At 46.2% G+C, this 144,179-nt stretch overlaps 1 long non-coding RNA gene across 1 annotated transcript; it reads right to left on the bottom strand.

Annotated features, from left to right (window-relative positions):
* Positions 1-92,325: 92,325 nt before the first annotated feature.
* On the bottom strand, positions 92,326-93,568 carry LOC146809984 (uncharacterized). The gene is made up of 3 exons (XR_014965608.1): positions 93,467-93,568; positions 93,249-93,371; positions 92,326-93,147 (listed from the first exon to the last, which is right to left on the bottom strand). It is a non-coding gene; the product is annotated as an uncharacterized LOC146809984 (long non-coding RNA).
* Between the last annotated feature and the right edge of the window lie 50,611 nt (positions 93,569-144,179).

The raw sequence follows: 144,179 nt of genomic DNA, 5'->3' as shown, positions 1-144,179 counted from the left end.
ATCTTGATTAAGGGTCAGAGCACGGGATCTCGTAAAGTTTTATTGCACACAAACATGCCCCATCCTACTTCTATCTGTTTCTGTTTCTTCTTTTATGGTCCATTTACGATATGGGTTGTGGTCTCTTTATTATGGGTCTGTCCGGCTTGTCTAAAGAAGAATGTTGGGATTGTTCGATGATTGATCATGGGCCGGACACCTGAAAAGTGGGTTTTACCGTCATGCGATACTTTTGGTGTGGTTACATGCGATTGGACAATTTGTAAAATAATGGGTGTCTGTCTGGAATGTGATGTTTTTGGCATAAAAAGGGGTGACTTGCTTTGTAAATTTGAGCAGTCTCCTGAGAACTCATACCGTGATGACTTCTAGGACTTCTGTTACTGGCTGCAGCCAATAAGTTCGATCTCTGACGCCACCAAGAAGTATCCTGTGTCTCTGTAATCTAAGACAGGTGAACCCGAAGACTTTGGGCGGCCCCTGACGCCGCTGGGTTCTAAATACCCGGTTCTTCAGTTGGCGCCCAACGTTGGGCGACATCAAGCGGTACCGGTCCAAGCCCGAGGATCGAGAGGAACTTCGTGAGGAAACTCTGGAGGAGGGCCCCGACTTCAGCGACCCCTGCATGTCGAAAACGTGGACCGAAGGTCTTTTCCACGAGGTTTCCCCCTTCTGACAGCTACGTAAGGACCGCTGCCCTGACTGTCGCCCTGTCTTGGACACCCCCCTTTTGTGTGAAACTTCGTAAGGCGAGACGACTGACGGATCTTCTGGGTGGCGTAGCAGACAACTTGGTTAAGTATAAGTGGGTCGCTCCCACAATTTGTTTGGTTCTTAGTTTTACTTGGTCCTTAGTTTGATCGGTTCTTGGTTTTGCTTGGTCTTAGTTTGGTTCTTAGTTTGTTTGGTCCTTAGTTTTGATTTGAAAATTGCAATTTCCAAAGCCGAGGGTCTCGTATATTTACGAGTGTATCGGTAGAGATGGCCCCTTGAAGTTTGAAGCTCGATTAGTGAGCGAAGATGCCTAATCGTAGCAAATTTGGTACTTGGTTTTGTTGTGGTTATAACAGGAAGTTCCGATTGGAGGATTCGTGTCCGATACCTCCAGTTGGAACTCTGACTTATGAGCTCTACTCTAAACACGGCATGGGCCCCATTACGTTCAATGAAGTATGGGTCCGCTACACTAGGAAAGATGGTGTCTTACGATGGCCCCAACATGGTAGTTTTGAAACAGAGATTTTAGACAATTTGGAAGCGAAATTATGTAGGAAGAAAGCCCGGCCGGCAATGTTCGACTCCTTCCACCTTTGGCGCAAAGAAGCCAGACAACGAGAGATAAAACAAGCTAAAAGAGATAAGAGAGAGAAGGGTGTATCGATAATGCAAGCTGCTAGGCAGTTTAAAGAAGATGAAGAAGGTAAAGCGATTGAGGTGTCAAATAGGCAACATCATATGGCTATTGACAAATGTTATCCAGTTTTGTCACCCCCTCCTGTGAATCCTGTTAAGGATGCCGAAAAGGATCCATTAATGTCTTACTTGTTAAAGTCACCTCCCCCTTACGTGCAAGGTGCTACTGCACCGATATTACCGCTTGTTGTACAACAGGTTGCTGGTCAGCCTTTAGTCCCTCCGCAACCCCCTTTTCCTGTTCCACAGTTGGTTCAGGTTCCTCCGGCACCCCCTCTTCCTGGGTTGCCTACTTTACCTTTGCCTGCCTTGACTCAGACTGCTTTGCCTCCTGCTCCTGTCCCTTCGACTTCCTCCACTTCTGCGTCTTTTTCTTTGCCATCGCAAGGTACCTTGTCTCCTGTTCTTATGACTGCTTCCCCTTCTGTTCGTCGGCGAGTAGCTGACACTGTTACTAATTTCCTAACTCCTCTATTTGGGTCGCTAGTCACGACCCCCGTTTCTGATGACAGACAGAGACGTAGTCAGCTCCCTGGTTCTGTGGAGCGTGGAGTGTTGGATTCGTTGGCTCGTAGGTGGGTTACGAATGTTTCTAGGTATGATCCGGGAGCGGTGCTGAATACGTTCCTACAGTAGAAAGAGCCGACGCAGCGGTATGTTTTTGATAGGATGTGTACTTTGCTTCGGGAACAGTGGGAAGATGATGAATTGGAGTTGGACTGCTTGATATTCAGAGTGAGTTCGCCAAAGGGACGATAGTGGGAGCTGGTGTCGAGGATGCGGTAGTGACACTTCTTACATATAGGTCTGCACTTCCTCCAAAGCCATTGTTTGAGCCTGATGCCTCAGTTAGAAAGAAGGTACGACAATTTCCAATGAGAGAGGTTCCTCCAGTTTGGAGAGAGGGAGACGCAAACGCTAATCCACCTATTTTGGCTCATTTCCAAAGAGTTTGGATACATGTCCCTTGGAAGAGAGCTGAGGTTTTGGCTCTTAAGCAAACCTTACCCGACCCCCGTAAGAATTCCGCGGGGTATTATAAGGAGTTGTCCCAGACAGTTGACGCATGCATTATGAATCTAGCTGATGTGGATATATTATTGGGTAATGTAGTCCCTTAACCGTTGTGGGCGAAGATTCGCCACGAGGATCATACTGTAGAATTAGGTGATACATGGGTGAATATTGCAGCTGCAGATTCTAGACAGGTAGGAGGAGCTAAACCTGAGCCTCTAATTGCGGATTTGCCCGGTAGAATTATTAATATGATGAAAACGATGATGCCAGCGTTACGAGTGAATTGGGACAAGTTGACAGCATGTAAGCAGAGGAAGGACGAAAGTGTGTCTGATTTCTTCACCAGGTTTGAAGAGACTTTTATAGATCATAGCGGTCAAGATATGAGTACGGAAGGTGGCCAGAGATTGTTCGTAGATACGTTTGTTTCGTACTTCCCGAACTGTGTAATAAGTTGAAAGATTCCGAGAGTTCTTGGGCTGTCTCTTCGTCGGCCCAGATATTGGCGACTGCACAGTACTACGAGAATAGGGAGAAGGATGAGAAAGATAGATTAGAGAAAAAGACAAAAGACTTAAAAACGAAGGTTCTTCTGCAGCAGGCGTATCCGCCTCGCTCAAATCAGCAAGAATCACAGCAACGTCTACAGTTTCAGCAACCTCCATCGTTTCAGAGACTGTCACAGAAATCTGAGTATTTTCCTCCAAGACCACCTTTGGGTCTGAATCAGTGTGCGTATTGTAGAGAGGAAGGTCATTATAAGAATGAGTGCCCTGTTTTACGACAACGTGCGAGCGGTATGTTGGCTCCAAGAGGTCGTGGTCGTTTCCAGCAGGTGTCTAGGGGTAGAGGACGTGGCGCGTTCCCCCAGAACGAACGTTCTTTTCCCCCACAGACGTCTATGAATTATTTTGATCAGCAGAACGTACAGACTGGCAGATCTCCGCAATATTATGTGGACGATCGCTATGTTGAGAGTGAGAGTACTGGCTATAATGATTGCTAGGACAGCCAAGGACAAAGAGAGGGAGTAGTGTCAGTTCCAGTAGACCAGGATGGACCTTATGTTGCAGTGGTTACATCGGGTGTGGTAGATCCTTTTCTTTTGGATACTGGTGCAGCGAAGAGTTCTATCATGCACTCTAAACACCCTGGCGCACCTTTGTCTGGCTTAACGAATATTTCAGTGGGATTTTCTGGCACCCCGGTTCGTAATCCAGTTTCTAGTCCCTTGTCTCTTTCTATTGGGCCTTGTGAATTGGAAGCACCCCTTATTCTAATGACAGGTTGTGGTGAGAATTTGTTGGGTCTGGATTTGTTAAAGAGACTGCACGCGACATTGTATTGTTCTCCTTCGGGAGTACACCTTACATTGGGTAAGAGAGTGACCTCTCCGATGTATCTGTCTAGAGATCAGCTTCCACTGGAATTGCATTGTCTCCCTGATACTCTTTGGGCTACTGGTCCTAATGATGTGGGTCTTTTGGGGATTCCACCATATGTTGTGACGCTCAAATCGAATGTTAGATTGCCACGTATTCCCCAATATCGGATTTCGAGTGATGGTGAAAGAGCGCTTTTAGCGATCATTTATGATTTAATTGAGAAAGGTGTGATCGAAGAGACGAGAGGTAATGTGTGTAACAGTCCTATTCTGCCTGTCTTGAAGCGTACTGATTCTTCTCAGCAGCCTGAGTATCAGTTTGTGATTGACCTTCGAGAGGTTAATAAGATTGTTGTGCCCCAGTTTTCTGTTGTTCCGGACATTACTGCTTTGTTGACTTTGATTCCAGCTTCAGCTGCCTGGTTCTCCATCATAGACTTGAAGAACACTTTCTTTAGTATTCCAATCGCCGAAGAAAGTAGAGATATTTTTGGCTTCTGTTTGGGAGGACGAAGCTTCCGGTTTAAGCTCGCTCCTCAAGGCTATTGCGAAAGTCCGTCCATCTATAGTCAGGCTTTGAAAACTCAGCTTGATACTATTGTGTTGCCTGCGGGTGCTGCTCTTATTCAGTATGTTGACGATCTGTTAGTGGCTGCTGATGATAAGGAAACTTGTAAAGAAACTACTCTTTCGTTGTTACAACATTTGTCTGATTTGCATCATAAAGTGTCACCTTCAAAGTTACAGTACTGTCGCCAAGAGGTGACATTCTTAGGTCATCTCTTGTCAAAGGAGGGAAGAAGGTTGACCCCAGAACAAATCCAAGCGATTGCTCAAATGACTGTGCCTAGTACGCAGAGAGAGGTACGCGCTTTCTTGGGTATCACGTCGTACTGTAGACAGTGGATTCCGAATTTTTCCTTGTTGGCAAAACCTTTGTTGGCTTTGACTTGTAAGGATACACCGAGTCCTCTTCCCTGGTCTGACGATTGTCATAAAAGTTTTTCTGAATTGCGTGACGCGTTGTGTTCTGCTCCGGTGTTGGGCACTCCTGACTACAGTAAGCCTTTTACACTCTATGTTCATGAGAGAGAGGGTTGTGCATTGTCAGTTTTGACGCAGCAGTTTGGTGAGAAGCAGCGTCCATGTGCGTATTTCTCGTCGACTCTGGATCCGGTAGCTAGAGCGTTGCCGAGTTGCTTGAGAGCTACAGCAGCAGCGGCTGTTTCCATCCGACAGTCTGCTGGGTTGGTGATGGATAATACGTTGGTGGTGATGGTTCCACATGCAGTGGATACCTTATTGAACAGAACAAAGACTCAGCATCTTACTAGTGCAAGGTTGTTGGGTTATGAGTTGACGCTTTTGGCCAGTCACGTGCACATTAAACGGTGTAATGTATCAAATCCAGCGACATTGTTGCCAATTTCTGTGGATAGGAATGGTCAAGAACAGCATGATTGCTTTCTTAGGACAGAAGAGGAAACGAAGGGTAGAGTTGATCTAAAAGATACTCCTCTTTCAAATCCAGATGGTATGCTATGGGTTGATGGGCCATGCTACAAGCTCCCGAATGGTGATACGACTGCGGCATATGCCGTGACGACATTGTGTACGATTGTTGAAACTGCACGAGTGAGCTATAATTCAGCACAAGCAGCGGAATTGATCGCATTAACAAGAGCATGTGTCTTGTCTGAAGGAAAGAGAGTGAGTGTATATACCGATAGTCAGTATGCGTTTGGTGTAGCACACAGTTTTGGATGCTTGTGGCAAGAGAGAGGATTCCTCACGTCGCATGGGACTAAAATCCAACATGGACAGCTGGTGAATGAGCTTCTTGAGTCACTTACTCTGCCGAAGCAAGTTGCTATTGTGAAGTGTAGCGCTCACCGAAAGGTTACGGATGATGTTGGCTGTGGTAACGCATTTGCGGACGAAGTTGCGAAAGAAACAGCGAAAAATGTGATGGGTCGAATGTATGTTGCAGGCCCTGCGAGATGGACTGGTGTAGCTGGAATATGTGAGAATACGATTGAGAGTGTAAAATCGATTCAGGCCGAAGCTACGGAGAGTGAGAAAAACGTGTGGAGAGAAACTACGGGTAGATTGGATTCGAGTTGTCGGAGCACCATAGATGGATGTTACCCGATGGGTATGTGCTTGCGGTGGCTACGATGGCACATGGAATGTCTCACATCAGTGCGAAAGGGATTTGTAAGCTGTTGGCTCCAGTGTGGGAGAATGGAGGAATTCCCAAGTGTGCGGAGAATGTGGTCAAGAATTGTATGGTGTGTCTGATGTATAATCCTGGTAAGGGAACTCCAACTCCAGCTGGTCACTTCGCGCCTCCGACGTATCCGTTCGAGGTTTTGTAATTGGATTTTATCCACATGGAAAGATGCAACAATTTGAAATACGTCCTTGTAGTTGTTTGTGCCTTTTCTAGATGGGTAGAGGCATACCCCCTAAAAGATAATACTGCCTTGTCCACAGCTAAAGTCTTGCTCAAAGAATATTTCCCTAGGTTCGGGTTGCCAAGGATGGTGTGGAGTGATAACGGAAGTGAGTTTGTGGGCAGGATCATGAAGAGAGTATGTGAGGGTTTGGGCATAAAGCAGAAATTCCACGCTGCGAATCATCCCCAATCAGCTGGGTTAGTGGAGTGCTATAATGGCACTCTGAAGCTGAAGTTAGCCAAGATTCAGGCGAGTTCTGATCTCCAATGGCCCGATGCCTTGCCATTGGCACTTTTTTCAACTAGAACTACAGTGCATTCCCGAATTGGACTTAGTCCGTATGAAATTGTTTTTGGCCGACCGGCAAATGTGTGGGGAGTGCCGAGACCAACGAAATTTAGTGACATCGATTATCCTGTATTGGTGGACTATTTGTATGACCTGACGGCTAAATTGCGTGTCTTGCATCAACAGGTTCATGATAGCTTGCCACCAGCATCCGTGGACCCAGGTCATACTATCAATCCTGGTGATTGGATCCTGGTAAAGAATTTTCAGAGGACTAATAACGATCAGCCCCGTTGGACGGGCCCTCACCAGGTGTTGTTGTCTACAAGGACATCTGTAAAAGTCTTCGGAAAAAGAAATTGGATCCACAGCGTACACTGTAAGAGGGTACCCTTACCACTGCCGTACGACCAGTGGATCCGCGGAGGTATCGCAGACATCGAAACTGAGAGATTACCGAAATTCACACCGTTTAGCGACGCTGAATTGATATGGACAAGGTCTGAGAAAGGAGATGACGATGTCTTGCAAGCAGCTGTGCCTTCACCTTTAAGATTGGACACCACTGAACCTGAACTGTTGTTTCAAAGTCAGACAGAGCCTGCCAATCTACCCGTAGTTTCTCTCCACACGTTTTTCTCACTCTCCGTAGCTTCGGCCTGAATCGATTTTACACTCTCAATCGTATCCTCACACATTCCAGCCACACCAGTCCATCTCGCAGGGCCTGCAACATACATTCGACCCATCACATTTTTCGCTGTTTCTTTCGCACCTTCCCGGAAAGCTGGAAGCGTGCCGAGAACAACGCCTTACTCAAGAAACCCAAGGCGGACCCCAAGGACCTCAAGAACTTCCGGCCCATCTCCCTGCTCCTGTTCCCAGCGAAGGTCATCGAGAAAACCGTCAACAAACAACTGACCCACTACCTTGAGGAGAACAGCATCCTGATCCCATCCCAGTCCGGGTTCTGCAGCAACCACAGCACCGAAACCGCCCTCATCGCCGCCACCGATGACACCAGGACCCTGCTAGACAACAGGGAGACAGTGGCCCTCGTCCTCCTGGACCTGTCAGCAGCCTTCGACACGGTCTGCCACCACACCCTATGATCACGCCTCCACGACGCCGGGATCCAAGAGAAGGCCCTGGATTGGACCACATCCTTCCTCTCCGGCAGAACACAGAGCATCCGCCTCCCCCTCTTCCGCTCCGATGCCACCGAGATCATCTGCGGCGTACCCCAGGGCTCATTCCTCAGCCCAATGCTGTTCAAAATCTACATGGCACCCCTCGCCCACGTCACCCAACAGCACGACCTCAACATCATCTCCTACGCCTATGACACCCAGCTGATCCTCTCCCTCACCAAAGACCCCCACACCGCCAAAAACAACCTCCACGAAGGAATGAAGGCTGTCGCCGAATGGATGAGGAACAGCCAATTGAAGCTGAACTCGGACAAGACGGAGGTCCTCATCATCAGATCCACCCCTTCGGCCTAGGACAACTCCTGGTGGCCGACCATACTGGGAACACCCACCGACCATGCACGCAACATAGGGGTCATCCTCGACTACCACCCTCTCCATTACTAAGCAGATCAATGCGGTCTCCTCCTCCTGCTTCAACACCCTCCGTATGCTCCGCAGGATCTACAAGTGGATCCCCACCGATACGAGAAGAACGGTCACCCAGGCCCTTGTCAGCAGCAGGTTGGACTACAGAAACGCACTCTACGCTGGAGCTTCGGCCAAACTCCTGAGATGGCTGCAATGCATCCAGAACGCCTCCGCACGTCTGATCCTCGTCATCCTCTGCCGCAGCCACATCCCACCCCACCTGAGAGACCTGCACTGGCTCCCCGTCAACAAGAGGATAACATTCAAGCTCCTCACCCATGCACACAAAGCACTTCACAACTCCGGGCCAGCGTACCTCAACAGATGACTCAGCTTCTACACCCCCACCCGCCAGCTCCGCTCCGCCGGCCTCGCCCTCGCCGCAGTCCCCCGCATCCAAAGAGCGACTTCCGGTGGCAGATCTTTTTCCCACCTCGCCGCCAAGGCCTGGAACACCCTCCCCACTCACCTACGACAAACCCAAGACCTACTTACCTTAAGAAGACTTCTCAAGACCTGGTTCTTCGAGCAGAAGCAGCACCCCCCACCCCCAGCGCCTTGAGACCCTCATGGGTAAATAGTGCGCTTTACAAATAATATGATTGATTGATTGATTGATTGAAGTGACCAATGCTAGCAATGTCAGAACAGACCATTTTTTGGCAGTTGTTAACTTCTCCTGGGGAGGGGTAACTGGCCTTAAGAAGGTTGTGGTAAGTGTAGACATACCAGTACAGAGCTTGCTTGGCAATGATCTAGAAACTTCAGCTTGGGCTGAAGTGGAGCTCAGGACACATGCAGATATGTTAAGGATCCCTGCTCATGTCTTTGCTGTGACTAGGTCACAGGCCAAAATGTCTAAAACTGGACAGGCCCTGGATTCTGGAATAATGGACCAGGTGCCTCCCAAGAGGAGGAGCAGTAGGGTTAAGGCAGTGCCTTCCCACCTGACTCAGAATACAGATCAGTCTCCTGAGGGAGATGATCTTGAGCCTGAAGAAGGAACTGTCCCAGAGGAGCTTGAACCTGACCAGGTTGAGTTCTTGGGGACAGGGAGTCGTTCCAGGTCTGATCTGAGCCAGCAGCAGAAAACCTGCCCCTCTCTTGAACCCCCCAGAAAGCAAGCTGCTGATGAGGCTGCTGGGAATTCTAGTGGCACCCATAAAATCTATTGGGATGATGGACTCCTTTAGTTAGAGAGTAGAGACCCCAAGCCTGATGCATCCAGGAGGTTGGTTATACCTCTGAAGTTTAGGTGCTTCCTATTGACACTAGCCCATGATATTCCCCTAGCGGGACACCTGGGCCAGAACAAAACTTGGGACAGAATTGTCCCTCACTTTCACTGGCCCCACATGTCTGAAGACCCTAAGGAGTTTGTTGTGGTTTTACTTATATTATTACATCCTCTTTTCTGCCCATGAGTGTTACTTGTATATCCCTTGCCTGTGTTGCTGGGCTGTGTTCTGTATTCTATCTGTCATAGCCTAGCAACAGAATGCTGGCAAGGTTAGAGAGATTGATCCCTGACATTTGTAAGTCAACTTCTGTTTGGACTGGTGGTCCTTTCACTGTATCTGGAATAAATCTCCTATACTTATTGGATTGCTCCTTGGATTTCTTTTATCATCGGAATCTTCTTTACACTGGCGACGAGTGTCCTGCGCGGGGACAGGAATTGATGACCACCAGTTTCCCCAAATTGAACCCATTACCTGTTCCAGCGTTTATTCTGTGAATTGCAGGTACTTTGCCTATTCGATGTACTTATTGACTAATTGTTCTCCTCATGGTACTTGAATCCTCTCCTACTATAATTGACTGTGTATTGTTGGAAGCTAAAAGGAAAACTATTACATTAAACCATTCGACCGCAGTGGACTAAAGTTGTGCTGAAACTAATTATACTGCTTTCCGACATCTACAATCCGAAGTTTGTTGTGGCAGTGTTTGCCTTTATTCTGAACCGCTTCTACAGGATGAGCTGGGAGTGTCAGCGTTAATCTGCGTGTCACTTGTGAGACACATCTTAAGACGCCCTCCTGTGTGTGACCAGACGGCTTGTTGGCCTGCGATTCAATTTTGAGTTGCGTGTACCTGGTGGTTCTCCCTGAGGATACTTTTCAACGAGCTGCTGGTGGATATTGGCCAACTACCATTTTTGATTTTCAAAAAATAACTTCACGCGCTTCACTCACCCGATAGCCGAACACTTTTCCGTGACGCGCGCTTCATCATTGTTGACTTCACTGTCAGGAGCAGCACCTACGTGCCTTGAACCACCCGGCTGACGTCCGCTGACGCGACGTGCCGCCATCTTCTTTCAAGCAAGTGGACACTGCCAATCGCGTCTCGCCAACCATTAAGCTACTGTATTTTACGCGTATCAGTAATACGCACACTTTAACCTGTTTGTGATTATTTTTTTTCAGAAGCAATTGCCACCTTGCGTATCAGTGATGCGCACACTTTTGACTTGACGTTAAACTATGTTCCTGACGCGTATCAGTGAAACGCACACTCTTGATCTCGCATGAACCTATAAATTCCTTTCACATTGCGTGTCAGTGATGCGCACACTTTTAAATGGTTTTCATTTATATCTTGAACACAAAGTGGTGATGTAGTAGATATATATAGATTTTAGGAATTGTAATGTAATGTTCACCTGCACATCGTACTTATAATTCACCAAGCATTAAGCATTACTTTTAGATACCATTCATATTTTAGTTATTTCTCTTCTTTTCTTGGTCTTCCTAAAGATGGCTTCTTCAGGCATGTCCCAACCACCACAATTCCTAACTGATGTTGGTGACCCTATCTTGCCCTGGAAAAGGTGGAAGTCCCTCTTGGATTCATATTTAGTGGCCATTGGAGGGGAAAACTTTTCAGCTGTACGGAAACAAGCTACGCTTTTACATAACTTAGGTGTGGAGGGTAGACATGTTAATGACAGCCTAGATGAGATTCCATGCTATCTCCTGAGGCGGAAGCCGGGAGACGACGGAATCTTTTTAAAATTTGAATCATTCTTGTGTCACTTGTAAATACTTTGTTCTTTTTAAAACGCGCACTCACCTGGTTGCCACCTTCATAGCGGGCCAGTGATACGCTTAAACAGCGACTCCTTCGCTGCAACGACCCACTTCAAAACAAATGTTTTGCCGCCATTGACGGCGAGGAGTAGAGGCCACGCCTACCTCTAGGCCACGCCCACCCGCCGCACTATATAAACGCTGCCTCTAGCGCTACATTACCAGAACCCTGCTATCTCCTGAGGCGGAAGCCGGGAGACGACGGAATCTTTTTAAAATTTGAATCATTCTTGTGTCACTTGTAAATACTTTGTTCTTTTTAAAAACGCGCACTCACCTGGTTGCCACCTTCATAGCGGGCCAGTGATACGCTTAAACAGCGACTCCTTCGCTGCAACGACCCACTTCAAAACAAATGTTTTGCCGTCATTGACGGCGAGGAGTAGAGGCCACGCCTACCTCTAGGCCACGCCCACCCGCCGCACTATATAAACGCTGCCTCTAGCGCTACATTACCAGAACCCTGCTATCTCCTGAGGCGGAAGCCGGGAGACGACGGAATCTTTTTAAAATTTGAATCATTCTTGTGTCACTTGTAAATACTTTGTTCTTTTTAAAAACGCGCACTCACCTGGTTGCCACCTTCATAGCGGGCCAGTGATACGCTTAAACAGCGACTCCTTCGCTGCAACGACCCACTTCAAAACAAATGTTTTGCCGCCATTGACGGCGAGGAGTAGAGGCCACGCCTACCTCTAGGCCACACCCACCCCCCCCTTTCCCCTTCTTAGGGATGTGCAATTACCGTACGCGCAGCGGACGGGCGCAGCGGGCGCGCCGTCAGCGCGCCGAAGGCGCGCCCAAGGCAAGCCCGTCTTTGCCCGTCCTCGCCAAGTCCTCGCCTCTCGCCAGACCCCCTGCCCAAAAAATCGTCTACGACAGTAACACTCTGCGGTCGCTTAACATCGGCCCCAGATGCAACAATATAGAAGGTTGCATTGGTCGTACCTCCCTCTACTGCAAGCTTTGTAATCTGGCCATACCGGAACCATGCCTGACAAGCCATAAAGAGATTAAAAGGAACGATACCTCACTCACCATCATGCAGCTGAACGTCAGATCTCTGGTTAAACACCATGCAGAGGTAAGAACTCTCCTAATGGACGAGAACCCAGACATAATGTTTCTAAGTGAAACATGGCTCAAAGACGACCTTACTAGCATCCCTAATTTAACAATACCAGACGGGTTCTCTATGACATGCATCAATAGAGACTCAAGAGGAGGCGGTATTGCTGCCATCTACAGAACTCCCTTTACCTGCTCCTTCCAAAAGGAAAGTATTGCAGACTGCGAATGTGCCCGCTTTAAAATCTCCACGAGCCCCCACTGCACTCTCTCGGGCCTTTTTATCTATAGACCCCCGGGGCCTTCTACTAAATTCACGGAAGAGGTCATCGATGTTACACATACCTTGATCACTGGCTCGGCTAATTTCACGATTTTAGGAGATCTCAATCTCCACTTAGACAACGGAACGGACGCTAAAATTAGCAACTTTGTCGCGGATTTAGCCGCCTTGCAACTAACCCAGCTGGTCAAATCTCCCACGCATGTAGCAGGACACTTACTTGATCCAGTATTTACTAACATTCCCGAGGCCAGAACGGATGACCCTAAACCTATGGCATGGACTGATCACTCATTAGTAACCCTCTCCATTCTGAATAACTCCCCTCCTAAGAAAAAATTACCCACCTCCTGTTTAAAAAGACCCTGGCATAAACTCCGACAAGGGGACCTTGCGGCCAGCCTGGGGCAACCTATCCTGGAGAGCACAGACGACATAGAAAAAGCTTACGCGTCTTTCCAGGATTGGATCACCAAAGGGCTGGATACTATCATACCAGCCAAGTGGACTAAAGGACGTAGTACTCCTTCCAACCCTTGGTTTGACGATAGCCTGAAAAAAATGAGGAAAGCCTGCAAGAAAATGGAACGGCAATGGAGGAAGGAATATAAGCAGGATGATAAAATCTTATACTTGGCTTCGCTGAAATCATACCACAAGGCAATTCGGACAGCCCGTGCTGCCTTCTACGCTTCTGAAATAGAATCCAGCTCAAACCCCACGAAAACTATCTTTCAAATTGTGCAAAAAATACAAAACGGAGCCAAACCGGTCAATCATATCACCTCCACGCAACAATGTGAAGACCTAGCTACCTTCTTCACAGACAAGGTGAAGAAAATTTACAACACCTTCACCCAGGACATCCCAGGAGACGTCGACTCTCCTAACGCCACCTTCGGAGACGCAAGGCTCACGTGCCTACCCGCCATCTCCAGTGAAGAACTTACCAAACTCTGTAGGAAGGTGAAGTTGGGTGCACCCACAGACCCAATGAGACCTAGTCACTTTCTAGGAGCCTTGGAATTCTTCCTCCCACCCCTAACCGTGATTCTGAATCTATCATTTGCTACGGCCACGGTACCCATCTGTTGGAAACAGGCCTGGGTAACTCCGATTATAAAAAAACCCTCCCTAGACCCCGCTAAACCAGAGAATTACCGGCCTGTCTCACTGTTACCTTGGGTCGCTAAATTAGCGGAAGCCCACGCAAATAAAATACTCAGTGAGTATATGGCGAAAAATAATATCCTGGACCCCTCCCAACATGGCTTCAGGCCGGGCCATAGTACGGAATCCGCGCTCCTCACCTCCACTGAGAGCCTGCGGGAAATCATGGACACCGGTAAAAGTGCCGCGCTGATACTGCTCGATCTCAGCGCGGCCTTTGACACGGTGTCCCATGCCATTCTGCTAAAACGCCTGGAAAATATAGGAATCGTGGACTCAGCGCTCCAATGGTTTCGGTCATTCCTAACCAGCAGATCATTCAGGGTTTCTGCCCCCCCGTTTATCTCCAAACCCCAAGACATAGGACAAGGTGTCCCACAGGGCTCGGCTCTCAGTCCCTCCCTGTTTAATCTATATATGCAACCTTTGGCGGAGGTTGCTAAGATATGGGGCCTCACAATGGTGTCGTACGCTGACGACACTCAGTTAGTCATCAGCCTTAGTGAGGCCCCCTCCCCGGAAGCCACCAACTTCAGGGATGGACTGTCTGCTGTCGCCAAGTGGATGACAGCAAATTGCCTCCAACTGAACGGTGGCAAAACCGAGGTACTGATAATGGGAAAAAACAGCAATAACTGGAACGATTCATGGTGGCCTCAGTCCCTGGGCCCAGCACCCCCTCCAAAAAACTTAGTAAAAAATCTAGGGGTATGGCTGGACTCGACCCTGAGCTTCCAATCGCACACTAAAAAAGTTGCCGCAACCTGCATTGGACTTCTGAGAAGCCTATACCCCATCCTAGGCTATTTCGACCCCAAGACACGACAACTCATAGTGCAGTCTACTATCTTGTCAAGACTGGACTATGCGAGCGTCCTGTTGCTGGGAGCTAATAAAGCTGAGATAAAAAGATTCCAACGAATCCAGAACTCGGCGGCTAGAGCGATAGTAGGCCTTCCAAGAAGGTGCTCAGTGAGAGCAACTATGTACAGACTTCACTGGCTGCCCATAGAAGCCCGTATCCAGTTCAAGGCCCTCATATTTTCCTTTAAGATCTTGAAAAATGAAGGCCCAGAGCTTCTCCGTCCTCTGCTGACCCCCTATAAACCCAAACGGAACCTCCGGTCTATGGGGCAACATCTAGCTCTGATACCCCAGACGAAATTCTGTCGCATCGGAGGTCGCTCTTTCAAGCTACTGGGGGCCAAACTGTGGAACTCCCTCCCTCTCCACATCCGCTGCATGGATGATTTGCTAGCCTTCCGAAGAGCGATTAAAACCCATCTATTTCCCGCCCCGTAGGTCTCTCTTTCGCATCCAGTAGATTGTGTTACGGTTCTAGCGCCGGGACGCCCCGTCGCTGGGGCAGCTGTTGCGCTCTACAAAACAGGTAACATAACATAACATAACATTAGGACGAGGTGAGGGTGAACCTGAAAATATTTATGACATGTCTGTTTTGATGCTTGAAAATCATTTTGGTTCTAAGATTAATGTAGTATTAGAACGTCACAAATTTTTCTCTAGAATCCAAGGTAAACAAGAAAAGATTAGCAGCTATGTAGCTACCTTAAAAACACTGGCTCGCACCTGCAAATTTGAACAGCTTACGGACTCGCTTATAAGAGATCAAATTGTCAGGTGTACTAATGATCCAAAAGTTCAACAAAAGCTTCTTGCTAAAAATCCTGACCTTAAGGACACGTTATCCATTGTGGAAAGCATGGATAATACTAACATGTGGGTACGTGATATGAAAGTAGAAAAAACTTCTGATGTTACTATTGATGATAGAACTGTTCATGAAATAAAAAGGGATGAGGGTAAGAAAGATGATTCGAAAGGTGGAGTGAAGGGGAGTCATAACGAGAAAGATAAGAAGTTCCTTAGTTCCGAACAACCTTATTTCAGGAATAAGTCTTCTGACCCTGAACAATTTGGATTCAGAAATAATAAGAATGGTTTTAAATGTTTTAGATGTGGGAGTGATAACCATTCACCTAATAGTCCCAGTTGTTTTGCTAAATCTCTCATCTGCAATAAGTGTGGAAAGAGAGGTCATTACGCACGAGTGTGTCGTAGTGGCAGGAATCAAACAGTACAACATATTGAACAAGAGAAGAAATTTATTTGCAGCATCAGACAAGATGGTGTTGTTGATGCCTGAATGTGAAGTGTTGATTGGTGGCGAGCGATTTTCTGTTCTGGCCGATTCGGGATCACCTTACACTATGGTTGGGAATGCCAATTGGGATGCTGTTTGTGGTCTTGAAAAGATTGAACTGCTTCCCCCGGACATCAGTCCTGTAGGTTATGGTGGAGTTAAAATTGATGTTTTGGGGTTTGTTATAAGGAAAATTCAGTTCAAAGACAGCGAGACACTTGGAAAAGTATATGTGGAGAAAAGAGGAGATAATCTTTTGGGGTGGAGACACCAAAGAGACATTTGAATCAAATTAGATCCCTATTCGCCAGAAAAGGTTCTACTCTTGTCTCCTTGTTTATCATCGGATGACGTGTGTTCACAATTTCCAAAAGTTTTTTGTGCTTTTGTGCTAAGTTAGGCTTATTGAAGAATTTTCAACATAAAATTATCTTAAAAAATAATGCTCAACCTTTTGTCGGGAAAGTTAGAAAGGCTCCACACCTGTTGATGGAACCCTTTGATTTAGAACTCAAAAGATTACTCTCGGCAGGTGTCATCGAGGAGATTGAGTGCTCTGAATGGCTCGCCCCCATAGTTTTGGCATCCAAGGATGGTGGCAAAGGGATCCGCATGTGTGTGGACTTGCGTGGGTTGAACAAACATATTTGGGTCGACAGGCAGCCCTTACCAAATATCTCTCAAACTCTTGCCTTAGTCAAGGATGCCAAGTGTTTCAGTGTAATGGACTTATCTTCTACTTATCATCAGGTTCTACTACATCCGGATTCCAGGCACTTACCATCTTTTGTGACACCTTTGGGGGCTTTCAGGTTTATTCATATGCCCTTTGGGTTAGCATCTGCAGCAGCTTGCTTTCAGAGAGTCATGAATAAAGTTTTGGTAGGTTTGTCTAAAGTCCTGATTTTCCAAGATGACATTTTGGTTTATGGGGAGGACGTGCAAGATCATGACGATATACTATGGAGAGTTTTACAACGTCTACAGGAAGCTGGTCTTGTTATCAAAAAAGAAAAGTGTAAATTCTGTGTGTCATCTGTAGATTATTTGGGACACACTATATCTGCTGAAGGTATCAGTCTTAAACTTAATATAGTTGAAAATATTGTAAAAGCTCCAACACCGGTCAGCAAAGATCAAGTTCGTTCATTTTTAGGATTAGCAGAGTTCTGCTCTAAATTCATACCTAATTTTGCTGGTGTTTCTTCTCCTCTCAGAGTGTTACTCAAAAAGGGTACTCAATTTGCATGGTCAGATGACTGTTCTTCTGCTTTCAATTCTATTAAAGAAGTAATTAGCCATATGCCCACTTTGGGCCATTTTGATGCCTGCAAGAAAACGATTTTGTCCACAAATGCTTATATGCTTGGTTTGGGAGCAGTGTTATCACAGATTGTTGATGGTGAGCTTAGGATTGTTGCTTTCGCCTTTCGATCACTCAGAGGTGCTGAGGAACGCTATTTCGTGATTGAGCGGGAGGCGTTGGCAGTATTCTGGGCTATTCATCACTTCAAGTTTTATCTTTGGGGTTTGCCTGTGACAGTTAGGACTGATCACCATCCTTTATGCCAAATTTTCACCTGTAGTGATGCTGAAAATGTTTCGCCGAGAATCAAACGTTGGATGGAAGGACTGTCAGAATTCAATTTCATTGTTGAATATGTCCCTGGATCTATGAATGTTGTTGCAGACTGTCTCTCAAGGCTACCTATAGATCAATCTAGTGTGGAAGTTGATGGCTCTCTGGTTGGATCGGTACTCAAGTCTGCTGTTAGTCAGGATGAGTGGTCCTTAGTCTCTCATAATGATAATGAGTTAGAGTTGGTCAAAAAATTCACAATTGAGGGCTGGCCAGCAGAGAAGGACATACCTGAACATTTGAAATGTTTCATCAATGTGAAGGATGAGGTAAGTGTTTTTGATGAAAAATTGTTGAGGGGAAATCGTGCAATACCTCCATGTAAACTTAGGAGCAAGTTTATCAACTTAGCTCACGAAGGGCATTTGGGAAGGAATCTGACTAAGGCCAGGGTCCGTGAGTGGTACTGGTGGCCAAAAATGGATAGGCAGGTTGAAGAGGTAGTAAAGGATTGTTGGGAATGTGCCAAAAGTGATAAAAGTAAAAAAAGTCGTACTACACCACTTTCACCTGTAGATATCCCTGCGGAACCCTGGTCCAAGTTGGGTTTAGATACTGCTGGACCATTTGAGTCTTTTGCGCATGATGAGCGCTATGTGCTGTTACTAGTGGATTACACTTCCAAGTGGGTAGTCACCATGTGTGTGCCTATTGTGAACACCAGGACTGTCATTGAGTTTTTGTCTGATGAATTTTCGAGAGAGGGAATACCACAACATCTTATCACTGACAATGGTGTTCAGTTTGTCTCCCATGAGATGAACAGATTTCTCAAGGAATTGTCTATCGTGCATTTCAAGACAGCTTTGTATTCTCCGCAAGCTAATGGTCTGGTGGAGAGAATGAACAAGATTATGAAATCCTGTGCCCAAAGAGCAATACAAACCAGATCTTCACTTAAACAAATGCTCATGGAAACGTGGTGGGCCCACCGCAACACTCCCAATTGCTTAACGTCAGTTTCTCCCTTCTCTGCATTGAGAGGGAGGAAACCACATGATAAATTAAATCCTGCTTGGCTAAATTTAAATATTAATGATGCACAAATGGATGAACGTGTTGTCTTGAGACAGAAGTTTCACCAGGATAAATACAAGAGCAGGTTTGATTCAAAGAATTCCTCTCTTCTCAGACATTGGAGAGTGGGTGATGAAGTGTTAATCAAAAGACCTGGTCTCTTGAGGAAGGGTCACTCATGATATATGGGTCCATTCATTATTAACCCCTTCGCCGCGGCGGGAATTCCGCCGCGGCGCTGGGGAGTGCGGGGGGGGCAGCGCGGTGGCCCGGTGCTCATGACGGAACCGCTCCGTCATGAGCCACAGTTGAGCTGTGCTCATGACGGAACGGTTCCGTCATGACTCCGCCCAGTTGCGTTGTCCCCTCGCACAGGCGGGGAAACAGCGCCGCGTGGGCGGAGCGGCCGCCAACGGTCGTGTCATGACGGAACCGTTCCGTCATGAGCACACGGCAACCGTGGCTCATGACGGAGCGGTTCCGTCATGAGCGGGGAAGGGGTTAAGGAGGTTAGGAAAAATTTTGTTGTTTTAGATTCTGGTGAAGTGTGGAGTATGTCTCGACTAGTCAAATGGGAGCCTGGTTCTGAGGCTTTTGAATGTGATCATGTGCCCACTAATGAATCTAGTCACAATTCTGAACCCCAAGGTCATAACTATGTTCCTATGGGTCCTGACCATGGAAGTCAGCGAAGATTGAGATTCAGACCATCCTGGCACAAGGACTATAAAATGTTTTAGAGTACATACATTTATTATGTTCTGTTTTTGTGAGGATCTATGCTTTTCCTCTTCAGCATGAATATTTGTACATTTTCTTTTTCTCTACTGTTCTAAATTTATTTAGCATTTCTCTTTGTTCAATTTTTCTTGGATAATTTAGGGGAGGGAGATGTGTTGTGGTTATACTTATATTATTACATCCTCTTCTCTGCCCATGTGTGTTACTTGTATATCCCTTGCCTGTGTTGCTGGGCTGTGTTCTGTATTCTATCTGTCATAGCCTAGCAACAGAATGCTGGCAAGGTTAGAGAGATTGATCCCTGACATTTGTAAGTCAACTGCTGTTTGGACTGGTGGTCCTTTTACTGTATCTGGAATAAATCTCCTATACTTATTGGATTACTCCTTGGAATTCTTATATCATCTGAATCTTTACACGGTTTTGTCGCTCCTGTGCGACCTGCCAAGCCAGTGGCAAGGCAGGTGGAACCACAAAGGCCCCCCTGACACCACTACCTGTGATGGGGGTTCCCTTTGAGAGGGATTGGATTAACATTGTTGGTCCCATGGATCCTCAAACTGCATCTGGGCACAGATTTATCCTGGTGGTGGTGGTCCATGCCACTAGGTACCCAGAGGCAACCACACTTAGGACCACTACAGCACCTGTGGTGGCAAGAGCTCTCTTGGGTGTATTCTCAAGAATAGGCTTCCCTAAGGAGGTAGTATCTGACAGAGTGCAACCTTTATGTCAAGTTACTTAACTGCAATATGGAAGGAGTATGGAGTGAACTACAAGTTCGCCACACCCTATCACCCACAATCAATGGTATAGTTGAAATATTCAATAAAACCTTAAAGGACATGATCAAAGGTCTCCCAGCGAAGCTTAGGCGGAGATGGGACATCCTTTTTCCCTGCCTTTTGTTTGCCTACAGGGAGGTGCCAGAAAAGGGGGTTGGTTATAGCCCTTTTGAACTTTTGTTTGGCCATACTGTTTGGGGTCCTTTGTGTCTGGTGAAGGAGTAATGGGAGTTACCTCTCAAACCTCCTAAACATGACATAGTGGACTACGTACTTGGTCTCCACTCCAGGATGGCTCAGTATAAGAAAAAGGCAACCAAAAACCTTGAGGCTAGCCAGGAAATACAAAAGGCCTGGCATGACCAAAAGGCTGTACTTACTGTTTACCAGCCAGGACAGATAGTGTGGGTGTTGGAGCCTGTGGCCCCAGCAGCCCTCCAGGACAATTGAAGTGGCCCCCATACAATTGTTAAACAGAAAGGGGAGGTCACCTACTTGGTAGTCCTTGGAACCCCTAGGAGTCCCCACAGGGTACTTCATGTCAACAGACTTAAACCATATGTTGACAGGGCAGACATGGGCTTGCTCATGGCTACTGATGAAGGACAGGTGGAAGAGAGTGACCCACTCCCTGACCTGCTTTCTCAGAACCCTGATGATGGGTCAGTTGATGGTGTAGCCTTGGCAGGCAGCCTCACTGTCCAGCAGCAAACTGACTGTAGAAAGCTTCTCAGTCAGTACAGACATATGTTTTCTCTGACTCCAAGTCAGACCACCTGGTACACTCATGAAGTGGACACTGGGGACAGTCTGCCTGTGAAGAATAAGATTTACAGGCAACCGACCATGTCAGGGACTGTATAAGGACAGAAGTACAAAAGATGTTGGATTTGGGAGTTATTGAACCCTCAGATATCCCTTGGGCTAGTCTATTAGTCCTGGTACCTAAACCTCACACCAAAGATGGAAAGAGAGAAATGAAGTATTATGTGGATTGCAGAGGTCTCAGTGCAGTCACCAGGACTGATGCCCATCCCATCCCCAGGGCAGATGAGCTAATAGATACTTTGGCCTCAGCCAAGTATCTAAGCACATTTGACCTGACAGCCGGCTATTGGCAGATCAGACTAGCTGTTGATGCATAGCCAAAGACAGCATTTTCTACCCCTAGTGGGCACTATCAATTTGCGGTAATGCCCTTTGGTTTGAAGAATGTACCTGCCACTTTCCACAGGTTGGTGAATCAAGTCCTTACAGGCCTGGATGACTATAGTGCAGCATATCTAGATGATATTGCTGTATTTAGCTATACCTGGGAGGATCACCTGGTCCACCTGAGGAATGTTTTGGAGGCCCTGCAAAAAGCAGGCCTAACTATCAAGGCTACTAAGTTCCAGATAGGGCAGAGTCAGGTTGTGTACCTGGGCCACCTTATAGGTGGAGGCCAGGTTCAACCATTGCAGAGCAAAATCCAGACCATAATGGACTGGGTTGCTCCCACTACCCAGACTCAGTTGAGAGCCTTATTAGGCCTGACTGGGTACTACAGAAGATTTGCCAAAGGGTATGGATCAATAGTGACACACCTGAATGACGTAACTTCTAAGAAAATGCCCAAAAAGGTTCAGTGGACAGTTGGCTGTCAAAAGGCATGTGATGACCTGAAGCAGGCCATGTGCACTGCTCCCATTCTGCAAAGTCCTGACTACTCCAAAAAGTTAATTGTCCAAACATATGCATCTGAGTTGGGGGTAGGGGCTGTACTGTCACAGTTGAATAATGAAGGTCCCAGGATCAACCAGTAGCTTTCATAAGCAGAAGTTTGACCCCCAGAGAGAAACGTTGGTCAGCCATTGAGAGGGAGGCCTTTGCTGTGGTTTGGGCTCTGAAGAAGTTGAGGCCAAACTTGTTTGGTACTCACTTCATTGTTCAGACAGACCATACGCCGCTCTTATGGCTAAAACAGATGAAGGGTGAAAACCCCAAACTTCTCAGGTGGTCCATTTCCCTACAGGGGACGGACTATACAGTGGAACATAGACCTGGGATTAACCATGCCAATGCGATGGACTCTCCAGATATTTCCACTTAGAACATGAAGACTCAACTGGTCAAGGTTAGTTTAATGTCCCTGCGTTTTGGGTGGGGGTTGTGTAGGAGAGTAGGATCTGCTTCACATGTTTACCCCCACTTTTTGCCGGTATTTCACTGTTTTTTTTACTTTAGTCTGGCTGGGACCCTGCAATTCAGTGCCCCTCCTAGCTGCTTCCTATCTAAATTGATTGCATGTACTTTAGGTACACTCCAGATTGGATTGTGGGGTACCCTTGTGAGGCCCTAGTATATGGTATACTATGTACCCAGGGCATAGGTACCCCAGAGGTCTACCATTGGCTGACGCATGTATTGTGCCACCCATGGAAAGCCATGCAAAATGACACCAAAGGTCTGCTCCTGCAGCCTGGATAAGGCAGTGCATGCACCCCTTACTGAGGTATAGGTTCACTATACCTCATCTATCACTGCACATAGTAACCTATCAGTCACCCCTATGGCAGGCCGTATCAATCCTGAAGGTAGGGTGCTTGGTTATATGTGAGAGGGTGCCCAGGCATGAGCTGAGCCCCTCTGCAGCCTTCGGAATCTCAGTAGTGCAGCCTGACCATATACTCTTAAGGGCATTATATCTTAAACGGTTAATGCTAACTTTGAACTGACTGCACGGAAACATGTTGCGTTTAGTGTCAAACACCTTGGAATCATACCCCCACATCAGTTCTTGATGTGAGGATATGATCCTACCCTTCTAGAGGTAGAGACATGGCAGTACTGGTATACCCGGTAGAAATCTAACAGAGCCCTGGCATCACAAAATGGATGCTGCAGCCACAGACACAGGTCTGGCCTCCTGCTGCTGACTGAAACTCCGGCAGGGTAGGCCTGGACAATAGGTTTCCTGTCACAGGGAGGTGTAACCACCTCCCAGACAGGCTTATGTGTATTGGGGCTGGATGGGAGCACTCTCTGAGTGCTTTGATGTCCTGCACGGGGTGCACATTTAGTGTCCCTCTGCATAGCCCAGCTCAAACCGGTTCAGGGGCTTCCAGCCCCTGCTCTGGTGCAAAACTGGACAAAGGAAATGGGTGTAGCCACCCCTCTTTCCAAACCCTCCCATAGGTAGGTCCTTAGAGCTAGTCCAACCCCTTCCTTAGGTATAAGTAAGGAACCTCTGTAACCAGAACTTTAGATATCCCTGGATGAAACGCTGAAGCTAAATCCTGGAACTTCGATGCTCTACTAAAGACTAGAGGACTGAAGAAATCTCCCTTGGGGTCAAGGAGTGAGTCCCCTGCTTGGCAGGCACCAACGAGTCATTTTGCCAGTCTGCATCTCCGAAGCTCCCGCCGGACTCCAAAGTATGTGCAGCCCAGAAAGAGGGTTTCCAGACATCTCAGTGGCTGAACCGAGTCCCCAGCAAAGCTAAGACCTGCAACCTTCGTGAGTAGCGTGGAACCGGAACTCCTGGTCACCGTGCACTTTTGCAAGTGTATTGACTTCTCAACGTCTCTTAAAGTCGTGCTTGGGCTTACTTGTAGCCTCTACCTCGAGCACAGAATCCACTGAAGGATGTTGGCCTAGTCACCCCGAGTGAACCATGGGCTGCCATTTTGTGTTTCGTCTCGAGGTCCCTTTATGATCCCTGGTCCATCGACTGGTGGGTCCCTGAGGGGGTAACTTTGATTTTCCTTGGGCTTAACTGGTTGCTCCAGACGTACCCCGACTCCCTACCAAGTGGTGAGTCCCACAGACCTTGCTGGTCTGCACCGAAGCATCTTTCTCCTTTCTACGTGGGTTGCTGTTGCCAAGGCTTGTTGTGTCCAATCTGGGCACCGATGCTGCAGCGCTCAACATCCTTTGTCGGAGAGCTCGTATCCAGCTCCTGGTTGTCCTCGACACCTCCTGGTCCTCGTGGCTGAAGAGTCAAGCTTCACCTCTTTCACCTGAAATCACCCGACATCGGTGGGCATCTGCCTATCGCCTTCCTGGTCACTGGCTAGTGACCCAGACTCTGTCCCCTCTGCTTTCAGGTTCTTCTCGACTTCGACACAGGCTTGGATCTCTTCGGACACTTCACATCTTCCCGGCAGCAGCACTTCTTTACCAGCTCCCATTGAAATCAACAACGTGACCCGAAACCATTTGACACCTATGCTCCCGGCTTCCCTGGGTGAGGTAACTCAAGTACTCCGGTGCTCCCCTGGGTGTTGTCCCTAGAACTTCCTAAATCCCAAAGGGTTTGGTCCTGACTCGTTTCTAAGTGTCCCTAATCTTTAAAAATCTAACCGCGACTTTCCCCATAGAAGCTAACGGGAGCTTGCGGCTGTGTTCACACACTGCACACAGCCCCCGTGGGTCCCCTGTGTCACTACCTTGGGTGGTTCCTTGTGGTCCCAGTGATTCTACAGGCTCCAGGCCTTGTGTCTTGTTAACTCGTGGTTCTTATACTACTATTTTTTGTATATGATGTGGCTCGCCCCTAGGGCCTGACGTGTATTTATGCTATTTTACTGTCATATTTGAAGTGTAACTTATGTGGTTTGACCTCTAGTCTCACAAAGAGACTAGGAGGGTGTGTTTCGTAATAAATACGTATATTTTATATATATACCTGGTTTGGTTGTCTTTCATTTAGACACTCAAGAGATTATAGACTGGTAAAACAAGCTGCTTTACATTCCTTCAAGACTTAGCCTGAAGGCTGCTCTCCATAGCTACCACTAGGGTAGCTTTCAATAAAGGTTGTCTTTAACCTATAACCAAAAAGGGGTTGTTTGGACTGGTACAGGGTGCCCACTATAACTAGTGGACAGCATATACCAGGCCAACGTCTCACAATGTCCTTCATATGTCTTCAGATGTACTACTACTGGTGAGTTCGGGATTCTCTTTCATCAAAAGACAGCACACAGTTGTGTATTGTCTTAGTAGGTTTGCAACTGTAGTCTATGTTCTTGTATTTTGTTTTATAGGAGTGGATATAAAGATAGCCTGTGACTGCGAAAGCTTCTCAAGTACCGCATGGTCTGATTTCCAATGATTACTCCACTTCAGGCACCCACAGTTGACATCAGGTGGTAAATAATCTGGATAGGTGAATTTGTGATCTATGTAGAGACTGGTTCAGCAGTATGATTAGTTATACCTAACTCTTCCTCACTATTGACACCTAACCCTATCTCACCAGGTGATAGCTGACTCTGCTTCACTCATGACACCTGAATTTGTGTCACTAGTGATACCAAATCAACTCTCATTACAAAACTGGCCTTCTCTCACTAGCTAATACGAGCTCTGCCTCACTGGTGATACCTGTGGCTCCCTCTTGTAATACTTCACTCTGACTCACTGATGATACCTAAACCAGCTTCACTAGTAATACTTGAACCTAACTCACTTGTGTTACATGAACCTGCTCACTGTAAATATTGGATTTCAAGCTCGTTTTCCAAGGATTTGAACTTCCAACATGTATTGAGGGGTGTGAAAACACCCAAGGACATTGGCACCAGCCTCAGCAAGCTATTTTGCTTTTCATTTTGGATGAGGTGGCTAGGGGGCAGAATGGGGGCAAAAGTGCCTCTTAGGTACTTCTCTGCATGAGGCCCCACTCCCTCCAAGGCCCCGCCCCATCCTCACACAGTAAGATTTTTGTTTAAGTTGAAAGGTATGTGAGTCGGCCTTATAAGCTGGATTGTGAAAAGTAATTGAGACACCTTCAGCCAAGCACTATGGGCCCATCTGAATGCTTCCTCTGATTTTGGTAAATGCTATAGGAACCTGTTGTTAAGTGTTAATATAGAGAAAACATGCAATTTCATCTAGTGATATGGCAACAAAATCCTGCCTCATTAAAAATCTAAAGGACAATGATGCCCTGGGCAATACGGGGTCCATGGTATGGTTTCCCAAATCTTCATTTCTTCTGGCAGCAATTCCCACCTGTGATTTCTGACCGGTCTCTCCACTGATAGCTAATATTGTCTCACCAGTGATATATAACTCAGTCTTGCCAGTAATATCTGGATCTGTCTCACTAGTTAAAGATTTGTTCTACATTCAAATTTAAGTACTTGACTGAGAGAGTTGTGGAATGTGTTGCGCCTTCTTATGGTCTAGCAACTTTTGACAAAGACATAGCCACTTCTCCACCACTTTGGAAATAGTAGGCAGACCTGCAATAATATCTTCTCTTGCTAGTCGGGATCCAAGATAATTTTCTTGAGCAAGAGAGATACCTGTGCATTCTTAAAACTTGATGGACCATTCAATTCAATCATTGGGCCCTTAATAGTTTTAAATACTAATGCAAAATTACCTTATATCTTGGCTTGCCCAGGGATGAAATAAACTGAAAGGGTCCTTGGGTTACGCTGTGGCAATAAAAAGAAAATCACATGCATTGGGACTGATTTAATTTCCGGATACTGCTCCGACTTGGGATCTTTCCTCCCTCCATCTCCTCCCATAAATGGTGTTGCTGTTATAAGCTGTGCAGTTGACATTTCTGAAGGATACTTCTAAAATGCAGATTCCTCACCTTTATAATATCCCCAGGCACCAGACTGAACCTAGAGGATTTAAAAGGCATTGGCATTCTACCTCAAAAGTGACGAATGGTGCTGTATACATGCCCCACCTGTTAGAAATATGGGTCTCTAGTTGGCAGAGGTAGTTACCTTCGTCCAAATAGCGACCCTTGCTTCTAGTCAGGGTAAGGGGGGTACACGCTTTAGATAATCCTTGCTCACCCCCTGGGTAGCTTGGCACGAGCAGACAGACTTATCCCAATGGCAATGTGGAAAGTATTTGTACTCAAAGCACACAGTAATACAGCGATAACACCACACCAGTTTAGAAATATAAAGTATCTTTATCTAAACTCAAAAGACCAAAATGATAAAAATCCAACATACATGTAATAAGAATATGACTTTAAAAAAGTTTCAAACAACTTGGCCCATAGAAAACAATGGATGAATGATTTCTCTCAAAGTACCTGTAGTTGTGACAAAATTCACAAGACCAAACAGCTGCAGAGATGGGAAGGGTCGAAAAACAAAGAAATGCATCAGTTCCTGAGACCATAGGAACGTGATGTGACTGTTCTGCTGCACACAGTAGAAGTGATGCAACAAATCCAGTCTGTAGGGGTAAGAGATGCGTCGATTCCGAGACAGTTCTGGTCCGCGGGTGATGCGTCGGGAAAACTTACTCCACAGGTACGATGCGTGGAAATCCAGGATGCATCGGCAATCGATGCTGTGGCGGCGAGCAGCAATGCGTCGGTTCTTCAGCCACTATCCCTCAATGCATTCGTTCTTGCAGGGCGAAAGGCTCTGCATCGGTTTCGACAGCGGTGCGGTGATGCGTGAAGATTCTTCTACCACAGCTGTGCTGCGTTGGAAAAACAGCCACAAGAAGAGCAATGCGTCGATTTTCTTGTAGTTGCGTTGCTTTCCAGCTCCATACAGCAGTAACAACCTCCAGAGGCCCGACACAGTCACCTCTTGGCAGATCGCATTCGGAACTCCCAGCAAGGAAGTTCAGGGGAGCTGGGGGTGAACACTTTGTGCCCCTGAGACCTCAGAACGAGAGGCAAGCTTTACTCAAGCAGGGGGACACAGCACACAGCAAAGTCCTTATCCTTTCCTTGGCAGAAGGAAAGCTACTGCAGGCCAACCCCACACAGTACACAGCAAAGGAGAAGTACTTCTCCTTCAGTTTCTACAGCTTTTCTCCTTAGCAAAGGTTCCTCTTGAATTCCAGAAGTGATCTAAAGTTCTGGGGTTTTAGGTATAATACTTAAACCCCAAAATGTCTTTGTTCTCTTTGTGTAAGCATCTCTGAGCCTATCCCAAACCAGTTCTGTCCTCACTGGTGCAGTATGACCACAGGGGGTGGAAACAGTATTGTGCAAGGGAGACAGGCCCTATTCAGGTGCAAGGAAATCTCCTCCCACTACTCTAAATTTAGCCAAGGTCTATTCAGCTCAGCTCTGGGTCATCCTGGAAGGGCCAGGCACACCTCAACCCCCCCCCCCAGTGGCTGTCTACAGTGAATGCACATCTCCAGCCCCTGTCACTCCAAAACTAGACAGTCAATACTCAAGCAGGCAGAGGCACACAAAATGGTTAAACAAGAAAATGCCTTCTTTCTTAAAGTGCAAAAACAACAATTGATGGACAGAATGCAGAACAATGTCATACATTCACCCCAGTATAGAGATCTGGGCCTAAATCCATCGTTTTTTTGCTCCCCATGCCATTCCAGTTTGAACCCAGCCATATAATCCGGGAGGGGTGGAAATTTGCGAGGTTTTGGACTTCTCCTTTTGCCTATCCCCTCAGTACACCTTTCAAGGCTGACTGATTTATAGACCACCTGGCCCTAGAGGTGTTTTTTGCGATCAGGCGGGAAGACTTGTGGAAAGTGGTATTACCGCTAGCTCCTATACCATTTTAGGCAATTTTAATTTTCATTTGGAAGCCTCTTCAGATACAGACACAGACAAATTGTTAGATTTGATGAAGGGCAATAACCTAGAGCAACTTGTGACTGGTGTGACCCATCAGGCAGGACACACACTTGATGGTATCTTTTCGAACAACCCACAATTGCAAGTTACATCTATCCTTCCGTTACTCTGGTCTGACCACAAGGCGGTTCTATTCAACCTTACTATCCCTGAGCGTCATTCTCAGAAGCCACTGAAAAAAAAACTGGTGATAAGACCATGGAACAAAGTAACGGCTGGAGATCTCTCCGAGGTCCTCAACAAGACCTTAATCTTGTCCCTTAGTAACCTTGATGAGGCTACGCGATTTTATTCCAGCTAGTTAGAAGAAGCAGGTCAAAAACTAGCTCCTAGTAAAATGTGCCATTTTCCAAGACAGGTACCCTCCACCCCTTGGTAGTCACAGGATTTAAGGGATCAAAAATTGATCTGCAAACATTTGGAGAGAAAACGGAGAAAGAATTATATGGATTGTGATAAGGAGGAATACAAATATGGACTTGCTAAGTATAAACAGCTGATCCATAATGCTAAGGCAACATTCCATTAAGATCAATAACACAAAAAACTCAGCAAGGGAATTATTTAACACAGTCACCAGTCTGGCTAATCCTGTGGCTATTACTACCATACCAAGTCAGGAACTTTGTGACAAATTGGCTAATTTCTTTTATAAGAAAGTGAATGCCATTTTTTCCACTTTCTCCCATGCTAAATCCAAGAGGACGCTGGGCAATACGGATGACCTAATTTCAGAAAAGGAAGCTCATCTGGATCAATTTGCCCAGCTTACAGTTACTGGCACTTTTAATCTTCTTATGTGGGTTAAATCTGGCTCCCCTTCTGACCCTTGTCCGACACCTATAATAAAATTAGCGTCAGAACCAATCTCTCGAGTTTTGACCCCCATTTTAAATACTATGGGCCTCATTTATGAAAAGTGACGCATCACTGCGTGAAAACAGTGATGCGCCACTTTTCACTGCGCCCTCCCTGCGACTCCAGTGATGCGTCATATTTACAGTATGACGCATCATGTCGCAAGGAGTCACAGATACGTCAGTATTTCTGACGTATCTGTAGGCGCAAAAGTGACGCATCGCTGGAGTGTTTCACAAAAGTGACGCAACTCCAACAATGTGTCCTTTCACATGGGGCAAGCCCCATGTGAAAGGGCCTGCGTCAGTCTTACGCCTGCTGTGAGGCAGGCGCAAGAAATTGATGCATTTGCACACTAGAAGTGGCGCAGTGAAATCTCGTAGATTTCACTGCGTCACTTCTATGACCCTTTGTTGCGTCAAAACGCCCCCCTTACATACATTATACCTGGCGCAGGTATAATGTGGCGCAGGGGTTTACAAAGTGACGCATCTACCTAGATGCGTCACTTTGTAAATATGGCGCAACATGGCGCATGTTTTATGCCACTGGTGCGTCACAAAAAGTGACGCACCGGCGGCGCAAAAGTGACGCAGGGGCTCATAAATGAGCCCCTATGTATTTAGAAGGATACTTCCCATTAGAGTGGAAACAACCTCTATCTTGCCTCTTTAAAAAAAAACGAATCTAGATGTAAAAGACCACAACAGTTTCAGGCCTATATCCAGACTTCCTTTACCTGCAAATATTGTTGAGAGGAATTTAAATACGCAACTTAGTTTCTTTCTGGAGGCGACGCAAGCATTGGACCCTACCCAGCATGGCTTTAGAGGGAGCCACAGCACTCAATCGGCTCTTTTGAAATCCACTGAAGAGATCCGAACCATTTTAGATAAAGGGGGCAAGGCTGCTCTGATCATGTTAGATCTCTCGGCAGCATTTGATACAGTCCACCACGATTTGTTGATGGACCGGCTGCGGGAGATCGGAGTTCAGGGCTCTGCATGGAGACTTCTGAAATCCTTTCTCACAAATCGGAGTAAGTCCGTGTCTTTAGGGGAATTTTCATCCGAGTCCTTTTCTTTACCTTATGGGGTCCTCTCTAAGCCCGACATTATTTGATGTTTATGTGTCCTCTTTGGCGCCCCTCATTCAGTCATTCGGATATAGTTTTACTTCTTACGCGGATGACACTCAAATCGTGGTCTCATTACAAACAGATGAGTGGTGGAGTACGGCGAATCGATTTAGGGACTGTATGAAAACCGTAGGGATTTGGATGGCCCAAAACTGCCTTAAATTGAACTCCAGTAAGACGGAGGTGGTATGCTTTGGCAACGATCCTACTTTTTGGACCCCTGAATGGTGGCCAGACACCTTGGGTCCTCTCCCCGCACACAACAAGAAGGTAAAAACGTAGGAGTGTGGGTGGATCATAAGCTCAGTTTTAGAGACCAAGTAAATTCAGTGTCTTCTGCTACGTCCTTTGCTCTTAGGTCCTGTAAGAAAATTCTCCCGCTCTTACCTGTAGAGTGTCCCCAAACAGTCGTTACAGCACTTCCTATGTCTAGGCTGGATTATTGTAACAGCCTGTATCTCAATATCCAGGAAGGAATAATAAATAGGTTGCAACTCCTGCAGAATGCTGCCGCTAGGTTAATGTGAGGTATCCCTAAATATGCATCAATCTCTAAGGAGAAACGGAGGTTTATTTGGCTGCCAGTTAGAAAGCGTACCCAGTTTATGGCTTTGTGTCTGGTTCACAAGGCGATTCATGGAACAGGGTCAGCTTACTTAAAGGAGCGGCTATTTTGGTATACTCCTTCTAGATCACTACACTCATCTGCAGCTAAGCAGGTCTATGTGCCTTTGGTAAAAAAGGCCTCCTGGGGTGGAAGAAGCTTTGTAGTGAATGCAGCCAAAGCCTGGAATAATCTTCCATTACACCTCAGAGGGTTGACCTGCCTGTTGGCTTTTCGCAAAGCTTTGAAAACCTGGTGGTTTACCGAATAATTTCACTTAAGTGTAGATTTCACAGCGACAGGACACCCTCGGGTAACAGTAGCGCTTAATAAATGTTATAAATAAATAAATAAATAAATAAATAGGCAAATCAGTCTCGACTCCTCGCCCAATGGGAACAGTCCAGCCCAAACTGCCAGGCCGGGTCCTCCCTGGACTGGAAATAAGCATCCTAGGACCGGCTTCAGGGTTTCAGCCCTCATCGGCCAGGATAGCTTGACTCCAGTGGCATGGAGAGCACGGGACCCGCGTCTAGACATACCCGTCCCACTCGGGGTGACAAATGCAAAAACAACAATTGATGGACAGAATGCAGAACAATGTCATACATTCACCCCAGTACAGAGATCTGGGCCTAAATCAGTCGTTTTTTTTTGTTCCCCATGCCATACATAAAGAATGATGATGGATTCAACCCAGATCTGTGACTGGGGGTGAGTGTCTGAGAAGTTTCAGTGCTCCGTCCATCATCTCCTTATGTTTACTTCTTTCTAAAAGTGGCATTTTCAAACCCACAATTTAAAACTATCTTTGCTGAAAGATGTTGTTAGAAATGGGGGTCTCTAGTTGGCAGAGGTAGGTACCTTTGTCCAAATAGGGACCCTTGCTTCTAGTCAGGGTAAAGGGGATACACTTCTAAAATAACCCCTGCTCACCCCCTTGGTAGCTTGAAACGAGCAGAAAGGTTTATCTCAGAGGCAGTGTGTAAAGCTTTTGTGACACATACAGTAATACAGTGAAAACACTACAAATGGGCACCACACCAGTATAGAAAAATACGTAAACTTCATCTAAACCAAAACAAGACCAAACGACAAAAATCCACAATACATTAATAGAAATATGACTTTCAGATGGTAGAAATAGTTCAGTTCAAAGCAAATTGCAGATGCAACACTTTTCTCACAAAGTACCTGGGATGCGTCACGCAAACAAACAAAACGGGCTGCAGGGAAGGTAATGTGTTGGTTCCTTACACTCAGGGAAGGTGATGCGTCGGTTCCTTGCTCCGGGGGAGGTGATGCGTCGGTTCCTTAATGGAGCGCAGGGGAGGTAATGTGTCGGTTCCTTACTGGAGATGAGGTGAATTGTGGGTTTCTTACTGCATTGGCAGGTGATGCGTTGGTTTCTTACTGCGTCCCCCCAACGATGTTGGTGCCTCAATGCACTGCGATGATCCGGAACGATGCATGAACACTTGCAGCCACACAGCAGGCCTTGCGTTGAACTCAGTGCAATGATCTCGAACTTCAGAGATTGATGCACTCAATGCTGCATGCGGCGATTTCCTCAAGCCACAGCAGGCGCTGCAACAGTTTCGTTGGCGATGCATCAGAAACAGGTGCAGATGCGTCACGCTTCTAGTAAGTTGTGTTGATTTTCAAGCTCCCTGTGGAAAACAGTTCTCTAGAGGCCCAAAACAACAGAGGGCACCTCTTTGCAGGTCACAACTTCCAGCAAGTCAGTTCAGGGGAAGCTGGTGGTGAAAACGTTTGTGTCTCTGAGAATTCAGAACAGGAGGCAAGCTCAGTTTCAAGCCCTTGGAGATCTTTTCCTCAAGCAGGTGACAAAGCAAACAGCAAAGTCTTTTTCTCCTATCCTTGGCAGCAAGTAGCCACAGCAGGCCAACACCTGACAGCACAGGGGCAGTATTCTTCCTCAGCTTCTTCCTCTTCTCCTTGACAAAGGTTCCTCTCGATTTCCCAGAAGTGAACTAAAAGTCTGGGATCTGGGCCTCTCTTTTTATAACCAAAAATCCTTTGTTCTTTGAAGGCAGAGAGTGTCTGTTCCGAGCCAAAACCAGTTCTGTCCTCACTGGTACAGCTTTCCTGGCAGGAGGTGGAGACAGCATTGTCCTTGGCAGACCAGGCCCAATCAGGTGAAAGGAAATCTCCTCCCCCTACTCTAAATACAACCCAGGTATATTCAGCCCAGCCATGACATCAGGCTCTCTGAAGTCACTGCCCCTCTCCAGCCCCTATCATGCAATACACAAACCTAGCAGAGGCACAGTGGATGGTTAAGCAAGAAAATACCTACTTTCTAAAAATTGTATTTTCAAACACAGAATGTAAAAATCACCTCACTAAAAAATGTATTTTAACATTCTGAGTTCAGGCATCCTACATTTAACTTCCTACCTTGTTCCCAGTGGTAGTTATGTTTATAAGATGTTATAAGCAAACTCCCAATCCTGTCCTATGGGAGCAGGTAGCCTTTCAACAGTGAAAAACAAAATTGGCAGTCATTCCCAATCAGGGCATGCCACACATACCAGGGCATGTCCTACCTTTCACATACACTGCACCCTGCCCACAGGGGTACATTGGGCCTACCTTATGGGTGACTGATATGTAGGAAATGGAAGGTGTAGGGACTGGCAAGTGGGTGCACTTGCTAAGTTGACATGGCAGTGCTAGACTGCAGACTGGCTCTGCAATTGCAGGCCAGAATTACATTTTACAGGCTGCCTCTGCGGGTGGCACAATCAGTGCTACAGACCACTAGCAGCATTTGAATTACAGGCCTTGGACACACACAGTGCACTGTACTAGGGTCTGACAAGTAAATCAAATATGCCAATCATGGAATCACTAATCCATAACAACAATTTACAAAGGGAGCACTTGCACTCTGGCATTGAACAGCAGTGGCAAAGTGCCCAAAGCATCTAGACCAGCAAAACGGAGTCCAACACACAGCAAAAACACAGGAGGCAAAGGAAAGAAATGCAAGGGAGACCCACGCCAGTGGTGCCAGGTCTAACACATGTCTCCTCCAGCTGAAATGTAGGTAGAACTATGCACCCTCTTGGGAGTTCTCTTCACTAAGGCTGAAAAATCTGGACAGACCATCAGCATTGGCGTGTTCTGTACCAGGGCGGTGTTCCATCGAGAAGTCCATCCCCTGTAGGGAAATGGACCACCTCAACAGCTTTGGATTCTCACCCCTCATTTGCATCAACTATCTGATGGGCCTGTGGTCGGTCTGAACCGGGAAGTGAGTCCCAAACAAGGAGGGCCTCCACTTCTTCAGCACCCAGAGCAAGGCAAATGCCTCACGCTCAAATGCACTCCACCTCTGTTCCTGTGGGAGTAACCTCCTACTAATGAAGGCTACAGGTTGGTCTAAGCCCTCCTCATTCAGCTGTGAAAGCCCAGCCCTTACACCATGCTCTGAAGCATCTGTCTGCACAATCTTGAGAAGTTGGGCACCTGAAGCATGGGCATTGTTCACATGGCAGATTTCAGGGCATCAAAGCATTCTGGGCTGCTTCCTTGAAGTCAGCTCTGTCAAGGGGGCAACAATTGTGCCATACCCCTTGAAAAAGGCTCTCAACTCTGTCTGGGTCTAGAGGGGTTCCCAAGCCAGAATGTTATCAATCTTGGGCTGTAGGGACACCACCTGGCCGTTCCCTACCTGGTGTCCCAAGTACATCAAAGCTCCCTGCCCGATCTAGCACTTACTCGCCTTGATCATGAGGCCTGCCCTCTGCAGAGCCTTCAACACTTCCCAGAGGTGGTGCAGATGTTCCTCCCAAGTGGCCATAAACACTGCAGTTTAATCCAGGTAGGCAGCAATGAAATGTTTCTGTCCAGTCTACACCTGGTTGACCAACCCAACCAAGGTGGCAGGGGCATTTTTCAACCCAAAGGGTATCACCCAGAATTAGTAGTGCCCCTCTGGCATTGAGAATGCTGACCTCTCCTTTGCCCCATCAGTTAAGGCAATCTGCCAGTATCCAGACGTTAAGTCAAATGTACTAAGGTACTGGGCAGCTCCCAACCAATCTATGAGCTCATCAGCTCTGAGGATGGGGTGCGCATCAGTCCTGGTGACCGAGTTGAGCCCTCGGTAGTCCACACAGACCAGGAGTTCTGGTGTGGCACCGGTGCGGCAGCCTTTGGTACCAAGACCACTGGGTTGGCCCAAGGGCTGTTTGAGGGCTCAATCACCCCTAGCACTACCATCTTGGAGACCTCCTCCTTAATGCAAGCCTTGACCCTGTCAGTCAATCTCTAAATGTTGTGCTTTACAGGAGGACTGTCCCCATGTCAACATCATGGACACACCACTGAGTGACACCAGGGGTCAGGGAGAACAGAGCAGAAAACTGTCCCAACAGTTGGTGACAGTCACTCTGCTGATCAGGAGTCAGGGCGGGGGAGAGTGATGCAGGACCCGCAAAGGGTTCCTTGGAGACTGCAAGTCCACCACATAGGTGTCATTAATCTTGGGATCCACCGCCTCAAATGGTCCGGTCCACTTATCCTGGAGCGCACAAGGTTCCACTGGGGCCATGGCCCACACTTTCTGTCCTGGCTGAAACTCAATCAGAGTGGCATTCTGATCAAACCATTGTTTCATCTCCTCCTGGCTGGCTTACAGATTCGTGTGAGCGAGTTATCTTAAGCACTTAGTCTGGTTTCTGAAGGCCAGCATGTAGCTATATACATCCTGGGGAGGTTTACTGGGAGCTTTCTCCCAGCTTTCTTTCATCAGACTTAGAGGTCCTCTTCGAGGATGCCCATACAGGAGATCAAAGGGACTTCTGTAGTACCTCACTGCAAGCAAACAAAAGGCACGGTAGGAGGACGTCCCACTTATGCCTCATGGGTTCACCAAGACCCATAATCATGCCCTTCATGGCCCGGTTCAATCTCTCAACCAGCCCATTACCTTGGGGGTGGTAAGGAGTGGTGAACTTGTAGGTAACACCGCACTTCTGCCACAGGGACTTCATATACTTAAACATGAAGTTGGTATCACTGTCGGACACCACATCTCTGGGGAACCCCACACAGGAGAAAATCCCCATCAATACACGACCCACCACGGGGGCTTTCGCTGTCTGGAGAGGGATGGCTTCTGGGTACCGGGTGGCATGGTCCACCAAGACCAGGATGAACCTGTTGCCCATGGCTGTCTTGGGCTCCAGAGGCCCCACAATGTCAATGCCCACCCTCTCAAAGGGGGTGCTGACCACAGGGAAAGGTTGGAGAGGAACCTTACACTTCTCCCCACTTACCTGGAAAGTCTGGCAAGACCTACAATGAGTATCAGAACGCTTGCGCATTTGGGCACAGAAAAAGTGGGTGACAAGCCTTTCAAAGGCCTTGTCATGCCCCAAATGCACCGCCAAAGGCACATCATGAGTCAAACCCAGTAGGAAGGCTCTGAAGCACTGGGGTACCACCAGCACACGGGCTGACCGAGGCTCAGCAACATTAGGCTCGCTATAGAGGAGACCATTCTCCCAGTAAATCCAATGTGATCCAGACTGATTACCCACTGCCTGGTTTGCAGCCTAATGCCGCAAACCAACAAGAGAAGGGCACTTCTGCTGCTCCTGGCAGAATCCCTCCCTGAAGGAGCCTCCTTCCTGCTACCAATGGGTCAGCTCAGGCAGGTCCCCCAGATCAGCCACTTGTTCCCCTGTAGGCTCCAGAGCATCCCCCGCAGGGTCTGCTTCTTCCTGGACCGTGGAAACTTCAGTTGCCGGTTTCCAGTACAACCTGCCTCTTTTCTTTCTGGCAGGCACCTGGGCCACTCTTTCAGGCTCCATGTCCTCTTGAATGCCCTGACCGGCTGCTATTAACCGAGTGGTCACACATGCCCACTCAGGCAGACCCAACATCTCTAAATAAGACCTTCCCTCCACCTTCGCCCAAGGGGAACTCTCCAAACCATTGCCGAGCAGACAGTCAACAGGCATGGCTGGCCTCACAGCTTCTTTCAAGATACCTGAGATCCCCCCTACTCAAAGGGAACCTGTGCCACTTTGCAGAGGCACTCTGAATTGTCAGCTGCAGCTACTGGGTAGAATGTGTTGGGGACCACCTGCTCTTCAGACACCAGCCGACAACTGATAGCTGTCACACTTAGTCCGGTGTCTCTCAGAGCCTCCACACTATGGCTGTTGATGGTCACCCACTGCCTGCACTTTTTAGTGTTATCAGGCAGATGAGCTCTTGGGACCATCTCACTGTCTCCTAAAGAGACCAGGGACATTTCTGTGGGACCCTACTCCTCTTGGGCAACCAACTCCTCCTCCAAGGCTACACTCGTCATTTCGTGGGGTGATGCACCAGTGGGTGTGGTGGTAACCTTTTTGGGACACCTAGGATCCCCTTGGAAGTGGCCTACCTGACCACAACCAAAACAGGCCTTGGAACTCCTTTGACCAGGCTTACCTGTCGGGATCCATGGCTTCTTCTCAGTGGGAGGCTAGGAACCCTTACCTTGGGGTTACTTTGGGGCCCGTTTTGGAACTCCCTCTGTTTACACTTGCCCCCCCATCTCTTCTGCTGGGGACCCTGCCCACCCTTGACAGTCTCCCACGCAACCTTTTTGGACACTGGTGCTGACCCAGTGGCCTGCCTCCACAGCAAGCTTTCTGGGATCAGTCAGCTAACTGTCAATCACAGGCTGGCATAACTCTGGAAAACAATTATCTGACCAGTCCTCCCACGCAACCAAATCATAGCGCCCCTGAAAATCATTCACCTTGCTACCCTTTACCCAACCATCCAATGCTCTTCAAAAGTAGGACACGTAATCCACCCAAGTACTTGACTCCAGCTTCTTGCAGTTTCTAAATATCTGCCTATACAGCTCTGGGGTCAACCCATACCTGGCTATCAAGGCTTCCTTCATTGGGGCATAGGACATCTGATCCTCAGTGGGCAAAGCTAGCAATGTCTCTCCTCTGTGGAAATATGGATTTTTATGGTCGGTTATGTCCCCTATCTTGGACCCCAACGGTTTCATGTATAAGTCACTGTTAGACCTGGCACCTTGGCGTGAGTTTCCCTTCCACTTTTTGATGGTGTGCCTCGATTGTTTTGCTGGTGTTGTCCGCTCAGGGCACTGCGCCACGGCTAATCCGTGCCGCAGTGCAAGTGCTCCCTAAGTAAAGTGTACCTGAAATTGATGTCCATGATTGGTTTATTGGATTCACTGTCAGTCCCCAGTAAAGTGCACCAGGGGTGCCAGGGCTTGTGAATGCCAATGCTGCTGGTGGGCTTGCAGCGCTGGTTGCGCCACCCACGGAAGCGGCCTTGTAAAGTACGTCTAGGATCTGCCACCGCAGACCCTGTGCGCGGTCCGGGACCGTCGCGCTGACTGCGCAAGTGCCCCCACTTGCCAGTCCCTAAACCTTCCCTTACCTACATATTAGCCACCCCTCTGGTAGGCCCGAGGGCAGGGTGCATTGTAGGCATAAGGTAGGACATGCCCTGATGTGTGTGGCATGTCTTAGTAGTGAATTACAGCCCTTGTCGTTTTTCACTATTGAAGGCTACCTGCTCTCCATAGGCCAGAATGGGCTGCTGGGATCACGCCAACGCTGTGACCCCAGTGGACTCAGAGAGCATGGTAGAGTGTCAAGTTTGGTATGCCTGAACTCAGAATAATAAAATACTTCTTGTAGTCAAGTTTATTTTAATATCCTGGGTTTGTAAATACTACTTTTAGAAAGTTAGTATTTACTGACCTGACCATCTCAGTCCGCCTCTGCTGTGTGTATGTGTTCTGCCTGGCAACAGTAAGGAGCAGGGTGGGGGAGTCCCCAGAGACAGGTTGGCTGCCAGGTGGTGGGTAGAGAGATTACACCTGGATGGGTGGGAGGAGTACACCTTGACTCTTGAATAGACCTGTGCTCTGCCACCACAAAGCCGGCGCCACCCCCTGTGGGGCGGCTGATGTCTCTGCCCTGCTGCTGAAAGGAAAGAGCAGAGTCACCATAACAAAGTGCTCCAGAACTGGACTGAGCCAGGCCTAGGCCCCCTGGCGCTAAAGAACAAAAGAATCATGGTATAAAAGTAGGAGCCTGGCTCCTAAGAAATCAGAATCCTGTTTACCACAAAGGACCTCTGCCCGACTAGAAGGAGAAGAAGACGCCGGAGGAGCTGGCCTGCTGCTTGCCTTGCTGAGAGAGGAGAGGAAGAGACTTACTGAAAAGACTTTGCTACTTTGTGCTTGAACATTCTCCAAGGGCTTGATCTGAGCTTGCCCCCTGAACTGAACCCCAGGAACAGTGGGTTCTTTGTGCTTCTTGCTCGTCCTCCAATTCGAGCCGTGTGTGCATCCCGCTGGAAAAGAGACTGCGCCCCTCATCGCCCCTCCTAGGGCCGTGACACTCAGAAGCTCGCCTGCCTCCAACCCGTGAGAGCCCCGCTCCGTCCCGAGCCGCTCTCTGTCCCCGGGCCAGGCCGCCTGCATCCCTGTCACCGCCTGCTACTGGAGCGCGCTGACCGCGCTATCACCCCTCCTGCCGGAAGCCGTCCGACGACTGTGATCTACGCCGGGTCACCCAGCTGCACTGACTGTGCCCTGTGGCCCCGCTTCGCTATCCTCGGACATCTCAGGCCGCGCCGCCCCCGCTGTGGAGACCCTCCTGCACCGCCGTGCTAAAGGGTCGTGGGCCGCGCCTGCCTACTTGCCCACACCTGCTGATTGAGGACCCAAGAACACTTCCCAAGCTGAGAGTCGCACCGACCTGTGCCGACTCTCCACATCACGAAAGAAGTTCCAGTATCGGGCTCGGGGCCCGCAACGCCTTATTTCCCCGTTCCCAGGAGTCGATCCCTGTGAGTACTGGAACTGCAAGTAAAGAGACTACAAAGTATCCATTTGAAACAACGAACCAAGAACATTTGCCTGCTGTATAACCTGGTGGCCTAGCGAAAACGTTATTGGTCTTGTGATAAGTCTGTTGAGATATATATACCTTATTTTTACATAAAGAAACGTATTTTTATATATATCCAAGTCTGGTGTCCGTTTCTGGGGGGATTAATGTATTTACTGCGTGTACAATTGTAAGTGCTTAACCAACAACGCCTGAGGAATCGCCTTGGCTGCTCACGCCACGCACCTAGAGGGTGAGCAAGGGTCATTCGCGAGGGGTTATCCTGCGCCCTGACGTGGAGGAGAGGGTTCCTGCTTGACACAAGGGCAACCTTGCGCCAACCAGAGATCCCCGACTCTAACATTGTTGGCAGCGGTTGGGATTTCGGATTTGCACTTGTAATTTGCATGCAGTGAATTATTAATCACCAGATAGTGAGAGCAGACCAAGTAACGCAGCCACAGGTTTTCATTTTCTGAACTTTGTTGAGACATCTGCCATTACTACGACCATGCCTGGCTCACACTCCGCTGGGAGAGCACTCTCTGTGATTTCTGGAATCGATGAGGTGGATTGGGAGAGACTGGAAGGCTACACGATGGAGCAATTGAAAGGCTACAGTGTACAATTCAGAGTCCCCCATGCTGGATGCAAGAGGAAGACCCAGTACACCAAGGTGTTGAGAGCCTGGAAGGAGTCACGAGACCTACGGAATGCGGGGGACATCGTTCCACCCGACAACCTTGAGGAACCCAGCAGAGTCCGGTCGCCAGAGGAGCTGGCAGACAGGGCAGCAGACAGGGCGCATGCAATGGAGATGGCAAAGTTGGCAGGACAAATGGAAATGGAAAAGCAGAAGTTGGCCCTGGAGGCACAACAACGCCAAATGGATCATGATATCAGATTGAAGGAGTTGGAGCTGAAGGCGAAAAGTTTGGACACCGCTCCTTCTGGTGGCAGCACTCCACCAGCGCAGGTAGAGTCCAAGGTGTACATCCCCAAAGATGTAGTAAAGGAGTATTTCAGAAAGGATGACATAGGGCAGTGGTTTAGGGCCTACGAGGTGGCCATGTCCTCACACCGGGTCCCTGAGAAAGACTGGGGAGCGGGGTTGTGGGGAAGGTTCCTTGCTGAAGGGCGTGACACACTGTTAGATTTACCCTTAGATCTCCAAACCTCATACCCCCATATGAAGGAAGCTTTAATGACCAGGTATGGGTTAACTCCTGAGCTATATCGACAGAGGTTCAGGGAGACCAAGAAGATCCCTGAGAGTACGTATGTGGAATATGTGACCTTTTTCTGCAGAGCGCTGGATGGTTGGGTGAAGGGTAGCAAAGTGAATGATTATCAAGGGCTGCTTGATTTAATTGCATGGGAGCACTTGTCCAGTCAATGTTTTCCTGAGCTACGCCAGCACCTGATAGATAGCAAGCTGTCCAACCCGAGGAAGCTTGCTGAGGAGGCGGACCGCTGGCTCAGCACCAGGGTCCACAAGGGTCAAGTGGGAGACTCCGCCAAAGGTGGGCAGGGTCCCCAGCAGAAGAGTGGGGGGGACAAGGGTAAACAGAAGGGGTTCCAAAAAGGCCCCCAAAGTAATTCCCAAGGGAACCAGCAGAAGGGTTCTCAGCCTCCCCCAACCCCGCAGCAGAACGGGGCCCCGACAGGTAGACCTGTTCCAAAGGGGCCCTTCAATTGTTATAAGTGTGGTGATCCGGGTCACATTGCCTCTGATCCTAAGTGTCGCCTGTTTGGTAAGACCGCACCCACTGGTGCTCCACCCCGGCAAGTAGCTAGTGTTAACTTTGGGGAGGAAGTAGCAGTCCAGGAGGGTGGGGGTCCCGGGCAGATGACCCTAGTCTCGCTAGGAGACAGTGAGATGGTCCCTGTAACCTACCTACCCTCTAACACTAAGAAATATGGGCAGGTGGTGACCATCAATGGAAAGAAGGTTGAGGCTCTTAGAGATACAGGAGCCAGCGTGACCTCGGTGAGGCAACACCTGGTGTCTCAAGAGCAGATTGTACCCAATGCCTACTGTAGGGTTGTCAATGCTGACAACGTAGAGAGTCGTTGTCCAATGGCTCAAGTTCCCTTTGAGTGGGGGGAGGTCTCTGGTACTCTACAAGTCGCTGTGAGAACTGACATGCCTGTAGATTGTCTGCTAGGGAACGACCTGGAGAGTTCCCCTTGGGAAAAGGTGGAGAAGACCACGCATCTGAGGATGGTGGGTCTACCCGACTGGGCGTGCGTGACCACCCGGTCCATGGCAGCCAGTAGGGGTGTTGAGAGGGTCCTGGAGCCTGAGGGAGAGGTCCAGGAACCGGCCTTAGGGAGAAGGCGCAGGAGGCGCGGGAAACCGGCCCCCGAAGTTCCCACGGCCCAGGAGGAAGTAGACCCTGAGGGGGATGCTCTGGAGCCTACCGGGGAACAGATTGCCGAACTGGGAGATCTGCCTGAGCTGACCCATTGGCAGCAAGAAGGAGGTCCCTCCAGGGAGGAATTCTGCAGGGAGCAGAAAGAATGCCCTTCTCTCGTGGGTATGCGGCAACAGGCTGCAGACCAGGCCAATGGTGTTCAGGCCAAAACACACTACGTGTACTGGGAGAGTGACCTCCTGTATTCCGAGCCTAAGGCTGCTGAACCTGGGTCAGCCCGTGTGCTGGTGGTACCCCAGAAGTTCAGAACCTTCCTACTGGGGCTGGCTCATGATGTGCCGTTAGCAGGACATTTGGGGATGGACAAGACCTATGACAGGCTTGTCACCCACTTTTACTGGCCCCAAATGCACAAGAATTCAGATTCCTACTGCAGAACCTGTCAGACTTGCCAGGCAAGTGGTAAGAGCGGAGGGAAGCACAAGGCTCCTCTGCAACCTTTCCCTGTGGTCGGTACGCCATTCCAACGAGTGGGTATTGACATTGTGGGGCCTCTGGATCCCAAGACAGCCCTGGGCAACAGGTTCATCCTGGTCTTGGTGGACCATGCCACCCGGTACCCTGAAGCCATCCCTCTGAGGACAGTGACGGCCCCCGTGGTGGGACGGGCACTGATGGGAATTTTCTCCCGAGTGGGATTCCCTCTAGAGGTGGTGAGCGACAGGGGGACCAATTTCATATCCACATATATGAAATCCCTGTGGAAGGAGTGTGGGGTAACTTACAAGTTCACCACTCCTTACCATCCCCAAGGAAATGGGTTGGTTGAGAGATTCAACCGAACCCTCAAAGGCATGATCATGGGCCTGGACGGTCCAATGAGGCGTAAGTGGGACGTCCTCTTGCCATGCCTGCTCTTCGCTTACCGAGAGGTGCCCCAGAAGTCTCTAGGATTCAGCCCCTTTGAGCTTCTGTATGGTCACCCGGTAAGAGGACCTCTGAGTTTGGTAAAGGAAGGCTGGGAGCAATCTCCCAGGAAACCTCCCCAGAATGTATATAGTTACATGCTGGCCTTCCGAAACCAGACTCGGCGTTTCAGGCAACTTGCTGAGGCAAATCTGGAAGCCAGCCAGGAGGAGATGAAGCGGTGGTACGACCGGAATGCCACTCTGGTAGAGCTTCAACCTGGACAAAAGGTGTGGGTCTTGGCCCCAGTGGAGCCGTGTGCACTTCAGGATAAGTGGACCGGTCCATTTGAGGTTGTGGAGCGCAAAAGTCCTATCACCTACTTGGTGGACATGCAGACTCCCAGGAACCCTTTGAGGGTCCTACATGTTAACCGCCTTAAGCCCCACTTAGAGAGGACCGAAGTGGGCATGCTGCTGGCCACTGATGATGGAATGGAAGAGGAGACCGAGCCTCTTCCTGACCTCTTAGTGGCCTCTGAGAAAGATGGGTCAGTGGATGGAGTTAACCTCTCACCCACCCTGACGCCCGAACAACAGGAAGACTGCCGCCACTTGCTGGGACAGTTTTCCGACCGATTCTCCCTGGTTCCTGGTGTCACAGATTGGTGCGTCCATGATGTGGACACAGGAGACAGCTTACCTGTGAAGCACAAGGCTTACAGGGTAACTGACAGGGTCAGAGCTTGCATCAAGGAGGAGGTCTCCAAAATGCTTGCGCTAGGGGTGATTGAGTCCTCCAGCAGTCCTTGGTCCAGCCCCGTGGTCTTGGTCCCCAAAGCTGCTGCGCCGGGAGCCACACCTGAACTCCGGTTCTGTGTGGACTACAGAGGACTCAATTCCGTCACGAAGACTGACGCGCACCCCATCCCCAGAGCTGATGAGCTCATTGATCGGCTGGGGGCTGCCCGGTTCCTCAGTACGTTTGATTTAACGTCTGGGTACTGGCAGGTCGCCTTGACCGATGGGGCCAAAGAGAGGTCAGCATTCTCTACACCAGATGGGCACTTCCAGTTCCGAGTCATGCCATTTGGGATGAAGAATGCCCCTGCCACCTTTCAGAGGTTGGTCAACCAGGTACTGGTTGGGCTGGATGCGTTCAGTGCCGCCTACCTGGATGACATCGCAGTGTTCAGTGCCACCTGGCCTGAACACCTGCGCCACCTCTGGGAAGTGTTGATGGCGCTGCGCCGAGCAGGCCTCACGATCAAGGCAAGCAAGTGCCAGATCGGGCAGGGTTCCGTGGTATACTTGGGACACCAAGTGGGGAGTGGCAAGGTGGCACCCTTGCAACCCAAAATTGAGACCATCCTGGCTTGGGAACCCCCCAAGACGCAGACCGCAGTGAGGGCCTTCCTGGGGCTCACTGGGTACTACAGGAGGTTTGTCAAGGGCTATGGAACGATCGTTGCCCCCTTGACAGAGCTGACTTCGAAGAAGCAGCCCAGGAACGTGATTTGGACTGACACCTGTCAGAAAGCTTTCGACACCCTGAAGACTGCCATGTGCACGGCGCCCGTGCTCTTGGCCCCTGACTTCTCCAAGGAATTCCTAGTCCAGACAGACGCTTCAGAGCATGGTGTGGGGGCTGTTCTTTCACAGATGACTGAGGAGGGCTGGGACCAACCCGTAGCCTTCATCAGTAGGAGGTTACTTCCACGGGAAAGTAGGTGGAGTGCAATTGAGCGAGAAGCGTTTGCTGTGGTCTGGGCGCTGAAGAAGCTAAGACCCTACTTGTTTGGGTCTCACTTCCGGGTTCAGACGGACCACAGGCCCCTCAGATGGTTGATGCAAATGAGGGGTGAAAACCCGAAGCTGTTGAGGTGGTCCATCTCCCTACAGGGTATGGACTTTACGGTGGAACACCGTCCTGGTACAGATCACGCCAACGCTGACGGTCTGTCCAGGTATTTCCGCCTTAGTGACGAGGAACCCCCTGGGCAAGGGTAGTTCTCCCCACATTTCAGCTGGAGGGGACACGTGTTAGACCTGGCACCTTGGCGTGAGTTTCCCTTCCACTTTTTGATGGTGTGCCTCGATTGTTTTGCTGGTGTTGTCCGCTCAGGGCACTGCGCCACGGCTAATCCGTGCCGCAGTGCAAGTGCTCCCTAAGTAAAGTGTACCTGAAATTGATGTCCATGATTGGTTTATTGGATTCACTGTCAGTCCCCAGTAAAGTGCACCAGGGGTGCCAGGGCTTGTGAATGCCAATGCTGCTGGTGGGCTTGCAGCGCTGGTTGCGCCACCCACGGAAGCGGCCTTGTAAAGTACGTCTAGGATCTGCCACCGCAGACCCTGTGCGCGGTCCGGGACCGTCGCGCTGACTGCGCAAGTGCCCCCACTTGCCAGTCCCTAAACCTTCCCTTACCTACATATTAGCCACCCCTCTGGTAGGCCCGAGGGCAGGGTGCATTGTAGGCATAAGGTAGGACATGCCCTGATGTGTGTGGCATGTCTTAGTAGTGAATTACAGCCCTTGTCGTTTTTCACTATTGAAGGCTACCTGCTCTCCATAGGCCAGAATGGGCTGCTGGGATCACGCCAACGCTGTGACCCCAGTGGACTCAGAGAGCATGGTAGAGTGTCAAGTTTGGTATGCCTGAACTCAGAATAATAAAATACTTCTTGTAGTCAAGTTTATTTTAATATCCTGGGTTTGTAAATACTACTTTTAGAAAGTTAGTATTTACTGACCTGACCATCTCAGTCCGCCTCTGCTGTGTGTATGTGTTCTGCCTGGCAACAGTAAGGAGCAGGGTGGGGGAGTCCCCAGAGACAGGTTGGCTGCCAGGTGGTGGGTAGAGAGATTACACCTGGATGGGTGGGAGGAGTACACCTTGACTCTTGAATAGACCTGTGCTCTGCCACCACAAAGCCGGCGCCACCCCCTGTGGGGCGGCTGATGTCTCTGCCCTGCTGCTGAAAGGAAAGAGCAGAGTCACCATAACAAAGTGCTCCAGAACTGGACTGAGCCAGGCCTAGGCCCCCTGGCGCTAAAGAACAAAAGAATCATGGTATAAAAGTAGGAGCCTGGCTCCTAAGAAATCAGAATCCTGTTTACCACAAAGGACCTCTGCCCGACTAGAAGGAGAAGAAGACGCCGGAGGAGCTGGCCTGCTGCTTGCCTTGCTGAGAGAGGAGAGGAAGAGACTTACTGAAAAGACTTTGCTACTTTGTGCTTGAACATTCTCCAAGGGCTTGATCTGAGCTTGCCCCCTGAACTGAACCCCAGGAACAGTGGGTTCTTTGTGCTTCTTGCTCGTCCTCCAATTCGAGCCGTGTGTGCATCCCGCTGGAAAAGAGACTGCGCCCCTCATCGCCCCTCCTAGGGCCGTGACACTCAGAAGCTCGCCTGCCTCCAACCCGTGAGAGCCCCGCTCTGTCCCGAGCCGCTCTCTGTCCCCGGGCCAGGCCGCCTGCATCCCTGTCACCGCCTGCTACTGGAGCGCGCTGACCGCGCTATCACCCCTCCTGCCGGAAGCCGTCCGACGACTGTGATCTACGCCGGGTCACCCAGCTGCACTGACTGTGCCCTGTGGCCCCGCTTCGCTATCCTCGGACATCTCAGGCCGCGCCGCCCCCGCTGTGGAGACCCTCCTGCACCGCCGTGCTAAAGGGTCGTGGGCCGCGCCTGCCTACTTGCCCACACCTGCTGATTGAGGACCCAAGAACACTTCCCAAGCTGAGAGTCGCACCGACCTGTGCCGACTCTCCACATCACGAAAGAAGTTCCAGTATCGGGCTCGGGGCCCGCAACGCCTTATTTCCCCGTTCCCAGGAGTCGATCCCTGTGAGTACTGGAACTGCAAGTAAAGAGACTACAAAGTATCCATTTGAAACAACGAACCAAGAACATTTGCCTGCTGTATAACCTGGTGGCCTAGCGAAAACGTTATTGGTTTTGTGATAAGTCTGTTGAGATATATATACCTTATTTTTACATAAAGAAACGTATTTTTATATATATCCAAGTCTGGTGTCCGTTTCTGGGGGGATTAATGTATTTACTGCGTGTACAATTGTAAGTGCTTAACCAACAACGCCTGAGGAATCGCCTTGGCTGCTCACGCCACGCACCTAGAGGGTGAGCAAGGGTCATTCGCGAGGGGTTATCCTGCGCCCTGACGTGGAGGAGAGGGTTCCTGCTTGACACAAGGGCAACCTTGCGCCAACCAGAGATCCCCGACTCTAACAGTCACAAGTACATGTATGTTCCCTCCAGTTCCAGTTATGAAGACGCAAACACATGTGCGTCCACCGTCAACATGTCCTCTTTCAGATCCGCCATGAATGGGCCGGATATTCCATTCCTAAGTATGAAAGGCCACCGGCTTTATATGGTTCATTTATCCCATTTTACAGTCCAGGCGAGTAGGCCCTGATTCTGCCACCAAGCCTTTTCTGCCTTCTGCCTCTGAAAGCTCCAGTCTGAGCCTGCATCTGTGACCATGAACTTTGTCTTACTCCCTGCGCGGCTAACGGAGCCTGATCCAGCCCGTAGCCTGCCAGAAAACTGTACTTCACCTTCAAGATTATCTCCTCCGCCCCTCATCCGATGCATTCCTTTCTAGCAGTTTAGGTAAACATTCCTCCAGCTACCGTGCAAAGGGGCCAGGCCTCGCTGCCCTCATGCAAGTAATTCACAGCCCCGTTACCATGGAATATTCCTACCCCCTCGCATCTAGTGTAGACACTTAGACGCTTGTACACGCACTAACAGTCAGTATAGTCAGTATAGAATAAGATTCTATCCTAAGAGACCTCTCTTTTTGGATAACACAGTTCTTTAAACATAGGATATTAGATATGATTTGGGATTAGGTTGACATAACCCCAGACTTTTGTCTCCACATGTAGAGCTAAATGTCAAGTCCCATTCTCCCCCTAGTTGCACGTCAAATCACACGTCATACTGCTGCGCGCGCATCTCTGCCAAGTATTTTTGCTGACATTGCGAAATTCTTTCATGAAACCACCCATTTGTGACATCATACCTAATGACGCTCTTTAGTTACGCCTAGTTACACCCATTTTAGTTACGCATGTATGCCTTTATCTCTGTTATCAACTGTTACGCCTCCTGCATCTGTTTCACTGTAATGCCTTTTCTATAAAAATGATTACCTGTCAATAATGTATTGTTCCTTCCTTCCTGAACTTTCGTGGTGATGGAATAGAAGGCCCATAATTCGAATTATGTTCCTTTGTATAGGAATAAAGCCCGTTCCGAACCTCTAATACCACGGATTCTGCCTCTTATTTTACTGAGCTGTTCTTATTAGTTTTCCGCATCAAATTAAGTACCGGTAATTAAATTATTTACAACATATATGGCGCCCGAACAGGGACACTTTCTCATCTCACGCGCCGGAGGTGCGTTGCAGGCCCGGTCTCCTGCCACAGCTGGACGGACAACAACGCGTACCCACAGGATTTCCTGTATCTCCCTCCTGCCGAGCGGGGGTAACTGAGGCTGCAATCAACACCCAGACGAGGCGGTGAGAAGTGCGAAGTATCCCGACCAGAACCTAGCTGAGAGAGCAAGATCTGAGGTATACAGAGGCCCACCAGGTTCCGAAGTTCCGAAGTTTCGAGTCGAGTCCAGTCCGGTCCGAGTCCAGTTCAGTTCAGTTCCGAGGCCTTCCGTTCCGAGCTACCCGGTGAGTACCATTGCCGGGGAGGCGTTCTGACGTGCACATAGGTTGTGCCGGTCAAGACGGGTTTGGGTACACAAATCCGGTCTGCACTGTTTCAGCAGTGTATCTGTACTGTTTAGCAGTATATCTAGTATGTCTAGTATATAATTCAGAATTACCTAGTTAGTGCCGAGTATTATGCTTAGTGACGAGATCCCTAAATGGCCATCATTGTTGTTCATTAAATGTTAAATGTTTTAAATACGTTCTGCATATTGTGGTGTGAATGACTGTTCATTATTGTGCTTTGTTGTATTAAACGTGTTCAAAATTAGGTATTAGATCAGTTCTCAATATGCCGCTCTTTTCGAAATTAAGACAGATCAAAACTAGAAAAGGGGTACTCGAAGAAGCTGTTCCCATTCCTCCTAGGGACACTCCAGGGTACTTCATGTATCATAAACATGGCCTAGACGCCATATTATTTCTTGATTTATGGGTAGACTACACCAAGGAATTACCAGAAAGTCAGAGGTGGCCCGCAACTGGGACCTGGGATGCAGATTGCATCATGAAAGTAGAGGAAGAATTATGGAAAAAGAAAGCTAGACAATCACAGAAAGATGCCATTGAATTATGGCGTAAAGAATCGTATAGACGTACAGAAAAAGCACTCAGACAGGAAGAGAAGAGTAAGGAGAATTCAAATAAAGTCCGAGAAAATCTATTAATTGAAGAAGGTACCCGAGCAAAAGCAGAACAAGTAGACAGACAAAGAAATGCCCTTATGAATGGTATGTATCCTCTTCTGGCCGAAGGGTTACCTAAGGCTACTCCGGAGTTACCCAAAGACTTGCCACCTCCGTTGTTTCCGATAAAATCACATCCCAAAGGGCATCCCAGAACCGCAGAAGATGTTTTCCTTTCCTCTTATTTAGACGACGCAGCTCCCGAGTATGCTAATACTGCACCACATAGACCGCCTGCCGAGGGGGTTCAACGCCAAGACCCTCCGTCTGTACCTCCGCAACAACAAACTCCGACACAAGTTCCGGCAAGCACATCTGTTTCTACAGCTGTACCCACACCTATGGTTGCTATATCACGTTCAACGAATCCTTTCACACCCAGCACCCTAGGCGGTGCTACAGGAGGTACAACAAACATTTTTTCCACGCCACCCAGAGTAAATAAACTTTCCTTTCAAGAATTAGCCCACCAACGTACGCCCAAACTAGTAACTCCCGACATGCTTAAGGAACTTCTAGTAGATTGTAGATATGACCCTGTGCCCGGCAAAAAGGATGAAATGCTGCTGGCCTCATTACGTATCCGACGAGCTGCAATATATTTAGGGAGGCTACCAGGAATGAGTACACATTTAGAAAATATATATCATTTTATCCAGTCAGGGCGAGATTCTGAAAGTATTAATAGAGCCATGGAGTACCAGAAAGTGGAGATACAGGGAGAACTGTTACGTTTCCTCATAAATTGTGTGGTCAGAAATCAAGACCGACCAGGGGTAAATCCGGAAGAAATGCGAATTCTTACCACATGGAGTCAGAATATATCAGAGGGGAGACATGATAAACTACTAAGTATAGTAGCTATGTGCCGAAAGATCCGCAAAGAAGTAGAACGAATACACGAAGAAAGATTGGCGGTAGACCAGCCTGAACAAAACGAGGAGGAGGAAGAATTAGAACTGCCCACAGGACAGTTAGAAACTATGGCCTATGTAGGTAGAGGAAGATCTTGTAATAATACTAGATGCTTTACTGATCCGATACGTCCGATACGTCCAGAAAATAACAGAAATTTCCAAACCCCTATAATAAATATAAGGTCCCCCGAACATTCGTTCCAAGCCGCTGACATATTACTCCGAGAACGAAGGGGTTATCATATACTCGATTCTATGGACGAACAAGAATTAGCCAGGTCAGCCGTTCACTGGGTTGACAGTCCCGGAAAATATAGTGATGATACACTAGCACACACGTTTTTGAACCTCACCCCAGATGAACAGCGTTTAGCTGGTATCTACATGATTCAACAACTCCTTATATTATATAAAAGCCAACACTCCGATCCTGGTCCCTTACCTGATATGTTAACTGAATTACTCACGAATAAATGGAGAGGTTCAGGTACTGAGTTAATTAGAGAAATACTAGAATCCAGAAAGCAGTACATTCTTTTTGTATGCCCCGAACATGTCTCACTGCCCATCAAGGAAAGAACGACGTATTATATGGATAGACAGAATCCCTTACGCGAAGTCCACCCGATAAAAGGTGATGACAATCAGTTTAAACGTGTGTTTGTATACACACCCATATCTAAAATGGAACTATTAGAAATGAAGAAAGTGGTACCCAGTCATGACAAAGACCCAGCGGGTTTCCACCGTGAAATTAAAGACATGTTGCGCATGGGAGAGTATACCTATCCCGACATTATGAAAATATTAAAGGTATTAATGCCTGCGGGCATTTATGAAAAACTCAAAGAAAAGGATTGGGAGGTGGGAGACCAAAAGATAGATTGGACAGCATTAGAAAACGAAGAAACAGCTCGAGGTCCAGGTTTAGGGCTTGGGGAAAAGACCAAAATACTACCAGGTTTATTAGTACAGGTACTGCCACGTTTATTAACTACGAAAAAGGAAGACTGGGGTGCAATCTCAGCCTGTAAACAAAAACAAGATGAAGACACTAGTGATTTTTATGCCCGATTCGAAAAATGTTTTGGTATAAATAGTGGAATAAAAGCAAGTAGCGAATCGTATCCACATCTGTTTGTGACAAAATTAGTTGAAAATGCCCTGCCCCAAGTTAAGAATAGAGTATTGAAATTCAAGAGTACCTGGCAAGGTAACACTCCGTCACAAATGTTACAAATGCTACAGTACCATCAAAATAGAATTAGAGAGGAACAAGAACATGAACAAAGACGCATGAAAGACACGAAAATGAAAATGCTAGTTTCCCAGACAGTTCCAGCTGACGGTCATAAAAAGGGTATGACACAGTCCAGTGTTTCAGCAGGTTCTGTAAAAGGGACATGCAACTATTGTAAACAGCCAGGTCATTATGTACACGATTGTCCAGTTTTAAAACATAATATCGCCATAGGTAATACAAAAGAAAGACCACGGCCACTTAGACAGGATCAGAACCAACAAGGAGCCCCGCAGCATGCACAGGCCATGCCAGCTCCGCAACAGTCTATGCCAGCTCCACCACCGCAGCCTATTGCTGCCACACCAACAACGACACGACAGATGTACCAGACCGCACAGTATGACTACCCTGATTATCAACGATACTCATGAAACAGCCTAGAGAGGGAAGTTGGCTTACCCCTTATCGAGGTCCCTGTAGATCAAGAAGGACCTTATGTACACAGTGAACTATTAGGCCAGGATAGAAAATTTTTACTTGATACAGGGGCAAGCCGAACAACAATAAAACGTAGTGAAGTTCCAGGGGCACCCCTCTCAGGCTCACAGAATATTTCCCTTGGTTTTTCAGGAAAACCTATCATTAACGAAGTATCACAGCCTCTTCCACTTACGATTGGTCCCTTGACACGAACTACAGATTTATTGCTTACTAAATCATGTCCAGAAAACCTGTTAGGTATAAAAACATTGAAAGCTCTAGGAGCTATAATATGTTGTTCTCCGGAAGGAGTACGACTATTTTTACGTGACTTTAAAGGTCACTACGTATCCAGAGACATGGATCACCGACTGCAGACTTTACCCACACATTTATGGGCGCAAGGCCCTACAGATGTTGGTTGCATGAACATTACACCATATCGAGTCACACTAAAGACAGGAGTGGTACTACCACGAATGCGACAATACAAGTTACCCCCAAATGCTGTAGTGGCTTTACTGCAAATCATTGACGAGCTTATTACCCAAGGAGTGGTTGTGGAAACCGACTCCAATGTATGTAATTCCCCGATAATTCCGATCCTTAAATGAACTGATCCAAAAGCCCCGCCAGTATATCGATTGGTTATTGATCTGCGCGAATTAAATAAATGTATTGTACCACAATACCCCGTAGTTCCAGACATTTCTTCATTACTGACAGCCATTGATTCCGAAGCAACATTCTTTACTGTAATTGATCTCAAGAATGCCTTTTTCAGCGTCCCAATAGATCCGGAAAGCCAATACTTGTTCGGATTTAGTTTAAATGGACGAAGCTTTAAATTCACACGCGCACCTCAAGGATTCACAGAAAGCCCCATCATCTATAGCCAAGCACTGAAAAGAGAACTTGACAGTATCCACATGCCAGTCAACACTGCCCTGCTTCAATATGTCGATGATCTGCTGATCACCGCTAGAAGCGAAACTGAATGTGAAAAAGCTTCACTGACGGTTTTACAATTTTTGGCCGAAAAGGGGCACAAGGTGTCCCCTTCTAAGCTGCAATTCTGTGTCCAGCGAGTTGTTTACCTTGGGCACTCGCTGTCCAAGGAGGGAAGGCAGCTTACGTCAGATCGCATCCAGTTAATTGCTAACATGCCAATACCCAAGACACAAAAGGAGGTACGGGCTTTTATAGGCCTCACTTCATACTGTAGGCAGTGGATCCCTCAGTATGCATTTCTAGCAAAACCACTCATTCAGTTGACAACACAGGAGGCGGCCACATCGACTGTCCTCCCTTGGACTCAGGAACATACACAAGCTTTTGAAAGCCTAAAGAAAGCTTTATGCCAACACCATGTTACAGTAAACAGTTTACACTCTTTGTTACAGAACGCGAAGGTACTGCTTTGTCAGTACTCACTCAGGAACAAGCAGGATCACATAAACCATGTGCTTATTTCTCTAGTACATTAGATCCAGTAGCTCAGGCTCTGCCTGCGTGCCTGAAATCAGTGGCAGCAACAGCTTTAGCAATCAGACAAAGCGATGCCATAGTGTTAGGACATCAATTAACAGTACAAGTACCACACGCAGTAGAGGTTCTCTTGAACCGCACACAAACACAACACTTGACGATAGCAAGACTCACTGGTTACGAATTAACATTGTTTCAGCCACATATAGAAATCAGACGTTGTAATACGTTAAATCCTGCCACACTTTTGCCAGTAAATGGAACAGACCCACTAGCACATGATTGTATTGAAGTTATTACTATCACGACGAAACCCAGACAAGACTTGACAGACGTCCCATTGTCAGATCCAGACCTGACGTTGTATGTAGATGGTTCATGTATGAGAACAAGTACAGGAGAGCTAGTGGCCGCGTATGCAGTCACAACAGACACTGAAGTCATTGAAACAAATCGTATTAATACCTTGTCAGCTCAAGCAGCAGAGCTCATCGCTCTGACACAAGCCTGTATTCAAGCCACAAATAAGAAAGTCAACATATACACTGATTCACGTTATGCATTCGGAGTCGTCCATGACTTCGGCGTACTGTGGCGAGAGAGAGGTTATTTAACTTCTCACGGTGCCCACATTCAGCACGGACCCCTCATTCATGCCTTATTAGATGCAATACATCTACCCACTGCAATATCAATTATGAAATGTAAAGCTCATACGAAAGTTACTGATATCATTTCCCAAGGCAATGACCTAGCTGACAAAACAGCTAAACAGACTGCTCAGAATAAAACTCACACATCTGACATGACAAAGACAATAGTTCTGACACCAACACATTGCATGACGGTTAAGGATCCCGCTCTTGACGTAATTGACATACAGACACATGCTACACCAGATGAAATAAAGAAATGGACTGAATTAGGAGGGATCCAAACAGATCAGGGATGGATGACGAAGGAAAAATCTATATGGTTTCTTCCCGACTCAATGGTCCAAGTCATCATTAATACAATACATAGTCCAGCGCACCTAGGAGAAAAGGCTATGCTAGACAGCATTCAACACATTTGGTTCAACAAACATTTACGAGCCGCAGCTAAACAAAAAGTTCGTACCTGTATGATATGTTGTCAGTTTAACCCAGGTAAAAGCATTCCCGTAGAACAGGGTGGATTTCAGCCTCCTGATCACGCTTTTGAAGCCCTCCAGATGGATTATATCCAGATGGAACGATGTCGAGGATTCAAATATGTTCTTGTAGTTGTTTGTGCTCTTTCCCGTTGGACAGAAGCATACCCGGTTTCAGATTACACTGCCCCGACTACTGCCAAACAGTTGGTTCGAGAATTCTTCCCACGGTACGGTTTACCACGTGTTATCTACTCAGATAACGGCCAGCCGTTCTCATCCGAACTAATGAAACACGTTTCACTTTTGTTAGGCTATCAATGGAGATTTCACTGTGTCCGACACCCCGAGGCAGCAGGTCTCGTGGAACGACATAATCAAACTCTGAAAATTAGATTGTCCAAAATATGTAGACAGAAAGGTGTCGATTGGGTAGTAGCCTTACCAGTTGCACTCTTTTACATGAGAATGGTAGCACATTCTCGAACAGGGCTATCCCCGTATGAGGTGATCTTCGGTAGACCACCAAATATGTGGGGGACGCCTATACCTCGTAAAATCACTGACGTTGACTGTAATATGCTGACAGATTTCCTGGCTTCCTTGATGTCTGCACTACAATCTTGTCGTTCACAGGTAGCTGCAGCCTTTCCCGACAACACCGAGGTGAAACCCCATGACGTAGTTCCCGGGGACTTGGTGTTAGTGCGGAATTTTGACCGGAAGACTCAGCTGGATCCTAGGTGGAAATCGCCTCAACTTGTACTGCTCACCACGAGGACAGCCGTGAAGATCGAAGGTCGCAAAGGTTGGATACACTCGAGTCATATCAAGAAATTTTATGGACTACCATCCGATATAGAGACTAAACCCTGTATTTCCTCAAAGACAGACTCAAAGCTCCCTTTGGTTGAGCAATCGAACTCAGAACTATACAGACTAAAATTGAGGTCCAGTCAGTCAGACAATTTGATTGTTTAAGTCCTCTCCAAGGTGAATCGGTTGAATTTGTCTCTGACATGTATCCTCTGGACCGGAATAGAGAAAGAAATAATCAAATGCAGCTCAAGAAACATGGGTACTGTAAATCACTGCGTAGTCATTGCACAGTGACGTTATTAATTTTGTTTTTCTTATGTCTTTTAATAATCGCTGCAAGTATATTGTTGCACATATATTATCCTATTTCTAAACATGTTTACAATGTTACTGCTGAACATTCTTTTAGTGAATTTCCTCCGCATGAGTTGTCATATAGATTTGCGCTGCGCAACAACACTTTTATTAGTATGTTACATCATTCCCATCAGACTAGCAATGCTACAAATTGTTGGATATGTGGCCGACTCCCTCCCTATCAGAACTATAAGGGAGTTTTGCCCCTCTTTCCATATCCGTTCACACACAATGGCTCCTGTGGAGCATGGTTTAGTTTAATTAATTCCTTAGATTCAAACTCAGTAGCTTATCAAGACAACTGGGTATGGGGAAACCTGAACTTAGTTTTGCTTAAAGTCTGCTACCCTAACAAGGAGGGACTTCCCAAAAGAACAGGAACTGATCTAGAAAATGAAGTATATGGATTAGGTAATTTTACACTTAACCTCATGATCCTGAACGTTGAATCTGAAGCTACACCAATATTGCCCGCCATGTCCGTATTCCCAGTTAAAGGGGAACTATGCATAAGAAAGAATGGCTCCATACACATGGGCCATAGTAAATGCACCACTGTGATAAAATTCAGTGATCAAGGCAAGTCTACATTTAGAGCTTCTCGTCATTCCTACTTTATATGTGGCCAGACCGCATATATACGTCTACCTTTAGATTGGGATGGTACCTGTTACATAGCATTCCTTCTACCACCTGTTTTCTTAGCTCCTCCTGATTATCATAGAAATACTCATTTAGTACACAGTAGACAGCAGAGAGATCTCCCAATTGTCGATTACACTGAAACAGCATGGGAAAAATACACAGATTTCAATAAAGGTTTCTTTCCCTATATAGGTACAGTCACTAATAGTAAGTTGATACGTAGATTAACCAGAACCCTTGAAGCAGTAGTGAACGAAACTATTTCCGCCTTAGGCAATTTAACAGAAGAACAGTCTGCTATGCGGATTGTTGTGCTTCAAAATCGTCTTGTCCTTGACGTCATCCTGGCCGATAGGGGCGGAGCTTGTAGGGTCATCGGATCAAGTTGTTGCATTTTCATACCAGAAAATTCACCGTCAGTATATAAAGCCATAACTCGCCTTCATAAGATTGTAAGCCAGATACACCAGAGTCCAGGCACCTGGACTTGGTCCGGTTGGTTCTGGGGCGTGTTGTCAGCCTGGGGATGGAGAATGCTCTCCTTCCTAGGTATTGGCTTTCTCATACTATTCAGTTGCTGCTTATGTCTACAATGTGGGCCAGCGATTTGTGGTCTATGTGCCACCTCGTGTATCCCACATCCAAGTTTTCGTTCAAGATCCCGGAAGAAGAAAGAAGAACAAATGATGTTATATGAACAGATCGATGGATTGATGAAGATTGATATCTCCTAAGGGCAAGTAGGGGACAAGGAGGGAATGTGGAAATATGGATTTTTATGGTCGGTTATGTCCCCTATCTTGGACCCCAACGGTTTCATGTATAAGTCACAAGTACATGTATGTTCCCTCCAGTTCCAGTTATGAAGACGCAAACACATGTGCGTCCACCGTCAACATGTCCTCTTTCAGATCCGCCATGAATGGGCCGGATATTCCATTCCTAAGTATGAAAGGCCACCGGCTTTATATGGTTCATTTATCCCATTTTACAGTCCAGGCAAGTAGGCCCTGATTCTGCCACCAAGCCTTTTCTGCCTTCTGCCTCTGAAAGCTCCAGTCTGAGCCTGCATCTGTGACCATGAACTTTGTCTTACTCCCTGCGCGGCTAACGGAGCCTGATCCAGCCCGTAGCCTGCCAGAAAACTGTACTTCACCTTCAAGATTATCTCCTCCGCCCCTCATCCGATGCATTCCTTTCTAGCAGTTTAGGTAAACATTCCTCCAGCTACCGTGCAAAGGGGCCAGGCCTCGCTGCCCTCATGCAAGTAATTCACAGCCCCGTTACCATGGAATATTCCTACCCCCTCGCATCTAGTGTAGACACTTAGACGCTTGTACACGCACTAACAGTCAGTATAGTCAGTATAGAATAAGATTCTATCCTAAGAGACCTCTCTTTTTGGATAACACAGTTCTTTAAACATAGGATATTAGATATGATTTGGGATTAGGTTGACATAACCCCAGACTTTTGTCTCCACATGTAGAGCTAAATGTCAAGTCCCATTCTCCCCCTAGTTGCACGTCAAATCACACGTCATACTGCTGCGCGCGCATCTCTGCCAAGTATTTTTGCTGACATTGCGAAATTCTTTCATGAAACCACCCATTTGTGACATCATACCTAATGACGCTCTTTAGTTACGCCTAGTTACACCCATTTTAGTTACGCATGTATGCCTTTATCTCTGTTATCAACTGTTACCCCTCCTGCATCTGTTTCACTGTAATGCCTTTTCTATAAAAATGATTACCTGTCAATAATGTATTGTTCCTTCCTTCCTGAACTTTCGTGGTAATGGAATAGAAGGCCCATAATTCGAATTATGTTCCTTTGTATAGGAATAAAGCCCGTTCCGAACCTCTAATACCACGGATTCTGCCTCTTATTTTACTGAGCTGTTCTTATTAGTTTTCCGCATCAAATTAAGTACCGGTAATTAAATTATTTACCACACTTCCTTCACTGATAAAGTGGCCCACAACCCCGCTCCCCAATCTCTCTCAGGCACTCTGTGGGACCACATAGCCACTCCATAGGCCTTGAACCACTGACCAATGTCCTCATTCTTCATGAAATCCTTAATACCATATTTTGGAATTCATACCTTTTTTTCTCCAAGCACTGATGGTGTGCTGCCACCATGGGGATTCGACTCTTAACTCTTTGCCTTTAGATCCAGCTCCCTCAACACTCTTTCATGCTCTAAGAGCATATTTTTCCCCTCCAGGGCTAATACTTCCCTCTGAAATGCCAACTCATTATCCTCCTTCCCCAGCTTGAGCTTTGTGAGCTCCAACTCATGCATCCTGGTTTCCTCCCTGTCCTCCAGCTCTTCTTCTGGAGACATCCCCTTTGAAGAGACACTGCTGTCCCCCCAGGAAGATACCCTACCCCCAGGCAGACCCACTAGCCCATTCTGCTGCTCCTCCAAATCCTCTCCCTCCACCATCGGCTCATCGGTATGCTCACTTTCATTCCTTAACTCCAACCAGGCCCTTAGCGCCTTTTGGTATTCCTCCTTACTGGTGAGACCTCTTACAGAGATTTTTTGCAGACAGCTTTAAGTTGTGGCACAGTGTAGGTAGCAACCCTCTCCGCTTCAAATTCAATATCAACAGATGCAAGTGATGCTAGTTTTGACATGATGAAGGTTGGCAGTTCTCAGTTGCAAGGAAAAAAAATAGTCCCAAGGAAAAAGTTCCACCAAATGTATGTGGTTGTGTAATGGTATGCAATATACCAGTAGTATACACCAATCACTGTATGTAAGACACAAATGCAAGTCCAGATCCTCACCGCTGATTACCAATTTTAGAAATGGGGGTCTCTAGTTGGAAGAGGTAGGTACCTTTGTCCAAATAGGGACCCTTGCTTCTAGTCAGGGTAAGGGGGATACACTTCTAAAATAACCCCTGCTCAACCCCTTGGTAGCTTGGCACGAGCAGACAGACTTATCTCAGAGGCAGTGTGTAAAGCATTTTTGAACACATACAGTAGTACAGTGAAAACACTGCAAATGGACACCACAACAGGTTAAAGAAATAAGTAAACTTTATCTAAACTAAAACAAGACCAAACGACAAAAATCCACAATACAGTAATAAAAATATCACTTTCAGATGGTAGAAACACGCACATTGCAGATGCAACACTTTTCTCACAAAGTACCTGGGCTGCGTCACGCAAACAACCAAAATGGGCTGCAGGGAATGTGATGCGTCGGTTCCTTACACTCAGGGAAGGTGATGCTACGGTTACTTGCGTCTGTTTCTTCCTGCAGTGCAGGAAAGGAATGCGACAGTTCCTTACCGGAGAGGAGGTGATGCGTTGGTTTCTTACTGCGTGAGGATGTGATGCATCGGTCTCTTACTGCGTCTCCAAACGAAGAGACAAACTTGGCACCTCAATGCGATGCAACGATCCGGAATGATGAGTGAACTCTTGCAGTCGCACAGCAGGCCTTGCGTCAAATCGGTGGGATGATCTCAGACTTCGGAGATCGGTGCAGATGCGTCATGCTTCTTCGAAGTTGCATTAATTTTCCAGCTCCCTGCGGAAAACAATTCTCTAGAGTCCCAAAACAACAGCAGGCACCTCTTTGCAGGTCAGAACTCCCAGGAAGGCAGTTCATGTGGGAGCTGGTGGTGAAGTCTTTGTGTCCCTGAGACTACAAAACAGGAGGCAAGCTCAGTTTCAAGCCCTTTGAGATCTTTTCCTCAAGCAGGTGACAAAGTAAACAGCAAAGTGCTTTTCTCCTTTCCTTGGCAGCAAGTAGCCACTGCAGGCCAACCACAGGCAGCAAACAGCACAGGGGCAGTATTTCTCCTCAGATTCTCCAGCTCTTCTCCTTGGCAAAGGTTCCTCTTGATTTCCCAGAAGTGGTCTAAAAGTCTGGGGCCTGGGCCCCTCTTTTAATACACAAAAATCCTTTGTTCTCTGAAGGCAGAGAGTATCTGTACCCAGCCAAAACCAGTTCTGTCCTCACTGGTGCAGCTTCCTGGCAGAAGGTGGAAACAGCATTGTCCTTGGAAGACCAAGCCTGTTCAGGTAAAAAATAAATCATCTCCTCCTACTTGAAAATGCAACCCAGGTCTATTCAGACCAGCCCTGACTCATCAGGCTCTCAGGAGCCACTACCCCTCTCCAGCCCCTGTCATCTAAAAGCCATACATGCAATACACAAACCTAGCAGAGATACACCGGATGTTTAAGCAAGAAAATACCTACTTTCTAAAAGTGGTATTTTCAAACACAGAATGTAAAAATCACCCTCACTAAAAGATGTATTTTATCATTCTGAGTTCAGGCATACTAAACCTTATTTTCCTACTGTGTTCCCAGGGGTAGTTATGTTTATAAGATGATATAAGCAAACTCCCCATTCTGTCCTAAGGGAACAGGTAGCCTTTCAATAGTGAAAAACAAAATTGGCAGTAATTCACTATCAGGGCATGACACACACACCAGGGCATGTCCTACCTTTCACATACACTGTGCCCTGCCCACAAAGGTACCTTGGGCCTACCTTAGGGGTGACTGATATGTAGAAGAGGGAAGGTTTAGGGACTGGCAAATGGGTGCACTTGCCAAGTCGACATGGTAGTACTAGACTGCACACAGGCTCTGCAGTTGCAGGCCAGAGTTACATTTTACAGGCTGCTTCTGTGGGTGGCACAATCAGTGCTGCAGCTCACTAGCAGCATTTGATTTACAGGCCCTGGGCACACACAGTTCACTGTACTAGGGTCTGACTAGTAAATCAAATATGCCAATCATTGAATCACTAATCCATAACAACAATTTACAAAGGGAGCACTTGCACTTTGACAATGAACAGCAGTGACAAAGTGCGCAAAGCATCTACATCAGCAAAATCCAACACACAGCGAAAACACGGGAGGCAAAAGCAAACAAGCATTTGCAATACATTCGGTCTCGCCTTTGGGACCATGTATGTATTTAGCTATGCAGCACATTAGCCTGGGGACTGAAACATCTACTGTTCTTTAACATGGAGGTAAAGTAAGCACCAAACCGCGTGTCACTCCAGGTATGGGAACACATGGAGAGAAATATTGCCTTTCAGCGAGAAATGGTATAGTCCAAAGATCGTTTTTTAATACAAAAACAGGGCCTTCGGTGGTCATATCACTGAAAATACAAGATTTAAAAAGAATAATATTGTCCACAGGTGCTCGTGGAAGACAATTTATATGGACTAGAATCTAGAGAATGCTAAAGTGATTCTGGTATTTTACTAACCTCTCCTGGTCGGTTTCTATCAAAAAAGTTAAATAGAGGCAGTTGCCAGAAAAATAATTTTAAAAAAAAGTCCCTCGGCAGAATGCAATTCTGGTATTTTACTGACCTCTGCTGGTCATTTTCTATCAAGACAGTTAAATAGAGGCAGTTGAACAGAAAAAAAGTCCCTAAGCAGAAGCAGACAAGTCCTAGGGCTGATCTCCAGAGCCCACAAAGTACATACACATATAAGCATATACTAAAGTATATATTATAGTATATACTAAAGTATATACAAGAGGTCTCGAATGGTTGACTCAATGAGCCTGCAAAATTGAGGAGGAATTGCTGATCTCGATGGACAGTCGGAGTTGCATCTTGTTCACCGGATAGTTCTTCCTAAAATAGGTTCTATATTGTGCACCTGCATTTCCTATGCTGCTTTGGTTACACTTTTTTTAATATGCTTTTGACATACTCCTATTTTTGTTAAGGGTCATTGCATAGTGGCTCTAATGTAAATCGCATGTTATGCTCCCTTCCCCTCCTCTCCTGCTTCTCATGACTAACCCAGATCGTCTTCTAATTGTTTCTAGTCTAGTCCATCCTTTTATCACCTAGCAATCTAAGTTGCCTGTTCTCATGTAACAACATTCTTAGTCAGCTAGTGAGGAGTGACCTCAACACCGGAGCCTAGTTTCCCATAACAGAGGGTGCCTCTTGGCCCCAATCGCTGAGATATACATGTGAGTGGAGCAGGTAAGTAAAGTAAAAAACACTTCACAGCAGCTGAGGTAGCAAGTGAGTGACTCGCTCTGCCATTGTGAAACCTGTAACCGTTTTGAAACCAACTTGGTGAATTAGGGGACATTTCAAGATCAGGACAACAGTTTCAGTTGACACTAAGAGCTTCGGAGGAAATAGGTCCCCGGCCCTACATGGTACACGGAGACAAACAGTAGATGCAGCATTCTCAGCATGAAAGTGAAGACATAGTTTAATGTAATGTTACAGAAAATGTTCTAATGTAAGCAGTAAACAACAAGACGTTTTGACTCTCACAATCATCTTGAATAGTAGGGGTTCTCTTTACGTTTCCCTTGGATGAAATGTGCCTGTCCGTGATCAAGGCAAAAAGCTGAAACGTTGGGCGAAAAGGAAACAGACGCTCTGTAAAGACTCTTGAAATAAAGCAACTTTCAAGGTATTGGGCCTCACTTTGTCTTTCCTGCCAGTGTGGTGTTTGTGAGCTGCTCCGTGCTCATGTGGTGAGGCCACCCTGAAGGGCCTGGGGCTCCGTAAACGGGGGAACGCTGTTGCTTCTTTGTGATATTTACTGAGGAGCCTGGCTCACTCGTGAATTCCAACCCACGAAGGGATGTCTATTTAGCAAAAGGAATGGCGCGTGGAAGGGGTTTAAAGAGGGATGATTCCCTGCTTTAATCGTGCCTGAAAGACGCTTTTATTTTCATGAGCCAAATACTTCAAAGACATTTGCGACAAGGATTAAAACTCACCTGCCTGCTTGAAAACGATTCCTTGTAAATATCAGTGCTTGTGCATCAGTTATTATCACCGAAGAAACAAAACATCTCTGGATTGCCATGTTACAATTTGAGAAATATGCACGATGCATTTTGGGAACGGTAGTACTGACTAATGCAGTCACGTGATGCACCCTTTAAATAACACCTGTGCGCACCTGGGCGCTTGTGTTCCTGTCCGTGATCAAGGCAAAAAGCTGAAACGTTGGGCGAAAAGGAAACAGACGCTCTGTAAAGACTCTTGAAATAAAGCAACTTTCAAGGTATTGGGCCTCACTTTGTCTTTCCTGCCAGTGTGGTGTTTGTGGGCTGCTCCGTGCTCATGTGGTGAGGCCACCCTGAAGGGCCTGGGGCTCCGGAAACGGGGGAACGCTGTTGCTTCTTTGTGATATATATATATGTATACATATATATATATATATATATATATATATATATATATATATATATATATATATATATATATATATATATATATATATATTCACTGAAAAAACCATAGGTTTTAGGGGCGTTATAGTTAGCTGGACATTTCCCTCGTACAAAACCCTAGAAATTCCCCCGCTATAGTTAGTTCAGCTAACTATAACTCGCGGCCCCGCAATGCACTGCTGATGACGTCACATATTACATCACTCATGACATGGTCAGTGACATCACTGATGACATCTCAAATGACATCACTGATGACATCACTGATGACGTCATCCATGTGATAAATTAGTGCATTTTCTCACACCCTAATATAACCTTTGATACACCGACTCAAAATTTCAGACGGCCATTTTGAAAACCATAGATACTCCAATACCAATAACTACATACCCACTCATTAACTCTTAGGTCTACATACACCTCCACTCACTCACCTGTACAGTCACTCATACTTACAGTCACTCCGTACAAGACTATCATATGCATTTATACACCTATATAGACACTCACACTCCGCCAATCATCCATTGAGGTACTGACACGCCTAGTCAGTCATGCAAGTAATTAAACACAGTCCAATTTACTCACCTATACAGTTAAACACACTCAAGTTCACTTACTCATAAAAATAGTACCACATTCTTACGCTCTTATACAATCATTGATACAAGCACACACTCATCCATACAGCCACTCTCACAATCACACACTCTCCCATATACCCACTTATATACTCTTACACACATATATACTGCCTTTCACATATGAGTTAGTCACACATGTCCCACTGAGATATACATTCAATCCCTAACACACCCATACATACACTCACCCATCCATACAGTCCATCACAGATGCACTCTTAAAACCATGCACCTATAGAATCACACACTCACACATCTATGCACAGAGTCACACACACCCTACCCACACAAACACTCAGGTACCCATACAGATACTCAGACAACCAATCAATATCCCATATAGACACTCATATAGCTATTCACAAAACCATGCAGCCACTTATACACCTACACACATACACATACAGACATTCACACAGTTTAGTCACTAGTCTACAGTAAGAAACATTTAATGACTCATAGAGTCTGTTACACACCTAGAAAATCAACCATTCACACACTTGCACACCCACTCATTCTTCAACAGACCTTTCCCTATATATATTAAACATATTAAAACTGTACAGAAACACATACTCACTGGATGATGTCATCAGTGATGTCATCAGTGATGTCATTTGAGATGTCATCAGTGATGTCATCAGTGATGTCACTGACCATGTCATGAGTGATGTAATATGTGACGTCATCAGCAGTGCATTGCGGGGACGCGAGTTATAGTTAGCTGACCGAACTATAACAGGGGAATTTCTAGGGTTTTGTACGCGGGCAATGTCTAGCTAACTATAATGCCCCTAAAACCTATGGTTTTTTCAGTGAATTTCTAAGGTTTTTTAAATGCCAAAACCTAACTATAACGCCCCTGAAACCTATGGTTTGTTCAGTGAATTTCAAAGGTTTTTTAAATGCCAATTCCTAACTATAACGTGCATGAAACCTATAGTTTTTTCAGTGAATTTCAAAGGTTTTGTAAATGCTAATTCCTATCTATAACTTATCTCTAAAGATATCATGTTTATTGATTTTCATTGGATTTCTATATTTTTCAATTTCAGTGTTAATTTCATTAATTATGTTTTTTTAAATACTATTTTATCACCATTTTTTAAACTTATTTTTTCAATTCATTCTTTTAAAAATTAAAAAATATTATTTGTTTTTATTGGGTTTTTTAAAAATATTTTTAAAAAATTTTAAAACTATTTTTAAACTATATTTTCAAAACCTTATGTTTGATTTATTTTTTCCATTTTTTTGGGATTCGCGCACCCTATGCGCACCGTTCTCCATCCCTATGCAGAAGAATCCGCACACTGTATGTGTTGTGTACGTGTTTCCAATGCGACCGGTACACGACTCCAAGCCGATACGCAAAATGTACGATGTACGTGACGCGACGCATGCGCACTTCCGTGATGCGTCATATGTGTGTATGATGCATGTGTATGACGCGATAGGTGCGCGGATCCGGCGAAATATTTAACTTTAACAATTCATATATATATGTATTTCATGTGAATATTAATTGAAGACAAACTCTAAACTAGTCTTAAAAGTAATATATTTTTACATCTAATCCTATAATTCTTTTTAATTGAATTTCGCGGATGCACGCTGGGTGCGTGATGCGTAAGCGCAGGGTGCCCGGATCCCATGTGACCTGCAAAAAAAGAGATTTGATTGGTTCATTACACTTCCTATTCTAACTATTGAAAGCCCCCATCCATTTCAATCATTCTTCTTTGAGCTTCTTTGGAGGAACATCTCACACCTTAGAACTAGAAGAAACTTTTTGGGGAATATTTACACAGCTGCAATTTTTCTGAAGACGATGGCTTCTGCACAGCAGCCACCATCAGAATCAGACTATTCGTCCGATGAGGAATTTGTTGTGGAACCTCCACGCACAGAAAGATACACCCCTGTGGTGTGGACATTTTTTACCTTCCCAGAAGGACAAAATAAAACTAATTCAACTAAAGTGACATGTAAAATATATCAAAGAGTGCTTTCCAGAGGAGATCCATCAAAAAAATACTCTTGTGGGACTGCGAGTATGTTAAAACACCTGAAGACTCTGCATTCCGTGAACCTGGCCAAGCAGGAATGCAGAAGACTCCGACAGCAGTCTCAGCCAGCAGTGGCAAGCACTTCTGCAGCATCACCATCGAGCACTCACCCGGACATACATCCAGAATTTGGAAAACTAAAAATTAGTTGCATTAAATTCAACAAACTACTATGTTACGGCGAGCAGTCAATTGAACTAATCTGCCGAGTGCAGCAAAACCACAAGTGCTAAACTTGTGTTTATTTTTTTGTTTTGCAGAAGTTGACTGTTTTGTCCCTCCTGTTGTCTTTTTTTCCTTTTGAAAAAAACTAAAAAAATAACAAAATTGTTCTAAAAAGTACAAAAGAAATTAAAAAACAAAAAAGAAGAAAAAAAAAAAGGTTTTCTAAGAACTAACTTTCCTGGTTTAAAAAAAGAGCTATATTTGTTTGTTTGTCTGTGAAAGTTTAGATGAATGTATGTGTAGTACGTAATTGACTGAATGAATGCATTAGTAGCGTATGGTGAATGTATGAGTGCAGAACTATGAGGAAGTGCTGCAGCATCACACAGTAACCTCATTAACTCCAGTGAGCTGTAGTAGTTCCGAAGCACAGGGATGCAACATATGTACATAAATATGTTGCAAATCTATGCTTCTCTCTGCACTGCTGCTTAAACTGCAGCCATGTGGTGACACAGGCACCCTTGCACCATAGTGCAAGGATATCTGTGTCATGTGCTGTTTGTTTTTGTGCAGGAAGACACACCTTCCTGCACAAAAACAATCAGTAAAGGCATTTTTCTCCTTATTGTATGCTGAGCATTTTAGCATGCATTGAAGATGTAAAAATGTGGAGAAATGAAAACAATTCTCCTTGTTGTGCTTTCCTACACCAATTTTAAAATGGTGCAGCATTCACACACAAATCAAGTTTTATGATTTCTGACAAATCTAGACATGTGTCTTGTTCTATGAGTATTCAGTGCAATCATGCACAACAACACTTATAGAACACCCTTTCAACGCAAACTGGTGTGCGTAATGAGGTTGTATTTACATGGAGTATAAAAAGTGCACAGAGTGCCTTTTCCTCTCTTTGTAAATATGAAAGAGTGTCTTGCGCAATAACTATGTTACAAAAAGTGACATATTTCCAGTTTAAAAATTCCTTGCGAATGATAGAAGGTAAGCACAGAGTTTTGTCTGCAAAGATGTTCAAAGAAGAATGATTGAAATTTTTGTGGTCCTACAATAGCTACAATGGGAAATATTATGAACCCCTCAAGTCTCTTTTTTTGCAGGTCACATGATATCTGATTATGGTGAGACTTCAAAACTACACAGATATAAACAGAGTATTTTTAGAAACGTGTTTCAACTTTGTAGCTTCTTGCAGACCTCCTCATTCTGCATATTGAGACTTAGTTAAACTTACCTTCTCAGTAATAGCAATAAAAAATGGTATACATTTTTTTCAGATTTTCATTGCAATCTAAATTCATATAAATTGCTTATTTTTACATTTTGATCTGTGAAAGAAAAGAAAAAAAAATTATAACATGTAATAATAAATTTTTTACAACACAGCATAATTTCCACAAAGTAATTTGTTTGCCTTTTTTGCTGTTCTCAGAATATATTAAATTTCACTAAAAATAGTGATTTCAATCGTACTCATCACTTAACAGCGGGCAAAAAAAAAAACAATCAAAAAGATTGTTAAAAAAAAAACAACATGCTATTCTCAACAAAATACCACAAGATACAAATCACAGAGATATAAAATGCTTACAGCTAACAACATTTTATAAGTTTAACTTACAAAAACTGTAAATGTTGTCGCTTTAAAACATTCACCGAATCTAAGGATGAATTTTTGGAGGACGCACCACGCCCACAACGTTTTCCTTCAGGGGGCAAACAAAGATAAATGCCACCTTGGTCACGTGCAAGATTTGCAAAAGAGTCCTGTTGCAAGGGGATCCTAACAAGAAATACTCGTACGGCACGGCAAGTATGATGAAACACAGAAGGACCCTTCATCCAAACAATCTTGCACGAGAAGAGTGCAAACAGATGAGAAACACTCCTGTTCTGTATCTGTAAAAAAGAATCACAAATAAATGTATATTAATAACTTTCAAATTTATACTATTCCATTACTGTACAAACACATTTTATAAAAAAACTGACTAAGAAACTATAGCCCTGAACCACAAGTGTGACGATGGTTAAAACACTACATGCAGAGTGCATACTACTTTGAAGCAGTTCATGCCCTAAAGCCTACCTCACTAAAAGACTACATGCTAACTGACTGAATGATTACAGTACTATAAGGAGACACACTGGGTGAGTGACAGGGTGTTTGCTAGAAGTGTATGAATACTGACTGGGGAATTGAAGGTGTGAAAGACAACTGTGTAGGTGGTTAGAGGCCTGCATATATAGTGAATATGCATTTGAAGCAGTCTATGTGCTAAGGCCTGGCTCACTGCATGAGTACTTGGGAACTGACGGAATGATTAGAGTACAGCAAGGAGAGTGCCTGGGTGAATTTATAAGTGGTTGGCTTTTGACACAGTGAATGGATTAGTACTTGGTACTGAATGGGTCACAAGAGGAGTGCAAAGGGAGTGACAGGATGTTTGCTGGACTGTATGGATACTGACTAGGGAATTGAAGATGTGAAAGACAAGTCTATAGTATGTTAGAAGACTGCATGCATACTGCACAGACATTTGAAGCAGTCTATGTGGTAATGTATGGTTCACAACATGAGTACTTGGAAACTGACTAAATCATCAGACTACTGCTAGGACAGTGCCTGGGTAAAACTTTTAAATTTTCAGTTCTGGCACAGTGAAGAGAATAGTACATGGTACTGCACTTTAGTTTCAAACCCTGACTCATTTTATCAATGCATAAGCAAAGAATAGCTTCGAAAGCTACTAAAACTTGACAACATGATCGATATTAAAACAGTTATCTGTCAGCAAATACACCATGTTACCAAACACTTCTATCACAATCCTTACTCAAATGTACACAGACTCACAGTGTGATTTTAGACAAGCAACACTATCCCTAGCAGCTTACCAAAACTCATTCACTACTGTGCAAGGGGTAAGGAGACTACACACAATCTACATATTAAAGTACAGCACATTAGTGTCAAAGCATGAATCATTTTATCAATGCATAACAAAGACTAGCTTCTAATGCTAATAAAAGTTGACAACATAACAGGTTTTAAAAGAGTTATCTGCCACCATATACACAATGTTACCAAATGCTTCTCTCACATTGGTTCCCAAATGCACACAGACTCACAGTGTAATTCTAGACAACAACCACTATACCTAGGAGTTTACCAAAAATCCTTCACTACTGTGGAAGTGGTAAGGGAACTGCACACAATCTACATATTTCAGGACTGCACTTTTGTGTCAAAGCCTAACTCATTTAATCAACGCATAAGCAAAGACTGGCTTGTAATGCTACTAAAACTTGACAACATGACAGGTTTTAAATAAGTTATCTGTCAGAAAATAAACAATGTTACCAAATGCTTCTCTCACAGTGGTTCCCAAATGCACACTAACTCACAGTGTGATTCTAGACAAGCACCACTATCCCTAGGAATTTACCAAAACTCATTCACTACAGTGGAAGTGGTAAGGGAACTGCACACAATCTACATATTTCAGGACTGCACTTTTGTGTCAAAGCCTGACTAATTTAATCAAAGCATAAGCAAAAACTGCCTTCTAATGCTATTAAAACTTGACAACAAGACAGGTTTTAAAACAGTTATCTGTCAGCAAATACACAATGTTACCACATACTTCTCTCACAGTGGTTCCCAAATGCACACAGACTCACAGTGTGATTCTAGACAAACAACACTATCCCTAGCAGCTTACCAAAACTCATTCACTACTGTGCAAGGGGTAAGGAGACTATACACAATCTTCATATTAAAGTACAGCACATTAGTGTCAAAGCATGACTTATTATATCAATGCATAAGCAAAGACTGGCTTCTAATGCTACTAAAACTTGACAACATGACAGGTTTTAAAACAGTTATCTGTCAGCAAATACACGATGTTACCAAATGCTTCTCTCACAGTGGTTCCCAAATGCACACATACTCACTGTGTGATTATTGACAAACAACACTATCCCTTGCACTATACCAAAACACATTCCTTCATCTAGAAGGAGTACTACATTTTAATATAGAAACATAACCCGTTTCACAAATTCATAAACAATGACTGGTTTCTAATTCTACCAAAATATAAAAACAGCACAGTTATCTGTCTGCAAACACATGAAAAACACAAATGCTTATCACAGAATGGTTTCTACATGCACACACACTGTCAATAAGATTGTAGAGAAAAAAAGTACTCCCTACACTTTAGCAGAAGAAATACATTAGTCTGATTAAAATCAAAATAGTCTACATACATCCCCTCACAATTAAATAACTCACCTTTCAAGTTGTTTTGTAGATTAAGAAGTATATCAGTCACACACCAGAATTTTTTTTACAGAATCTCTGCACTGTGCACCTCTCAGCAAAAACATAGAATGGAAAAGTTTCCCTTTCATTTTCCACACATATACATGTAAACATCAAAACACAATCCTTCACACATAAATTCAAAAGCAAACACACATTTCTATTGGTTAAACATTTCAACCCTTTCCAAATGAAATACATTTCAACCCTACCCCCAATCTGCCTTCTGCCTGTTACCATAGAAACAGGTCATGGAACACTGCACTGAGCACACAGGTCACAAGTTCAGCACACAATGTTGCTAAACAAGACAGCAAGTGTGCTTGACTTTTCAACATATCAGCTTATCATATATAATGTTCCTTACAATCAGTTGTTGTTAACCAATAAGAATCATGCCTTTAAAAAACTGAAATATACACCCTACCTTTCAGTGTAGAAAGTTGTCATACAACCAATGACTTCTTGTCTTTTTTCAATTTTTTTTCCCTTGGATCTGCGCACCCAACGCGAGAGGATCCGTGCACCAAATGCGATAAGATGCGTGCACCGTGAGCACATTCCGCCGTTTAAAAAAAAAAAAAGGGGGGCCCAGGGGGTCCTTCTAAGACCCCCTAAGCACATCTAGAGGGTCAGAGTATTTCCACTCTGCCCCCTTTATATGTTTTACACACTTATTCCCCTTGCTTCTTCAGCCTCGCTTCTACCGAGGCAGAAAATGGCCGCCAACAGTTCCTGGTTTCGAATGTAGACAGACACTCGACAGCCAATTATCATTCAGCGCGCGGTCTGGATGGTGCGCACTCGGTTCGGGGACGGTGCGCTTACGGTGCTGGTAGGGTCCGCGGATCCTCCCCGGCCATGTACATTTAACCCTAATTTTCTCAGGAACTACTGAACGGATTCACACCATTTATGCAAAAGGCACGAGTCTGAACTGGGGACTACCTCTTTGCCAAATTTGGTGTAATTCCATTCAGCGGTTCGGGCTGTAGCTGCGACAACAGATCCTATGGGAAATTGCATGGGGAAAACGTGTTTTGGGACCCCCCTTTTTTCTCATCCCCCGCTTGACGAATCACCACGAAACTTTCAGGGTAGGAGCGGAGCGGAACTGGCCAAAAGTTTGGAAAATTTTGCGAAGATTCATCAACCGGCGCCAGACTTATTGGGAATAGAATGTTGCGGATTTCCTATGGAAAATAGGTCCTAACTATAACTATCTACTGGCGACTATATATATATATATATATAGTAGCAAACAGTAAAAAAGTGGGCTTGTAAAGAGCAGCGAATCTTGCATAGAAGCTGCACTTCGTAAATCAAAGATTAGTGTAAACTTTAGTGTTTTCAATCCTCTGCATTTATGGTGCACGGTTTGCTCTCTTTTGCCTTCATTAGCGCTAGACAGATGCCCCATATATGCATACATCCAATTATGAGTATCTAAACCCGTGTACGACCATGGAGTAGTGTGTTGCATAGTTTGAACCTCTAAAGTGGGTATCCATTTTGTTGTTGGTGTGTATAAATATATATGTATAAAAGCGGTTTCTTTTTACAATATTAATTTTGATTTAAACACAAATTGCTGCTCACAGACACACAGTACACCACATAATGTATCAAATAATATTTCTCAGAGACCAGCATTGTTCTATTGTTGCTTAATTAGGGTCTAGAGATGAATTGAACATGTAATGAATTTCGCAGTTTCTCTACAGCATTGGTGATTTCAGAAACAATGTCCTTCTGCACACGTGAACATAGTGAATCAATGTGGATAACTGTTCAGTAAACAGTGTAGATCCTAAGTGGGGTCAAATTATGTTTTACCCGATGGCTTAATTTGCCCCAGCGGGCCTTTATGCAATATAGGGGTAATGAGTTCTAACGTATGTGTGTTTGGGATGTATGCAGTGTGGGAATGTTCACATGGAGCGTGTTTGAAGAAAGGGTTTACACTTTGTTTTAGGCAGAACGATCGCTTGAGCAAGTGACATTAGATTGTATCTCTGGCCGAGAGAGGTATTTGTATGTATGAGAGACTAGTTCATTTTAAACATGAACAGGTTTCGCCACGGCAACAAAGCGCCATGTGCAACCAAGCCTGCAGTGTTGAAAGAGCAGACCCCCTTCCCCTAAATAAAGGCCAAGTCCTCGGGAGCCACCGACTTTTACACATCGGCGCACTCCCACCTCTCAAAATAAGACCTCGCACTTGCCCCGCCAGAAGGGAAAGAAGAGACACGAAAAAGGAATATCACGTCCCGTCTCTCGTAGACAAAAGACCCCAGCTAAATGAATCTGCAGGAGTTGGAAAGCCATCCAACTCCCAAAGTGGACGTGGGAAGTCACAGCCTGCTTCCCCGAAATCATCGACCGTTGACGTAAAAGCAACCTTTCTCCTCCCATCCTCGATTGCCTGTAGTCCCCATGCCAGCAGTGGAGCAGCACGCATGACAACTAACCTAACTTGTCTCTCTAGTCCACTAATAGCAGAGCAGGGGCAGGTATGATTCTCAATTCTCCCCCTAATTCCCAAAATATATGTCGTAAGCAGTGCATTCTGCTGTTAAAATGAAAAGAACTTTGCCCAACTCTTACATGTGTGACGCGATTTTTTCTCTATCAGGCTTAGAACTAATTGAACACCATAAAAACAATTGCTCAGCAAATTGCCACCCACCTCCCAAAAAATGTGTACCCCCAATGTGCTCCACGGCTCTCGGACTTCACCAACCGCCACTGCTGTAGGCTCCTTTTCTAGTCAAAAGCTAGCGTTCAAGCCTATAGACCTTTAAGGGTGGGTGCAAAACAATATTGAAAGACAAGTGTGTGTGTGCACCATCAGTGGAGTTACTAAAAGTCAGAACTGTAAAACGGATACTTAAGCGTAAAAGTTCCCCAAACTGCTTATTTTTCACATGCACAAAAGGGTGTGTTAATAATAAACTATAAAGCACGAGAGGGAGGGTCACTGCACATAGTCTGACTTTTTCCCACCAGGGCAAGCCTTACAATAACCTGAATCGAGAAAGGCAACGCCCGCTAACACACAAAGCTGGCTTTGTAACAAGCTCCCTTGTGTTGCTTCAGCACGCTGATTGGAGAGAGGAGCTTGGAAAGCCGAGATGTTTGCTGCAATTGCAGCGCTGCGGATGGTAGGGGGTGCAGTGGGCATGAGCTGGGAATTGCTGCCGGTTAATGGTGCCCATTTGCCAGGATAGAGGCAGGGCGAAGCCTGGGAAAAGAAGCCTCGAGGCGCAGGCTGCACCCGATCACGTTTATCCGTGCTATAGTCGCTGTTCCCAGCATCTAAAAAAACCGAAAGGTTGAGCGGGCGCTACTATCGTGTGTGGTCTACCTAAGGAGAACTTACCGGCGGTTATGCAGTTCCCGCCCATACCTAAAACTTCATTCAATATTATTTAAATGGTTGAATGTTGGTCGCATTAACACATTCTAGAAAGTCAGCACACATGTAACATGTTCACCATTACATTTAATCATGGGAACACAGAAGATGCTCTACCTCTGCAAAAGGTAACTTACCATTAACACCCCCACTAAAAAAAAAAATATATGCTCATTGGGTTTTTTACATTCTGATCTCATAAAATATGGTAATTAAATATGCTGCCCTGACTATCATTTAAATTCGCAGTCTTGTATGAATAGTGGTGCCTAGGCTCGCAACATTAACAAAATGAGAGTTATAAGAAGCAGGGTTTTCTACAGGGAGTTCGGAGGGCAATGGAGTTTTTTGTGACTGGGTCGCAGCGGTGGGTAGCGCTGAGGAGCCCAGTTGCAGGACCTTCCCACCCGGGAATGCGGACGGCGCTGTTGCGCTCCCATGACTCTACACCATTTTTATTTCCCAAGTGGAACACAGCGCCGAGGAGCCCGGTTGCAGGAGCTTCACGCCTGGGAACGCGGACAGCGCTCTTGCGCTCCCATGACTCGGCGCCTTTTTTATTACCCAAGAGAAGCATAGCGCCAAGGAGCCCGGTTGCAGGAGCCTCCCGTCCGGGAATGCGGATGGTGCTGTTGCGCTCCCATGACCCGGCGCCTTTTTTATTACCCAAGAGGAACATCGCCGTGTTTGTCATCCGTCGGTTGTGTTTATTTGCATCCACCTGGCGAGCCCTGTTTCCTAGCCGCCTTCCCGGCTCCTCCCCAAGGAAGGAGCACCCCCCTCCGCTGAAAGGAATGCAGCTGCATGGGCCGGCTCGGAGCGTGAGAAGCTGCCAGTCTCTCCCTCCAGCGGCCGCTGTGAGGAGGCAGGAGGTGCCGCATCAGACCTCAAAACATAGACAGACCACTTCTCTCCCCTCAGCGCGACCACTTGCTTGGAAAGGAAAATAAAAGAGAAGGCAAGAGCACAACCGGTAGGGGGGCCCCAAGAAGTCACGGACTGCAGGAGGCGGGGTAGGGAGGGACGGGAATAAAGTAGTCTGTGCAGTGAAGGGGCCAGTAGCCATGGAAGGATACAGATGACTGACATGGCTGTCATGGGGAAGGACTAAGAAGCTTAAAACAAATCGGAAGGCAGCATTTATAACCTAAGCCAATGAAGAAGATGGGCCAGAGAGTGGGCGGAGCTTCCACAAAGCTTACACACTATAGTGTATACTGCATGCCTCGCAGCGAGATGGCAGCGCATTCGCGCTGCATCTCTAGGCGAGACCTAGAAATGCAGGGGAGACCCACGCCAATGGTGCCAGGTCTAACAGATGTGTTATTAAATTCTGAGTTCAGAGAGCCAAAACTTTATTTGTCTATCTTGTCCCAATGGGAAGTTATATTTATAAGATGTTATAGACTCCCATTCTATCCTATGGGCAAGATAGCCTTTCAATAGTGAAAAACCAAATTGGCCGTATTTCACTATCAGGGCATTTCAGACACACCAGCACATGTCCTTACTTTCACATACACTGCATCCTACCCAGTGGGGTACCTTGGGCCTACCATGTAAGAAAAGGGAAGGTTAGGGCCCGGCAAGTGGGTTCACTTGCCAACTCGACATGACAGTTAACAACTGCCCACAGACACTGCAGTGACAGGTCTGAGTTACCTTTTCTAGGCTACTCATGTGGGTGGCCCAATCAGTGCTGCAAGCCCACTAGTAGCATTTGATTTACAGGCCATGGCGCACTTTTCTAGGGGCTTACCAGTAAATATATTATGCCAACCATAGAGAACCAATTGTAACAACAATTTACACAGGGAGCACTTTCATTTTGACACTGATCAGCAGTGTCAAAGTTTCCAAAGCATCCAAGCCAGCAAAACGAAATCCAGCACAGTATCAAAATACAGAAGGTAGAGGTAAAAGTCAGGGGAAGCCATGCCAAAGATGACAAGTCTAACACGTTTTCCCTCCAGCTGAAAAATCGGGAGAACTACCCACCCTCTTAGGAGTTCTCATCACTAAGGCAGAAGAATCTGAACAGACCATCAGCATTGGTGTGTTATATACCAGGGCGGTGTTCCACCGTAAAGTCCATTCCCTGTAGGGAGATCGACAACCTCAACAGTTTTGGATTCTCACCCCTCATCTTCAGTGGCAGATGGTGCAATTTGAATCTGGTGGGGCATATGCAGAACGAATCAACGTATGCGATCGAGCACCGCGAGCGAGCCCAACAACAATAAAGAGATTTCGGGGGGGTACTCCCCCGTGAAGAAATTTAAAAAAAATGGCATCTTTTTGGTGCGACTTTCAGCACTGTTTCTGTGATAAATGGACTAAAAATTCAGTTGTTCTAGGCATTTATAAAAGAAAACTCATACATAATTTCAGAGAATTTCTGGGTTGCCAAGCAAGTCTGACTTCTGAAGAGGGCTAGGGTACTAAGCAAGACTGCTTTGGCTCTGCTTTTTCTTACAGAAAACACTAGTTAACGATGTGAACAAGTTCAGTGGACAAATCTGGGGTCGAGGGAGAGTCCCTCTCCTGAGAAAGAAATTTAAAAAAGATTGGCAAATGGTGCATTTTAAAGCAAACGAATGCAGCGATAAAGCAAGGCTTATTTATCAGTGGGAACATATAGTCATGAAATATTAACGCATTAAAAACTTCCCCGTATCTTCTTGCATTAATTTGATTAACAGTTACTGTAATATGTAAATTGTTCTGCATGACAACTTAGTCCTTTAAAATGTATGCTTGCCCAGTGTCTTGCACTGTATGCAGCATTAACTTTGGAAAAATATTCTCTAACCAGACTTCGGGAAGCACCCACAGCTGCTGGCTGTAAGCAGTCATATAGAAATATGTGCAGACAGGTCTTTAAGTGAGATGAAAAAAGTAGGTGCTCCCTATAAAGTAACATGCCAAATACATTTCTGTGATTCCCATAGTGTGCCATCAGACCGTTTGTTTGGTTTCTCTCTGAGATGTAATTTTATCCAGATAAATGGCACAGCAACTGACATACGCCTAAAGGCTGTCAGTATGATTGGCTTTGTCACTGGGTGTTAGCTGTTTGAGATAAATGAGTTACAACAATGAATTCTTATAAATAATTAACATAGAAAATGTTTACATTCTGAAATTCTGAAATAGTGACTCTGTGAAATAAATAGCATTGAGGCCTGTTGAAGGATTTTTGGCCTTCAATTATGTGTGCTTTATGTTCGATATGTATCCTCTTTATCTCTGCATATCTTGTCCATTTGCACATCTTCAACCCCCCTTTTTCACTCTTCCCCGGATGCCCTTCCTCACATTTGTCACTTCACCCCCCCCCACATGCACTGCACTCCCTCAAATATAAGCACTTTAATTTCTCTTACTTTTGCCTTGCAAATATTTTGACATCAGTGTACCCCCTTCACACACATTTCCACAGGATTTCAGTTGCAAATGGAATACACAAATATGCTCTGCAGAGAGAGAGGCCAACCCACTGATAGACACTTTGTTTGGCTTTAACCTTAGCGCCTGCGTGCTCAATCAAAGCGAGACCAAGAATTTCACACAATGGAAAACCCGCCACGCTCGCACACACCACCTCAGTTTGTATTGCCTCTAAATTCCGACTTCAGTATAAACCTTAATTATCTAAAGAAGATGCCATCTTTGTGCTCTTTGAACAGCCTACAGCATGCTCCAGAAGGGAATCCGCAAGTAAGCGTGCATACTGAGGTTAGAGCCGAGGCAGGAAGAGATGCGATTTCCCAAGCCAGGGGACGTCAGGGCAGGATTTTCTTGTCAAGAAACGGGGACGGAGACAAGATGGCCGACTGACATCGCGCTGTGCCGCTGCTACCCTTCCCCTTCGCCCCCCCACTGAAGGGCAAGATGGCCGACTGACCTCGCGCTGTGCCGCTGCTGCCCTTCCCCTTCGCCACCCCACTGAAATGAAGAGGCTTTTGTACTAACCTTGTGGCCTGTCATGCGGCTGCTGTATTCTGGGATCCCGCTGCGCGAGAGATTGATCGTTGCAGCTTTGCGGTGTTTGATCCGGAATACCCGTGGCTTCACAGGTGGGCTGCGGGAGCTGTCTTGCTGCTCGCGCCGAGTCATGGCTCTGACCCCGAGAAAGGAGATAAGGCAGCCAAAGGGGGGGCCTAACGACGCGGCCGGGTCCGGACGGGGGCCCAGTGTCAGAACGACAGTGAATGCTGGTGCTGCTTCAGGACGGCGTGGGGTCCGGACTGGAAGAACGGATTGCGCTGCCGGAGGGGTCCGATCATGGAACGCAGCAACCGGCGCTCTGAGGCAATCAACAGTTACTGAGGCGTTTCTATCGCCCAGTGGCCTTCCTGCCTCTGCCTCTGCTTTCGCCAAGAATAGCGTGGTGACTTCCAGCGTCGAGATCCCAGAAGGAGCTGAGGGAACTGTCCTGCCGGTGCTGTTAGCCCAGCCAAACCCGGCTACAGGGCAGGAGGTATCGTCCGGACCGGAGCGGCGGCAGAAGCCCGGCTTGGATCAACAAGGTGAGAGCCTACAGATCGATTCTGGCTGCTGCAGGAAGGAGAGTAACTTACCTGAAACTTTGATCCCTGTTTCAGGAAGCAATAATGCTGGTGTAACAGATGTAGGTTTTCAGGAGACAAGCAAGACAGCACCATTTGTCATTATAATAAGAATAGCACTGATACGGTTGATACTCAAGGAGGGCTCATTAGTGCAATAGACAATGCTATTGGTGCCTCTGACATTGACCCTATTAAAATGCTTCGACCCTCGGCCACAATACCACTTGGCTCTCCTGAGGGGGATAAGTTCTACTCACTTAATGATAACTCTGATATGGATTCGCCCGGCTCCAACGAATCAAGCATTTCCAGCGATACGGATTCTGGGGAATCACTTACAGTACAGAAAATTCATGTTAAAAAACCAGCTTCAATAAAACGAAGAACTAAAAATAAAACAAGCCCTACTATTCTGCCACAAGTATGGTATATGATAATTTGGGGCCTATTGCAGAGGGTGGCTCAGCAGCATCTCCAGCTCCCGCTGCCTCTCCATCTCTGAATCTAATTTACTCTACCTTAAAACAAATACAGGACGAGGCCAGAGCTGAAAGTAAGCGGGCGCTTAAAGCAACCAAAAAAATACAGGCTTCAATACGTAAGACAAATAAATTCTGCACTGAAATGGCCGAAAGGGTCACTCAAGTGGAGGACCGGACAGTCGCCCTGGAAGAATCAGTTGATAAATTACAAGAGTTCAGGGGGCAGCAGGAAAAGCAGGCAATGGACGTGTGCTGGAAGCTTGAGGATTTCGAAAATCGCCAAAGAAGAAACAACGTTCGTTTATTGGGAATTGCGGAGGATGCGGAAGGGGGGAACATAATGTCCTTTGTTATCTCCCTATTAAAAGGTGCACTTCCCGAACTTGCCCAGTGGAACTGGGAGAGGGAGGTCCAGCGGGCTCACCGCTTCCCAATTATGTGGAAACGAACCTATCCAGCCAGACAAGAAGATCACCCCAAAGCAATTTTGATATATGTTGGAAATTTCCTGCTCCGCCAAGCCATAATAGATCTGGCTAGACCAGATGCGAAACGGACCTTTGACGGGCATATTTTTTTCGCCCGCCCAGATTTCTGCCATGCCACTGTGGAGCGGCGCTGGAGACTTCGCCAAATGATAACTGCATTTCAGGGCCAGAGTTGTGAAGCGTATTTGCTTTTCCCAGCCCGGCTTAAGGTTATTGCCAATGGTCATGTATCTATGTTTTTTTCTGAAGTCAAGGCTCAAGATTTTTTGACAAATTTGAAATTGGCAAAAGAGAAAGGGAGCGCTGCTACGTGATATTTCCCGTTATCTTTATTTATGAATAGCTGAAATATGCTGGATGGTATGTGCGATATTTAAAGGATAGTCAAATGATAGAGCCAGATTAGCCCTTAAATTTGGCCACATGACGTAATTTTTTATTTTTTTTTGCTTTCTCTATGGTTTACGATTTGTGGGAACAGGATCTCAAATGGGCTCGGGTCTTTTTTGTTAGACCTATTTGCCTGTTTGGGTAGTGGGTTGAGGGCTCGGGGGTGGTGGGTGGGTTGATACCGGGGTTGGCGGGGGGATGGGGGTGGGTAAAACACAGCACAATAAAGCACAATGTAAGTGGGAACAAAACCTTAAAGATTATAGATATATTGGTCAGATTATCTACATCAGAAAAGAGGAGACTAACACAGTGTTAAGAGAAAAGATAAATAGTATGATAATGCTGAAGGAAAGGAATTTTAAACTACTTTATGGGGTCATTAAAGCTTAGAGTTATCACTATTAATATCTGTGGGCTCAATGATCTAGCCAAACAACAAAGGGCCGCAATTTTATTGAAAACCATGAATCCTGATATCGTATGTATACAGGAGACCCATATAGAAGGTACGCAGTGCGGAGTTCTTGAACAGCTTGGATATAGGTTATTGGCTGCTACAAAGCAAGGCACCCAGACAAGAGAGGTTGCTATTCTAACACGGCGGACCGATGTTATGGTTAAAAGGAAATTAGCAGATAAATGGGGCCGCTGGGTAATAATAGAATGCTTGTTTGCCAAAGAAGACTTTACCGTATGCTCACTGTATGGTTCGACCGCTGATGAATCAGAAGCTTTGGAGTATTAAGATATAGAATTAGCAAATTGGCCTAAGCCTTTAATAGTTTGTGGTGACTTTAATATTAATGGGCTGGGAGGGCTTTGGGGTAGGGCGGGAGATACCTATTCTGGACGAAAAAAAAGGGTTTTTAAGGATTGACCAATTTGGTCAACAACCATGGCCTTATCGATTTACGGAATCATGCTAAACCAAATGACCCTGGGAGTACGTTTTTCTCGGCTCCACATAGGGCAGTTTTTAGACTTGATTATTTTCTTATTTCCCACTCGCTAGTACATCGGGCCGGGATAGAAAAATATCCCAGGGTTATCTCTGACCATAACCCCCTGGCTCTTACCCTTTCTTTTTTTGACGGTTCTCGTAGTGCGCGGATATGGACCTTTGAAAGAGGGCTTCTAACAGACCCGGAATATGTTGCTCATATGAAGAGATGGATCACCTCATATTGGGACATGAACAGATATAGCTCAAGCTCTGGGAAGGTGTGGGACGCTTATAAGGCAGGTATCAGAGGGGAGACAATCAGTTTCACCCTCTCTCGTCAAAAAAAGGAAGCAACCCGGACGGAAGCTCTGTACCAATCTCTAGCTAGGATTGAGAAGGAACTGGCAACCGCAGTAAGCTCCGGCTCATCTTTAAAGGATATTTTACTTCGGCTGGCGTGGGCCAAGGCAGAAATAGGAGATCTAGCTGCCACTAAGGCAGCCGTGCTGTTTCTGAATAAAAGGGAACACTGCTATGAATTCAGCGATAGAATCGACCGTACGCTCGCAGCCAGACTCAGACAAAGGAGCGTCAAGAGTGAAATAAATGAGATTACAGATGAGAGTGGGAATTTAGTTAAAGATCCACTTAAGATCCAGGAAGTATTTCTTCGATTTTATCAGCGACTATATGGGGCTGAACCACCGGTTCAGAAGGAATGAATACTAGACTACCTTAATAGTATACCACTATTGCATATTAATGATGAGGATAGATCGGGACTTGAAATTATTCTGACATATGAAGAGGTATATTGCGCCCTGAAGAGTCTCCCTTCATGCAAAGACTCCGGCCCTGACCAGATTCCTTTGGAATTTTATAAAACCTTCTGGGACGAAATCGGATCTGTGCTGGTGGATACGATCTGCCTAGCACAGCTAGGGAGCTCTGTCCCTGATTCCTGGTTGGGAGCCGATAATTTATTTCTAAAAAAGGTGAAACCACCTTTAGAGCCCGGATCTTACTGACCTATTACCTTAATAAATTGCGATGTTAAGATTATGTCAAAAGCTCTGGCTACTAGATTAAATTCTATAATAATGAAAGCAATCCACCCATTCCAACATGGATTTATCCCGGGAAGCGGGACCACTCAACATATCCGCCGAGTAATAACCCTATTCGATGCAGAAGAAGTCTCCGGTGACCCTATGGCTATGCTCCTTCTGGATGCCGAGAAGGCTTTCGATAGGGTCTCCTGGGACTTTCTATGGCAGGCTATGAATTGGTTTGGAATCGGGCCAGGGTTTATAAAAGCTATTCGCACATGTATAGTGCACCCACAGCTCGCCTTAGAATCAATGGGAAATTCACTCATCACTTTCCGATTATGCGGGGCACTAGGCAAGGCTGCCCGAGTTCACCCCTACTATTTGCTATTTATATTGATCCTTTAATTCGGCAGTTTGTGGCATGCCGTGAGATTGAACCTGTTATTTATCATAGGATATCCACAAATGTCTTAGCATACGCTGACGACGTTGCTTTAGTCACCCCTAACCCAGTAACAGCAATGGCAGCAGTGGAGGAAATTGCTTCAACCTTCGTCTCGATCTCTGGGTATGCCTTAAACAAACAGAAAACGCAAATTGTTGTAAATAGGGAACTAAGACACTCCGATCCACGGATGACAGATTATGCAACATATTTAGGGATTACTATTACCTCAGACTTGAATAATTTAGTGGCAATTAATATTGATCCCATTATTCGGAAGGCTAACACCGACTTCGACAAACTTCACAATTTACACCTGACACTGATTGGCCGCTGCAATGCGATAAAAATGATACTCTTGCCAAAGATATTGTACTTGTTCAGATCAATTCCCTTGGAATTCGAGAAAAAATGGTTTACTGCACTGGACAACTTGGCAAACAGATTTATGTGGGCTCATGGTAAAACCCGGTGGGCCCAACGCTTTATGACTCTACCTCAATCAAGGGGCGGTTGGGCTGCTCCGGATTTTAAATTATATTATTGGACTGCCGCTTTTCAATATATGGCTGGAATACTCGGTGGCACACCTAAAAACTTAAATTTGGAAGTAAAGGTCCCAGATGTATATACACTTCTGGTGGGGGAAGATGCTAAAAACTGCCTTATGAGATTTAGCGAGCCAAGCTATTTTAAGCGAACTAAGTTTAAAACTCTTCAAGCTGCGTTTAAAATTTGGTCCAGTTTTAAAAAAAAGGTTGGCTTAGGGAGGTTAAACTACTACACACTAATGTGTGGTAACCGAACGCTCCCAGAAATCTTCTCAGATCAAATTATGGCACTTTGGTCGAGTCATGGCCTCAATAAAATTGGGGACTTATTAAGTTCTGATGGAATCTATCAGTTTAAGGCTCTACAAGATGAATATGGAATTGGGCAGGGGAATTTTTTTAAATAACTCCAGCTTAGAAGCTACCTGAGTAAAAAGCTAGGTGGACCTAACGGGTTCGATAAGGTAAAAACACTGGAAATTATAAGAAGCCGGGACGGCTGCACTATTATAGGAATTTATAGGGAGCTCCTGGCACTCAAACAAGATGATCTGGAGGAACATGCTGTAAAATGGGAAGACAAGTTGGGCATAGATCAGGGTAACTTCTTTCAGTCATTGGAATTGGGACAGACAGTTTTATCTTCTGCGGGGCTTCAGGCTCAACATTATAAAACAGTATTCTCCCTGTACTACACGCCGGCAAAAATCTTACAATGGGGAGGGCAGCAGGGAATCATGTGCCCCCTCTGTGACTCTCTTCAGGCTGATCTTGATCATATGTTTTCAACCTGCCCCCGATTAGATGTGTTAAAAAATGCAATTTTGATCTTTTTTAATTCCACCTTGGGCCTTCGGGTTAAGTTAACCTCATCTTTAATTCTGCTGGGGGTTGATAACACTCAGGGACATACCATGACTCTTCGCTTTCTCTTTGTTGCTATGGCAGTTTACCGAATTTGTGTTGCTTCAGCTTGGCTAGATCCAGCCGCTCCTTCATTTAATTTATGGCTGGCTCGGCTTCTCTCTATATTTAATCTCGAGAAGGGAATTTATGAGAGAAAAGGCAAGAATGGGAAATCCCTTGGCAGACGTATTTGGGCACCCCTATATATGTGGCGAGAGTCCTAGATTAAAAATAAATAAATAAATAAATAAACATAGGAGAATGCCTTTCTCCTCTGTTAAATGAAATGTTGTTTTGTTAAAATATGGTATTTTGTTTCCCAAGATGTAACTGTAATGAATTGTTAATTATTGTGCAAAAAAATCAATAAAATACTTTAAAAAAAAAAAAAGAAAGAAGCGGGGACTAAAGTGAGACTGAAAACAAACCCATTTCCGGCATAGTCGGATCCTCACTCAGGACTCGTGAAGCTGCCACACACAGAGAATCTGCCTCCAGACAGGACTGGCGAGGAGGGGGCACAGGTGCCAGGGAAGGGAGCAGATTTTGCACTACCAAGGGGAAGGGTCAGTTTGCCAGGGCTGAGAGCAGTGAACACGCAGGGTAGACATGAGGGGACAGGCTCAGAGCACTTTCAGAGCCACTCAGTGTCTACAAAGTACTGGCACTTAGCACGTGTGTGCAGGCTGGAGACAGAGCAGTTCTTCCCACGCAGGCAGCAGGACGTGCACGGAACACCTGCTTGCAGGATGGACACAGTTTCCACGTAGAACAGTTAGTGGCACCTGTGTGCAGGCAGAGAGCACGGTTTCTTCTCAGCACAGGTCCTGTATGCAGGGTGGGAGCAGTTTCCATTTAGCAACTCTGGCCGGCTATTTATCTTGCAATACATGGAATGGCAGAGTTCGGGCGCCCAACAACCTTTCAGAGCTACAACTACGGACCCTGGTTAGAAGCACTGGCAGTGGACAGTCGCTGCTTGCAATGGTCTCGGGGGGGAGGGAGAGGGGTTTAAAATAAATTAAGAAAACTTACCTGACCAGGTCCGCGACCGTGCCGCCTCTGACGGAGGGGAAGGGACAGCAAGATCCGAAAGTGAAAAGGCGTCGCTTCTAATCATCCTCCCGCCGCCGCAGCCATTGAATGATGACACTGGCTGGTGGCAACCCCTCTCAGCCAATCCAGACGCTGCTCCAGCAGCGCCAGGATTGGCTGGAGCAGGGACTGTACCCGCCCATAGGAGACCGGGGGCTGCGACCACTGGCCAGTAGCAACCCTCGCCCCTGCTCTCCTAATGAAGGGCACTGCTGGCTAGTACTAGTGCGCATGTTCGGGCTGGTCAGGAAAATGACCAGCCAAAACCCGAACATGCGCACTAGGCCTGCCCTGCTGCTGCTGTCAGTCAAACAGTTACAAACCCAACCCTGCAGTGCTGCCCCACCCCCTTCAGAGTCCTGACTTTGGCGGCCCCATTTCGAGTCAGGACGGTGATTTTGAAGTTAAAGAGGAAGAAATTAATGTGGCCATGCTGTTAGTGAGGCAACGCCCCAATGGACGCACCGCCACTGCTCATCTGTATCAACCATCTGAGGGACCTGTGGTCTGTCTGAACCCGGAAGTGAGTCAAAAACAAGTAGGGTCTTAACTTCTTCAGTACCCAGACAACAGCAAAAGCTTCTCTTTCGATTGTACTCCTCCCCTGTTCCCTGAGAAGAAACCTACTACTAATGAAAGCTACAGGTTGTTCCAAGCCATTCAATTGTGACTGCTCCCACACCCTGCTCGGAAGCATCTGTCTGTGCAACAAATTCTTGGGAGAAGTTGGGTGCCTTGAGCATGGGTGCCGTGCACATGGCAGATTTCAGGGCATCAAAAGCGATCTGGCAGGAATCGGTCCAGATCACTTTCCGTAGTAAGCTATATCAAGAGGCAACAATGGTACCATATCTCTTGACAAACCGTCTGTAGTACCCCGTGAGTCCTAAAAAGGCTCTCACCTTTGTCTGGGTCTTGGGGGGCTCGCAAGCCAGAATGGTGTCAATCTTAGGTGGTAGGGGAGCCACCCGGCCGGATCCTACCTGGTGCCCTACACACCACTGAACCATGCCCTATCTGGCTCTTACTGGCCTTGTTAGTGAGGCCTTCCTTCTGCAGAGCCTTCAATACTTCACAGAGGTGTTGAAAGGTTCCTCCCAGCTGGAGCGGAACACAGCAATGTCATCCAGGTAAGCGGCGCTGAATTCCTCCAGGCTGGTAAGTACTTGGTTGACCAGACTCTGGAATGTGGCAGGGGCGTTTTTCAACCCAGAGGGCATGACACGAAACTGGTAGTGCCCCTCTGGTGTTGAAAATGCAGACCTCTCTCCTTCCCCATCAGTCAAGGCAATCTGCTGGTACCCAAACTTTAGATCAAACGTACTAAGATACCGGGCAGCTCCCAGCCGATCAATGAGCTCATCAGCTCGGGCGATGGAGTGCGCGTCAGTCCTGGTGACAGCATTGAGCCCACGGTAGTCCATGCAGAACCGGAGTTCAGGAGTGGTACCGGGTGCAGAAGCTTTTGGAAGCAGGACCACTGGGCTAGCCCAGTGGCTGCTGGAGGGCTCTATCACCCCTATCACCAATATTTTGGAAACCTCTTACTTAATGGTGGCCTTGACTTTGTCAGTTACTCTGTACATTTTATGATTCACAGTTAACCTGTCCCCAGTGTCCACATCACCAATTGGTGATTCTTGGAGTCAGGGAGAACTGGGAGGCAAACTGTCTCAGCACCTGGCGACTGTCCCTCTGCTGCTCTGGGATCTGGGTTGGAGAGAGATTCACTCCATCCACTGACCCATTATGTTTCTTGGCTGACAGGAGGTCAGGAATAGGATCACTCTCCTCTTCCATTCCATCATCTGTAGCCAGGAGCATTGTGACTTCAGACCTCTCAAAGTGAGGTTTGAGGCGGTTCACATGCAGGACCCTCAATGCGTTCCTAGGACTCTGAAAGTTAACCAGGTAGGTTACATCACTCTTGTGCTCCACCACCTCAAATGGACTAGTCCACCCATCTTGGAGCGCACAAGGCTCCACTGGTGCCATCACCCATATTTTTGGCCAGGTTGAAATTCAACAAAAGTGGTATTCTGTTCGTACCATCATTTCATCTCCTCCTGGCTGGCTTCCTGGTTTGCCTGAGCGACTTTCCTGCAGCGTGGAGTCTGTTTTCTGAAGGCAAGTATGTAGCCGAAAACATCTTGGGGGGGTCTTACCAGGAGTTTTCTCCCAGCCCTCCTTCACCAGGCTCAGAGGTCCTCTCACAGGGTGCCCATACAGCAATTCAAAGGGACTGAACCCTAAGGATTTCTGCTGTACATCCCTGTGGGCAAACAACAGGCATAGTAGGAAGACGTCCAACTTACGTCTCATGGGTACTGCAAGACCCTTTATTATACCTTTCAGGGTCGGTTGAATCTCTCAACCCACCCATTCCCTTGGGGATGGTAAGGAGTGGTGAATTTGTACATTACACCGCACTCCTCCCCCAGTTACTTCATATACCTGGAAATTAGGTTTGTACCATGGTCAGAGACCACCTCTCTGGGGATCCCCGCGTGGGTAAATATCCCATCAATGTATGCCACACCACAGGGGCCGCAATTGTCTTGAAAGAGACAGCTTCCGGTTACCGGGTGGCATGGTCTACCAAAACCAAGATGAGCTTGTTGCCTAAGGCAGTCTTGGGTTCCAGTAGCCCCACAATGTCGATGCCCACCCACTCAAAAGGAGCACTTACCTCCTGTCTTGCCACTTGCCAGGCAAGTCTGACAAGACCCACAATGCGTTTAAACGTGCCTCTGCATTTGGGGCCAGTAAAAGTGGTTGACAAGCCTGTGATAGGTCTTGTTGAACCCCAAATGTCCTGCCAAATGCACATCATGAGCCAGACCCAGTAGGAAGGTCCTGAAGCACACTGGTACCACCAGCACATGGACTGCCCCAGGCTCAGCAACCTTAGGCTCTTGGTAAAGGAGACCGTTCACCCAATAAATCAAATGTGATCCGGACAGACCACCTGCTGCGTGGTCTGCAGCCTGCTGCTGCAAACCAATACGAGTAGGGCATTCCATTTGTGCCATGCAGAACTCATCTTTGGAGGGACCTCCTTCTTGCTGACAATGGGTCAGCTCAGGAAGGTTGCTCAGTTTGGCCACTTGCTCCTCTGTAGGTTCCAGGGCATCCCCCTTAGGTTCTGACTCCTCCTGGAAAGTGGGAACTTCGAAAGCTGGTTTCCCATGCACCCTGCCCTTCCTCTTCCTGGCAGGCACCTGGGCCTCTCTTTCAGGATCAAGGTCTCTTGCTCACCCCTACAGGCTGCCATTGACAGAGTGTTCACCCAGGCCCACTCAGGCAGTCCCAACATCTATAAATGAGCCTGGCACTCCACCTCTCTCCAAGGTGAGCTCTCCAGGTCATTGCCAAGCAGACAGTCAACAGGCATGAACGGAATTACAACGGCCTTCAAGGAACCTGAGACCCGCCCACTCAAAGGGAACCAGCGCCACCTTACACAGGTGCTTAGAGTTGTCCGCAGCAACTACAGGATGAAGCACATTGGGGATAACATGCACTTCTTGCTCCGTGGAACTTGTGAAGTGCAGAGAACTCTGCTTTGTGTAGTGCAGCAGAGTTTTTTCCCTGCTCGCAATTCTGAACAGAATTTCTATCCGAGCGGCAGGAAGACCAGTGCAAATGGCACTTTGCACTGCACTCTGCCACTTGTGGAACTCCGCAGAGTTTTTTTGTAACTTCGCTGAGTTCCGGTAGCAAAACTCTGAGAACTACACGAAGGCCTGCTCTCTAACTCCTAATGAGATAAGGGTCATCACAGCTGGCTCCCCACGCTGACTAGGAACCAATTCCTCCCTCAGTACTACACTAACTAACCCCGTTGACGGTGAACTAGTGGGTGCTGTTGGTGCATTGGGGCACTTGGGATCAAACGTAATGTGGCCTCCTCACCACATGAATAACACATACGGGGATTGCTGTTGTCTGGCCTACCCTTATGGGGCCATGGCTTCGTAGAACTGGGGGGATGGGAATCTTTGCACTGGGAACTATTTGGGGGTTCCTTTAGAGAACTCCTTTTGGTTGACCTTGTCCCCCTCACTCTTCCGCTGGGGACAAAGTCCACCTTTGGCTGGGTTTCCCACATACACCTTGTGGACCCTGGTACTCGTCCAGCGGTCCGCCTCCTGAGCATGCTTCCTGAGTTCAGTCAGCTCACTATCCATCAGAGGCTGGTGCAGCTCTGGCAGACACAGAGTACTCAAGTACTCCTAACCAATCAAGTTGTACAACCCCTGGTAATCAGTTACCTTGTTGCTCTTTATCCAACCATCCAGTGCTCTGCAATACATGTTCACAGACGCAACCCAAGAATTGGATTCAAGTTTCTTGAAGGACCTAAACATTTCCTTGTACTGCTCAGGTGTGAGCCCATACATGAGGCATAAAGCCTCCTTCATATTTGGATAGGTCAGAACATCCACCTCCTCCAAAGGTGTGAGAGTGTTCCTCCCATTGATCTCAAAGTGTTTCCACAGGCCCGCCCCCCAATGTTTCTCTGGGACCTCATTCATATGCAGTGCTGCCTCATAAGATACAAACCATGCATAAATATCCTCCCCCATCTGGAAATTCAGTGCTAGATCCTTGCGAAAAAAACCTTACCCCCTTGCACTGGCTGTGTGCTGCCTCCATTTGTACTGGATTCCACCTGTTTGGCTTTAATGTCTAGTTCTCTCATGCTCAACTCATGTGCCAAAAGCAATTTCATTTCCTCTAAGGCACCAGTGTTCTCGCTCTCATCTGCCATCTTTTCCTTCTCTATCGCAGCTCTTTGGTTCTCTATTTCCAATTGCTTCATCTGGAGCCTCATAACCTCCAATTTATGATCTCTGGCCCTTTGCCTGTCCTCCAATGCCTCTGGACAGGGATTCCTAGAAGAATGAGTGCTGCCAGCCACAGAGGCTGGTCTCCCAACATGCAAATCCTGGGATCTGAAACCATTTTCTGGCACACCCCTATCCACATCTGCATCTCCTGCCTCCTCAGCTTGTCTGGCCCCTAAGGCCTTCTGCAGCTCCTCTTTTCTAGAGTGGCTCTTCATGGGACATCCAAAGTTCTTGCAGAAATGCTTGAGTTGCTCTACTTTGTAACTATTTAACAATTCTGGAACCTCACTTGCTGCTTTACCATTTATATACGTGATGATTGGATTGCTCAAGGGTCAGATCAAAAATAGAACCAAAAATGAAACACAGTAAGTGGTTTCATAGTGGTCTGCACTAAACTAGTGATGTACATCAATCACTGTGGGTCAAGTACAAATACAAGTTCAAATCTTCACTGCTGACCACCAATGTTAGTAATGGGGGTCTCTAGTTAGCAGAGGTAGGTACCTCTGTCCAAATCGAGACCCTTGCTTCTAGTCAGGGTAAGGGGAGTGCACACTTTAGATAACCCTTGCTCACCCCCTGGGTAGATTGGCACGAGCAGACAGACTTATCCCAAAGGCAATGTGTAAAGTATTTGTACTATAAAAACACAGTAATACAGTGATAACACCCCAAATTCACACCACACCAATTAAGAAAAATAAAGTATCTTTATCTCAACTGAACAAGACCAAAACAACAAAAATCGAACATACATGTACTAAGAATATGACTTTAAAAAGGTTTCAAACAACTTTGCCCATAGAAAACTATGGATGCGTGATTTATCTAAAAGGACCTGTAGTTGCGACAAAATTCACAAGGCCAAACACCCGCAGAGTTGGGAAGTGTCGAAAAAACAAAGAGATGCGTACGTTCCTGAGACCATGGGGAGGCGATGTGACAGTTCTGCTGCACGCGGGAAAGTGATGACTCAAATACAATCTGTAGGGGGAAGTGATCCGTCGATTCCGAGACGGTTCTAGTCCATGAGTGATGTCAGGAAAACTTGCCACACAGGTACGATGCATGGAAATCCAGGATGCATCGGCTATTGTTGCGACGGTCTCTTCAGCCGCGATCCTTCGATGCATCGGTTCATGCAGCGGTGACAGGCGATGCATCGGTTTTGGCAGCGGCTCGGCGAAGCATGTAGATTCTTCTCGTTCAGTGGTGCTGCACCGGAAAAACAGCCGCAAGAAGAGTGATGCATAGATTTTTATGTAGTATGTGTGTGCAGGAGGTTTCCCCTAAATACTTTTAGGTCCAAGAGGAGGGGAGAAAGACAAATGAAGAAAAGAACCTCTTATCTGACCTATCTTATTTGTACAGTAATAATCACTTGTACTTTACAAAAGCCCCAGAATACAATATTATTTCAAAAACATTTTCATTCTTTTTATTGTTTTCTTTTTTTTAATATATATAGCAAAACATTTATATATTTTCTTTTAACGTGTAATTTATATACAAATCATACATTCTTACAGAAATGTTTCCACATTACTTAAATTACAAAGCACTTGTGAGTTTAGAAGACAAAACAGTTTAAAAGGACATATGAGAGAAAAGCCCCAAAAAAAGGAACCATCACATTAGCATTCTCACCTATCAATCACTCTTACATACCATCAGATATTAAACACAGAAAAAAAGAGGAAAATTATTTTATGTTAAAACCGCAAACCAACTCTGGTATGAGATCCTACTTAGGTTTATAATCCAAGAATTAGAATTAGAATAATTCTTGCAGAGTCCTGGAATAATATAATCAGAACGTTGAAATTGGATTTTTCTATGGATCTCCCAGATGTGTAGTTGGTACTCTTGGTCTACGCACGTTTCGGAGACTGTATACGATTTTCACGTCTCCTTCATCAGGACCAGTATATTTTTTAGAAATGTCTTTATCGTCTTAGCGGCGAAAAAGTGGGGGTTCTCTCTAAATAGGGTAACAAGGAAATTTTTCATGTATAAAAAACTGTGTATATAGCCTGGGGATAAATGATTTTCAATATAACTTATATGTGGGTGCTCGTACTTAATTAGAGACACTGCAGCTAAAAACCAATTGTAGCAGCATCATTTTATCATTTCCAATAACATTACAAGCAAAAAAGGAAAAAGGGATAGTGCCCAAGGTATAAAAAGCCCAAATGTGCTCCAAATAGAAGAGAAGTGCCATATAAAGAGCCAGAACATTCATAGATTTGCTCAGAAAATATTGCCCGTAAAAATTACGCAAACTAGAAGAAAGAGAAAGAGTATTAACATAGTATTCGCCTACGTGTATTTTATGGCGTAGGGTGCTCTCTGGTTCCAAGGCACCTAATCTGTATTTCGACTAACGTAGTAAACAAAAAACGCTTCTAGAGGTTAACTCTGTTTGTGAAAAATGAAAAGAGATGTGACATTCTATGTCAGATTATTATTAATTATTCTTAAGACTTTCTTCAAGAGAGAGAGGATTAGAGATGTCTCACCCTCTTGTGAATTAGCAAATGGTAAGAGTAGGACAATTGGTCATTCTTATGTTCTACTTGTTTCAAAAAACGAAGAGAAGAAAACGGAGGGCCACACTTTTTAAAGTACTGTTTAGATTCCATCTAAAGGCAAACAAGAAAGATAATGTATTTGTCAGTGATCAAATAATACAGTAATCGTTCGACAATTTTTATTATGGGCGCCTCTAGGGTCTTACCTAAATTATTAGAATACATGAGTCCTCAACGGGATAGGCTTCGTGTTTTCCCTCTTTAAATTAGACAGATTGGAAGACGTACTGTGCTCAAATGTACGATCTATAGTGAAAGGATCCAAAGATTCGTCATTTAGTATTACTGGGTTATGGAAGGCAACTTGATACATGTGTCCAATGAACATCGTGAATGTACGTTGGTGGGTTTAGTTATCAGAAAAAACGTCATCATCATAGTGATACACGCGATGTCTTAATGATACACGCGATGATATCTCAATTCAAATGTCCTAAAACGTCTGTGCACATAATCTAAAGCATTATAAAAATGTTTCTATTGTGCTTCATGTGAGCACTATGGTGCCGATTACGATCCTGGAAAAAACAGGTACGAACCGTCGGTCGGAGCGTTTTCTCCGTCCGACTCGTACCCGGTTGTAAAACTTTACAAACATGGAAGTACGATTCGCACGGAAACACCATTTCTGTACGAATCGTAAAAAACACCCTCCGACGAAAATATACATACGAATTTGATCCGGGAATGCCCCGACGTGACGTCGGGACGCTGTTAGGCAGCGTTTCACGACCCAGGAAGTACGATTCGAACCGACAGCAGTCCGGACGGCAATATTTTTACGGCACCCAAAAAGTGCCGGAAAAGCGAAGTATGCCGCAAAACGACCAGAATAGGGGGCCCGGTACGCGCCGTACCCCCCCCAGCCCCCGTGAGTACGCGCCGTACCCCCCCAGCCCCCGTGAGTACGCGCCGTACCCCCCCCAGCCCCCATGAGTACATGCCGTACCCCCCCAAGCCCCCGTGAGTATGCGCCGTACCACCCCCAGCCCCCGTGAGTACACGCCGTACCCCCCCAGCCCCCGTGAGTACGCGCCGTACCCCCCCAGCCCCCGTGAGTACGCGCCGTACCCCCCAGCCCCTGTGAGTACGCGCCAAACCCCCCGTGTATGTACACCCGTGCACGTGTCGAACCCCTCGTGTATGTACACCCGTGTACGTGTCAAACCCCCCGTGTATGTACACCCCTGTACGTGTCGAACCCCCCGTGTATGTACACCCCTGTACGTTCGAGTCGTACCCCCACCCGTGTATGTACACCCCTGTACGTGTCGAACCCCCGTGTATGTACACCCATGTACGTGTCGAACCCCCCGTGTATGTACACCCCTGTCCGTGTCGAACCCCCCGTGTATGTACACCCCTGTACGTGTCGAACCCCCCGTGTATGTACACCCCTGTACGTGTCGAACCCCTGTGTATGTACACCCCTGTACGTGTCGAACCCCCATGTATGTACACCCCTGTACGTGTCGAACCCCCCGTGTATGTACACCCCTGTACGTGTCGAACCCCCATGTATGTACACCCCTGTACGTGTCGAACCCCCCCGTGTATGTACACCCATGTACGTGTCGAACCCCTCTGTGTATGTACACCCCTGTACGTGTCGAACCCCCGTGTATGTACACCCCTGTACGTGTCGAACCCCCCGTGTATGTACACCCCTGTACGTGTCGAACCCCCCGTGTATGTACACCCCTGTACGTGTCGAACCCCCGTGTATGTACACCCCTGTATGTGTCGAACCCCCCGTGTATGTACACCCCTGTACGTTCGAGTCGTACCCCCACCCGTGTATGTACGGTGCGTACCCCCAGCGCATAGGGGGGTTCGACACATATTCTGATATGACGCGACTGTTACCATTATAACATGGCGGATCCGCCAGTCCTGTTTGTATTGTTATACCGCTGATCCACGAACGTCATTCCATGGCGCCGCCCGCGTCCTTCTATGTGTATTTAGCGGCACGCCACACTCATGCAAACATCTCACCCTGGTACCGGTCAGCACTTGTGTCTACGGCTCGCGTTTCCATCGACAGTTGACATTTCAAGTAAATTCTCTTTGACCCATGCTTTAGGATCCTACAACTTTCGGTCCATCCAACAGACAGCTTTGATTTTCTAATTATTACTTTTTCTGTGTTCTAGCACCACACCACCGTGTTCTGCTTGAAACCAGTTGCCGGTAAGCGTACTCTTATTGGTTCAGAATTTTTTTTCTAATCTGTTGCTTAGCCTCCAGTTTTAACCCTCCGTTACGTGGTTTCTTTCACAGCAGTACTCTGGCTGGTTAATTCGTTTTACTCGCCATCCTCTCCTCATAGAGGTTTCCTCTGGTACATTAGACGAGGTGAGTTTACCTCGCCCAGTCAATCACCGTACTTCATTTTCTTTCCGTATTATTTATTAAAACCTAGACTATTCTTCTCTCTGATTAATTTCACGGTGCACTATCTACTTTTGGTGACGTAGTTCTTGTTGCCTTTATTTGCACACAACCACTTTGTTCTATTTACAAAACGACACAGTCAGTAATATACACGAAATATAGCATGGCTCACAACCGGTCCAGCCAATACTAATGGTCCTATCTGAGTATCGTTGATATGGATTCAAACATCAGTAATGTACATTATTGTTATGTTTTTGCCCTTAGATTTCCCCTGACGAAGGGACGTGTCGGTCCCGAAATGCATTGGGCCTACCTCCACTTTCTTATGTACCAAATTGAATGTATTGAATTTACGTATTGAAATCAATGTATCAGAGTTATGATGCACTTTTAAGTAAAGCACATTGTTCAGAAAATGATTTATATGTACACATGCTTCAACAACTGACATATATGAATTAATATATGGTTTTGCATTTAATTGTTTCGTTTGATTATTTAGCACATATTAAGGTGATAATTCAGAAGGGTCATAGTTACCCCCAGTACTGTGCACAGTGGTAACCACCCCATGGTTAGTTCTTTCTTTAATTCTTTTTTATGCTCGACTGACAGCGAGCACACCACCGTAGCACCTAAGCAAAAAGTGACAAACATATTGTTCTTACTTGAATTATTAGGAGTGCGCTGCTTCTAGTTATTGATCTAATTCGCACTGTCTCAGCAGCAGCACCCACCCGTCAAAGATGTCTTTCGATACTATTACGAACATCACAGACAATAGAGCAAACACCAAAGCTTATACCTCTGATGAAGCTACCGATATTTATGCTCTCATTCAGGAAGTTAAAACCACAGATACTCATGGAGGAACCATTACTCAACAGCTACGTCAACTTGAATTCCTAACAAGAAGACAACTCAATCAAAAACTGCACGCATCAACCCTAGTCCAATACCACAAAGCGAAAAGGATCCCAAGAGGTCTACGTCTTGCCATTAAACCAATGTTATTCCGGTTTCATTTAAACACCAGCTTCATGGACAATTGGTATGCGATCCTTAACAAATGTTCCTTAGACCTCATACTCTTGATTATTGAAGGATTATCAAAAACTATAAAAGATCTGGAAGATGAAATACATTCCCTTAAAAGTGAGTTACAGATACGAATGGAGACTGATTCATGGAAATTGCAATTAGAAGTACTCAACCTGAAACTTGAAAAGTATGAAAGAGAACTACAAGAAGGTAAATTACGCAAATATAGACGTGATACCATTGACTACAAACTTAACGAGGTATATACCTGGGCCGACATATACACTCGTAAGAGGTTTGATACGAAGAAAACACCGACATCATCCGACGAGAGTCTAGTTTCTGACAAAGACACCACCGTCAGTCGCACACCAGCTTCAGCCATAATTCTCTCTCAACAGGCTGGACCCTCCACTTCATCTGACGTCACGCCAACAGGCCAAACTTCCTCTTCGTCTACTTCTTTTTTAGCCCAAGCCATGGATCATGGGCGTCCACCGGCTCATCCAGACCAAACAAAACCAGCACAACCCGAAAAACACGCATTGGGAAAGGAAACAGGCGGAAAGGCCTTGCGCAGTGGAAAAACAGTAATTTAGTGTTTAACATTTCTTCTTATACACTTAACGAACAGGAAAAGGCCCTTCTTGGACGAGGATTGTCATTTGTACCGACATCCCATACTACTCTTCTGCAGACCCAGGGTGAATTTTTCAAATTTATGCGCCCCATCAGATTGAAACATTTTTTTAGCAACTTAGCAATTTCTGATCAAGAAAGTGATCTGACGCAGTCGCGATTCAAACCCAAGAGCACATTTATGCCTCCAATCACTCATAAGACATTGGACACCTTTGAGATGCTGGTAAACAAAGACCTTGAAAAACTCAATTATCAACCAAAGAGTTACAGCAATGTCTCCAAGTACGATCGTAATATCATTCAGAAGTTGGCCAATAATTCACTGATTACTGTACAACCAGCTGATAAAGGAGGAGCCATAGTGGTTATGGACTCTGAGTATTATCATCTTAAGGCATCATCCCATGTTTCTGACACCAACACTTACATGTTGCTTCCTTCGGATCCTACTGGCCAACTTCAAGATATGCTTCATAAACTACTTAAGGAGGCATGCGACAATGGATGGATTAATGATACTACTCGTCTTTATTTAACAACTATCTTTCTTTCTTTATTTCGGTTACAAATAACCATAAAAGAGTTCCATACAATATAAAAAACAATCATTATGACAAAATGCAGCATTTCTAGTGGGTGCAAATAATCCATACATAAATACAATATAAAAGGCTTTGAATATTAATTTAAGCACAATATAGGTTTATCAACCATTTAAAATAAGAATAAAAGAAGTTGAAGAACCAGGGATAAATGACAGTACCATTACATTTTTTGACCATTTCTGTTCCTAATTATCGCTACATTAAATAAAAAACGACTCAGGCTAAATACTATATTCTGTGACGTGTCGCCCTTAAATAATCTTTCCCCATCTTGGATACGCCGAAGACCCAGATTTAAGCAGATGGGTTTGATCCATTTTATCCTTGCCCGCATATATGCAGGGCATATAAATAGGACATGGGTCTCATCCTCCTTAGTATCCATATCGCACAATTGGCACAAATCAGATTTATTGTTGTTATTATTGGGCGCCCACTTCGATGTTCTAGAATTAAGTTGTAAAATGCCATAGCGATACTTTAAGTACAGTGATTTAGCCAAAGGGGGCTCAATTTCATCCATAAAATATTCAAATTTGCTTTCACATTTAAAATATAAAAATTTAAGGGTCAATGATCCAAGTTTGGGGTTATGTAGTACAGAATTATAAATATAGTCCCAATATGTGTCCTTCAGCAATTTTTTGGAAGAATTAGTAAGAGAATCAGGATCTGTCCAAAAATTGCGTAAGCCCAGCTTTATAAACCAGTTTTCGATATACGCTAACCAAACCAGCCGAGTGGCATTCTTTATTTGAATTATTTCCTTTAATGCATCTCTGTAGTCTGCAAGCTCATCGGTGGACCACAGGCGCACCCAGTACAGTAATGGACGTAAATGAGCATGATCGTCCAAACGACGTATATTCAGGTCCCAAAATAATGGAACAAGGGGGGTGCAGCCCGGGACCGCTAAAAGTTGCCTAAAAAAACTGTTTTCGTGGGCTGAAAAGGAATCTCGTACTACATAACCCCATAATTCTGCCCCGTATAGGGTAGCTGATTGGACTTTATATTTGAAGAGCTCAATAGCAGGTGATATTGCTGTAGTAGGGCTATTTTTAAACTTCCTGATTATAGGCGCTTGGTTTTGTATTAATGTTAACCTCGATTTTTCTATTTGTGGTTTCCAATTCATTTTAGTATCAAGGGTAATACCCAAATATTTAAAATTATTCACTTGTTCAATCTTTTCATTATTTACATCAAAGACTTTATTAAACCCTCTATGGGGGCTAATCGTCATAACCTTCGTTTTGGAAGCATTAATTTCAAGGTTTTTATCCAGGCAATAGGCCAGAAATTTGTTCAGGAGATTTTGTAGTCCTTTAGGCGTCTGGGAGATTAAAATCGTATCATCCGCAAATAATAAGGCCGGAACGGCTTGACCACACAACTTGGGAGAGTCATGCTCGCAGCCCAAGAGTGTGTCAGGGATGTCATTTACATAAAGAGAGAAAAGAGTTGGCGCCAGAACGCAGCCTTGTCTGACGCCTCTCTTTATATCTATTCTCTCCGATAGCTCTCCATTAGGGCCCCACCTCACTCTTGCATAATTTCCCTCGTGTAGCCTGATCAATTGATGGCAAATGTCCCCAGGGGCGCCCATATCCCTTAACCTTTTCCATAGCTGCCCCCTGGGAACCAAATCAAAGGCCGCTTTAAGGTCCACGAAGGCTACATATAGATGGGATTTCCTTATATTAATGTATTTCCATATTAAACATGAAAATCTGAATACCTGGTCTATTGTACTAATTCGGGCTCTAAAACCTGCCTGGTATTTTGTAAAAATAGAGTTATCCTCAATCCACATGTTTATTTTATTAAGAAGTTGACGTGCATAGATCTTTTGAAGGACATCTATCAAACTGATAGGTCTATAATGTGATGGGTTGGATCTATCCCCCTTCTTAAAAATGGTCACAATTTCTGCGCCCTGCCAGGTTTCTGGAATTGGGGCGCCTCTTGCAATATCATTGCTAAGTAGATTAATATAAGGGGCCCACAAGTTGTTCTCATGTTTCCAGAGATCCCCAGGGATTTTGTCTGGTCCTGGGGCTTCACCTTGTTTGACTGCATTAATGGCTAGTATGGTATCTGCCAGGCTGAATGTTAACGTTGTATCACAAGTGTTTTGCCCTAGGTATTCATTTGATTTTCCTTCCTCCTCCCCTTCACATGAATACAATGTGGAGAAATGTTTAACCCAGACTTTTTCTTCTAGAAACCTGTCCCTGGATTGCGCACCTTCTTTGGTGCCCTTCGCTATAAGATTCCAGAACAGCGTTTGGTCTTTTAGTTTACAAGCTTGGAGTAAATCTGTCCAAACTTGTTCATCCCATAGTCTTTTTGCTAATAAGATAGTCTTTTTGTAAAATGTTCTCTTTTCTCTGAGGATATTTATTTGCTTCCCTTTTATAGCTTTTATTAATTCTAATTTAGCCTGCCGACAGGCTTTATTGTACCAAGGTCCCTCCTTTTGCCGGTTATTCCGACAAAGTTGACCTTTGTTGTCCTCTTTTGAAAGGATTTTTCTAAGTTGCTGCATTAAGTTCCTATGTACTGATATTACCGAATGTTCCTCAATATTGGTATTGACTAAAGGCGACATAAGTTTTACATAGAGTTCATAGATTTCCCTAATAGTGCCAACATTACCCATTACAGCAGGCCATTTTAAAGACCTGCGATTATTGGACTCTAAGGGGTCATGAATGGAGTTATAATCACTAGGTATCAATGCCTTATGGAGCATGAACAGTGAGCCAATGATAGTCAGAGAGAGAGGAAAATGGTCACTTTCAATATGGTTGTCCACGTTCAGATCCATAAGCATTGGCCATAGATTTAAAAAGACCAGTATGTAATCAAGATGGCTAGTGAAACAACCTCTTCCAAAGGTTGGTTTACTTGGGCAATCAGAAGGAAGTCGGCCATTACAAGAACGTAGGCCATATTCCATAATCATTCTTAGCACCTGCAGTGAACCTTTTGTACAAGGTGTTATATAATTTACATCAATGCTAGGGATGTTATAGGCCTTATCTTCTTCTCCATAAATATCATCTAACCCCGTGATTGGTTCAAAACTCCTATTAAAATCTCCCCCTATAATCAACATAGTTTTGTGATCTAGACTACGAATAAAACTATCTAGTTGGGCTATTGTCTCAGATTCTTTATTTGGCGAATGGGGTCTGTTATAGATATTGATAATACAGATTGCCCGTCCTTTAGTGTCATGAAATTTTATAGCCAAAATATCGGGGCTATTAGAATCCATTTGTGTAAAGTCAATGCCCAGCGTAATTCTTGCCCAGATTATCAAACCACCGGATGGTCTACCTTTGTTTAAATGTGATGCTGCTATGTGAAAAGACCTATAGCCTACTTTAAAAAAAAATTCTACTCCCCATGTTTCTTGGAATAAGATAAGATCCGCATCGCTGATATAATTATGCCATGCAGGATCAGACATATTTTTCTTTATACCAGCGATATTCCAAGAAATTAGTTTGACCACAGCATTCTCGATACTATCAGATTGGCTCAGGTCTAAGTTTGTAACTTCATCAGTTCTTATTATTGATGAATTATTATTTCCCAGTTCTTCTTGCAGGAACCTGAAGGACTGGGTTTTTCTAAGACCCAGCGGTGCCAGGGAACAACACCTGAAACCTTCGTGGGTTACCTGTTCTGGCGTACCAAACACAGAGACACGGGACACTTCCAGCGACGTCAGAGATCAGCGTTTATTTACTGCAGGGATACAGAGGTCACAAGAAGTACACAGCGTGTAGGTTCTCGGAGACTGCTTCAATTTGCAAAAGTGGATCGCTCCTTTTATACACGTTTTTCCCATAGAACAATATGGTGAACAAAGATTACAACTCAGTTCCCACAATAAACTTCAAAAGGGTCGCGTTCATGTTTCAGGAGGCCGGAACATGATTACCACAGTATTGCCAGTTCCCAACTGTAAAAACATATCTTCTCTGCAAAAACACATTCCATCCTGATCGTAAACACATTAGGAGAAGGGACAAAAACAGATGCAAAGAAAGGACAAGGATGCACAACAGGTTAAAGAAGAGTGTTAGGAGTAATAAAGGAAACTTGATAACGGGATCAGAGACACCGTGTCTAATGTATGCATGGCTGAAACAATAGACCGGCACGGCAAGATGAGCCTTGAGCGGGGCCATCTGCCTTCGTCGTGTCGTTTCCCTCATCATAAAAGTCATACTCAAAGGAACACGTGTCTCTCGTGTAAGCTTGAGAGTCCCAGGGTCACGAAGCGGACAAAAGTCCGTTCGCTGGCTACTTGAGGGCAAGAAACAAAATGGATGCCGTATCTAAAATGGAACCCGAGGGTTCAGATGAATAAACCCGATAATAAGACGAACCATACGTGGTTGCGTAGCGAAACTGCGTACACCCACTATACTCGTTATTTGCGGTTCGCAGATACCCAACTCATCCATATTCGTCACCACTCAAAAGTGTCGTTCCGTCCCACACGGAACCTCAGACGCTCCTTTTGCCCTCATGTAGGCAAGCACTAGTCAAGATCAGAATCTACTTCAATATTCATCAGATCGTTCAGTTGCTGCTGGAACATCATTCTATTCATCAACGTCTCCTTGGTAACGGATGGTCGTCTCATACACGTTGTAGCACATAGGCCACATAAGGCAGGACCACACTGTACACAAAGGCAACACGTGAACAGAAACGTTACAACAATCCCTACGATCATCAGAATCTTCCAACCCCAAGTTGACATCAGGCCCCAAAACCATCCTAGAAGCGTCCAATTACCTTCGTCCACGTGTATGGACTCGGAAATCTTGTGCAACTTCGAGATGGCTTGGTAGACAGTTGGAGCATTGTCAGGAATAAAAATGCAACAACTCGAATGGATAACTTTACACACACCACCTCTATCTGCGAGAACAACATCTAGAACCATACGGTTCTGCAACGTCATGAGTCTATCCGCCTGAAGTTCAGCTGTGAGATTACCAAGGGCACTTGCAGTAATATTAGCAGTCGATTCTACTACACGTGTCAGTTGTCTTAAGTTCCTACTATTAACCATAGGTCCCCAAAACGGCAAGAAACCCTTAAAGAAGTCTCCTGCTTCTTGACCGGCAGTATCCTCTTTGCTAATAACACCTCTCACAACTCTAGTTTTGTGATAATCTGAGGCGACAGTGAAAGTCGGTGGTAAAAGATTCGCAATATAACAGGTACCCGAAAAATCACGGGGTAACCATGTATATGCGCGTTCATAACATACAAAATAAGTGCCCTTAGCGGTCAGAAAAACAGGGGAAGAGAGCATCGGCAGAACATACGTGTCAGTGCAAGCACTGTTCCCAAGTTGTGCTCTCGGATTTCGAACCAAACCTTTCAAGCAGAAATTACCGAGGTGTGGTACGATCCATATTGGGGACAAGCTCTTAAGCTGTCTATCACCCACTGACGTACTATACTCAGCCTCGCTCAGATCCTTATAAGCCTGTACCTCCTCACTTGGGATAAGCGATGCATCAAAAACATCTCTATCTAAATCCGCTATCGCTATCGCCAAAGGTTTGTGATACGGCCCAGGACCAAAATTGGCAGAACGTGGCTCTCGACTGGGGTAGGAATCTAGTGCACTACGGAACATAGTTTGGAATGCTCGAGCCGAACCCTGGGAACTGTAGGGAAGGACCAAATACGGAATACCCCTATCCATGGTATGTGGCATTAACCCACACACCCAACAATTGGTAGTGTTCATCACCAACTGATGCTGATGTAGAAGTTGAACAAAGGAGTTGTTCATGAACTCCGCACGTCTAACCTGTTCATGTTGAGGCAGAGGATGAAAAGAATGTGGGGAAACAGTGGTGAGGGAGCTTAGTTTAGGAGAAAGGGTAGGTGAAACAGAAGGTAATAACAACTGTACTCCAAAATATACTCCACCCACCAATAACATAGATACGGTCAGGAACAGTAGGAACACCTGAAACAAAAAACATTTTGTACATACAACTCTTCTTAATTCTGATCTCTGCGCCGACATCCTTTCTACTTCCAACAGCTTAGAGAATGCCATCCTCTACAAACCGTCCGTGACGTACTTGACGCACTTCGTTCTGAGAAGCGATTATCAATCCCCAGGAGTTCCCAGGAGTCGACAAAAGTAACCGACCTAGCGTCAGAAACCTGCTAAACAGAAAGGAGTACCCGCACGGCCCTACGGTGACCCGGATGGAGAGGTTTCCTCGAAAAGCTCAGATCACAAATCTCTTAGCCGCGGGACAGCACATAAAAACTCAAAAAGAAAGGATATAATTGTCCATAATGTTCATAACATCAAAAAGCAAATATACAACTAATTTTTATTAGTCCTTGAACGAAGAAAATATCGGCTTCTTCCAGGTCGAGTTTGCTCTACAAACAATTGTTCAGCTGGCGCAACAGTGTTCGATGAAATGGACAACGAGTCAGACCTTTGGCTCTCTGCTACCGATGACTCTTCATGTGGGTTTGGCAGTGACAAATCATTGCCCCTAGGTTGAGCGTCGCTAAACGGCACAAAGTGCAAAGGAGTCTCAGTTTCTGTTGCCGAAATCCCAGTCCTCACCCAACCTTCCGTTGGTAAGGGGATCGGTACCTTCTTCGTGTGGCTGGCGTGTACCCAGTTTTTCCTGCCCTCCAGCCGAACCGCAGTCCTCGTCGTCAATAAGACTTGGAAGGGTCCTACAAATCTTGGCTCCAAGTTACGCTTCCGACCAAAATTTCGGGTAACAACCCAGTCCCCTGGCCGGAGCTGGTGTCCAGGACCCTCTGTCTGCGCCGGTAGAGCTTCAAAGACCTGTTGATGGATTAACCGTAGTTTAGTGGTCAAATCATGCAAGTAATCAATTAACATTGGATACTCAAGACTATCAAAGGCCCTTGGTCTCGGGACCCCCCAAATATTCGCAGGGCGGCCGAACACAATCTCATATGGGCTAAGCCCTACTCGAGAGTGTACGGTCGCTCTGGTCGATAGGAGAGCCAGAGGCAAGGCATCAGGCCACGATAGACCAGTCGTAGCTTGAATCTTGGCGAGTTTCAGTTTCAGGGTACCATTGTACCCTTCAACCAAACCCGCTGCCTGAGGATGATTAGCACTATGGAATTTCTGACGAATTCCAAGGCCCTTACACACACTCTGCATTACACTTCCCACAAACTCACTCCCATTATCCGACCATACAATCCGTGGCATTCCGTACCGAGGAAAGTATTCATTCAGCAGGATTTTTGCTGTGGACAGGGCAGTGTTATCCTTAAGAGGATAGGCCTCAATCCATCTGGAGAACGCACAAACCACAACCAAAACATACTTTAGGTTATTGCATCTCTCCATATGGATAAAGTCCAGCTGGATAACCTCAAAGGGACAAACAGGAGGAGCAAAATGACCAGGTGGAGTGGGGGTACCCTTGCCAGGATTGTGCATCAAACACACCATACAATTCTTAACCACTCTCTCGGCACATTTAGCAATACCCTCATTTCTCCATACAGGGGACAAGAACCTACATATTCCTTTCGCACTAATATGTGACAACCCATGAGCCATTGTCACAACAGCTAATACATACGCATCTGGTAACATCCACCTCTGACATTCCGTCAGGTCAACCCAACATCCATGCCTATCCAACTTTCCCGTACTTTCTTTCCACTTAGTCTTCTCGGCTTTAGTAGCTTTGTTCTGAATTGCTTTCACACTCTCAATAGTATTTTCACACATACCAGTCTCTGTCGGCCACCTTACTGAACTCGTGACATACATTCGGGTCGCAAGATCCTTAGCCGTTTCCTTAGCAATCTCATCCGCAAATGCATTACCACGACCGACATCATCCGTCACTTTCCGATGTGCACTACATTTAACAATCGCCACTTGTTTAGGCAGTGTAAGTGCATCCAAAAGGTCATTCACGAGCTGTCCATGCTGGATCTTCGTACCATGCGATGTCATAAATCCTCTTTCTCTCCACAATCTTCCAAAGTTATGCGCAACACCGAATGCATACTGACTGTCGGTAAACACATTCACTCGCTTTCCTTTAGACAAAACGCACGCTCTTGTCAATGCGATCAACTCTGCAGCTTGTGCTGAATTCTGATTCAATCTCGCAGTTTCCACAACCGTGCTCAACGTTACTACAGCATACGCAGTCGTCACATCACCATTCGGCAATTTAAAGCACGACCCATCCACATACAAGGTACCATCGGGATCTGTCAAGGGAGTGTTTTTCAGGTCCACACGACCTTTTGTTTCCTCCTCAGTTCGTAAATAACAATCATGTGGTGGCACATCATCTGATTCCATATTAATCGGCAACAATGTCGCTGGATTCAGTACATTACAACGTTTGATCTGTATATGACTTGCCAAAAGGGTCAGCTCGTACCCAGACAACCTTGCACTCGTCAGATGTTGAGTCTTTGTCTGATTCAAGAGAGTATCAACTGCATGCGGAACCATCACCATGAGCATATTATCCATAACAAGACCTGCGGACTGTCGAATAGACGCCGCTGCTGCCGCTGTCGCCCTCAAGCAACTTGGCAACGCTCTAGCTACCGGGTCTAAGGTCGAGGAAAAATATGCACACGGGCGCTGCTTGTCGCCAAATTGTTGCGTTAAAACACTCAACGCACAACCTTCCCTCTCGTGAACGTATAATGTGAATGGCTTGCTGTAATCAGGAGTACCTAACACGGGAGCCGAACACAGCGCATCACGTAGTTCAAAAAAAACTTTTCTGACATTCCTCCGTCCACGGCAAAGGAGTCGAAACGTCCTTGCACGTGAGAGCTATCAATGGCTTTGCTAACAGTGAAAAATTCGGAATCCACTGTCTGCAGTATGACGTGATACCCAAAAAGGCACGCACATCTCTCTGAGTTGTTGGCACAGTCATTCGAGCAATTGCTGCGATTCTTTCAGAGGTCAACCTTCTTCCCGCCTTTGACAATAAGTGACCTAAGTAGGTAACTTCTTGACAACAATATTGCAATTTGGAAGGTGACACTTTGTGGTGTAAGTCACAGAGATGCTGTAACAGTGACACAGTAGCAATCTTGCAAATTTGTTCAGTATCTGCAGCCACCAACAGATCGTCGACGTACTGAATCAAAGCCGCACCAGTCGGCAGCACAAATGCATCTAGTTGACTTTTAAGAGCTTGGCTGTATATCGATGGGCTCTCACAATAGCCTTGAGGTGCGCGTTTGAACCGGAAACTGCGACCTCCTAACGAAAATCCGAACAAATCACGACTTTCCTCAGCAATCGGAATGCTAAAGAACGCATTCTTCAGATCTATTACCGAGAACCATGATGCAGAGGCTGGAATCAGAGTCAGTAAAGCTGTAATGTCTGGAACCACAGGAAACTGCGGGACAACAATTTTATTGACTTCCCGTAAGTCAATAACTAGACGGTACACGGGAGGCTTGGACGGATCAGTTCGTTTCAGAATAGGCAACACGGGACTATTACACACGTTACCTCGTGTCTCCTCAATAACATCTTTACCGATCAGATCATAAATGATCGCTAATAGTGCCCGTTCACCATCAAGGGAAATACGATACTGTGGTATGCGTGGTAAGCGCGCATCAACTTTCAATTGAACAACATAAGGTGGGATATCCAACAGGCCCACATCATTGGGACCTGTTGCCCACAAAGAAACCGGAAGAGAACTCAATTCCGGTGGGAGCTTATCGATCGATAGATACATAGGGGAAATCACATTCTCACCCAACGTAAGCTCCACACCCGTAGGAGAGCAGTACAAAGTCGCATGTAACCTCTTAAACAAATCCAAACCCAAAAGATTCTCACCACAACCAGTAGTCAAAATCAAAGGAGCTTCTAACTCATGAGACCCAATCGTAAGTGGCAAGGGGCTAGAAACTGGATTGCTAACGGGGGCGCCAGAGAATCCAACGGAAACATTCGTTAAGCCAGACAGAGGCGCGCCAGGGAGTTTTGAATGCATAATGGAACTTTTTGCTGCACCAGTGTCCAACAGAAAAGGCTCAACGATGCCCAATGTAGCTACTTCAACATAAGGCCCTCTCTGATCAACCGGAACTGATACTTCTCCCTTCCTTCGTCTATGGCTGTCCTAGTAGATACCATCCGTATCAACATCACGCTCAACGTAACAGTCATCCACATGATACTGTGCAGATCTACCAGACGAGAGATCGCGTCGATCGAAACAATAATGCGAGTCTGAGGAAGTGGCAAAACGCTCGGCCTGATTCTGAGTAACTCCACGACCTCTACCACGTGAAGCTTGTTGAGGACCACCACGACCTCCTCGAGCTGACACACCATTATTCCTATCACGGAGAACCGGACAATTAAACTTCAAATGGCCCTCCCCTCGACAGTACGCACATTGATTATATCCCAACACAAAACGAGGTGCGGGAGAGTCATTTCGCGTCTGCGATCTAGAGAACTGTGATTGCGATCGATTTGGCTGTTGTGAATCATTGAAATGTGAACGCGGAGGATACGCCTGCTGCAACAAGACCTTAGTTTTAAGATCCTTTGTTTTCTTATCTGCACGTTCACTTTCCTCCTTTTCCCTATTTTCGTAATATTGGGCCGTAGCCAATATTTGAGCAGTGGTAGAAACAGCCCACGAACTCTCAGAATTTTTCAACTTATTGCTGAGGTCGGGCAACAAGTTCGACACAAACTTATCAACAAACAGCCGCTGACCACCCTCTGAGCCCATGTCCTGGCCACTATGATCGACAAATGCTTCCTCAAATCTCGTAAAGAAATCGGAAACGCTTTCATCCCTCTTTTGCTTGCACGCGGACAGCTTGTCCCAATTAACGCGCATCGCCGGCATAAGCGTTTTCATAAGAGTAATAATCCTCTGGGGCAACGCCACAATAAGCTGCTCAGGCTTAGCCCCACCGACTTGCTGAGCGTCTGCCGCTGTAAGGGCAGCCCAGTCACCGCCTAACTCAGCCGCGTGATTCTCGTGACGAATTTTCGCCCAAATCGGCTGAGGCACTACATTACCAAACAACATATCAATATCAGCTAGGTTCATAACAGTAGCATCCACCAATTGGGACAGCTCCTTATAATAACCTGCTGGATTTTTACGGGGATCAGGCAAAGTTTGCTTCACCTGTAAGACTTCCGATCGTTTCCAAGGGAGGTGTATCCACACTCTCTGAAAACGGCCTGGGACAGCAGGGTTAGCATTAGGATCACCTGGCATCCATACTGGGGGAACTTCCCGCATTGGATATTGACCAGGTTGTGCCATCCATGCTGCCGTCTCCTCCTTAAACAATGCTCGAGGTTGCACTGTACATCGAAATGATAACAGACGTTCTAGAGCTTCTCGAACCTTGTTACCAACAATCATGAACCGATGCTGGAGCTCAGAAACCTCAGACGGTACAGTATCTACCACATCATGATCCCACTCCTCCTTCAACGATTTACACAATTCCTCAAACACGAATCGTTGAGTGGGCGCATTAAACTGAGAAAATGTGTCAAACACTACACGCGAAGGATATTTAACAGGATTACGAATCCATTTACGTGCCATTTTTACCAGCGATTCGCGTTCTCTATCATCAGGAAGCTGGCTGCGCCTCTGAGCGACATCTGGAAGAGTCGAGCCGAGTATTGGCCCAAAAAGCGGAGAATAAAGAGAAGCAACAGCAGTCAAGAGACGACTACGAACAGAAGGAGAAGAGGAAGAAGATCCAGGCGCGGCGACAGTAGGGGTGGAGACAATAGGAGTAGACGCGGCACCAGGAGTAGCAGGAACGACAGACTGAGGAGGGACTTGAAAAGGCGCAGTAGGAAGAGAAGCCGGTAAAAGAGGAGGAACGATCTGTGGCACAAGGGGATTCGGGAGAGCGGGAGGAACAGCGGGCTGACCAGCAGCCGCCAAAACAGCAGGTGGAGGAAGAGGTAGAATCACGGGACCCAGAGTATCGGGAGCATAGGGAGGTGGTGATTTCAACAGATAAGACAATAGCGAATCCTCTACCGCTTCTTCTCCTGACTTATCATTGTTAGGCGGTAGCACCGGATAACACTTATCCACCGCCATATGATGAAGTCGAGCACTAACTTCCTGCTCTTTCTCATCTTTGTCTCGCTGATACTGTTCAGCATCTTGCATCACCGCAATAACGCCTTCTCTTTTATTTTTCTTACTCTGCTTGATTTCTTTCTGCTTGGCCTCTTTCCGCCACAACCGGAAGGAATCAAACATGGCCGGCCTAGCCTTCTTTTTAAACAGTTTAGCTTCCAAATTATCTAAAACGGCAGTTTCGAAACTACCATGAGATGGCCAACTAAGAACGCCATCATGTTTAGTGTAGCGGACCCAATATTCATTATACACGATAGGACCTACGCCATGGCGACTATAGAGCTCGTAAATTGGAGTTCCAACCGGAGGTATCGGACATGAATCCTCCAGCCGGGAATCCATTCTGCAACATTTAAGAAACCCAAACAAAGTACTACGGCTAGGCATCGCGCACACTAACCGAGTTTACAAACTTCAAGGGCTATCGAATTTACGATATCCTCGCAAAAAGTTTGCGAGACCCTCGGTTTTTGGCAATTGCAATCGTCAAATAAAACCCAACAACTAAGAACCACAAATGCTATGGTACCATGTAAACAACAAAGGAACACAGGGAGCGACCCACAAATACTTAACTGAAAGAACAATGGCGTCACCAGGAAGGCCCGTCTATCGTCTCGCCGTACAAAGGACTACGCCAGGCGCCAAAAACAGGTCGACAGTCAGGGCATCAGTCCGTCGCAGCCGTCAGGAGGCGGGGATCTTCGCGGGAAAAGACGTCGGGCCACTTATCTCGACAACTGGATCGATGAAGCGGGGTGCACCTCCCCTCGGAGATTTCACACGAAGTTCCTCACGATCGTCGGGCTTTGGACCGGTACCACTGATGTCGCCCCACGTTGGGCGCCAACTGAAGGACTGGGTTTTTCTAAGACCCAGCGGTGCCAGGGAACAACACCTGAAACCTTCGTGGGTTACCTGTTCTGGCGTACCAAACACAGAGACACGGGACACTTCCAGCGACGTCAGAGATCAGCGTTTATTTACTGCAGGGATACAGAGGTACAAGAAGTACACAGCGTGTAGGTTCTCGGAGACTGCTTCAATTTGCAAAAGTGGATCGCTCCTTTTATACACGTTTTTCCCATAGAACAATATGGTGAACAAAGATTACAACTCAGTTCCCACAATAAACTTCAAAAGGGTCGCGTTCATGTTTCAGGAGGCCGGAACATGATTACCACAGTATTGCCAGTTCCCAACTGTAAAAACATATCTTCTCTGCAAAAACACATTCCATCCTGATCGTAAACACATTAGGAGAAGGGACAAAAACAGATGCAAAGAAAGGACAAGGATGCACAACAGGTTAAAGAAGAGTGTTAGGAGTAATAAAGGAAACTTGATAACGGGATCAGAGACACCGTGTCTAATGTATGCATGGCTGAAACAATAGACCGGCACGGCAAGATGAGCCTTGAGCGGGGCCATCTGCCTTCGTCGTGTCGTTTCCCTCATCATAAAAGTCATACTCAAAGGAACACGTGTCTCTCGTGTAAGCTTGAGAGTCCCAGGGTCACGAAGCGGACAAAAGTCCGTTCGCTGGCTACTTGAGGGCAAGAAACAAAATGGATGCCGTATCTAAAATGGAACCCGAGGGTTCAGATGAATAAACCCGATAATAAGACGAACCATACGTGGTTGCGTAGCGAAACTGCGTACACCCACTATACTCGTTATTTGCGGTTCGCAGATACCCAACTCATCCATATTCGTCACCACTCAAAAGTGTCGTTCCGTCCCACACGGAACCTCAAACGGGTTGTTATCCTGTTTGGCTATGTCCCTAATAATACACCCATCCATAGTTACCTCAGTGGAGTCGACAATTATGTCATCCTCTTTACCATGAGTTTCTTCCAGTCAGTTTGTCTCATCTAGCCCACATAACTCTGAAAAACTATTATTTATAGGTATCTGAGGGTAGGTGTCAGGCCCCCGCGGCATAACTTCATATGCCGTGGTTGCCTGACATCTATATGTACGCATAGCCTTCTCACTATAGAAATAGTTAAGGTTTTTAATTCTGATGAGGCCCTTGTCATTATAGTATTCGTCATTGCAGACTAGTGCCACTACATTCCTATCCCTAAAATTAACTATAATTGTGTCTCCTTGTATGTCTTTTGACCTTCTTCCTATCCAGCCAACCCTTCTAACAAACAATATTTCCCCATTTAAATGTCTAGGGATCGGCCTGTTCCTATTCAACCAGAATAGCACCTTGTTCTTTAACTCTTGATAGGATTCTGATTTCCCATTCTTCAGTTCTGGGACGCCAGTAAGTGCAATTGTATAGGGTAGTGACTCTGGTGGTAGGTCGATTGTTACCAAAGGAGTTTTTATGCTTGCTTCATGCTTATGTGTTATTTTTTCTGCACTTTGTGGTATGACAGCTCTTTCCTTCATAATCTTCCCTGCACTGGATGTTGGGCTTTGAGCACATTTTTCTAGGTTTTGTTTTTGTTTATTGCAATTCAGACCTTTACGATTTGATACCTTTGTTGATTGTACTATAGATACCGCACTTACAGCTCTTGTAGTGTTTGCAGAATCAACATTAGATGGTGATATATTCTCCAATCTCCCTCTAACTTCTACCTTTATCAAATTTTTTAGGGAAATAAAATTGTCCAGAGTTGACTGTTCCAATTTCTCCAACTTTTCATCTACCAATTTAATCCTTTCAAGGACTGGCAAAATCATTGACCTAACAGTGTGTTCTATATGTGCCAGTGACCCATAGACACCTTCAGTAGAAGCAGGAGTTGTAGTTTCAGTAAGGCTGCCTGTAGTAGTTTGAATAAATCCCCCATGATTGTCGTCAGGCCTTACAGGTGTCCTTTTTATAGGAAGCCCTTGTTTGAGGGTTACCAAATCTTGAGTTTTGAATAATTTTGGTTCCCTCCCTTTTTGTACCGCTTCTATTATTTTCCTCTTCGAAGCCCCACCAGTTCTTACTCGGTTTGCAATGTGTCTGTTGGTCGTTTTAGACGGTGGAGCTTTATTCGTTAAGGGTGTCTCTTTATATGGCGTCATGTCACTATGATGTAAGTGACTGATTTTTCCATTAACTAGCAAGGATGGAGACCTATCTAGAGCAGTAAGGCTCCTACTCTGGTTCAATGACACCAAGGAGGAGGGGACCAGATCCTCCGTGGCCGCTGGATCAATTGTTGTAGCACGAGTCTCTACAAATATATCTTGGCGCTGCATAGTTGGTATTTGTGGCGCAATAATTGCAGAAAGAGACATTACGGGAGAAGGATTTTTTAAGGATGGGGTATTATGACTTCCCTCAGCTCCCGGGAGCTCTACATAAGAGTCCAAAAATGTAGATCCAGGTGAGTCTACTCGTTGTGCATTAGTGGTAGGATGTAGCGAAGCAAGACGCATGTTAGGGGGGAGTGATAGGCGTCTCTCAGTGCTCGCTATGGCAGTTACAACAACACCTATAGTTTTCTGCAACATCCTATCAATCGCAGTCAAACTCGGCAAGGGGACCATAGTATGATTGTTCTGCAGATCCATAGATCGTTTCTTCGTAGTAGTTTTTTTTCCCCATAATTCAATTGCCGGGTCGGACTCCTAAACAGTACAAATAAATACCTTATCTGCAAAATGCTATATGATCAGGGAGGACCCTCCAACAGACCTCAGGGAGTGGGCCCCAGCCCAGCCTCGTTCGGCCCCGGATGGCCACAGACGGCCCGCCCTCTGCCCGGGCTCCGCCCGGCGCCGTCCGCGCGCGGTCCCGCGACGCGGGGATAGTGTCCGCAATTTGAACGCCTCCGGGCGCGGGAGATGGCTTCGCGCTGCTTCCGGGGTGGTAGCGATGAGGGAGCCTGGGTAGTGTAGTCTCTTCCTCCCTCCGCACTGCGGCCGTGGGATTGCTAACGCGGCGGCGGGAGGGAGGAGGCGGCAGGAGCAGCTGATGTGGCACCGCTCAGGGAACAGGTAATGAAGGCTGGACCCAGCGAGGACAAACAGTGGTTGTACTGGAGTGTCACCCACTCCACCGGGATAGTGTCCGCAATTTGAACGCCTCCGGGCGCGGGAGATGGCTTCGCGCTGCTACCGGGGTGGTAGCGATGAGGGAGCCTGGGTAGTGTAGTCTCTTCCTCCCTCCGCACTGCGGCCGCGGGATTGCTAACGCGGCGGCGGGAGGGAGGAGGCGGCAGGAGCAGCTGATGTGGCACCGCTCAGGGAACAGGTAATGAAGGCTGGACCCAGCGAGGACAAACAGTGGTTGTACTGGAGTGTCACCCACTCCACCGGGATAGTGTCCGCAATTTGAACGCCTCCGGGCGCGGGAGATGGCTTCGCGCTGCTTCCGGGGTGGTAGCGATGAGGGAGCCTGGGTAGTGTAGTCTCTTCCTCCCTCCGCACTGCGGCCGCGGGATTGCTAACGCGGCGGCGGGAGGGAGGAGGCGGCAGGAGCAGCTGATGTGGCACCGCTCAGGGAACAGGTAATGAAGGCTGGACCCAGCGAGGACAAACAGTGGTTGTACTGGAGTGTCACAACTATCAATCCGAGGAGGCCACACCTATACATGACACCGAAAATACATAAGGACCATAACGATCCACCATTCCGACCAATCGTGTCTGGCTGCGGTTCCATTTTTGACCCGATCGGGAAATTTCTGGATCACTTTCTGCAACAGTTCGTTCAAAAATGGCGTACATATTTAAAAGATACGAGACATTTTCTCCAAATCTTACAACAAGTGGTGATTGATCCTTTAAGCACCATTTACCTCTGCACAATTGACGTTACAGCCCTCTACACCTCAATACCATATGCAGCAGGTCTCGAAGCGGTTGAATGGGCACTCCTTCAAATGGATAATTTGGACACTGAAAAAATCTTCATTCTACAGCTTCTAAAGTTCTGTTTACACAACAGTTACTTTGAATACCAACGCAAATTCTACGCTCAATTAACTGGAACATCGATGGGCTTTTCCGGGGCACCGGCATATGCCAATATCTATATGTCACAATATGAGCAAGAGAACATCATCACCAATCCTATGTGGTGGTCCAAAATCATCCTCTACTATCGTTACATTGATGATATCTTCCTGATTTGGAATGACACAGCATCTTCCTTCACAACAATGATTGAGTCTCTCAACCACATCAATCCACACATCCAACTCACTTATCAAATTGATGGAGACACCATTCATTATTTAGATGTGCAAGTTGTGAAAACATCATCTAACCATTTTCAAACAACCATTTTCCACAAGCCAACAGATCGTAACAATTTACTAGCTTTCACAAGCTTCCATCCACGAAGTCTTATGAAGAATTTGCCTTTGTCCCAATTCATTAGGATACGACGAATCTGTTCTGACACTGACAATACATCTTTTGAGTTACAAGAAACTTCTAAACGTCTTTCAGCAAGGGGTTATCCCCAGGATGTGCTGACAAATTGCCTAACTAAGGCTATGGACAAACCTCGCGACAATCTGCTTAAACAACAACCTCGCAGTTCCCAAAAACGACTGGTGTTTGTGAGTAAATTCTCCACAACCTCCATCAACATAAAGAACATCATACATTCACGTTGGGAGCTACTTCAGCAAGAGGAAGATTTCCAGGATCTTTTTCAACATAAACCTTTGTTTGCCTACACTAGAGGTCGCAATTTACGTTCTCTTCTGAAATCCCCGCTCGTTATCAAAGAACCAAGCCTATACTACGGGACAAGAAGATGCTTATCTTGTATCAACTGCAACCACGTAATCATAGGGAACATCCTTACACACCCATCATCCGGTAAAAAAATACATCTTAAACATACCAGTGACTGCAACACAGCTAACGTTATCTATTGCATCAAATGTCCGTGAGGAAAAGCGTATGTAGGGAAGACTGAACGCAAAATCAAAACCCGCATCACTGAGCGCAAATCCAGAATCAGACACAAGAACACCACCTCAAGTCTTGCCACCCATTGGGCGGAGGCTCAACACACAATTTCACAACTACGGTTTCAAATTATTGAGACCATAAATTTTCGACCAGGTGTAAACATAACCAACATGTTGTTACGCAAAGAAATCTATTGGATAAAAGAACTCCATACCCTAACTCCGTCTGGTCTCAATGATCGTTTGGATATGTCATGTTTTCTATAAGTACACCACTTACAGTAACCCTTGGCACTATGCATGTTCCATTTTTCAATATTCACCCTAATCACATTTCTTTACCACTTCTCATTAACATATAGATTTTTTTAACCATCTCTCCTGCCTCCTCTCTTACATTTACCACATCACGTGCCTTTGCTTTAGGCATCCTTTTCCTGAAATACCCCTATTTCAGTTTGATGATCTTGGTCGATGTTTGCAGTATTTTTCTCTAGTCTAATCACGGCACTGCAGTTTTGCAATTTTTTGGAGTGCCACATGCACTGTGAGCTTATTTCAGCCCACCATTGTCTTTTACAGATCAGCCACACTAGAAACACATTGTCTTTATTGTCGTTATTGTTTTTCACATTCACTGCTTTATTCCTCATTTTCATTACTCCTTTTTATTAGTCCCGATTATCTTGTTTCTAGCTACGTTTCATTTTCTCTCATTTGGACACATATTCTGATACGACACGACCGTTACCATTATAACATGGCGGATCCACCAGTCCTGTTTTTATTGTTATACCGCTGATCCACGAACGTCATTCCATGGCGCCGCCCGCGTCCTTCTATGTGTATTTAGCGGCACGCCGCACTCATGCAAACATCTCACCCTGGTACCGGTCAGCACTTGTGTCTACGGCTCGCGTTTCCATCGACAGTTGACATTTCAAGTAAGTTCTCTTTGACCCATGCTTTAGGATCCTACAACTTTCGGTCCATCCGACAGACAGCTTTGATTTTCTAATTGTTACCTTTTCTGTGTTCTAGCACCACACTATCGTGTTCTGCTTGAAACCAGTTGCCGGTAAGCGTACTCTTATTGGTTCAGAATTTTTTTTCTAATCTGTTGCTTAGCCTCCAGTTTTAACCCTCCGTTACGTGGTTTATTTCACAGCAGTACTCTGGCTGGTTAATTCGTTTTACTCGCCATCCTCTCCTCATAGAGATTTCCTCTGGTACATTAGACGAGGTGAGTTTACCTCACCCAGTCAATCACCGTACTTCATTTTCTTTCCGTATTATTTATTAAAACCTAGACTATTCTTCTCTCTAATTAATTTCACGGTGCACTATCTACTTTTGGTGACGTAGTTCTTGTTGCCTTTATTTGCACACAACCACTTTGTTCTATTTACAAAACGACACAGTCAGTAATATACACGAAATATAGCATGGCTCACAACCGGTCCAGCCAATACTAATGGTCCTATCTGAGTATCGTTGATATGGATTCACACATCAGTAATGTACATTATTGTAATGTTTTTGCCCTTAGATTGCCCCTGACGAAGGGACGTGCCGGTCCCGAAATGCATTGGGCCTACCTCCACTTTCTTATGTACCAAATTGAATGTATTGAATTTACATATTGAAATCAATGTATCAGAGTTATGATGCACTTTTAAGTGAAGCACATTGTTCAGAAAATGATTTATATGTACACATGCTTCAACAACTGACATATATGAATTAATATATGGTTTTGCATTTAATTGTTTCGTTTGCTTATTTAGCACATATTAAGGTGATAATTCAGAAGGGTCATAGTTACCCCCAGTACTGTGCACAGTGGTAACCACCCCATGGTCAGTTCTTTCTTTAATTCTTCTCACCAAAGGCCACCAGATGTGCGATCAGCTCTTTATGGCATTCTCTGGAAAAGAGAAAGGCAAGGCAATGCAGAAAAGGACTTTGTTAAGGTAGACAATCATCTGCATCAAGATCCGCTGTGCAGTGCCAAGAAGCAGTATTCAGAAGGATTGAGGGCCCATTCTAACAAGGTCAAGGCTGCTACTACTGTGTTGGCACATGGAGCAAATGCACTTGACATCTCTCTGTCTGCAACTTGGGCATCAGTAGACACATTCTCTGAGTACTACTGCCTTGAAAGTCAGATTTATTTATTTATTTTGCGATTTTTACAGCGCGCAAATACCCAAGGGTGTCTCGGCGCTTTTATGATCAAACTGAACAAGTAAGGCAGTAATTTATGCAAACATCCACGTTTTGAGCTGTTTTCTAAAGCTGAGCAGTGTAGGGCATGTCTTGATCTTGAGGGGGAGTGAGTTCCACAGTTTGGCAGTAGCAACTGTGAAGCTTCTGTCACCCCAAGTGAACTTTTTAGTGCGTGGAACATTAAGGAGGTGGGCTGATGCAGAACGAAGTGTTCTAGATGTTTCTAAAGGTCTAAAAGCGTGTTTTAGCAACAGAGGACCAGAGTTGTTGATAGCCTTGTATGCTATGCAGAGGGCCTTGAACTTAATACGGCACCTCACAGGGAGCCAGTGGAGTTTGCGAATGGCGTGGGAGATGGAATTATGTTTAGGGATGTTAATCAGAAGCCTGGCTGCAGCATTCTGTACCAACTGAAGTTTTTTGAGCACCTTTTCCTGGGCGTTGAGGAGTAAGGAATTACAATAGTCGGTTTTTGAAAATACCAGGGAAGTGATCAGGGTCTTTGCAGCTAAGATTGGGATGTAGGGTAAGAGCTTTTTAATTTTCCTGAGGGTGAAGAAAGAGGCTGAGACAACATTATTGACATGATGATTAAAAAGAAGCCGATCATCAAAGATGACTCCAAGATTTCTCACTTTAGTGACAGGTGTAGGAAGAGGGCCCAGATCATTTGGCCACCACTGAGGGGACCAACAGGGCTCAAGTTCACCGAAGGTCTTGATCTCAGTCTTGTTGGAATTCAATTTGAGACAGTTGGCTGCCATCCAGGAACTGATGGCCAACATTCCCTCTTGGAAGTTGGCAGCCACCCTGTCTCCGTCCTGGTGTATTGAGAGGAGTAACTGAGTGTCATCAGCGTAGGTAGTAAGGCTGATGCCATGTTCTTTAATCACCCTCGCCAAGTCCGACACATAGATGTTAAAGAGGGTCGGTCTTAGCGAGGAGCCCTGTGGAACACCACAGGGAAGGGAAAGGGGAGATGATAGAAAGGAACCTAGTTTGACATTGTGGGAACGGTTGTGTAGAAAAGAGGCGATGAGATCCTTAGCTTTATGTACAACACCCATGGCAGCGACACGGTCGATTAGGATGTTATGGTCGACCGTGTCGAAGGCCACGGATAAGTCCAGCAACACCAGGACTGCCGCTCCTCCCTTGTCCATGGTGTGTCTTATCTCATCTGCTGCCTTGATGAGTGCCAGATCTGATGGGGAGGGGATTTCACCTGTTTGATCTGTAGGTCTTTTTGATCTGAGTCATTCCACAGACCCACCACCTTGGGAGGCACTGCTATGGTATCTGTTCTAAAGGTGAGGAATCTGCAGTTAGAAGTATCCGGCATAAGAACCTGCTACTATCCTTCAATAATGCTCTTTACAGAGAACACTGTGTCTAACAGCAAATTCATCACTGCCCTCACACATCCATGCACCATGGAATATTCTCCTTTCTAATCTAAAAAGGTCCCAATCAAGGAATCTGCACACTGGTATTGCTGATTATTGTTGGGCTCCACTTATGAGGGTGTGAACTGAGTCAAGAAAGAAACTGATGTCAGTGCACAGGGCTGGCTCTTATGTGTGAATCAGTTTGTCACTTCCGGGGCAGAACAAAATCAGGGTGATCCAAACAATGCCACCTAGCATTGTGCGGGAGCAATGCTGTTTACATTTTCCAGATCTGGGAATATTGTAAAGGTGAGAAATCTGTAGTTAGATAGAGTATCCACTAGAAAGAGAATTACCAAAAGTATTTAACTTGTCCATTTAGAAAACAGTTTAGCCGTGACCTTAATTCCTTTTCTTACCGTATAAATATTATTTTCAGAAAGCATGCTTGCTTGGTGCAAGGGTCTCTAGAAGAACTGACATATGTATCTTTTCGGCAAAAATGAAGCTTTCAAAGCTTCTACTACCCCAGGCCAAAAGGTTTCTAAATTGTGGCAAGCACACAATGTGCAACAGGAAACTAGTCTGGACAACAGCAATGCTTTCAGGAGAATTGGATATATTTCACTAGTAGGCCTGGATGAAAGTAGCGCAATTACTTTGTGGAAATTATACAAAATGCTTAAAAAATTGGATGAAATTAATTTAAACATTATGCGAAATGCTGATCTAGCATTGTGTGTTATTTTTTAAATGAAATGCATCCTTTTGTATATTTCGATGCAAGGCTGCATTTTGCAATAAAATATAAAATCACGCACAAGGTGAACAGTCACTTGCGTTCAGGTCGTTCATGTTGGTCTCATGCTCATGCGTTACGATTTTTACCTGTACTAAATCTCAATTACTCAACATGGCATGGTGGCCTTATCTCAGGCACTTCACGTAACAACAATCGTAATGCAAAATGCTCAAATATAACCAAGATTACACCAACATAAACTACATTTTGCCTGGGATTGATCTACAGACTACACACATTTATGAAAATCCCACACACATTACAAAACTTCATGCAACACTACATAGACATGGAGCAACCAGATCAAATAATGCTCATGCACAAATGATCTTAAATTTTGCACACATTACAGCAGCTCGCTCAGTGCAGAACCACAATCACAGAGCAGCAAAGAAACAAAGAACACCACATCACAATGCTTAACCGTCCACAACCCAGCTACCTGTCCTATCACTCATTAACTTTACGCTTGTAATTGACTAACCCAGATCTCTTGACTGGGGGAGAATGTATGCATTGTCAGCATTCCGTCCATCATTTGTTTGTTGTAACGCTTTTCGCCCTAAGTGGGATGGGTATTCCCAGACGTGGGACCCGTGCTCACTACGCCACTGGAGTCAAGCTATCCTGGCTGATGACGGCTGATAGCCAGAAACCGGTCCTAGGATGCTTGATTCCGGTCCAGGGAAGACATGGCTTGGCAGTTCGGGCTGGACTGTTCCCATGAGGCACAGGGTCAAGACTGATTTGCATATGGCCATGTCTAAACTGGGGTGGTGTAGTGGGCAAAAGAACGATGGATTTAACCCAGATCTCTTGACTGGGGGAGAATGTATGCATTGTCAGCATTCCGTCCATCATTTGTTTGTTGTAACGCTTTTCGCCCTAAGTGGGATGGGTATTCCCAGACGTGGGACCCGTGCTCACTATGCCACTGGAGTCAAGCTATCCTGGCTGATGACGGCTGATAGCCAGAAACCGGTCCTAGGATGCTTGATTCCGGTCCAGGGAAGACATGGCTTGGCAGTTCGGGCTGGACTGTTCCCATGAGGCACAGGGTCAAGACTGATTTGCATATGGCCATGTCTAAACTGGGGTGGTGTAGTGGGCAAAAGAACGATGGATTTAACCCAGATCTCTTGACTGGGGGAGAATGTATGCATTGTCAGCATTCCCTCCATCATTTGTTTGTTGTAACGCTTTTCGCCCTAAGTGGGATGGGTATTCCCAGACGTGGGACCCGTGCTCACTACGCCACTGGAGTCAAGCTATCCCGGCTGATAGCCAGAAACCGGTCCTAGGATGCTTGATTCCGGTCCAGGGAAGACATGGCTTGGCAGTTCGGGCTGGACTGTTCCCATGAGGCACAGGGTCAAGACTGATTTGCATATGGCCATGTCTAAACTGGGGTGGTGTAGTGGGCAAAAGAACGATGGATTTAACCCAGATCTCTTGACTGGGGGAGAATGTATGCATTGTCAGCATTCCGTCCATCATTTGTTTGTTGTAACGCTTTTCGCCCTAAGTGGGATGGGTATTCCCAGACGTGGGACCCGTGCTCACTACGCCACTGGAGTCAAGCTATCCTGGCTGATGACGGCTGATAGCCAAAAACCGGTCCTAGGATGCTTGATTCCGGTCCAGGGAAGACATGGCTTGGCAGTTCGGGCTGGACTGTTCCCATGAGGCACAGGTTCAAGACTGATTTGCATATGGCCATGTCTAAACTGGGGTGGTGTAGTGGGCAAAAGAACGATGGATTTAACCCAGATCTCTTGACTGGGGGAGAATGTATGCATAGTCAGCATTCCGTCCATCATTTGTTTGTTGTAACGCTTTTCGCCCTAAGTGGGATGGGTATTCCCAGACGTGGGACCCGTGCTCACTACGCCACTGGAGTCAAGCTATCCTGGCTGATGACGGCTGATAGCCAGAAACCGGTCCTAGGATGCTTGATTCCGGTCCAGGGAAGACATGGCTTGGCAGTTCGGGCTGGACTGTTCCCATGAGGCACAGGGTCAAGACTGATTTGCATATGGCCATGTCTAAACTGGGGTGGTGTAGTGGGCAAAAGAACGATGGATTTAACCCAGATCTCTTGACTGGGGGAGAATGTATGCATTGTCAGCATTCCGTCCATCATTTGTTTGTTGTAATTGACTAGGTACAGCGCTCCGCTGCCTTTTGGCTAGGTTTGCACTATTGAAATACATGCATATAAAATTGTCCATGGACTAATGGACTCAACTTGAATATACACACAAACACAGACCTTCCAATCACAAGGACCCACTTTGTGTCACACAATATCTGCTCCCTTCACCCAGTCTCCCGATGAAGAACCAGACATCACATGGCATTACGCAATATGAGCTGCCAACCCTTGCATATGGTGTGCTTACAGCCTGGTTATATTTGCAATTTTGGGGGTGGGTAGGAGGGTCTGCTGAGGCAAGTTGGGCTATAAGCACTACTTTCTCTTTTGCGTCCCCCCCCCCCCTACAACGTCCCTCCATGGCTGGAAGGTCAGCAATGGGCTACAAAAAAGCCCCTCTCCAGACCCTAACACCTTCACAAGGTGAAACTATTTTCAAGGTTGGAAGGTCTGCAAACAGCACTCTCTTTCTACATTGCTAGTCATTTGCCACCCAGGGAAAAATTCAACTCCACGGAGAAGCACAGCACCACAACTAAAGCAGACACACAGACACTTCCTTCTGCCTCGATACTCATGAACATTATAGTAAAACACATCCTTGCCACTTGGGGAGTAAATTAGCTACAAGGCTGAATCTGCAAAGGATGCGTCGTTGTTTTTAGGTACAGGATGCACATAAACACCTCACCAGTAGGTGGCTTCCTCTGTCATCGACGGCTATCAGCTGACAGTACATGCAGGGCTTATAGAACGTTGCTGTATGGCACGTTGTACTGCATCACAGCCCACAGCATCCACTCAGACAAGACACAGGAGTTCCATACAGAATAAAACACCCCACTCCACTCTCACAATCTTCTTGAGCATCTTTCAGCAGGCATTTATTTTTCTCGATCTCCCCTAAATTGTTCCGACAACTACCCTTGCAACAAGTGATTTGGTGCATCCGAGAGTTCACATTAAAATCAGGATTCTTGCACACCTTTTACTTGTTTCAAGAAAATTCAACATCTCTCTGCTCGAAAATGGAGTCGAAAATAGTTGTAAAGTTAATTAGCTTGATAGTGACATATACATTTATCTTTCAGCACCAACTATCGGGCATAGGAACATTGGGGCATATTATCAAGACAGGCGATAAAATTATCGCCGCTTTAGCGGCAGAAAACTGCCGCTAAAACGGCGATAATGGGCTTGATAATATGCTCTATGGAATTCCAATTGAAGCCCATGTTAGATGTGAAGACCATATAATTTTATCGCCTGGCTTGATAATATGCCCCATAGTTTCAGTTTGCGTGGGAAAACTATGGAAGGACGTAGAGGAAGCAAATTCAGGGCACTGCACAAGCTGCAGCTAGGTTAATAACAGGGATGTACGCGACCCTCTTGTACTAAAAACGTGTACACTCCAAACTTTGACGAGGAAGCAAACCAGTCAAGTCGTGAAAATGAGCTGTTTTCTGAAGAGAGATTGAGAAGAGTTGAGCTGTCAGGACCCCGCTCCATTTTAAGCGGAGACTGGGGAGCTTCGACTAAGCCCTCTGGCTGGGGCATGCAGAGATGACAGCACCAGTTGGGTTAGCACCTCCCAGTGATTGGAATACCACTGGTTTATGGGTATCGTAATGCGCAGGCAGAACAACCTCCAGAGGGCCTTTTACGACTGGTTTTACGAGTGGAGAGTGCAGCGGGGCTCGCTTCCGCTGTCACTTTACACACTGGAGCTGAGCACAGCTGATTCCTGAACGTTTCCCCTGGTTTATATTGAGATGATTAAAATGTAATTATTGGCATGAATAAATATGCAGTTACTGCTTCAAGCCTGAATTCGCTCACATATAAGGCTGAATCACATGTTTGATTTTTCTTCTTCGCTAGTTGAAGTTGAATGGAGACGCAAATTAAAATACGCCTTGTAGATTGTTGATCGTTACACTCTCCTTCAAGACTTTGCTGCCTCGATTGACGAACAAATGGAAGATATGTGTTTTTAACGATCATTTTTGTCCTGGGTGTTTGGACACACATATGAAACGAACATTAACTTCATATGCACTGGCTGCTGCATTTCAAACTTGGAAAAATACGAACATAGTAGTGGATGTTGACAAATTCAATGTATACAGTGTGATCTGAGTAAATTGCTCAGTAGCCGTATTTGGATGTTTTGAAGTTATAGCATTATGACTTTATAGGAAGGAACCCTAAAAAAAATGGTGGAAGGTCAACCTCAGTAAGCAGACCTTCATTATTTTAAGCATTCCTTGAGAAATGCCTGGAGAACGATAAACTTATGGGCATATTATATACAAGCCCTAATCGCCACAGGAACGTCACTTTTTGTGATGTTCCTGTGGCGATAGGGGCCTTGCCTTATGTACAAGGCAGCGTTAAGCCACTTAACGTGGCTTAACGCTGCCTTGTACATAAGGCACCCTTTCACACTTAGTTTAGCATGAAAGGGGCGTGCAGTGGGTGTTGTGGTGGGCGTTCCACCACAACACACATTGTATTTGACGCTGCCCCCTATGTAGATAGGAGGCTGCGCCAAAATTAAGACCAGGGAAACCCTGGGGCATATTATCAAGCCAGGCGATAAAATTATCGCCGCTTTAGCGGCAGAAAACTGCCGCTAAAACGGCAATAATAGGCTTGATAATATGCTCTATGGAATTCCAATTGAAGCCCATGTTAGATGTGAAGGACATCTAACATGAATTCCACAGAGCATATTATCAAGCCCATTATCGCCGTTTTAGCGGCAGTTTATTGCCGCTAAAGCGGCGATAATTTTATCGCCTGGCTTGATAATATACCCCCCTGTTCCTAAGTTTCCGAAATTAGGAGAAATGCATTATTTCTCCTCGTTTTTGCTTTTTCCAAAGGCAGCACACATGGAAAAAGCAAAATGCCATGGTTTGTTTATGTACAGTACGGTGTTCCTTCCTGTACCTAAACAAACCTTTTTAAAAAATGCAATTTTGTAAATTTTATGTGTGCCGCATGAAGCAACACACATGAAAGTTACAAAATGGCAATTTAGGATTGTTTATGTGCAGGAAGGGACACCTTCCTACATATAACCAATCCTCCCTTGCACACAGACACCCTTGCACTCTGGTGCAAGGGTGCCTGCGTTGGCGCTAAGTTGTTAAACTTAGCACCATCGCAGGGGGAAACACAAGGCTGCACCACATTCTTGTAAATATGGTGTGGCCTTGCATTACCGAAGTGGTGGAGTGTGTTGTTAAGCCCAGGAGGCTAACGACACGCTCCGCCACCTCAGAGTACACATCCCCCTCAATGTGCTAAATTCTTCCATAATTGTACTGTGCAAAACCCACCCCCTTGAACTTCGCGTGATAAATTGGAGAATAGTGTTGCCACTGGTCCCGAGGAGAATTAGAGATGAAGAAAAAGAGTCAAAATTAACTCTTGTATGGACTATTATGATGGCACAAAAATGAGAAAGAAGATCATAGTTCCCAGAAGCTTCAAAATAATATAATTCATCGATCTCTGAGACCAGGCATCAAGAAACATGTTATGATTTGTTTTTGTGAACAGAATAATCTTTAAGGTAGCATGCTTGAGGCTTCTTGCATCCACTGTAATGAACCAAGAAATGGGCATCTTGTCAGCTTCCTGGGAACCACTATTGATGAGGCTTCTGCACTTGGCTAAAGACTGTTGATGTGCAAAGAGGACTCTCCAGGATTCTAGCCAGCAACTGGCTAAGCCCTGAATAAGAGCTCTTGGTGTTTCTCGTCACAACTCGGATTTTCAGGATAGCCTATAACTATTCACTGGAATGTCTTTGACCACAAACCTTTTGGTCCACCACATCTTTTGTATTGATTGTTTATATGTTATATTATTCTTTGTCTAGATGATATCTCTGTATTGTAAAGTGCTCTATTGCTCACTGGCCTTTTATGCAGTTTGCAAAAATGCTAAATAAATAAATAAATAGTAAGGGTGCTAAGCGATATTTGCAAAAAAAACACCCTTTAGTTCCAAGCTATGGAGCAAGCAGCTCATTCTTTTACACTCGAAACCTAGCAAATCAGCTTATTCCCACCAACTAAACAGCATAATAGAAGGCGGAGATGACCGGTCTAGCTGGCATCTATGGGTGACTAATGGTGCAAAACAGGCATGGGCATATTTACACACGTATCTGCGCGTTCTGTATAAAGTGACCCTTTTGCTTTTCCAAATGACCTCTGGCCCTATTTTGGAAAGTGCCCCGGGAGTATGACAGGAATGTGCACCCACTTTGCATGACTCATTGCACCCTATTGCAAGGGGATCCCTCTATCCTCTTAAAAGTGAAGTCTGGTTGCCGCCTGCACAATGAAACACAGAGCGGTTGCTGTAAAGCCACTCTGTTTTGCACGTGAACGCGCTGCCCCAGGGCAGCATGCTTCACCGATGCCCTGGGGCAGTCCATTCAATGTAATAGGGTGCACTTTCCCTGTTTGCGACCAGTGCACATGTTTTAAGGTGCCTCATGGAGCAAACAGGGAGAATGCACCCTATTTGTAATAGGGCCCCTGGTTTCCTTATTTGGTCACTCTGTGTTATTCTGGATAGAGCCTTAACTGTTTCGTAAATTATTGCCAATATATGAATTTTGCACTTAAAGGAGAAGCATTATTACTTACAGGATGCGGCTTATCTGAATTCTTCTTGCACAAACCAGAGTGGTTTCGAAGATTTGGCTGGCTATTGCAGGATAATCCTTAACATTTAATAGAAAAAGAGCATGTGCTGCACTGACTTGTTACATTTAAGAATCAATTAAATAGTGTTTCATTAAAGCGACCTTGAGGTTAATCAATATTACCTATTTTAGCACATCCCATGACTCCTTAACCCCTGTCAGCCAAATGAGATAAGATGCTTTAATTATCTGTTTTCTAAATTCATTCATTGGCCTTTCATCAGTATTGACTACACTGGGTTTGGCGCAGGATTTGTCTTTTTAGGTTGAGCCTAGCGCATCGCACATGCGCTTCATGCTCTGCGAAACTGCTGTAGTAGAGTATGGGAGAAAAGCCGCGCCAACTCTCCTCCCATATTTTTCATTGGCTTGCGTCATTCTCTTTCGTAAATGCAGCCTGTGGATTCGTTAATAGGTTTGTTAGTCCCTCCTTAGTACGGCCTTGTCTTCATTTGTACCCTCCCATGGCGACTGGCCCTTTTACTTCAGCTGTTACACGGGACCTGTTATTTAGTTTGTAAGCACAATTTACTTTATTGAGTTTCACTTAATGCAGGCCGGACATGCGCTGCTTCAGCTGAAACTGAAACCGCTTGTGGGTTTTTTGAGCAGCGCAACACTGGCGCCTGCTTTCAATCACTTTACCCCGGCATTATCTCGTGTCTGTTTCAACCCTCCCTCCAAATAAAATTAATTTAGAAATGATTAGCGAATTAATTCATGTGAATTCGAGGTAGCACATAATCCTGTAATAATGGGCTGGAGCTGACAAAAGCACACATGTGTTATATGTCATCTGTACTAAAGCCACCTTATGGATTGTTTTCAAAAGGTTGTTTTAATAACAAAACCACCACCACCAATACCACCACCAATATCACCACCATCAATAACACCACTTCCACCATACCACCACCACCAATACAACCACCACTGCCAATACCACAACCATAGCCAATACCACCACTAATACCACCACCAATACCACTACCACTACCACCACCACCACAATCAACACCACCAATACCACAACCAATACCACTATCAACATGAATACCCCCACCACCAATACCACCACCAATGCCACAACCAATACTACCACCACCATCAATACCACCACCTCCACCACCAACAATACCACCACCAAAACCATCAACCACTACCACCAATATCACCACCACCACCAACAATACCACCACCACAAATACTACCCCCAATACCATCATCAATACCACCACAAATACCACCACCACCAATACCACCACTACCACTAATACCACCACCCCACAATACCACTACCAATATCACCACCACCACCAATACCACCAGCACTGATACCACCACCAATAGCACCAGCACCAATACCACCACCACTACGAATACCACCAGCAATACCACCACCAAAACCACCACCACAAATACTACCCCCAATACCATCATCAATACCACCACAAATACCACCACCACCAATACCACCACTACCACTAATACCACCACCCCACAATACCACTACCAATATCATCACCACCACCAATACCACCATCACTGATACCACCACCAATAGCACCAGCACCAATACCACCACCACTACTAATACCACCAACAATACCACCACCACCAATACCACACTACCACCACTGCCACAACCACCAATACCACCACCACCAATGCCACCACCAATACCAACAGCCCCTTACCACCACAACTGCCAATACCACCACCACCAATACCACCACCAACACTACAAACACCACCACCACCAATATCATCACCACCAATACCACCACCAGCAATACCACCACCAGCAATACCACCACCACCACCAATACCACCACCACCAATACCACCACCGCCAATACCAATATCACAACAAATACCACCACCAAAACCAATACCACCAACACCAATACCACCACTAATACCACCACAACCAATACCACCACCACCAATACCACCACTACCACCATCAATACCACCACCTCCACCAAAACCACCTCCACCAATACCACCACCACCAATACCACATCCACCAATATCACATCCTCCAATACCACCACCAATACCACATCCACCAACAAATACCACCATCACCAATAACACCACCACTAATACCCCCACTAAACCAATACCACCACCATTACCACTGGCAACATCAATACCACCACCTCCACCAATACCACCACCAATACCACCACCAATATCACCAAAAGCAATACCACCACCACCACTAATACCACCACTACCACCATCAATACCACCACCTCCACCAATACCACCACCAATACCACATCCACCAATACCACCACCACTAATACCAGCACCACCCATTCCACCACCACCAATACCACCACCTCCACCACCACCAATATCACTACAACCAATACCACCACCACCAATACCACCACCACCACCATCAATACTACCACCACCACCAATACCACTACCACCACCAATACCACACTGCCACCACTAAAACCACGAATACCACCACCATGACTACACCCACCACCAATACCACCACCACCAAATCCACTACCACCACCACCAATACCACACTACTACCACTACCAAAACCACTACCTCCACCACTGTGAATACTACCACCAATACCACCACCACAAATACAACTACTGCCACCACTAATAGCAGCACCACCAATACCACCACCAACAATACCAAGACCAAACCAACACCACCACCAATACCACCGGCACCATCAATACCACCACCTCCACCACCACCAATACCACCACCAATACCACCACCATCAATACTACCAACTCCACCACCACTAATACCATGACCACCACCAATACCATATCCACCAACACCCCCACCAGTACAAGCACCACCAATACCACTACCACCAATACCACCACCACCAATACCACCACCAGCAATGCCACCACCACCAATCCCACCACCACTACCAATACCACCACCGCCAATACCAATATCACAACCAATACCACCACCAATACCACCACCCCAGCACCATTACTAATACCACCACCACCAATAATACCACCATCAATACCACAACCAATACCACCACCACCAATATCACCACCACAACCACCAATACCACCACCACCAATATCACCCCCACCACTACCACCACCAATAACACCACCAATACCACCACCACCAATACCACCACCACCATAATGACCAATACCACCACCAATACCACCACCACCACAAATACCCCACCACCAATACAAGCACAATACCACCACCACCAATACCAGCGCTACCACCACCAATACCACACCACCACCTCCAATAACACCACCAACATCACCACCACCAATACCATCACCACCACCACCAATACCACCACCAATACCACTACCAATATCTCCACCACCAATACCACCATCACCACCAATAACACCACCAATACAGCCACCACCACCAGTACCACCACCCCCAATAGTACCAATAACAATACCACCACCAATACCACTGCCACCAATACCTCATCACCAATACCCCACCACCAATAACACCACCTCCACCACCGCAATACCACCACCAATATGACTACCTCCACCACCACCAATACCAATACCACTGTCCATACCAATACCACCACCAATACCAATTCCCCCACCACCAATGCCACCACCACCACCACCAATACCACCACGTCCACCACCACCAATACCACCACCACCAATACCACATCCACCAGCACCCCCACCACTACCACATCCACCAACACCACCACCAATACCACCAACAGCAATGCCACCACTACGAATACCACCACCACCAATACCACCGCCACTAATACCACCAACACCACCATCAATATCACCACCACCAGCACCATTACCAATGCCACATATTCCAATACCACTACCACTAATACCACCACCACCAATACCACCACCAATACCACAATCATCACCAATACCACCACCAAAAATAAAACCACCACCATCAATATCACCTCCTCCACCACCACCAATAGCACTATCAATACCTCCACCATACCACCACCACCAAAACCACCAGCACCACCAATATAACCAAAAGTAATACCACCACCAATACTACCACCACCACCACCGTCAATACCACCACCACCAACAATGCCACCGCCAAACCAATACCACCACAATACCACCGGCACCGTCAATACCACCACCTCCACCACCACCAATAGCACCACTAATATCAATGCAACCAATACCACCACCACCACCAATACCACCACCACCATCATCAATACTACCACCTCCACCACCACCAATACCACTACCACCACCAATACCACATCCACCAACACCACCATTAATACCAGCATCTCCAATACCAATACCACCACCACCACCAATACCACCACCAGCAATGCCACCACCACCAATCCCACCACCACCACTACCAATACCACCACTGCCAATACCAATATCACAACCAATACCATCACCAACACCAATACCACCACCACTAATACCACCACAACAAATACCACCACTACCACCAATACCACCACCATCACCACCAATACCACCACCACCAATACCACCACCACCAATACCACTGCCACAATCAATACCACAACCACCTCCACCACCACAATACCATCACCACTACCACCAATATCACCACCAAAACCAATACCACCAAAACCACCAATACCACCACCAATACCACCACCCCACAATACCACCACCAATACCACCTCCACCAATACCACCACCACCTATACCACCACCACTACTAATGCCACCAGCAATGCAACCACCAATACCACCACTAATATGACCACCAGCAATACCACCACTACCACCAATACCACACTACCACCACGACCACCAATACTACCACCACCACTACTGCCAAAACCACCACCACCAATATAACATCCAACACCACAAATACTACCACCACCACCAATACCACCACTGCCACCAACAGTGGCGGCTCGCTGAGGGAATGCTGCAGGGTGGTGGGTGGGTTGGGGGAGGGGCAGGGTGGGGGTCTAGCAGCCTCGGATACACAATGGACAGAACTAAGAGTTAGCCTTGCTTTGAGTTCTGTCCGTCGTGCCACTTCCCTGCCTCACCACCATGCAGCACTCCCTCGGTGAGCTGCCACTGACCACCAATACCACCACCACCAATACCACTACCAGCACCACCTATACCACCACCACCAATACCACCACCAAACCAATACCACCGTCAATAGCACCACCAATACCACCACCAATATCACCACAACCAATACCGCCACCACCAATACCACCACCACCACAACTAATAACACATCCACCAACACCAATACACCCACCAACCAGCAATACCACCACTACCAATATCACTACCACCAATACCACCATTGCCAATAACAATATCACAACCAATAACACCACCAATAATACCAAAACGACCACCAATACCACCACCACCAATACCACCACCACTTATACCACCACCACCTATACCACCAGCACCATTACCAATACCACCACCACTAAAACCACCACCAATACCACCACCAATACCACAAATACCATCACCACCACTGATATCACCACCACCAATACCACAACCACCAATACCACCACCACCAATACCACCCCCACCCCTACCACTACCAATTCCACTACCTCCAATACCACCAGCACCAATAACACCACCAATACCACCACCACCACCAATACCACCACCACCACAATTACCACCACCAATACCACCAGCACCATCAATACCTCTACCACCACCAACAGTACCACAAATTTCACCACAACCAATACCACCACAAATTCCACCACCACACCATCAATGCCACCACCTCCACCACCACCAATATCACATCCACGAACACCACCAACACCACCACCACCAATACCACCACCAATACCAACACAAGCAATGCCACCAACTCCAATCCCACCACCACTACCAATACCACCACCAATATCATGACCGCCGATACCACAACCAATACCATCAAAACCAATATCACCAATACCACCACCAATACCACCACCACTAATACCACCACCACCAATACCACCACCACCATGATCATCAATACTACCACCTCCACCACTACCAATACCACCACCAATATCATGACCGCCAATACCACAACCAATACCATCAAAACCAATATCACCAACACCAATACCACCACCAATACCACTACCACCAATACCACTACCACCAATACCACCACCACCATACCACCACCAGCAATGCCACTACCACCAATCCCACCACCACCACTACCAATACCACCACTGCCAATACCAATATCACAACCAATACCACCACCAACACTAATACCACCACCACCACTAATACCACCACAACAAATACCACCAATACCACCATCAACAACAATACCACCACCACCATCACCACCAATAACACCACCACCAATACCACTGCCACAATCAATACCACCACCACCACAATACCACCACCACTACCACCAATATCACCACCACCAATACCACCAAAACCACCAATACCACCACCAATACCACCACCCTACAATACCACCACCAATACCACCTCCACCATTACCACCACCACCTATACCACCACCACTACTAATGCCACCACCAATACAACCACCAATACCACCACTAATATCACCACCACCAATACCACCACCACCACCAATACCACACTACCACCACTACGACCACCAATACTACCACCACCACTACTGCCAAAACCACCACCACCAATACCACATCCAACACCACAAATACTACCACCACCACCAATACCACCACTGCCACCAACAGTGGCGGCTCGCTGAGGGAATGCTGCAGAGTGGTGGATGGGGTGGGGAGGGGCAGGGTGGGGGTCTAGCAGCCTCGGATACACAATGGACAGAACTAAGAGTAATCGTTAATTTGAGTTCTGTCCGTCGTTGGTACGAGTCCACGACCCCCCCATGCTGCCACTTCCCTGCCTCACCGCCCGTAGCACTCCCTCGGTGAGCTGCCACTGACCACCAATACCACCATCACCAATACTACTACCAGCACCACCAATACCACCACCACTACCAATACCACGACCAAACCAATACCACCGTCAATAGCACCACCAATACCACCACCAACATCACCACAACCAATACCACCACCACCACAACTAATAACACATCCACCAACACCAATACACCCACCAGCAATACCACCACTACCAATACCACCACCACCAATACCACCATTGCCAATAACAATATCACAACCAATAACACCACCAATAATAACAAAACGACCACCAATACCACCACCACCAATACCACCACCACTAATACCACCACCACGTATACCAGCACCACCAGCACCATTACCAGTACCACCACCACTAAAACCACCACCATTACCACCACCAATACCACAAATACCATCACCACCACTGATATCACCACCACCAATACCACAACCACCAATACCACCACCACCAATAACACCCCCACCACTACCACTACCAATACCACCACCTCCAATACCACCACCACCAATAACACCACCACCACCAATACCACCACCACCAATACCACCAGCACCATCAATACCTCCACCACCACAACAGCACAACAAATATCACCACAACCAATACCACTACCAATTCAACCACCATTCCATCAATGCCACCACATCCACCACCACCAATACGAAATCCAACAACACCATCAACACCACCAATACCACCACCACCAATACCACCACCAATACCACCACAAGCAATGCCACCAACACCAATCCCACCACCACTACCAATACCACCACCAATATCATGATCGCCAATACCACAACCAATACCATCAAAACCAATATCACCAACACCAATACCAATACCACCACCAATACCACCCCCACTAATACCACCACTGCCAATACCACCACCACCAATACCGCCACCACCACCAATATCACCACCAGCACCATTACTAATACCACCACCACCAATACCACCACCAATACCTCCACTAATACCACCACCAATACAACAACCAATACCACCACCACCAATATCACCACCAATACCACCACCACAAATACCACCACCACTAATACCACCACAAATACCTCAAACAATACCAATACCATCACCACCAATACCACCACTACCTTTACCATCACCACCACCAATACCACCACCACTAGTACCAATACCAATACCACCACCACACCACCAATACCACCAACACAACCACCACCAATACCCCACCACCAATACAAGCACAATACCCTCACCACCACCAATACCACCACTGCCAATACCACCACCAATACCACCACCTCCAATAACACCACCACCACCAATACCACCACCGCCAATACCACCACCAATACCACCACCATCAATGCCACCACCACCAATCCCACCACCACTACCAATACCACCACCACCAATACCAATATCACAACCAATACCACCACCAATACCACCCAAACCAACACCAATACCACTACCACTAATACCACCACAACAAATACCAACATCACCACTACCACCAATACCACCACACCAAATAGTACCAATAACAATACCACCACCAATACCACTGCCACCAATACCTAATCACCAATACCCCACCACCAATAACACCACCTCCACCACAACAATACTACCACCAATACCACTACCTGCACCACCAACAATACCAATACCACTGTCCATACCAATACCACTACCAATACCAATTCCCCCACCACCAATGCCACCACCACCACCACCAATACCACCACCTCCACCACCACCAATACCACTACCACCAATACCATATCCACCAGCACCCCTACCACTACCACATCCACCAACACCACCACCAATACCACCAACAGCAATGCCACCACCACCACTACGAATACCACCACCACCACCAATACCACCACCACTAATACCACCACCACCAACACCACCACCAATATCACCACCACCAGCACCATTACCAATGCCACATACTCCAATACCACCACCACTAATACCACTACCATTAAAACCACCACCAATACCACAATCACCACGAATACCGCCTCCAAAAATAACACCACCACCATCAATATCACCTCCTTCACCACCACCAATAGCACTATCAATACCTCCACCATACCACCACCACCAAAACCACCAACACCAACAATATCACCAAAAGTAATACCAACACCAATACTACCACCACCACCGTCAATACCACCACCTCCAACAATACCACCGCCAAACCAATACCACCACCAATACCACCGGCAACGTCAATACCACCACCTCCACCACCACCAATAGCACCACCAATATCAATGCAACCAATACCACCACCACCACCAATACCACCACCACCATCAATACTACCACCTCCACCACCACCAATACCACTACCACCAACAATACCACATCCACCAACACCACCACCAATACCAGCATCTCCAATACCACTACCACCAATACCACCACCACCATCAATACCACCCCCAGCAATGCCACCACCACCAATCCCACCACCACCACTACCAATACCACCACTGCCAATACCAATATCACAACCAATACCACCACCAACACCAATACCACCACCACTAATACCACCACAACAAATACCACCACTACCACCAATACCACCACCATCAACCCCACCACCATCAAAATCACCACCACCAATACCACCACAACCATCACCACCAATACCACCACCACCAATGCCACCACCACCAATACCACTGCCACAATCAATACCACCACCACCTCCACCACCACAATACCACCTCCACTTCCACCAATATCACCACCAACACCAATACCACCAATACCACCAATACCACCAAAACCACCAATACCACCACCAATACCACCACCAATACCACCACCCCACAATACAACCACCAATATCACCTCAACCAATATGACCACCACCTATACCACCACCACTACTAATGCCACCACCAATACAACCACCAATACCACCACTATCACCACCAGCAATACCACCACCACCACCAATACCACACTACCACCACTACCACCACCAATACTACCACCACCACTACTGCCAAAACCACCACCACCAACACCACATCCAACACCCAAATACTATCACCACCACCAATACCACCACTGCCACCAACAGTGGTGGCTCGCTGAGGGAATGCTGCAGGGCGGTGGGTGGGGTAGGGGAGGGGCAGGGTGGGGGTCTAGCAGCCTCGGATACTCAATGGACAGAACTAAGAGTTAGCCTTGCTTAGAGTTCTGTCAGTTGTTGGTTCGAGTCCACGACCCCCCATGCTGCCACTTCCCTGCCTCACCACCCTGCAGCACTCCCTCGGTGAGCTGCCACTGACCACCAATACCACCACCACCAATACCACTACCAGCACCACCTATACCACCACCACCAATACCACCACCAAACCAATACCACCGTCAATAGCACCACTAATACCACCACCAAATCACCACAACCAATACCACCACCACCAATACCACCACCACCAATACCACCACCACCACCACCACAACTAATAACACATCCACCAACACCAATACACCCACCAGCAATACCACCACAACCAATATCACCACCACCAATACCACCATTGCAAATAACAATATCACAACCAATAACACCACCAATAATACCAAAACGACCACCAATACCACCACCACCAATACCACCACCACTAATACCACCACCACCTATACCACCACCACCAGCACCATTACCAATACCACCACCACTAAAACCACTACCAATACCACCACCAATACCACACATACCATCACCACCACTGATATCACCACCACCAATACCACAACCACCAATACCACCACCACCAATACCACCCCCACCACTACCACTACCAATACCACCACCTCCAATACCACTACCACCACCACCACCAATAACAACACTAATACCACCACCACCACCAATACCACCACCACCACAAATACCACCAGCACCATCAATACCTCTAACACCACCAACAGCACCACAAATTTCACCACAGCCAATACCACGACCAATTCCACCACCACACCATCAATGCCACCACCTCCACCACCACCAATATCACATCCACCAACACCACCAACACCACCAATACCACCACCACCAATACCACCACCAATACCACCACAAGCAATGCCACCAACTCCAATCCCACCACCACTACCAATACCACCACCAATATCATGACCACCAATACCACAACCAATACCATCAAAACCAATATCACCAACACCAATACCACCACCAATACCACCACCACTAATACCACCACCGCCACTACCACCACCACCAATACCACCACCACCATCATCATCAATACTACCACCTCCACCACCACCAATACCACTATCACCACCAATACCACATCCACCAACACCACCACCAATACCAGCATCTCCAATACCACTACCACCAATACCACTACCACCAATACCACCACCACCAATACCACCACCAGCAATGCCACCACCACCAATCCCACCACCACCACTACCAATACCCCCACTGCCAATACCAATATCACAACCAATACCACCAACACCACCACCACTAATACCACCACAACAAATACCACCACTACCACCAATACCACCACCATCAACACCACCACCAAAATCACCACCACCAATACCACCACAACCATCACCACCAATACCACCACCACCAATACCACTGCCACAATCAATACCACCACCACCACCACCACCTCCACCACCACAATACCACCACCACTACCACCAATATCACCACCAACACCAATACCACCAATACCACCAAAACCACCAATACCACCACCAATACCACCACCCTACAATACCACCACCAATACCACCTCCACCAATACCACCACCACCTATACCACCACCACTACTAATGCCACCACCAATACAACCACCAATACCACCACTAATATCACCACCACCAATACCACCACCACCACCACCAATACCACACTACCACCACTACGACCACCAATACTACCACCACCACTACTGCCAAAACCACCACCACCAATACCACATCCAACACCACAAATACTACCACCACCACCAATACCACCACTGCCACCAACAGTGGCGGCTCTTCGCTGAGGGAATGCTACAGGGCGGTGGGTGGGGTGGGGAGGGGCAGGGTGGGGGTCTAGCAGCCTCGGATACACAATGGACAGAGCTAAGAGTAAGCCTTAATTTGAGTTCTGTCCGTCATTGGTACGAGTCCACAACCCCCCCATGCTGCCACTTCCCTGCCTTACCGTCCGCAGCACTCCCTCGGCGAGCTGCCACAGACCACCAATACCACCACCACCAATACCACTACTAGCACCATCAATACCACCAATACCACCACTAAACCAGTACCACCGTCAATAGCACCACCAATACCACCAGCAATACCACCACTACCAATACCACCACCACCAATACCACCATGGCCAATAATAATATCACAACCAATAATACCACCAATAATAACAAAACGACCACCAATACCACCACCACCAATACCACCACCACTAATACCACCACCACCTATACCAGCACCACCAGCAGCATTACCAATACCACCACCACTAAAACCACCACCATTACCACCACCAATACCACAAATACATTCACCACCACTGATATCACCACCACCAATACCACAACCACCAATACCACCACCACCAATACCACCCCCACCACTACCACTACCAATACCACCACCTCTAATACCACCACCACCACCAATAACACCACCAATACCACCACCACCACCAATACCACCACCACCAATACCACCAGCACCATCAGTACCTCCACCACCACCAACAGCACCACAAATATCACCACAACCAATACCACCACCAATTCCACCACCACAGCATCAATGCCACCACCTCCACCACCACCAATACCACATCCAACAACACCAACAACACCACCAATACCACCAATACCACCACCAAAACCACCACAAGCAATGCCACCAACACCAATCCCACCACCACTACCAATACCACCACCAATATCATGATTGCCAATACCACAACCAATACCATCAAAACCAGTATCACCAACACCAATACTACCACCACTACCACCAACACTAATACCATCACTACCAATACCACCACCACCAATACCACCACCACCACCAATACCACCACCACCACCACCAGCACCATTACTAATATAACCACCACCAATACCACCACCAATACCTCCACTAATACCACCATCAATACAACAACCAATACCACCACCACCAATATCACCACCAATACCACCACCACAAATACCACCACCACTAATACCACCACCAATACCTCAAACAATACCAATACCATCACCACCAATACCACCACCTTTACCATCACCACCACCAATACCACCACCACTAGTACCAATACCAATACCACCACCCCATTACCAATACCACCAACACAACCACCACCAATACCACCACCACCAATACCCCACCACCAATACAAGCACAATACCCTCACCACCACCAATACCAGCACTACCACCACCAATACCACCACCTCCAATAACACCACCACCACCAATACCAGCACCGCCAATACCACCACCAATACCACCATCACCACCAATAACGCCACCAATACAGTCACCACCCCAATAGTACCAATAACAATACCACCACCAATACCACTGCCACCAATACCTCATCACCAATACCCCACCACCAATAACACCACCACCACCACAACAGTACCAACACCAAAACCACTACCACCACCACCAATACCAATACCACTGTCCATACCTATACCACCAATACCAATTCCCCCATCACCAATACCACCACCACCACCAATACCACCACCACCACCAATACCACCACCACCAATACCACATCCACCAACACCACCACCACTACCACATCCGCCAACACCTCCACCAATACCACCAACAGCAATGCCACCACTACCAATACCGCCACCACCACCAATACCACCATCACCAATACCAATATCACAACCAATACCACCACCAATACCACCAATACCACCACCACCAACACCACCACCAATACCACCAGCACCATTACCAATACCCCACCACCAATAACACCACCACCACCACAACAGTACCAACACCAAAACCACTACCACCACCACCAATACCAATACCACTGTCCATACCAATACCACCAATACCAATTCCCCCATCACCAATACCACCACCACCACCAATACCACCACCACCACCAATACCACCACTACCAATACCACATCCACCAACACCACCACCACTACCACATCCGCCAACACCTCCACCAATACCACCAACAGCAATGCCACCACTACCAATACCACCACCACCACCAATACCACCATCACCAATACCAATATCACAACCAATACCACCACCAATACCACCAATACCACCACCACCAACACCAATACCACCACCACAAATACCACCACCAGCAAAACAACCACCAATGCCACCACCAATATCACCACTAATATCACCACCAATACCACCACCAATACCACAATCGCCACCAATACCACTGCCACCCATACCACTACCACCACCACCAATACCACCACCACCAATACCACCACCACCAATAACACCACTACCAATCCCACCACCACCAATACCACCACCAATACCACCAATACCAATACCACCACCAATACCACCACCACCACCAATACCACCACCATCATTAGCAATACTACCACCTGCGAGAAATGCGCATGCTCGGGCAAGCGCATGCGCAGTTTTTGCAAGGATCACCAGAGGAGGAGGGCAGCCCGGGGATGCCGCAGTACAGGTAATTGGTTTTTAATTTACTTTTAATTAATGTAGAATTCATTGTTAATAGGGGGTGGAGGCGGGAGCCGGCCAACTCCACTCCGCTGCCGAGTGTGTGGAGATATGCCTTCTCCACGGAATACGGTGTAGGCAAATCTCTGTACACTCCACGGACGGAGCGGAGTTCTCCACCCGCCCCTAGTAACAGCCCCCTCCTTGTCCCAGGCAGATTTACTCCTGGAAAGGCAGGATATTCGGTATGCAGGAGGTGTACTTGCCCAGAAGGCTAGCCACACTCTAGGGTGGGATGCCTGGTCTGTGCAGCTAAGGAAGACTTCTGCCATTTTTAAAAGTGGTAGAATTAGTAGTTTAATTGTTGATGGTTGAATGGGGTGTGAGCTCACTTCAAAGAACAGTCACAATGCTCGTCAGCTTGAACCCCATAAGTCACTAAATAAAACTGTACTTAAAGCTTAAGTAGTTTGGCACATATGCAGTCAAGCTTTACTTAGAGGCAATGTATAAAGTATTTTATGCAGTACTCAAACAGTAACACAGTGAATACATGACACAAGCTGATATAGAAAGATTGAGTACATCTCAATAAATAAAATGACACCCAAAAAATCGAAATCCAATTATTAGAACTGGAGTCATACATTTTTAATGTTTACGGATCAAATAGTGCCAGCTGTGGGTATCTGGTCACTCTGGGCCAAGACAAAGTCCCATGTTCAGGCCAACCGCAATGGAGAGCAGACCAGATACAGGTTCAGGTTTGTCCCACTGAAAGTTTTAGCTTCGTACTTCAATGTGAGGAAAGTGAGGCACAGATCTATAGGATTCTCGTCACTCTGTGTTGGATCCATTGAAGCTTTTAGTTGGGAGCTGTGTGGCTCTGTGGGGCTCTTTATCACTCAATATTGGATCCAGTGACACATTCAGCGAGGAGCTGCATTGCTCATTTGGACTCAGAGTCAGATCTGGTGAAACTTTCAATTAGGCAGTAAGAAGTGCATTCTGACTTCAGCCAAGGCCCCAGTACCTTGGGGACAATACTTGGGGGTCAGGACTCACTCCCAGAGAGCCCAGAAAAGGGGACCAGGTCAGGTCCTGTTGGGTCTGGTCAGCTGGAAAGCAGAAATGGACTCTGGAACTTGTTGTATCCCTGAATTTCACACAGAAAGTCATCCAAATGATTTGTGAAGTCACTTATGGGGTTCTCGGTTCAAAGCAATCAGGTTCAGTTTTCCTTCACATCTTAGACAGCAGGTCTGATTCTTCGCAGGTTCAGAAGTGTTCTGGTTTTAGGTTCTGAAATCCCAGTTTTATGCCCAGTACTAGCCGTAGGTGGGAGACACCTCTTTATCTAACCCCAAAAACTGGTTCTAGGCACTTCCTCCATTTCTTCCAGGGTTAGCTGCAGCCTGGCTAGTGAAACAAATGATCCAGCCTGGTGTCAGTTTCTTCTGTGTGGGCCAGGGCAGACCCCTTTGAACTGTGATCATGGCAGGGGCACAGTTCACCACAGCCATCCTGTAAGGAAGACCCACAACTCCGCACACCCAGATCCTTTGCCTACTGGCTCAGCCGAGGCCCGTGTAGGTAAGAGTGGTGGGGCGGTGGGGGAGTAGTTTGACGGATGATGAAGAGGGAAAATTAAATAATAATTAATTTTCCCTCGTCATTGTCTGTTGAACTCCTCCCCACGGGCCCCACCACTTTTACCTGCACAGGCCTCGGCTGTACTGTCTGAAGAGCCATGAAAAGTCAGGTAACTCAAACATTGGAAGCACATCTGGCTTAGGAAGGAAAATGCCAACTTTCTAAAAGTTGTAAAAAAACTACAGGAGCATCAACCCATAAACCTAGTTGAGATTAGGGTAAGTGAATAGAAAAACAACAAAAGATCTCAACCAGTCTCATTCAGAGGCAATTATACATGCATGTCTATAACATTGCAAGCAAAGAAAGGAAGACTCTCA

This window comes from Triturus cristatus, chromosome 7, assembly GCF_964204655.1.
Source record: "Triturus cristatus chromosome 7, aTriCri1.1, whole genome shotgun sequence".
Taxonomy (NCBI): Eukaryota; Metazoa; Chordata; class Amphibia; order Caudata; family Salamandridae; genus Triturus; species Triturus cristatus.
This window is presented reverse-complemented; position numbering and strand designations above follow the sequence as displayed.